The following is a 106,226-nucleotide window of genomic DNA, read 5'->3' as shown; positions in this document are numbered from 1 at the left end:
CCACATGGTTGTTTAAGAAATGAGAAGCTGCTCATTGCATGGGTTGGGGTTAAATGACTTGTTACAGCTGAACATCCTCATCGACACTGTCAACATTTTCTGATCTGCTTTAGTAAGAACACTTTGTCTGAATCACTGATGAAACAGTAAAGTGCCTCACTCATAATGTCCATGAGAGGGCCACAGAATCCACATATTTGTGTTTTCTCAGCAGTCTTACCACACTCTCTGTGGGTTCATTACCTTAAAGAGTTGATTAATAGCTTATCTTAATAAATACAGAAGAGGGTATCTGAAAGCCTGAATTTTAAAGGATTTTCAAGTTTCCTATGTTTGTTTGGTAAGACTTCGGTGTGTAAGAGGTACTTTTTTGGGTGATTGATTAATCATTTTTATTTTTATCACAAGAATCTGTTAACTATGCCCACATTTAATTTTAAAGTTTATTCTCCAATAAGGAAAATTCTAATGGCATAGAAAACATTCACAAATCATGTGAGAATCATCTGCTGTCCACAAACGTGTGGCTGTTAATGTGCCCCATGTTGTGGGAGAAGCATCCAGTCCAGCATATCCAGATGTTTGGAGCAGCCAAACAGCATGCGGTGTGGGTTTAAACACAAGTAGAAGGAGATGTGATGGAGATTGGATGAGTGGGGTGCAATGATTTGGGGCACAAACCACATTTTTACATTGAATCTGTACAATGATGGAAATTGTCTCATCTTTCCTTAGGTGTTTGAAATCAAAGTAAACAGTGCCGGTGATACAGGTAACTATTAATTCATCTAATAAACTGAAAAAAGGAAATATGCCTTCAGCTTCAGAAGCTAGTAGCCTATCCACCTCTTTTAAAGAAATGACTTCCTAAACTGCCCACCAGACTTTAACATTAATTTAACTCAGCCTTTAATTAGTCTTTCATTGACATTTAGGGTTTCCTTGCTTGTATTTTTTGTTTGGAGTCCATTTGCAACATGTCATTGTGATTAAATTTGTGCTTTGACAAGGCTGCTTTTTAATGAATCTGCTGGACACATGTAGGACCACGTAACTGTTGCTAGGACCCATTCAGTTCAGCTTCACCTGTTCCCTCAAAACACAGAAGTTATAGTTGAATGGACTTTTCCTGGATCCAGACCTTTAAATCTACAATAAGCTGATCAGTTCCTTCAACATCATGACACGAGAAAAGGATTGGCTGACGTCAGAAGGATTAGCTTGTCAGGAGCTAACTTCAATCAACATTTCCAGTCACGGCAAATAACCACAAAACTCTTCTAATCGTAAAACCCCCTCAAAGCAGTATGTTGGCATGACGACATGGCTTGGGTGGACACGTTGGCTTCTTGAGGTTGGTTAGAGGAAACTGAAGAGTGAAGGTGATGTCAGACCATAGCAGGAGCTAATAATTCTGTTTCATGTCACATTCGTGACTGTAAGCAGCCCAGTTGCTTTGGCAGTAAAGCTAAAAAAAAAAGCACCTATGATCCTTGCATCCAGGTTTGTAATAAATTGGACTAATGTGGATGGATTTATTTAAATTGGATTACAGTTGGATAACAGAGAACTGGATGAAATTGAACGGTATATTTTATAGTGTCTGGGGTTGATTTTGTCATGAGTTGGTGCTGTACAAATAAAGTTGTATTGAACTGAATTGAATCTAATATTTTTGCATGGATAATTTTTCTGAGTGTTTGAGAATATTGACCAAAGTGGAAATGTTATTTTCAAATTAAGTGATCTTAGATTCATAGGGGATTTAACTTTTATACCAGAGCTATAAACTGTCAGTGTGAGTAAACAACACTTCAACTAGGAGCATAAAAACAGGGAAGTATGACAAACAAAGGACTAAAGTCCGGCATGCCCATAGCTTTTTCATTTATTAAAAAATCCAGTTGTTTACTCTTTTAGATCAGTATAGCAGAGTAAATAATATTTTTATCCTAATTCTTTACATTTTTTTTGTACATTTTAAGTATATGTTTTTTAAATAAATTTCTACCCTATTGGGGACATGGTGTAGTTCCCTTTAATAATAATAATAATAAGAATAATAAAAACTCTTGTTTTAGCATTATTTTGCCAAAATATGCTAAGATTTCTCTGGAAGTTATTTAATCTGGATAGAAATATATGTTGCTTTGAAGTAATTGTTTTAATATGCTTCAAATGCTTTTCTCTGTCAACTGCACTAAATTAAATACAAAAGGTGCAATAAAAATAAAATGATCCATGCATATGATGAGAGAAAACAGAATAATTGAGTTTTTGTATGGGGCAGTATATTTAATTCATATTTACTGCTTTTTGTGCTCTTACACCTGCTGAATAATTCAATATAATATGACTGCTGAATGAATGCTGAACCCCTATAACTGGATCGCCAGCTCCGGTCCTTGAGGACCGGTGTCCTGCAGGTATTGAATGTTTCCCTACTACCATTATTTCATACGCTGACATTTGGAGGTATTTGTCCTGAAAGTGGCCAGACATTTGTGGCAGAGAATCACTGGATCTCACAGTTAGTACAACAACTGGGACGATATAAAGAGCAGGAATGTGAGGAAGCTTCATATCGCTCATGTCTTTCTATTCCCCTTCATCTCAGCTGCATCCACAACCCCAACTCAGAGTAAATAAACAGAGTGCAGCTCTTTAACAGAGACATGCATACGTATGAGATGTAAAACAATTTCATCCCTTCGAGCATTCACTTGCTAACTCTCAAAGGCCCCACATCAACATGCTTTTGTGTGTTTTCCACAACAATAGTTTCCTTCCCTCTTGTCACAGGTGCCGTCCCATTAGTGCCAAATCACTGAGCTGACATTTAGCTTGTTCTCAGTCTCACAGCATCTCCCTTTTCAGTGGAAGGCTGTTATCACAGCAAGTGTTTGTTCAGGAGCGCATGAGAGATTTCACAAGAGGAAATAATTCCACACGGAGCTTAGTGTTTGTGATTGTGAAATAAAATTAAAAGACAAAACTAAAGCGTCTCATTATGGTCTGAAAAAATATGTTTTATGTCCTAAACCTGAGATCTGGCGTGTGCATGGTATACATAACATACATATCATACAAGGGAATAAATAAATGATCTATATTATTAATGTTGTCCCATTGCACATTTTTCCTTTCATGTTACGAAATGGATTGGCATCGTAGTTAGGAAAATGTGTGAAATGTAAAAATAAATAGATTGTAACGATTAGCAAATCTCATCAAGCCATATTTTATTCCTAGTAGAACATAAACAATATATCAGATGATGAAACTGAGACATTTTATCATTTCTTGAAAAATATAAACTGACAGTAAATCTGATGCAGCAACACATCTGTAAAAAGTAGTTCCAGGGTGATGTTCAGCACGGTGTAAAAAGTAGTTCCAGGGTGATGTTCAGCACGGTGTAAAAAGTAGTTCCAGGGTGATGTTCAGCACGGTGTAAAAAGTAGTTCCGGGGTGATGTTCAGCATGGTGTAAAAAGTAGTTCCAGGGTGATGTTAAGCATGGTGTAAAAAGTAGTTCCAGGGTGATGTTAAGCATGGTGTAAAAAGTAGTTCCGGGGTGATGTTCAGCATGGTGTAAAAAGTAGTTCCAGGGTGATGTTCAGCATGGTGTAAAAAGTAGTTCCAGTGTGATGTTCAGCACTGTGTAAAAAGTAGTTCCGGGGTGATGTTCAGCATGGTGTAAAAAGTAGTTCCAGGGTGATGTTCAGCACGATGTAAAAAGTAGTTCCAGGGTGATGTTAAGCACGGTGTAAAAAGTAGTTCCAGGGTGGTGTTCAGCATGGTGTAAAAAGTAGTTCCAGGGTGATGTTCAGCACGGTGTAAAAAGTAGTTCCAGGGTGATGTTCAGCATCGTGTAAAAAGTAGTTCCAGGGTGATGTTCAGCATGGTGTAAAAAGTAGTTCCAGGGTGATGTTCAGCATGGTGTAAAAAGTAGTTCCAGGGTGATGTTCAGCATGGTGTAAAAAGTAGTTCCAGGGTGATGTTCAGCATGGTGTAAAAAGTAGTTCCAGGGTGATGTTAAGCATGGTGTAAAAAGTAGTTCCAGGGTGATGTTCAGCATGGTGTAAAAAGTAGTTCCAGTGTGATGTTCAGCACTGTGTAAAAAGTAGTTCCGGGGTGATGTTCAGCATGGTGTAAAAAGTAGTTCCAGGGTGATGTTCAGCACGATGTAAAAAGTAGTTCCAGGGTGATGTTAAGCACGGTGTAAAAAGTAGTTCCAGGGTGGTGTTCAGCATGGTGTAAAAAGTAGTTCCAGGGTGATGTTCAGCACGGTGTAAAAAGTAGTTCCAGGGTGATGTTCAGCATCGTGTAAAAAGTAGTTCCAGGGTGATGTTCAGCATGGTGTAAAAAGTAGTTCCAGGGTGATGTTCAGCATGGTGTAAAAAGTAGTTCCAGGGTGATGTTCAGCACGGTGTAAAAAGTAGTTCCAGGGTGATGTTCAGCATGGTGTAAAAAGTAGTTCCGGGGTGATGTTCAGCATGGTGTAAAAAGTAGTTCCGGGGTGATGTTCAGCATGGTGTAAAAAGTAGTTCCAGTGTGATGTTCAGCATGGTGTAAAAAGTAGTTCCGGGGTGATGTTCAGCATGGTGTAAAAAGTAGTTCCAGTGTGATGTTCAGCATGGTGTAGCATCCCTTCTTCTTCTAACATGTCTGGAAACGTCTGGGAAGTGAGGAGACCAGTTGCTGGAGTTTTAGGAAAGGAATGTTGTCCCATTCTGGTCTGATGCAGGATTCTAGCTGCTCTACAGTCCTGGACCTTGGTTGCTGGATTTCTGCTTCCATGATGCTCCAGATGTTGTGTACTGGTGAAAGGTCTGGACTGCAGGCAGGCCAGTTCAGCAGCCGGACTCTTCTCCTGTGAAGCCATGCTGCTGTGATGGATGCAGGATGTGGTTCAGTATTGTCTTGCCCACGCCATAGACACTAATGCAGCCCCATCCCATCAGAGATGCAGCTTTTCACCTGTCCACTGATAACAAGCTGGATGCTCCCTCCCTCTTGAGTAACATTTTTTTTCTGAAACTGTTCCACAATGTTTGTCTCAGATTGGTGAACCTCTGTCCATCTTTCCATCTGAGAGACTCTGCCTCCCTGAAATGCTCCTTTTATACCCAGTTACTGATCTGTTACCAATCAACCTGATTAGTTGTCAAATGCTCCTCCAGTTGTTTTTAAACTTTCTTTTCCAGCCTTTTGTTGCTCCTGTTCCAACTTTTTACAGACATGTTGCTGCCATAAAATTCAACATAGCTCATATTTTCCATGAAATGATAAAATGTCTCAGTTTAAACATCTGATATGTTGTTTACCTTCTACTGGGAATAAAATATGGGTTGATGAGATGTGGAAATCATTGCATTCTGTTTTTATTCACACTTTACACAGAGTCCCAACTTTTAAGAAATTGTGGCTGTAGAAACACCAAACTGTGGTGATGTTTTAATGCCTTTCCGTCTGCCTTTGGACATTATGTTGGCATAAAATCTCCTAACTGCCTCAAAAAGAGAAACTTTGTTGGAGAATCTTAATTAAATTAAAAAAGCAAAAGTTGAAGATTAAGATAATCTATCCTGTGCTGTAAGGGGATGGGACCAGAGGACAGTCATAAGAAAAGAGGTGTTCCTCCCAACTGTGTTCTAGTACAGATTGTATAGTTTCATATTCTGTTAACAATTCCAGTTTGGATAGTTTTACAATTTTCTTTTGAGAATTATGTTTCTAAATTGGCAAAATGACTGTGGTTTGAATTTGACTTAATATTTCCCGTCTTATTTCCACCTTTATATATGTAATCCTTTGCTGTTGTCTGTATGTTTGTGGAACAGGAACCAGGATGACTGCGTTAGGAACAAAAGATCATGCCAAAGAAGATGATAAATATCTGGTTGAAGTGTCATATTTGCTTTTCAATAAGTCCTGGCGACCAGCATGTCTAAATGTTGGGGTAACAGTCAACAGCTGTGGCTCCAGCTTATTTTATTGCACTGACAGTAATCTGTGACCCAGCACTCACTTACACCAGGATCCTCAGAGAGCTAAATCCAGGCAGCATTAATTGTGTTATTCATACCTCTGAGCACCGCTTGTTGCCCAATTTGAAGCAAATCAAGTCTCACGGCTGCTAGCAGGACTGCCATCTCTGAGGGCTGGGTTGTATTTTGTTTATAAGACGATAAACAAAAACACACATCACTGACTCTCCAGTCAGGTGATTTATTCAACAATAAGGAGCCAAAGAAAGTCAGCAAGTTTTATTTCATACGGTCTAATTGCCTGAAGGCTCAAAGCTGGTTTGCAGATTTACACAGATAATTGAAAGCATAACATGATCAACCCAGCAGGTTTGAAATCTTATCATCCAGGTCTTTTACAATATTCACAAGAGAAATGACTGTAAAAAATAACTAATGTAATAATGAAATGATTTTGACTGGAACTGTTAACAGTGGAGGTTTCTGGAGGCAGACATTGTGTCACTGCTAGAACGGTTTGGATTACAGCAGGTTTTTCTTTATTTTATCCCTGTACCTAAACAAGTGACCCCACTCATTCCTTCTTCTTCAGCCTATGTCTTTTTGGATGATCCTTGTAATAAGCTGCCTTTTCTCCACCATTGTTTTTAAGCTACACTCATTGTCCACTTTATCAGCTCCACCTGGTTCAACTGCTTGTTAACTTAAATATCGGATCAGCCAATCCCATGGCAGCAACTCAACACATCTAGTCATGTAGACATGGTGAAGACGACTTGCTAAAGTCCAAACTGAGCATCAGGATGAGGAAGAAAGAAGATTTAAGTGACTTTGAACGTTCCAACTAAGGTCTGCAGAACAGCACCTCTGAACACAACACGTCCAGCCTTGAAGCAGATGGGCTACAGCAGCAGAAGACACACCGGGTGCCTCCTGCCGGCTAAGAACAGGAAACTGAGGCTACAATTCACACACACTCATCAACACTGGACAATAGAAGATGGAGAAACGTTGCTGGTCTGATGAGTCTCCATTTCAGCTCCACATTCAGATGCTCGGCTCAGAATCTGCTGGAAACATGAAAACATGGATCCATCCTGCCTTGGATCAAAGCTTCAGGCTGCTGCTGGTGTAATGGTGGGGGAGAATTTCTTGGCCCACTTTGGGTCCCTGAGTACCAACGTGGTCTGGTTTAACCACCACAGCCTACCTGAGTATTGTTGCTGACCATGTCCATCCCTTTATGACCACAGTGGAGCATCTTCTGATGCTACTTCCAGCAGGATAATGCACCATGTCACAAAGCTCAGATCATCTCCACCTGCTTTCTAGAACATGACGATGAGTTCACTGGACTCCAACGGCCTCCACAGCCACCAGATCTCAGTCCAGTAGAGCAGCTTTGGGATGTGGTGGAACGGGAGATTCTCATCATGGATGCAGCCGACAAACCTGCAGCAGCTGTGTGATGCTGTCATGTTGATATGGAGAAAACCTCTGAGGAAGGTTATCACCACCTTGAAACAGCTGAAACATGCCTTACATGTTGGCATAAGTACTTAAAATAAGTTGGTGGGTAGGAATAATTCATTAGAAGATTCCTTCGGCTCTCCTGGTGGGAGCTCGCGCTCCACCTCGGGGCGATCCACAGCAGCCCCTCTCGCGCATAGCTTGTCTCCTCCCTCTAAGCCCCGCCCCTCCTTGAAGCCCTCAGTCAGTAAAAAAGGCAGATAAACGTTAGTAAACGGTGTTAAGTGGGGGTGGAGGCCGCTCGTCTTCACTTTTGTGAGCACGTCAGCCTTGTGTTTAGTAGCTTTCACCCCGTTAAAGCGACGGTGTGCACGTGTCAGCGAGACAACAGGGACGTTAGATATTTACATCAAGCGGAGCGACTTCAACTTCACTCAAGTTTACTGGGACTTTTTCTGAAGACTGCATGGTACGTCCGCTCGGACCGTTTAACTTTACACTTTTTCTAAACACCTTGTTTATTCCGAACATTGTTAAATCACAAATCGTCTGTCAGTAATGTTAAAAACCCGTTTCCTAAGCTAAGCGCGAACCAAGCCGAACATCAGTGTCATGAGTCCGCTGGCATGCAGCTTCCTCCCCGCGCTACAGCCTGCCATCTCCCAGCACGTCTGGCTCATCACACTTGGTGCTAGTTTTGGTCCTTGGTTAGATGGAAAAGAGGGTAAATTTAAAAAAGGAAACAGGCAGACTGAGTGTGAATCTCGTTCAGAGAGCAGCAGTTACAGTAAGTGTGGGTCTACTTTCTCCTGTGAGGCGCTGCTGGCAGGATGTGAGGATGTGCACGCGCTGCTATGAAGTTAAACGTGACTGACAGAAACAACATGGTGCAATATGAAAGATAAAACCTTAAAACGGTCTTTATATGCCTGTATGGAGAGAGAAATGCCGGTGAGGGATTCAGGATGCGGCCCTTTGGTACAAACTCATCATATTTTGGGCTGTTAGTTAAACTCACAACTTTTAGCTCTGAATGTTTAGAAGTTTGATGTTTGCTTAAACGCGCAGCTGAGGAACTCGTTTGGACTGAATTTATAATTTTGTCTACTAGAAAACAATTTCTTGCCTTGTGGTTGATCCAGGGATATCTATTGTCTTCTGTTTTAATTCCAGGTCGAAACTCAAGTTGATTTTTATTTTATTTTATTTATTTTTTGGACAGGATCATTAGTTTAATCAGTAATCCAGAGGTGCAGCTGGAGCTGGCCTGCACACACACAGGAGCAGAAAATCCCATTTAATTTCACACATCAGGCGTTTTTTTTAAAATTTTTTTTAAGAACTGAACCAGTTTATTTGTTCCTGAATATTACCAGCTGATGTTGGTCTGTCCCAGAACATTCCTGTTGTTGTAAATATACCCTCAGCAGGACCGACGTCCAGGTCTCTGCAGCACTTGTTGCAGCAGGGATCATCTGAGCTGATGGTGGGGAAATATTTATTCATATCTTAAATTAGATCCAGAAATTGTATTTTTCTGCGGCACCTAGACAACTTTATATTACTTTTATAAATTTTCTACAAACCACTTCTGGCCTTTTTAAGAGTTTATTTTTCTCTTTTTAATTAATTAATTAATTAATTAATTAATTAATTTGTATTTATGCATTCTCATTGTACTTATTCTTATATTATTATTTTTTCCCCTGCATTTATTTAGATTTTATATAATTGTAAATCCTGTGACAGGCTGGTGACCTGTCCAGGTATACCTGTCTCTCACCTGTTTAAATGCTGGGATGGGCTCCAGCTTCCCCTCCACCCTGAATTGGATTAAGCAGTACAGAAAATGAATGAATGAAAGACTATAAATAAATTCAGGTGTTAAAATTAATGTTTTTAAATAATGATTTATAAAGTGTATTAATATCAAATGACTTAAAAACCAATATGCTGTATTAGATGGACACATCTTTATTCTCATGTGTTGTGGCTTTGTGATCAGGGGAACACGGTAAATACAGTCTGGTCTTAGTGAGACATAACTACAGTGAATACACAGATCTAAGCCAGGGCTTTAACACTGAAGCCACCACAAGTATGTAGTTTGGTTTCAGTGGTGTGCAGTGCGTTCAGTCAGCGCTCTGCATGTCGTGATGGACTTTCCAGATCTTCTTTGGAAGAAAAAGCTCCTCAGCTTAAGATGGTCACGGTTGAGAAGAAATCACATGGGGTGATTTTCAGTTGTTGCCTCAACAAAAGCAGCACCGCATCCGTGAGCTTCAGAGTAAAACTCTCAAACCAAAACAGGCTTAAAAAGTCTCCTGATATGAGCGGCAGCAGAAGAGAAAACTTTTGTTTGTCGTGCTTTTCCTCTAAATGGGTCTTTTCCTCTCAGTAGTTATTGCAACACAGCTTACTTTTGTTTAGTCAGTGAGGAGATGAAGCTCAAGGAGGAGCAGCATAAATCAAACAGTCAAGCTAATGTGTAATATTTGTCAAGATCTTCCAAAATGACTTCCTAGCAATGCAGTGAAAGGCCTTTTGTCCTCTGCAGGCTGTTAGCTCTGCAGAGTGATGCACCTAGAAGCACTTCGTGCATCACTTCCCCTGCACGCTCTATGGTTCACCACGAGTCACATAGATGCACATCTGCTTCTTCCACGCAGCTCTCGTTCTCGTCTGAGCCGCTGCCTCTGAACAGGGTGATTCCTGTTACAGCACTTTCACCACAAGCTTGAGACGTTTGATGTAAGTAACAGTTACAGTTTTGCTGCCATGAAGGATTCAGAGAAGTGGTTTGCACGACTTTTTCTGTGGACCACATCTTTTTAGGAAAATGGTTTTGCTGTGGCTGCAGGACTTTCCTAAGAACAATCCGGAATAAGACTAAATTATTAGTAAAGAACAAGACTATTACTTCACTATTTGGATAATTTTCTTTAAAACTTGTGGTACAAAAGACAACAGTTTACCTGCTATTAGTATTATTCCCCTTTTGTTCCCTATCGGCATGCGGTGCGTTGATTCAGCCCTGCTCCTCATCACACACACAAACACACACTTTCTCCTTTGGCCCGTCAGCTACATGCACATACACTAAATCAATGCATGATCATGCATGGGCGGAGAGCCTATCGGATAAGATTTGTTGCAAATTTAGCTTTTTATTGCTATATTTAAGGAATCTTTCAGGGCTTTTAGCTGATATTTTTCTTCTAAAAAGCCTTGTGGAATACTCTGTACTGTGCCTCTTGTTTGTATTTATTTTTTCCAGACATAAAACTGGCTCTTTGGGTCCCTCTGCTCACTTTAATGAAGCAAACCTGCTTCAAATTTAGCATCATGCTTATTGCATTATTTATGAAGTCTAAAACAGTTAATGAAGTGTATCAGTTATTTGCATCCTCTCCATCCACCTCAGCTATCTGACCATCTGCTTCATGTGAAGTGCCATGAAATAATTTAGGGTGATCTATTTATTGACCAGAGGGACGAGATGTTGGTGCACAGCTGGTGCAGTCTGACCTAAAGGGACAGAGTTTTAGCACATCTGCTTTAAGTTCTGCAGAGCCTGGCCATCATTTAATCAATGATAATGAATCACTGACTTTCATACATTTACTTTCTCGCTTAGATAACTCAGTCCAAAAATAAACGTAAATCTGAATTGGTTTTCTTTTTAAAACCTCTAAATCTTCCCCAGTAACCAGTTAAATGTGAAAGACCTGTTGATCATTTTACACACAAAGTGCAGTTTTTGTCTTAAATGCTGTTTCTTGTTGCTTCTGGTTTTCTATCATCGGTTGAGAGAAACGGTCGTTTGGAAAGCTTTATTTGTAATCGCTGTGATGTTTAGGGTTAGCTTGCTGAAGTTAATATGGTTTATGCTGATTAATTTTATGTTTCTGAGCTGTTTACTCAAGACCCCGCCGGGGAGCTGCTGTGTTTCCTCACTTTCTAAACGAAACCGTGTTAATTATCTGTGTCATATTCCAGTGGTTTTTACACCCACCAGCCCCTCTGCACTCTTAACACTCTAACAGCTACCGGCTTGTAAAGGTGTGTGCGGCGTGGTCCTTTTTAAAGCAGCACGACCCCCCAGTTAACCTCCCCAAATAAACCCCCTCGTCTGCAAACCCCTGTTCCTCTTGTCTCTCCCCATCACTCCCACAGCTTAAATTAAGCAGAGCCCAGTTCCTCACTGCTGTTCCAAGCTCAGATTTAACCTCCTTCTTCTGGTTGACGTCTTATATTTGTGTTCACTTTGCAGCTGGAGCTTGAAGGTAACTTCCTGTAGACCCATTTACAGAGAGGGGAAAACAGCCAGTTCACCCACCTTCATCATACTGGAAGCTGCAGGATAATAACATGGCTGCAAGATCTCCCATTCCTCTGATGCTTCTTGCAACGTGTTGTCTGACGTCTGCAGGTAAGATTAGCTCACATTAATTGTTATACGAGTAAGATGTTTGTTTTCTTCCATGCAAATAACAGAACTGATCAGAGCCAGAAGAAGCACATGTCAGCAAAGAACCAGGCTGTGTCGTGCTGCGCTGCGTTGTCAGGCAATCATATTTTTACCCATGTGATGGGATTTTCCACTCTTTCTCCCAGTATGCCTTTCAAGACAGTGCATGTCAGAGTCGTGAGTAAGGGAGATTTACATTCAGGAAAGTGCTGACAAGTTCAATCTGAGAATAAAAACATCCAGGAGGCCTGCATGTTTCTGTCAGAGTGGCTGGAACGAGATGCTTCTAACTGTGAAACAACCTCAGACCCTGCATGATGTCACACACCGTATCAGCCTTATCTGCCTGATGAAAAATGATGGATGTGCATGACCATTTTCATGCTCATATTCTTAAATATAACAGCTCTTATAGTTGATGATTTGTAGACGTCTGTTACCTCTTGTCAGTCTTAATAGAGAAGACAGGCTTGCCTTCAATGGACAGCTATTATTGACCCTTGTCTAGTGTAGAAGTAGTGTGAGACACTTCTTCTGGGGACCCTCGTGGTCAAAAATGTACATGCATAAACCTAAATATTCTTTTCTGCTTTTTTTTAATAAACTGCTTTACTCTTAAACAACTTCAGACCTGCGCAAAACCACCAAGCATTCAACAATATTGAGACTTTTCACCCTTTAAATGCCAGTTTATGTACTTTAATTATTGATTATTAATTAAAAAATACAACACATGAATTATTTTTTAAATGATAAAGATTAGGGGGCGTGTCTCTGGTTGTGATCAGAGTCTTGAATACGTCAAAGATTAGCAGCAAAATTTATCTGATTGCATTAGTATGTTTTTGTAGTGTCAGATACTTCCTCTGGGAACCCTCATGAACGGCCCACTGACTTCCATTAAAACTACATATTTTGATCTCTGTCATTCCAGTTTAAAAGCATTCATTCTTAAATGTCAGAACTTTATTTGGAAGAAAAGTAGTCATTTTTGACATTTTTACTGGTCTCCACCAAATTTAACTGGTTTCCCATTTTAGACAAAACTGGAAATTCTGCTGTTTCCACCAGTTGGAGCCGTGCGGCTACATGGGGGGCGCTAAGAGTGTGTGTGTGAAAACTATTTTTTTACTATTAAAGTGCTGATCAGATATTGATAAGGAAATTTATTCAGAGACACACAAAAAATTTTTGGTAGTTTTTATTTTTATAAAACTAAAATGTATTTTTTAAAAATATTGTATGTTTAATATTTATTATTCTTATTTATCCATTTTTTATTTTTTTCAAGTAATTATCATTTGCCGACTTTCTAAGAAAGTTGTTTAACGTAGCCAGATGTGGTCGTACCATAATTAGCATATTCCTGACGTAGCATCTGCTCCGTTCCATCCCTTCACATCTGTTTTTTCCTCTGTGCTCACATGTGCTGTATTTTAATTCAGAGAAAGTCAATTAAAAAGTCTCTTTTTTAACTTATTTTTCTTTTTGTTTCCAGAGGGGGAAAAAGTCTGAGTTCAAAATGTCCAATTAAAACTTAAGAACTGAAAGAACTGAGAAGGCTCTGCTCTGCGCTGATTAAAGCCTGATTGTGTAATAACTGCTTCATCCGATAAAACCACATTCACTTCAGTTAAAGACGTTGTTTGTACTTTATTTCAGCGAGATTTTACTTGTATGATGATCGCTCAGTTAGAAACTGCAAAATGTTTAAACTGTTTTCTCTAAATAATAGACGTCTGTCAGCTGTTGTTCTGACGATGGAAAAGCCGACCTGCTACTTCTGAGTTATAGACCGGACTGACCCGTGTAAAACTACTGGATCTTGTCCATGTTGGGGAATATTGGGAGATGCTCTTCTCTATAACGAAACCAAGGTTTGTCCTTAAAGAGAAAAAAGGTGCCCGGGGGTCTGAAAAGTGGATAAAAGAGGTGCCGATGATGGTATAAAAACACTCGTCATTAGATTCTATCTTCTTGCGAGTGTGAACTTCAGTACCAAGTTTTATGTCACTTAGATGTTTAACGTTCATCCAGTTGGTTCCTGAATAATCTTCCAGGTTCTCTGAAAATATTCCCAGTAATTGTTGAGCCGTTGCTGTGGGACCAACTAGAAGTCCAGCTCCAGCATATCAGCATCTCCAGCAGGCTGTTGGGAAACCTTTCCCATAGTTGTTGAGTCATTTCACTCAAACTCATGTGATCCTCATTGCTCATCCCAAATTCAAAGCCATTTTAGAGAAGTCAGGTCCAGAAGAGAGGATTAGGTTGTCAGGGTTCATGTTCTTGGGAGCTGGAGAAGTTTACCAAACTTGCTCTGAAAATGCTTCCTTTAACCAAAATGCCAGGATATTTAGGATTTTCATCCCGTCTTGAGCAACGCTGTCTGTATTGTTGATGTTTTGTTTCTGGTGAGTGGTGGCTGCTGTGATCATATCTTTAGCAGCTAGTGGGTGGAGTTGTAAATGTTTGTGGAGTCAGCTACCAGATGCAGTTTGAGTGCTTGTCTCTGCTGTAGTGGCCACATTAGCTACAAATCCTGCTGTGGTTTTCTATGCTTGGTAACCTGAGCATAATGTTACGCTTACAGACCCATGTCTAATGCTCAGCCCTACACTTTGGTTACAGTTTTGTATACACCATGTGGAGAACCTAAAGCAGGCTTCTCTTTTCTGATTTCCATATTGGATGATGTCCTTTTTACTAAGATTACTTTCACATGGTTTTGGAATCTTTTAGCTTCAGGCTGCATGTTGTTTTCCTTCGGGAGTACAGGAGTAATTACCAGGAAGACGGCATGTTACATAACAAGTCTTCCAAAAACTGGTGGTTAGTATTTTTCATACTTTCAGTCTCCCTGCCGCCATTGGTTATTATTTTAAAAGCTCTTCTCTATTCTCTGGAGATTTGAATGGCACTCCAGAGAGCTGACTTTTACTCAGACAAAAGCAGTGTGCAGAGTTTGGGCTCTGGGTAGAGCAAACATAATTTCTCCCACAATGCCAGGATCTTGAACACAATGAAGTCCTGCATGAAGTTTTCCTCTGAATTCTTCCTCAGATGGCGGGATGTATTGTTATACTGTGTCACAAGGGACAGATATTTACAGTGAGCCAACCAAGTGCCCTTTCCTCCAGAGCGCCACAGCAGCGAGACCGCCAGCAATAATAATGATTTACTCACTTAAGTTTCTGATGTTCTATATGTTTACCAATTAGTTCAGTCTGGAACAGCTGCAGACCAGATTTTAATCGAAATGGGACAACGTGTGATGTTGAAAGTGAGACGTTTTATTATTTAATGAAAAATATGAGCTCATTTTGGATTTGATGGTGGTGGTGGTTGTGTTGCGTCCCAGCATTGACGAAGCCTTTCCAGATCTGCAAGTTGCATGTTTGCAGATAAGTTGGAGCAGCAGATTGCTCGTGTTGCCGCCTCCAGTGACAACTTTAGCTGAATCATTGTTTGGTCCATGTGCAACCTTTTAAAACCAAAACATCTCCAAAGAACAGATAAGGCTCCATTTTCTGTATCATTAAGTTTAAGCGAATAAGTAAAATTGATTTATTAAGTGCTTTTCACAGACAGTCGCAAAGCGCTGTGTCTAAAAACAGTAAAAGATAAAACTGTCACAGCCAATAAAAGATAAAATGGGGGACAAAAATTAAAGGGGTAGTTAAAAAGGAAATCAGTAAAATTCTCAAAACAGTTTTTAACTGCTTTTGAAAAGGTTAATTTGCTACAGCTTCACTTTCTGAACTCCAGAAACGCAGCTCGGCTTCAAATACTTTTAAGTGATTCCACACGTCTTTCAACGCCATTACAATTTGACATTTCTAATCAAATGATTGAATCCCACTAATTATGCTTACATCAAATCAAACATCAACAAACAGTAAAATTTGCTAGTTTCGTTTCATCTTCCTGAAGCTTTTGTGATTTTCAGTGTGACAAACATGGGGGACGCATGCGGAACTCATATGTTAAGGTTGTTTCCTTCATTTCGCTGTCGCACCAACAGCAAAATTTGTAGTGAGTTGCAGACTCACTGTTTGACGGCTGAATGGTCCACTCACCCTCCACACCACGTGGTTTGGGACGGCTCTTAATATGGCGGAGCCTCTGTGGGAACTCTCAAACGGAGAGTTAGGCTGTGTCCGAATGTCCAGCCTACTCCTTAACCCCTTCTTCACTACATAGCACACTAAATAGTAGGGATGCACGATATATCGGCATTAATATCGGTATCGGCCGATGTTAGTCATTTTTTAACATATCGGTATCGGTCTGATAAGCAAAACTGGGCCGTATAATTGCTGATTGTGTAAGTGTGTCGGAAGGTTTGGCCATGCAGCCATGTTTGGACATGTGACAGCGATGCAGCACAGCATTGTGGGATGTAACTGAAGCAAGAAGCAATTTCAGCTGTGTGGTAATTTTTACAGTGTAGAAAGAAGGTACTCGAAAAGCAGTATGCAATATCTGCAAAGTCGAAGTAATGCGAGGAGGATGCCGTGTGAACTCGTTCAGCACCACAAATTTGATATGTCATCCGAAAAACTGCCATCCAGAACTTCACAAACAATGGTGGGAAGCTAACACCCCTAATGTTTGCCTTATTTTCACTTTGTACAGAATTTGATAATCTTAAACCTTTTATAACAAAATATATATCGACATCGGTAAATATCGGTTATCAGCCATAACAACAATATTAATATCGGATATCGGTATCGGCCAAAATTTTCATATCGGTGCATCCCTACTAAATAGTGACTCATTCTGTTGGCGAGTCGGACACGAAGCTGCCTATTTTTTCCTCGCCGCAAACCACGTGACTACCGTGTCACCACGGCAACCACAACCCGCGTCAAGATGTCATTCCAAATCCAATCCAAAGTTGTTTGTAAATATTTTTATTTTTATTCCTTACGTTTTATTCTTTGTTTGCTTATAGGTAATTTCGCACAGCTAAATTTTTTCGCCTCCTTGCGCCATGTTGAGCTTCTGCCCGCAATTCATTGTGGTCTATATTGACCATCTAGTGACCATCGATGCTCCCTACTTTTTATTTATGCATTGTGGGTAATTTTAAGTGCCCTACTTTTTTCTCTCTGGACATTCGGACACTCCGACAAAATGGCGTGACCCCTACACAGGGCACTATGCAGGGAGTAGGGGGGACATTCGGACACAGCCTTAGTGTTAAGGGGGCAGTTCGGGATTAAGCCCTCCTCTGCTGGTTTAGTGGTGCAGCAGTGAAAAAGGTCCTCCCTCCAACTCCCTCCGTTGTTTAGGTTATTTCAATAACAAAGAAACAGATTTCCGTATGACCCAGTGTACTGCCCACCACTACAGGAGGACACAGTGTCCATGATTTCCAAATAAAGTAATCATTTCCATTTATCTGAATACAGAGCAACTTTTTCAATGACCATTTTGCCCCAGAGGTTCTGGATCCTGTTCACATCTGGCTGCTTCTTTGCATGATGGAGCTTTAACCTGTATTTGTGGATTCAGGGTGAACTGTGTTCACAGACAGTGGTTTCTGGAAGTTTTCCTGAGTCCATGCAGTGATTTCCAGTAGAGAATCATGTCTGCTTTAAATGCAGTGCTGCCTGAGATCACCAGCATCCAGTCTTATTTTTAACCGTGTCCCAAGTACACAGAGATTCCTTCAGTTTGTCAGTCTTTTGACAGTGTTATGGCCTGTAGATGATTAAATATGATTAAAGTTAAGCTCATCTTTACTGCTGAGAGACTCTGCCTCTTTAAGGTGTTCTTTTTATACCCAGTCTTGGTATTGACCTGTTGATTATTTACTTCACTGGTAGCAACTTGTTCTTCCAACAGTTTCTTTTACTTTTCCAGCCGTTTGTGGCCCCTCCCAACATTTTTGAGACATGTAGCTGCCATCAGAAGCAAAGTGAGCCCACGTCTCTTTTTCTGTTAATGAAATCTTTTTTATGAGGTTTGCAAATCATTTAAATTGTGGTTGTAAATTATAAGCTATATTAAGTTATTTTTGTTCATAACATGGTTGAAAAAACTTTTTATCAATTTCTGGCAAAGTTAACCTTTTGTTAATGTATCATATCACCATCACATCAGACTCAGCTTCTCTCTTTCCTTTAATGATAGATTTATTAACTTGCAGCATCTGTGTAAACACTCACATCTGCTTTTAAACAAGTCAGGAGAGCTCTTATGTAATGTTTAGATTAGTCTGCAATGAGTCCTCTCTCAGCGTAATGCAACCCAGGATCTGAGCCTCTCGTAACTCTAAAAAGTCAGACGTTGTGCACCTTGACATCTATATTTCAATTCTTTGCATTTTTGCTGTCTTTAGCTTTTTTTTCACAGAGTTACCATTTTGTGGTTGCCTCTCTTTAGCTCGCTATGACTATAATTTTGGGTGGGGATATATTGGACATTTGAGCTAAGTTTTTGGGGAGCCAAGCCAGATATTAATTTAAGGCACTTGCCAAAGACAGCTCCAGGAGGATGATGGTGGCTTACTGTAAAAAAAAAAAAAAAAAAGTTTACACACAGGGAGATGTGATAAACGACTACATTGTTAATGCTGATTTGTTCAGTGCAGGCTATCACATAAATTATATGAAGAATTCAGACTCAACTTTCAGCTTTCCAGTAAAGTAAACCAGTCCTTTCTGTCTGCATTTTTGTGTACTACTGGCAGACAAGTGTCACCTCCATGCCAGAAGAGATTGTAAAATTTTTTTTCCTTCCCCATTTTGAGCCGAAGGTTGTCTCTCTATCCACAATGCTTTCTATGGGTCAGCAAGAGTCAGGACTGCCAGAATGCATTGTGCAACCGCTGTAATATGAGAGGCGTTGGGATGTCAGGGGGAGGAGAGAGAGGATGGAGGCAGGCGTGGGTCGTCTGGTCCAAATCGACACACTCTGCACATGCACAACGTGCCAAACCGACAAAGTCCTTTCCAGCACGCTAAACCAGATGTTGCCCCGTGATTCATGCTGAGGAGCTGGAGCAGTGCAGCACAGAGGCAGTGCGCTGCTAGGCATAGCGGTCGGGATGTTTACATAGCAACGGGAGTCCTGACTGAGTCTAATTACAGGTCTGCTCTCCCCCATGGTGAAAGGCTTTATCTTAACAATGCTGTCAAGGAGGAGGCACTCGCTCTGGCCCAGTCTGCTCAGAGCTGTTGCTAACTGAAACCCGACATTACTACTTTAATTAATGGCAGTGTGTAAATTGAATTGTGGACTATTTACTTTGATTAACTCACTCCTACTTGCTTAGTCACTCTGTTGAATGCACCAACACACACACACTAGTACCACTGCGTAGAAAAGATACTTCATGTCTGTCATATCTTTCATCCTCCTGTTAAGAGGATGCTTGCGTAAATCCAAAGGAGTGAACCAAATCACGCCCTCTTCCCCCTTTCTCTCTCCCTCCATAGTTCCAGTAAGCAGAAGTGTAAATAATTTTGGTCAGAGGCAGTAATAGGAGACAGCTGCGGTGATAGTATGCTTTCCATTGTGTTTCACAGCTCTGTGGAAAAAACAGGAGGAAAAAACAGCAGTAAGACTAGAGAGAGTAGAAGTAGGAGGGTTGTGTGCAGTGACTTCATTGAAGAAACCAAGAAAAATAGAAAAAAAAAAAACTAAAAAACTGGGCTCTCCTTGTTTAGATGTCCCTCAGAATCAGGATTCCGTCTTTATCATGGTTTGGTTGCATGACTAAAAAAGTCCTGATAGTGGATGCTACCTAAAGCCATCCAGGTGGTGTCTTTCATCGGACGAGCCCCTCCTGAGGCCTCAGCTTCCTCACTCCACTTCCACCAGATGAGTCCTGCTCCAAGGCCATGTCCTGGTTTTGGAATAGTCTTTCGGAAAACACGAGTGCTTGTCCAAAAAATGGCAATAATTCCCTCTTACTCGCTGCAGATAACAAAGACACATGGTTGGAAATGCACGCATCTTTTTCCATTTGTTTTTCCAGAATTAGATTTCATCTATTAGGAAATAAAAAGAAGGAAGAAATAAAAAAGAGGAAATAAAAAGAGCAAATGGCAGCAGTGGTATACACTTTTAAACATGTCAACCCTTAAACCTCCACTAGGTCGCTGGCGTTCCCAAGCGCCATTGCTTTCATCATCATCAGTGTCTCAGGAGCGGTAGTGTGTGGCTTGTGGGGTAAACTGTGATGGATAGCTACCCTTTAGGTGATCTACGGAGGTTTTCCAGGCATTTATAAATGTAGTTTTATTTAGAGACTCTATCTGGTAAATCCACAATGATCCATGATAACAGCATTATTTATCACATTTCACCATAAAAACATCACTATCACTACTATGTTGCTAAGAGACCTCTATTTAGACCTGGACATGATGATGAAGCCACTTCCTGTCAGACTTTCCACCAATCAGAGAGCTTAGATTGACGGTAACGTCCAATCAGGAGCAGCCAAAGATCAACCAGTGAGCAGAAAGTTCTATGTGTGTGTGAAAAGAAGAAAAATAATGCTCCTCTATGGCTGGAATAAAGCCAAGAAGACGTTTCTGATGCACGGTGGCGCCACAAAGCAGCTGAGGTGGAGTTGGTTTAGTGAGGATAGCAGGTAAATAGTAGCAGGAATAACTGGAAATGAGGAAAAAGTGGAAACATGGAAATAGTTTTTGTTGTGTGTTTGTTTCAATAACAATATTTTTTGTCCTGAAAGCCAAGACTTGAGAGAACGATGAGATGAGAAAAGACTTGGTCACTGTTGATTTGTGTGTTATTTCTACAAAGTAATAAATTCTGTTCATTCATTTTACATCATTTTAGCCTCATAATCTGACAGCTGAGGCTTTCCTGAAAACACAATGTCTGGATGTTCACTGGGATTAAGAGTTGAGCTACTACATGCAGTTTTACAGGGGAAAACAGAAAAACAACAAAACAAACAAAAAAAAAACGGGCAGACTTAAGTAGTTTAAAATAGCTTGGGGTTTTAGGGGTTAAGTTGGCTGAAAGAAGGTCCATCTGTATCCTTTAACCTGACTTTACCTTTTTTTTTTTTTTTAACTTTGTGCACATATTCTATATTTATAATACATATATTATTAAAGTCTTCCTGGTTTATTTGTCTGGTGTCTGTTCTGACCAGCCTGTTATTCATCATGCTTTCTGTTTGTCAGCTGTCCAGTTAAAGAGGTCCTCCCAGCTCCTTTGTACATGTTGATACATGAGGCAGCGTGACATTTGACAAGTCATTCTTTTTCTTTCCCCTCCCATCATAAAGCTGAGGAAGCCCAGAGGAATGTGGCCTCTTCCAGTGTGTGTGAAAACGTCGTACTCCTTGGCCTTCCTCACCTCTCTGGCTCCTTCACACTGGGCTCGCTGACGAGCTCAAAGGCCCGGCATTGTTTCATACTTTACTTTCTGTTGATGGCACCCTGCTGATTCTGGTTAGCAAATCTTAGTAGTGATGTTTTTGTTTCGTAAGTTTCGTAAGAACAAGAGGTTTAATGGGCAAAAAGATTAATACCTTGACATATTTAAAGCTTGTGCTCATTACTAAGCAGCTTGGAAGTGATGAGATATTGCAAAAAAAAAAAAAAAAACTGTCTCCAAAGCCTGTCTTCCAGATTGACTCTTCATTACATCCACTAGTCGGATATTATTGAGTTTTTGCTGGCCAGATAATCCAGGAAAAATTAAACTGGGCTGATATCGTACAGGATAGGATAAATTACCCCCAGGTACAAGTCCCTGCTGCCCCTACTGGGCCTAAATCTTAAAGTTAAGACTCCTGTTGAACCCCCACCGAGCTGCTGCCAAATAACATGGCTTCTTTTTCTTCAGGTATCTATGACTGCTCAGAGAGATTTTTCCCAGAGAAGCAACTCCAGTCTTTTTTCCCCCCATTGATCAGAATATTATGCTTTTTTGTCTCAGTCTGTACTGGGTTGCACTTCTTCTGCTATCTCACTATTCACACGTATGACGTTGTTGTAACTCATTAGCATTTAGCATCAGAGGTGGGTAGAGTAGGCAAAAATTGTACTCAAGTAAGATTTGGGTTATTTCAAAATAACATTACTCAAGTAAAAGTAAAAAGTAGTCACTCAAAAGATACACTTAAGTCACATTAAAAACGTATTTGGTGAAAAGACTACTCAAATACCGAGTAACTGATTGATTTTTCTGGTTAATTTTCTATAAATGATGCTTTAGCAGACAGACAAAACTACAAAATTATGTGCAAATGTCAGCTGTCAGCCCAGATCACACCTGACAACAGGGCTCGGTGCTTGGCCCTCTTCACTTTTCACCATACACCTCCTAACGTGGTGCAGTCATTAGCTGTCATGGTTTCTCCTACCACTGCTATGCAGATGACACCCAGCTTTTCCTTTCCTTCCCACCTGACGACACAACCGTCTCAATGTGAATATCAGCATGCCTTGCTGATACCTCTGCATGGATGAAGGATCGCCACCTTCAACTAAATCTGCCCAAAACTGAGCTTATTGTCTGTCCAGCCAATCCTTCCTTACCTTCAAAATCAAAATTTTTTTTCACACCATAAATCATTTCAAAGTTGTCGGTACCTGCGGGGAGCCAGGGAAGGAATTTGAGGTACTTTTTCTTCAAAGGTGGTAATTAAGAAATTATAGTACATATTATCAACTATTTAGCTCCATTTTCTAAAGTTAACCTAATTAAACAATGATTTGTGTTGATTAATTGTTTAAATCTGAGGCCACAGTGACAAAACCATTGCAGTTGCCACATTCTTGTTCTTGGCGGAACAAATTTCAGAAACTTATGTTTATTATATATATGCTAACAATGCTACTTTAGATAAAGCAGCTAAAAATGGATTTGTTGGTTTTTCTAATCAGCCTCTGACATGCCTGAGTCAGTTGTTAGCTAAAGTAGCTAAAGCTAATTTATTCATCCATAGAAAATGTATAGCGGTCTGATTAGCTTATGTTAGTTAACACAGACTCATTTGTCCATAGAAAATGTATTATGGTTTGACAAGCTTATGGTAGCTAACACTAATTCATTCCTCAATAGAAAATGTATTATGGTCTGATATCATGGTCTGATTAGCTCGTGCACCATTTAATGAAATGTTTCCAACTCTAAAAGAGTTGACATGCTGTGAGGCTTCTTTTTAAGACTGGGATTCTGCAACCTATCAAGGCTAGCACACACCTAACCACAGTAAAAAAGGAATTCAGGTAAAGCTTACTGCAACATGCTTCCTCAAGTTAAACGTTGGGTTTTTGTAGATGAAACGTTGGTGTGTTGAGACAGACCTAGAAGAGACCATATTAATTTTCAATTTATTTAGGAGCAATGACCAGGCATATTAATAGACATTTTCACGTGAATAGATTGTAGCCAGTGGCTAATTAATATCTTTGGTCCTTAGGCAGGTAGATGGAACAGCAACATATATTAATACATGGATAATAACATATAAATTATACATCACATGGTTGCTTAATTATTCTAATCAAAATGTATCTAATTAAAACTGTTTTATATGTTTCTAAAGTTAACAGATCCAAGGGTAGTGACATATGATAGTTAACACAAAAAGGAAAACAACAATTATTGGTGTTACATGTGGTGGAGACATTGTTGGTAACTTAAAACTATTTTTGAGTTTTGAATAATTATTGCTTTCCCTGATGATTCCTGGTAATTTTTTCCAGGATTAGGCGCCTCTGATGATTTCACTGAATTTAGGTTTTTGTTTGGGAATATCACAGTACCCACTTGTTGTCCCGGAGATCCAGCTATGTTTTTTATGATGATAGATGCTTTATGGTGGGGGTGGAAGTTCGTTCAGTACTTTAGAAATGAGATGTGTCTAATAAAATTTGATAACTGTCAAGATGGGCAGTGTTTTTTTATTTTTTATGTCAGTTTGTTTTGTTTTTTTTATGAGAGACCTAATGGTGAACTGTAAATGTACCTCATTACTATCGATCTCTCTTACGTAATTTGGATGCTCCAAACCAGAAACGATGAATATTTATCTTTCTTAAGTGTGTTTGTAGTGTTATGTTTCTACTGAGGTCTCCACATCCACCGTGTTGTACTGGTGTGGTTAACTGATCCTGTGTCAGCTTGTAGTTCTCGGCTGGTTTTATCCATTCGCCTCTGCTTTAAGCCACTTCTTGTTTCGTGACTGTGCTGACAGCGTCTTTGGTCTTGATATTATGGGTCCAGACAGCACATGTCAGCACCCATCAGTAAAGACATTCAAAGGTAACACAGCCAGTAAAGTCTTTAGTCATATGCACACATGCTTGTTCTCTCCCAGCTGTCTCGCTTTACACAGTGGCTCCTATGTTCCTTTGGGAATTGGCCTTGTCATCCCTTTCTTCAAAGCCCCCTGATTTATGTCTGTATTTGGAAGAAGGGAGGAATGCAACAATTTTTGTGTTCTTTCATCTTTGGCTGCATTTGTTGCTTATAATTGGTTCAAATTTTTGATGTTTTCCCAACAGGTGCCTGCTAAATTTGTTAGGGCTAATAAATAATAACCCGAGTCACCGTTGCTTCTCTTTCTTCATTTGTTTAAATAAAGTTATTTAATGCTGTTTAAGTTAAGTCCTGGACTAACAAACTTACTTCCATTATCAATACCAGCACCAAGCTATTTGACAACATTTATACATTGTGATATTACTAAACTGTGAAGCTTGCACGTTTAGATATTTAGATTTTTTTGCATGATGTCAAATAATCGGGGATGGTCCACTCAGCCTCATATTCATACTGCAGAGTGTGTTGTTACCTGTGGTGTAAAAGAATAAAAAGCCCTGAAACATGCTAAGCCTGATGTCGATGTCATAGATTCAATGTAAAGTCACATTAATGGACTGAATACTCTTAGGCTGGGCTTACACCAGAAGACTTTTAAAAGATTTGCACAAGACTCTGAAAGACTATCAGCTCACATCTAGTTTCATCACCGCTTCTTGTTCGTCTTTTTTTTTTTTTTTTCCCCGTCCTTTTTTGCCGGTGGTCTGAATGTCGGGATTCCTGTTTCTGCCTTTGTCAGAGCTCATCTGTTGGTTGTTGATCGTGTTTCGTCACTGTGGCTTGCGATAATATCTAACATGTTAGAAATTGTCGCAGATCCAAGACTGGAGAAAGATTGACGTTAAACAGCCAGATTACCAGCTCACACCTGACGACCGAGATGACGGGAGCGCTGTGACTCCAGTAAACTCCTAAGATTTCCTAAAGACTTCCGTTTTAGTCTGCGACCATGAAAATCGTTTGGTGTGAGCCCAGCATTAGACAGCTTATATTCTAATACATAAATAATTATTGTTAAATTTTAACGAATATCTACTTATGAATATGCATAAGCTGTTGGAATAGGACAGTATTTCCAGTGGAGGAAGCTTTTTGGTAACTATTTATGGTCCAACAATGTTTTAATACAAGCTGCATTGAGGTGTGTGCAATATAAATGTCGCCATCTGAAGGTGTGCATGGCGGCTTGTAATGCTGGGTGGTAAGAACTAAAATTATATATAAAAATATTTTCGTAAATTGTACCACTTTTAATATTTTTTTTTCCCATGCATGACTGGGTGTTAACACATTTTCATTAATAAGAGAAAATCACTGCAGTAGATTGACCAAGAATAGCATTTTAGTGTCCACAGCGTGTAGATCTTGACTCCGAATCCATCCTTCTCCACAGAACTTTTCAGAACCAGGTCTTTGGTTGTACGACGTAGTTATCTCCATCCACGTCTTGCTGTTGTTGGCGTAGTCAGTACCCCTACAGGTGACATCTGACTGTCTCCCAGCTACTTGTTTTACCTGAGAATGTGGGAGCATTCACACTGGTGCTTTGGTTCTCTTCGGGTCCGTATGGTGCTCATTCACAATCAGGTGTGGACTAAAGACGTAAACTTGGTCCGTCTGGCCAACCAATGAGCTGGATTTTATTCCTATTTCGTCTTGGTGAATGTCTGTGTGTGAAAAGAAGAAAAATAATGCTCCTCTATGGCTGGAATAAAGCCAAGAAGACGTTTCTGATGCACGGTGGCGCCACAAAGCAGCTGAGGTGGAGTTGGTTTAGTGAGGATAGCAGGTAAATAGTAGCAGGAATAACTGGAAATGAGGAAAAAGTGGAAACATGGAAATAGTTTCTGTTGTGTGTTTGTTTCAATAACAATATTTTTTCTCCTGAAAGCCAAGACTTGAGAGAACGATGAGATGAGAAAAGGTTTGGTCACTGTTGGTCTGTGTGTTATTTCTACAAAGTAAAAAAAACATTTTACATCATTTTATCCTCATAATCTGACAACTGAGGCTCTCCTAAAAACCTCACATCTGCATGCTGACTGAGATTAAGAGATCAGCTTTTTTATGCCTTTTTACATTAATAAACAGGTGGACCAAAAAAGCAAAAAATGTCTTGAAGTTTCAAGGGTTAATGGGCAAAAAGTATCAGTATTGATGAAAACTGTGATGAAATAATGGCATTATATGAAAAGGAAAAGGGAAAATGATGTCGCCCACTCATTTGAAGTATAAACGATGGGTTTCCAGATTGAGGACAAAGTTTGTATTGATGGACGTCAGAGAAGCTGTTTTATATCAAAGTGCTGGAGCAGCAAATATATTGTTATAAAGCTTTAGTAATTAAAAGATGCACTTTGTTTTGAGTTAAATGTCCTTACTGTTAAAGCCATTCTCAGGGTTGTAATTTACTGTGTGAACACCTGCTAACAGCCTTACGAACTGAATTAATCTTGGTCTGGATTCCATTCTACTTCCTCAGACAGTCGATATAATCCACACAAAATACTGTTCATAAGCTGTTTTTTCAATTATGTGCCAACTCAACAAATAAAGAGTGTTATTGAGTTACATACAGATTTGTTGGATATCTGACTTCACATTTCACACTTTGATGGGGGAAGTTTATGACTTCTTTCACCCCCTGCCCTCCTCTCTTCATCCCCTTCCAGCTTCCTTCTCTTATGCCTCCAGTTTTACAGTCCAGAGATAAATCCTTTTTCATAGGCAGGCCGGTAAAGTGAACTTACACTACCCTTATGAAAGGCTTTACTCACTTCCTGTAGTAGTGGCTCTAAGTTCGGGGGTGAGTGGGCTGTGCTAACGTCAACACTGCCGTGCTAGTGGTTTTTAAGTCCAAAGCCCCTTAAGAAAACACAAGTGGGTAGAATATTACGTCCTTTAAACTGGTTTCGTGGTTCATGATCCATGGGAATTGTGTCCTGCAGCAACAAAGGAAAGAGAGCAGAGGATTCATTTAATCCCATTCTTCATATGGGAACCGCCACAATTGGCTTTAGGTAGAAAAGATGGAAGCCCCCTCTGTGCTGCTTGTGTATTTGCTGCATTATCTTTGCATCGCTGGATAAACGTTTATTCAAAAATATCTCAGCTGCTTTATTGTCTTCCTCTGCCTCATTGTTTTTATATTCAGAAAATGTTGTGAAGTTTAGCTTCAGACCTTCTTTTACATCTATGGATACACAATCACAAGAGCTTCAGGAATACTGGGAACGAGGCATGTGTGTGTATTCACACAGGGTGAAGGCTCTGTTTGTTTGTCTACGGAAATGGCTTTGTGGGAATATCAGATTTGTCCCTAACTGGCACATAGTCTGACATCACTTCCTGCACCCTTGTCTTGGCTCAGCGCCACACTGTAGACAACAACAAAGAGCATTTACTGGAAACGAGCATGTATTTCTTGTATGGTAGAGGACTGTTGTGATAAAAAGTTTGACTTTTACTAATCCTTTAACACTTACAACTCCATACCATTTTTGCTATTAATTAGTCCACTTGTTTTGTTATGAAAACATTCATATAGAAGCTGAACCCTTTTAATCCCAGTCAGCATCAGTCATGATGTTTCCAGCCTCAGCTTCAGCTGTCAGATTATGAGGCTAAAATGATGTAAAATGAATGTATGAATAGATGTAGCAGCATAAAGGTCGACCAGAAGAAGAAAGCAGAATTTATTACTAACAGAACTTTGTAGAAATAACACACAAATCAACAGTGACCAAGTCTTTTCTCATCTCATCGTTCTCTCAAGTCTTGGCTTTCAGGACAAAAAAATATTGGCTTTGAAACAAACACACAACAGAAACTATTTCCATGTTTCCACTTTTTCCTCATTTCCAGTTCTTCCTGCTACTATTTACCTGCTATCCTCACTAAACCAACTCCAGCTCAGCTGGAGTTGGAACTTTCCGCTTGTTGATCTTTGGCTGCTCCTGATTGGACATTACCGTCAATCTAAGCTCTCTGATTGGTAGAAAGTCTGACAGGAAGTGGCTTCATCATCATGTCCAGGTCTAAATAGAGGTTTCTTAGCAACATAGTAGTGATGGTGATGTTTTTATGATGGAAATGTGACAAATGAAGCTGTTATCATGGATCATTGTGGATTTATCATATGGAATCTCTAAACTTTAGATTTAGTGTCTGGATTGTAAACCTCCTGGATGGAATTTAAATGTCTGGAAAACGTCTGTAGATCACTTAAAGGGTAAACAATCCATTACAGTTTACCCCACAGAGTTGAGCCTGGTACACATAACGATATTTGGACTGTTTTTGTCCAGATTTTGCCTCTTCCCGACCTCGGACGGCAAACGCCCGATCATCGTGAGATTTTCCTGTCCAATCCTCATTTGGTCTGTGATGTGTTACGAGCCGATTTGTCCCGATAAGCCGCTCCTAAACGGGTTGTAGCCGACGATTGGGAACATTGAAGATGTTTAATATTTCAGTGCTAATTTCTGAAGAACGCCGACGATTGTGATTGCGTGGGTGGTGACGTGGCATGGATCGTAACCAATCAGAGAGCGAGCTGGCTGGAGAACAAGGAAGTAAATAAAGTCCTTGTTCACGCCGTCTCCTGTCTTGTTATTTTTTTTTTTTTTTTTTCAGTTCTGGCTTTTTCTGTTAACAATAGTTCCAAGACCACCATCATTCCCTCGTCCTGTATAAACTCTTCCATGCTGTGTGTTGTGTTTTCCGGTTGTTACTATGTTTCTTCTTCTTCGTCTTTTGCCGGTTGTTGCTATGGTTCTTCTACGTTTCAACGTTTGTCCGGCTCAGAGGACTAGACTCTAGATGAGTTGCTGGACAGCATCGTTATGTGTGTGCTGTTCCGTGATTACATTTTCGGAGCACACCACACACAGTACGATCAAAACTGATTTTATTTATCTTCACATGTGAGGTCTCCACCAGATAAAAAATCTCATAAGATTAAAAAAATTGGTATGTGTACCAGGCTTTACACACCGTTCCTGAGACACTGATGACAATAGAAGCAACTAAATAAACTCTTTAATAGTATGATGTCTGCTCATACAAAGCATACAAGTTTTGTCTGGTTATTAAATGATGTATTTGGTGAAAGTTTCATCTTTAGGTTGTTTGGCTAAAGAAACGTATCTGAAGATATCCCACTGGGGTTTATTGAAGGAACGCTGACATTTTTTTTAGACTTATCTGACATTTGATTTTTCCAATACTTCTGATATTTTTCCTTTATTTGTTGCCCTCTTCTCATGAGAGGATTAAGCTTAGAAACAGTCTGGCTGATGTGTGATGACATTACGTGGGTTTGCAGGCAGGTGTTTGTACTCGCATGAATGCATTAAGTGAAAGTACAAACGCATATTTCAGAGCATTACCGGATTATTACAGCATCGTCTCTGGCTGCAGTCTCTGAACATTAGCAGGACTTTTCATAGAATGATAATCTGGAAGGTTTATCTTCTGGATTTGAAGAAAACATCTGAAAGAGATTGTTTAAATCACGGTGGAGGTTATAGTACAGAAGCATGCTGCCAAAGAGGACTGTGAGAAGTGTCGGCTGACATCACTGCCTGGACCTGATGCTGTTTAAATCAAGCCTAAGTATTTGCACAGTCTCTCCCTGTCGCTTCCTTCTTAGCTCTGAAACCATCCCAGTCGAGCCCATATTCATTTAGTCCATGTAGAAAAATAAAATGTTATAATTGATATCTTTGAAAAGAAAATAAATAGTTCTTGCATGCGGCCTTACGACTCACGTCCACTGTTTCTCTTAGAATCACAGACTGCATATTTGATACTAATCCTCCAAATGGCCATAACTGAGCAAATAAACGCTTAACTGGGGTAATTGGGAGAAAAAGAAGTAAGTTAAGGTGCATGTCAATCACTGGTGCTAGGCTCTCAAGTTTATGGGATTTAAACTTGGTGCACAGTCGCTCACTCTGCAGGGAATCCTGCTCCTGGGCTGCTATACAAATGCAGCAGCACCACAAAATAACATATGAGACTGATCAGCTGGAAAATGGAGGACCAGAGAGAATTACGATCATTTCTGTGGTTTCGGATTGTACATTTGACATTTCAACCTTTGAGTATTTACGACTATTACTGTCCAGCCGCCTCTGTGAGATGTAGAATAGAGACCAACATATCCATCAGTGGTACGACGACTCTTCACTGAAACTCTGTGGGTGTTTGGTCTGGCCAGATAAACATTGCTAGCAGCAGCTTGTCCCACTTCATTGATGACTGTAGAGGAAGAAAATGGCTGGAGAGAAGAGAAGACAGAGGCAGACAGATAAGGTGACAGCAGACACAGGCACAGATGCAGCTTTTATATCCTCTGTGCTTTGGATTTAGACTGATGGTAATAGTATAAACAGAAATTTTTTCTCCCACCTCTATACTCCTCTGATCTATAATATTTTAAAAGAATTAGAAAATCAGATTGGTGCTCATCAGATGTTGTAATCTTCTGGAAGTCTCCCAGAAAAAAGGTCTGTTTTTCTTTGTTTGCCTGGTGGTTGTTTGTTATTCACCATGTGTGAGGGGAAAAAGTGAGCTGAAGAGCCCTCAGACGTGTTGGTGGGAGGGAGAAGTGATGACATGGTCGGGGAGGGAATATGCTGGAGGGGTGGGGGTTAACATACTGATGCACCACAGGTTTTTGCCATTAGGCCTTGTGTTTTTATCTTACAGCTAGATTTTGCCATGCTCTAAATAAGCCTCAGTCTGTGTTTGGAGAGACGTTGCAGAGATCAGATTGGGAATGTCAACGGCTCGGGATTTGTCTCAGGAAACAAATATGGAAACAATAAAGCATCTGTGTTTTTCTCACAACAAGCGGAGGAGAGCTGTGCCATACATGATCTCTGGCTTTATGCTGATTTAATATGGTCTTATTGGACTGCACGGAAAGACAAAACAATAGTTGTATTCTGAGAAAAAAAAAACAAACAGAATTAAATAGCGATGAAGACCCCATCAGCCTCTAACCTCCCTACCCCAGCATGCTCAATCTCGCTCACAGCCGTATGCTCACTCGTTCCCAGCTTTTCTGCCATGGGTGGTCATTGTCTCCCTATGAGGATCACCTGGTACAGCAATGGGCCCAATAATTACATCATAGGTGTTCATGACCATGTTTTGACCAACTGTGTCATCATCATCATCATCAAACTTTATTACAGACTCGTAGTCCAAAACAACACACAACACAAAACAAAAATACAATAAAATACAAGAAAAAAAAAAAAAAAAAAACTTACTTAGGGCAGGCCTTGATAAATGTACACCACACACCCTACAGAAGACATCTATACCAGTGTCTCCATAACTGAGACTGGTAGCGTGTAACACTGAGTCTAATATTAGTCAGGCACATTATGATAGAATTACAACAGTCATTGACACGACAAATAAATGTATACATCAATTTCCTTAAAACTGCCTGAAAGGTTTTAAGCCCTGATGACACAAACAACTGACTTGCACTCTCCCATCTCGGTTTCTTCAATAAAAGTCTGAGACAATCATTATACGCCACATTCAATTTGCGCATGCTTGCTCTTTTATAATTTGACCACAGATGTGAAGTGTATAAAGGTGTACAGTAAGCTTTAAACAATGTCTTTTTCACCTCATCTGTACATGGACCAAACCTCCGGATGAGCATGTTAGCCTGTGCATACATCAGGCGACACTGTCTATAGATGTCCGCATCATCAGTCAGATCATCAGTAATAACATGACCTAGATATTTACATTTGTTACAAACAGACAGAGTATTCCCACATAATGTAAACTGGGGAAATGTCAACCCTTTATCATCTTTTGTTCTACTGATCATAATAACACTCTTACTGGCATTATAAATGATATCATGTTCCATGCCATACTCAGAGCAGATGTTGAGAAGGTCTTGGAGACCAGCACTACCAGGACTGAATACAACAAGATCATCTGCATACATTAAATGATTTACAAGAGTCAGGCCAATACTACAGCCAGTTTTACATGCATTTAGTCTCTGTGACAGTTCATCCATAAACAGGTTGAAGAGACCAGGAGATAAAATCCCTCCCTGCTTCACTCCATTACTAACCCCGAATGGAGCTGACCGGTTACTCCCCCAACTCACCTGCATAACCTGGTGAGTGTACCAATAAGCCAGTATTCTCAGTATGTACTGAGGGACACCTCGCTGACTCATTTTAATAAACAGCTTCTTATGATTGACACGATCAAACGCTTTGGACGCATCAATAAAACACATAAGCACAGTAGAGTTCTGACTCCTATATTTTCTCACAATTTCTTTCAAAGCAAAGATACATAAGTCAGTACCATGTTTAGTTTTAAATCCAAATTGGTTATCTGAGGTATTAATTAGCTCTTGGATCCTACTTAACAGAATCTTTTCCAACACTTTGGACAAAATACTAGCCAGGGCAATAGGCCTGTAGTTGTCTGAACTACCCACTCGCCCAGCTTTGTCCTTAATAACAGGGACCAGAGTGATAGACAGCAGTGAGTCAGGCAACACACCATGTACCATGCAGCTGTGTGAAATAAATCCAAACAAAAGCATGGTTTTAAGATCCGCCGATATCAACATGGCCACTAGGTGGCGTTATAGTGTTTTCTTTCATGTACTAACATGTTCAGGTTGGGACTTTGAGGAAAACTGCCAAATATCCCGTCCTTTGGTCAACCGAGTCCAGAGTTATAGGCACTTCCTGTTTGATGGTGAAGGACTGAAATCTCACAGGCAGCCATTTTAATCATGATGGTGTAAGACGTTTGTTATATTGTGAATCATGAGTTCATCAAGGATGACATTGATGAGTTTGAGTAGGTTTTTATGGTTTTCAGTGGTAAAAAATGTGGTACTTCCTGTTTCCAGTGGGCGGGGCTATGGCGTTGACAACATCTGGACATGTAGATGTGGTCAGCATGGAAATGGCATCATATGTGGCCATTTTGGTTCCGATATGTTGTTTTATATGTAAGTTAAATCAATTTTGTCTCTCATGGCGAGATATCAAAGTTTGAGGCCACGCCCCTGCCATGCTGTTTTTCCTTTGAGAAAGTTTTTGATAACTTTTGATCACACATGCTTCTGGAAGCTTCAGAATGATTTTGAGGTGAATAGGATAAAATCTGTAGGAGGAGTTCGTTCAAATGCAATGCCAAGAATATGGCAAAAATTACCCTAAAAATGACACTTTTTTTCAAAATGGCCGACTTCCTGTTGAAATTAGCCTATAGGTCCTATAGGACATTTTGTACATCCTGGCATGGTAAATCAATGTGGGGAATTTCATGCATATCGGTTCATGTAGTGGGCGGGGCTGGTCAGTTATAATATTGTAGGGGGCGCTATAGAGCCACTATGCAACTATTCCAGCACAAGTCAATTTGGCTCAATTCCACATCTGACTAGGATCCTTCCTGGCAAGTTTGGTGGAGATTGATGGTACAACAGGTGAGTTACAAGTACTTCCTGTTTGATGCCGTTGGACCAATATTCGCCATGGTTACGATTGGCGAAGGAACTTGAGATTTTTATTGTGGTATCATGAAAGGATTTGACCTGTTATGAAGCACTTTAAAGTGTCTGGGGTTCATGCCTGAGGAGAAGGACCCCGGCATCTGAAAAAAAGCACTTCCTGTTGAAAGTCGGCGGGACTTAGGGCTAGACCGGAAGTGGTCATATGGGTCTGTTCGGGACCAGACCATGATTAATCCCTGTGAGTTGGATGGTGATTGGATCAAAATTGAGGGACTTATATTGATTTATGATATCATGGCGTCTCATCAAAGTTCGCCATGGCGCCATGGTCTCGCCTTGCAGCGTAGAGCAACAGTTTTCACGTGATATCATCACCAACTTGTTTTCAGCTGTCTGAACCAGTTTGACCCCGGTTGTGTCCAAAACGTCAGAGACGTGGGTCTTTCAGTAAAAAACATGACTTCCTGTCGCCAGGGGGCGTGGCCTATTCATAATCCAATGACTTCTGAACATCCTGAGCCACTTTGGTGTCAGTACAATAATCTCTAGGAGGATTTCGTTCAAATGCGAGGTCAGTAAAACACCAAAATGGCCGACTTCCTGTTGTATTTAGACAAATGACATAATTTTATTTTTTTGTTCGCCCTACTATGTAGAACATGTGTACAAAGTTTCATGAAGATTGATAGTGGAGGGGCATCACAAATAGGTGGCGCTCTCGTTCAGTTTTGCCTGAACAGTCCCGAGCACCCCAAATTATTAAATTTTTCACATTCCAATGGGGGGGGGGGGGGGGGTTGGAAAAGTTTGGTGAGTTTTCGAGCATGTTCAGGCCCCCAAAAATGCAATTCATTGTGCGAAATAAAAATAATAAATGCTTGCATTTCAGTAGGCCTTCGCTCCACCTTGGTGCGCAGGCCTAAAAATCTCCCCCTCGCAGCTGTACCCCACTGCCAAGGAGTCAGTTTACCATCACTATCTATCCGTCTTTCACTCAGACTTTAATCATTTCCACATGCTCCATCACAGTGCTGTTCGCAGCCTTTTTCTGTTTAATGTGATGCTTTGGAAATGTGAGCCACTGGCACCAGGCTGTAGGTTCAAATGCAAGGTCAAAGAAGGGAAAAAAAAACAAAACGAAGAACTAACCACATGCATCTGGATGGTATACCTGACTTTTTAATCCTTAGAACTCCTCTAGATCTCTAGATCGACGGTGTTTCAGGAAGGGTAGCGTGTAACTGTGGGGTAAACAGTGATGGATAGTTACCCTTTAAGTGATCTATGGACGTTTTCCAGGTATTTATATCCCGCCCAGGAGGTTTAAAACCCAGCTGCAAAATGTAATGTTTATTCAGAGACTATCTGGAAAATCCACAATGATCCATGATATGATTATTCCTCACATTTTCATCATAAAAAGATCACTATCACTACTGTGTTGCTAAGATCCCACTAATTAGACCTGGAAATGAGGATGTCAAACTTAAGTTGACGGTGATGTCCAATCAGGAGCAGCCAAAGATCAACCAGTGAGCAGAAAGTTCTATGTGTGTGTGAAAAGAAGAAAAATAATGCTCCTCTATGGCTGGAATAAAGCCAAGAAGACGTTTCTGATGCACGGTGGCGCCACAAAGCAGCTGAGCTGGAGTTGGTTTAGTGAGGATAGCAGGTAAATAGTAGCAGGAATAACTGGAAATGAGGAAAAAGTGGAAACATGGAAATAGTTTCTGTTGTGTGTTTGTTTCAATAACAATATTTTTTGTCCTGAAAGCCAAGACTTGAGAGAATGATGAGATGAGAAAAGGCTTGGTCACTGTTAATCTGTGTGTTATTTCTACAAAGTTCTGTTAGTAATACATTCTGCAAAAAAGGAAACCTGACCACATGCTTCGTGATAGCATACCTGACTTCTTAATAGCAAAGGGCTGCATGTTGCCTCACTCCAACCTCTGTGGAAAAAAATAGACCCTGAATGTATTTAAGTGGGTCATACAGATGGTAAAAGTAAATTTACAAAGTAGGACTCTCTCAATTTGTGGTGACATTTGTTAACCACCTGAAAGCAGATGACTGACGCACAGGAAGCTGCGTCATCTCACGGCAAGTATTTCCTACAGATGACTTGAATGTCCATCACAGCTAAATAATGTACAGTTGACAAAACATTAATAAACAGCAAACAAGCCAGGCTGCAGTGTTTTCACACCCTGCTGAGTACTGCTCTGCTTCACTGACCTAACTCCATAGTTGTTTAGAATTAAAAACAACCCACTGAGCAGAATTTAGCTCAGATCACATCTCTGGATGTTTCATGGACGTCCAGATGACCCAGAATGAAAGTTTTTAGGATGTCAGTGAAAAGCCGTAATAAAAACAGATTGATGTTGTCATGAGAGCTTTCCTGGAGTCCATTTTCTCTCTAACAAACATGCAACGCGAAGGGGGAAAAAAGCATCCTGGTCCTTCTTTGCATAAAACCTGTTTTTCTTTCTTCTTTGGACACATTTTCTAGTCTTTACAGAATTCTGCTGCAGCTTTCTCTTCAGGCCGTGTGTGATGAATGAAGCCTGCATGTCTTGCTGAAATGACTCACATTAAACATTTTTGTTTTTTAAACCCTGCAGGGCCTTTGTCTCGCAGCCCATGTGAGCTGCTGCCAGTGGGGACAGGACACCCAGTGCAAGCCTTCCTGCAGAGCTTCACCATCATGTCGGGATGTGCAAGCAGAGGCACTGCCAGCCTGCCTCAGGAGGTGCACATCATCAACCTGAAAGGACATGCTTCAGATGGACCAGACAACACTCCTGTAAAAGTGAGTCACTCGTACCTACAGACTCACAGCTCTCTAGTAAAAACCAGTGAAGGTTAAAGTAAAATATGGAAATATTAAACCAAAACTGCACGATTCACTCTACAAATCCCAGAACTAATATATCATAGCCCTTAAGATATCAAATCAACGTAATACATCATTTTTAGAGTGTGAAACAGACGACAGTCATAAGTCATTTGATTGTCTGGTGTTCTTCAACCAGGATTGATGTGTTTAGTTCAGACTGCCAGCGCATCTCCTGATCCAGTCCTTATGAGGCTAACCTCAGAAGTGAAACCACACCTTGTCTTCAGGTGTTTTGCAACAGATCTCATGGTGACTGCTAACTATTAGCCATAGTTTGAACATGAATCATGGGCCCGCGGCTTTCTAAGAGCGCTGCATCCAGATTTTTAACTGTCACCACAGCGTGTGAAGCAGCGTGTATGAACTTGTGCTTTACTGCTGCTGTCAGCTCAAGCTTTGCTCAGGCCGAATGTACAGAAACTCCGAGAGTAAATGTTCTGCAGCAGGAAGGTGAACTAGTCCTCGGGTTTCACAAGGCTTCTTATTACATATTTTAGACTTTTTACAGATAAATTTCTTCATTATGAGGGATTTGACAGTAAGATTCAGTCAATAAATAATAAAATGATAAAAATGCAATGCAATATAGCAAGTAAACCCAAAACGTGTAAATATTTAAAACATGTCCCACAAGTATTCAGTGCATTTTCACTGTGGTCTCCAGATCTGTGTGCATACTCCAGCTGCAAACATGAAACAAACAAAACTACTACCACTTTTTCATTTGCCCTTTGAGTTACTGTATTTAAAAGCAAAGATAGTATTTTGTATCACTAAAGGCAGAAAACACATCTGAAGTGTTAAGTTGAGTTACATCTGCCGTGTTCAAGCGAATTACTGTGTTGACGAAGCGTTTCTATAAAGCCTGTAATTACTACGTACTGACAGAATACTGTACATTTATCTGCTGACAAACTCCGCTGTGTGCTGCGTTATACAGTTTATCATAAAGGAAAAATAAACTTCATTTAATTCAGCTTTTTTTCTACAACACCAACAGTCATCTCCGGACACTTTCAGTCCAGTTAAAGCAAATCCATCAAGTGGCTGATGCATTAGTCCAGTTTATGCTAAATGTGTCCATATAAACCAGTTCATAAAACAATGACTTGGATAAAGAAATCAGCGGATTAGATCCAATTTTCTCTTTGATTCTATTCTCCATCCTGAGCTGCACGAGACAGTCGAGAGGAAAACCTCCATCAGAACCAGAACCAGTAAGGAAAAACCTCCATCAGAACCAGAACCAATAAGGACAAACCTCCATCAGAAACAGAACCAATAAGGAAAAACCTCCATCAGAACCACTAAGGAAAAACCTCCATCAGAACAAAGAGCAGGAAGGAAATACCTTCATCAGAACCAGAACCAGTACGCAAAAACCTCCATCAGAACCAGAACCAATAAGGACAAACCTCCATCAGAAACAGAACCAATAAGGAAAAACCTCCATCAGAAACAGAACCAATAAGGAAAAACCTCCATCAGAACCACTAAGGAAAAACCTCCATCAGAACAAGGAGCAGGAAGGAAATACCTTCATCAGAACCAGAACCAGTACGCAAAAACCTCCATTAGAACCAGAACCAATAAGGAAAACCTCCATCAGAACCAGAACCAGTAAGGAAAAACCTCCATCAGAAACAGAACCAATAAGGAAAAACCTCCATCAGAACCACTAAGGAAAAACCTCCATCAGAACAAGGAGCAGGAAGGAAATACCTTCATCAGAACCAGAACCAGTATGCAAAAACCTCCATTAGAACCAGAACCAGTACGAAAAAACCTCCATCAGAACCAGAACCAGTACGGAAAAACCTCCATTAGAACCAGAACCAATAAGGAAAACCTCCATCAGAACCAGAACCAGTACGAAAAAACCTCCATCAGAACCAGAACCAGTACGGAAAAACCTCCATTAGAACCAGAACCAATAAGGAAAAACCTCCATCAGAACCAGAACCAGTACGGAAAAACCTCCATCAGAACCAGAACCAGTACGGAAAAACCTCCATCAGAACCAGAACCAATAAGGAAAAACCTCCATCAGAACCAGAACCAGTAAGGAAAAACCTTCATCAGAACAAGGACCAGTAAGGAAAAACCTCCATCAGAACCAGAACCAGGAAGGAAAAACCTCCATCAGAACCAGAACCAGGAAGGAAAAACCTCCATCAGAACCAGAATCAATAAGGAAAAACCTCCATCAGAACCAGAACCAGGAAGGAAAAACCTCCAATCAGAACAAGGACCAGTAAGGAAAAACCTCCATCAGAACCAGAACCAGGAAGAAAAAACCTCCATCAGAACCAGGACCAGGAAGGAAAAACCTCCATTAGAATCAGAACCAGTAAGGAAAAAGCTCCATCAGAACCAGAACCAGTAAGGAAAAACCTCCATCAGAACAAGGACCAGTAAGGAAAAACCTCCATTAGAATCAGAACCAGGAAGAAAAAACTCTATCAGAACCAGGACCAGGAAGGAAAAACCTCCATCAGAACCAGGACCAGGAAGGAAAAACCTCCATCAGAACCAGGACCAGGAAGGACGGCCATCTTCGTGAAGCAGTTGGGAGTGCAGAGGACAGGAAAGAGGGGTCAACCAGCAACTTAACTCTTAATCAGGGATACCTGCTGAGAAAGAAGAGAAACTCAAAGGGATGATGATGATATAAAAACAAAACTTTAAGACTGTTGCAGTTAAATTATGATTAAAATGTAGAAAACTGAAGACGAAGTCTGATCAGGTATAGGCCTTTAAGAAAAATGAAATCATTCCTGAGAAGTCCTACATCAGCCATCAGGTTCCTACATTTTCTGCATATAAACACAAATGAAAGACTCCCATCATCTGTAAACAGGTTCTGTCAAAGGTGCATCCAGTATGCAGAAAGATCTTAAAAAAAAAAAGAAAAAAAGCTCTGTGGGGATCACACATGCAGATATTTTCTGGATACCTCGCCTGGGTGTCCAGGTTCGGGATTATAACTGGAGGTTCTCCATTCTACTTTTAGAACCTTTAGGGACCACCAGTAAACCTGCAGTCTGAGAAAGAAGTGCTCTGTTGGGAAATTTCTCTTTGGTGTCACATAATCCCCCTCCTGTGTGTGTGTTTGGCTTCATGTCCTGAGCTGATGGGGATGGAGGCGTGGAGGACAGGACCACAACGTGACACTGCAGATGTTTGTGTCCCAGAGCTGGCCTGGGTTTAAACTCTTACTTCCTGTAACTATGCAGGTCTGTCTGCACAGCTTTCCTCCAGCTAGCTGAGAGGCCTTTCCAGACAAAGACTGAAAATTTCATTTTGAATCTTGGACTTTAATTAACAGGTTTTTTTCCATCGACTTAATGGCAGCATTAAGACGTTTGCTTTGGTGCCCATCAAGCTTCAAGGTGTAGTCTGAATTAATTTAATGATATTTAGTTAAATATTTAGTTTTCGAGTGTGTGATATTCAACCGATCCCATCATTGGATGTAGATTTTGGTAACACATCAGAAATCCTGCAGTCTGCTCCCCTGCCTTCACCCTTGACTACAGAACATCTCTCTGGCTAAGATGATGTGGCCCTGCAGAGGCTTATTGTCTTGCTGAAGGTCTGCTCATGATTAGATGAGATCGTCTGAAGGACACTCGGTACCTCTACCTACTTTAATCCTTAATATTTTCACCTGAGATGTGGGCACAGATCCGCCTGTTTAGACACAGACGAAGGACACACTGTTTCTGCCCCTGACCTTACAAGGCTGGAGATTTTAAGACTTATGCAACAGAAGAAAATTAATTTTAAATAAATGTTTAACATTCTTGTTCCATCACCCAGCATGAAACCTTTTCTCCTCCTTGTTAATTTTGTGCTATAATCTCCTTAAATCTTAAAACCTCAGAATGTCTGAAGCATTTGAACAGTTTTGAATGTCAAACATTAACCACTTTCGGTCTCTTTGAAAATGCTAAACGCCTTGCAGCTGCAGAACACCTTTCAACCTGAGCTGTGGTCCACAAACCGCTTTAAAATGTTCATTAACCCAATCAAACACACACTCTCACAGCGGAGTTGCCATCAGGAGAAACGTAGGATTTGATGACTTGACCAAGGGTATTGCAACATGCGTGTAGGAGGAAGGGAAATAAAACCGCTAGCCCTGCAATCAGTCAGCAACCAGCACCACCACCTACACCACACCATCCAAATGACCACAGCTATTTTCTAGCTGCCTGTAGCTCGCTCCTGTGAATCGAGAAGTGGCTGTTTTTAGCTGAGATTCAGTTACCAAACAGTTAAGACTGGATATCAACAGCAACAAGGACCCCTTACTGGAAGAGAGCTTGGATTTTAACTGGATCTTCTTGGCTAAAAACAGCTAATTAAATATTAACCCAATATTTATTTGGGTTAATAGCTTTGAGATAACTGTAGAAAAAATAAAATAAAACGTCTCAGCTGCCTCAGAGTAGCTAATTTATGTGTAATGTGTGTCTAAAATTCATGTTTTTGTAAGAAAAATATGACTAATTGCACAGCTTTGATGTCTCTGCTTCATGTGAGAGATGCTAACTTTTGGCAAAAAGATGAACTAGACCCATTTTGATTGAAGATTTTATGTGTAGACGACACTCTTTAAGACTGTAAACAACAACTTTACTCTTTGGCTTGAAGTTGCATGGGGAATGTGTACTGGGCCCAGTCTTCGTATTAGCATTTTAATGCATATTTATCATTGGAAAGGGAAAGTGTGCTAAATGATTTCTCTCTGGGTAATTGGCCTCTTCCTGTATTTTCTTTGGCACGCATCTGGTCTGCTTGTTTTGTAAGCCAGCAGAGAGGTGCCTGGTCAGTGTGTGTGACTCTGTAGATTTTCTCCTCCTCACCTCAGCTGATGGGAGAGGAAGTGGTGTCTGGGCCACAGAACAGACTGTATTGGGATGTTTTGAATGACGGTCTGCAGCACAAGAGGTGCCTGTGGCGGAGCTTTAGCCGTCTGCACTGAGGCGCTCCTGGAGAACAACGTGACTCATGCTAAGTGTCTGAAGAGCTAAGCCTTGACCAGGTATAGGAATAGATCTGCTATGTCACATACTATGCTTGGGCTAAAATGGACTAGAGTTATCACATGGTCCATTTCAGACACTTAAAAACACTCATGCATGGCTTGCACATGAGGTCTGCTTCATGTCTCTTTCACATCCATGTGTGAAAGTCATAGCTTGTCTATATTTTCAGGAAAGACGTGCGAGCAATGAATCGTGTCCTGCTTGCAGCAGTTAACCCGTTCTTTAAGGGTATGAAACACAAATGATTAACTGTTATCTGCAGAAGAAAATGCACAGGTGGAGCTGACTCCTTGCCAACCCCCACACCCAAAGCTGAGTTAGAAAGTGCAACACAATACCATTGTGGTGACTCTATGCATCATCGGGTGTAAGATGATATTTACACAGAGGTTAAAAATGTGCTAGTCAGTGTGTACATACGCAGTATGATTGTTTTCCTTCATGATAGGAAGGTGATGTCATCATTTTAACATTAAGTCTGTGGTCATGATAAATCATAAATGATTTTGTGATAAATGTAGAGTACCAGCTGACGGGGATGGGAAGTCCAGACTTTTTCTTCGCTGGTAATAAATCCTGCGTTTTGATACACCCTGGAAGAGGGATGTCACCTTCAGATCCAGATAAACGTTGCTTCTTGGAACGTTGCTGTAGTAACTGATGAAAAGATCTGGTGCTTTTTTTAGTTTTCCCTCCTCACAGATCAGAGATGTCAGTAGAGAGATAGCAGCATTGTTTCAGAAAGTTGGTCATATCACAGCGAGTGACAGTTTCAATCTGAAACATCACCATGTGGGAAGCTGCTGCATCTTTTATCTGAAAATCTAAATTCTACTGAAGGATTATGTTAATATACGTGTGTGTGTGATGTTAATATGAAGTGATTTTCTGTGTTTCATTTAGTCTTTTGTAATCTTCATATCAATGGGCCGTCATTGGCTGGTGTTAACACTTAATCTGTTTACACTACAACGCTGTAACAATAAATCACAAAAGTTTTGTCGCGTTCAGACCTGTTGTTTCCACGGTAACAGAGTTTTGTGTGCATAAAACCACAAAGATTTGACAACGGCCGCCACAGTGAAATCTCGTACACAAGGTCCTGTCAGTGTAAACTGGAAGTGGAATCTTTTGGCAATGATGACATATTTTACATCATCTCAAACCCTGCTGCACCCCCCCATAAAGCACAGCAACAAATCAAACACCGGGGAAATTGAAGTGGTTTAGACTAAGTAAAAATGACTCATTTCTTTAATCACCTGAAAAGGAATCAGCCCAGAGAGGATGCAAAAAGCATGAAAATGTTTCCTGCAGAGCTAATGTCATCACAAAAGCTATTTCCTTTTTTGCACCCAGCAGTTTTTTAGATTAGATTAGATTAGATTCAACTTTATTGTCATTACACATGTACAAGTACAATGCAACGAAACACAGTTTGGCATCTAACCAGAAGTGCAATAAGCAACAAGTGCAAGATATATGTTATATACAGTATGTGCAAATGACTGTACAGTATGTACAAATGTGCAATGTACAAAAGCAAAAAAAGTGATTATCACAGTATGATGATTTAAGTACTATGAGCATAATATACAGATGGATATGTGCATTAATGTACATCAGTGTCGAGCAGAATCTATGAACATAGTTTACAGATGATATTTACAAGTCTTTATGTAACTTAGTCACTAGTGCAGTGGACATTGAAATAGTGCAAAGTAATGAACAGGAGTCTAACTAAATAAACAGTGAAGTGGAAAGGCTAGTGGAATGTTCAGTACATAGTACTCGGTCAGGTCGGGGGGTGTGTGATGGGACGTAGTGTGGTATGGGGTCAGTCAGTGGGGGGCAGAGTTCAGCAGCGAGACAGCTCTGGGGAAGAAGCTGTTCCTCAGCCTGCTGGTCTTTGTCCTGAGGCTTCTGAAGCGCCTGCCAGACGGCAGGAGTGCAAACAGTCCATGTGCAGGGTGGGATGAGTCTTTGAGGATGCTGCGAGCTCGACGCAGACAGCGTTTCCTCTGGACTTCCTCGAGGGCTGGAAGTGGAGACCCTGTGATGCGTTGGGCAGTTTTCACCACCCGCTGCAGCGCCTTGCGATCTGCGACAGAGCAGTTCCCATACCAGACCGTGACACAGCTGGTCAGGATGCTCTCAATCGCACAGCGGTAAAAGTTCACCAGGATGGCTGAAGACAGGTGGTGTTTCTTCAGCGTCCTCAGGAAGAAGAGGCGCTGGTGAGCCTTCTTCACAAGGCTGGAGGTGTTGGTGGTCCAATTCAGGTTCTCCGAGATGTGGATCCCCAGGAACTTGAAGCTGGAGACACGTTCAACTGCCATCCCGTCGATGTGGATGGGGTCATGTGTGCCTCCTCTCTCCCTCCTGAAGTCCACGATGAGCTCCTTGGTTTTCTTTGTGTTAAGGAGCAGGTGGTTGTCTGCGCACCACGTGGCCAGGTGCTGAACCTCCTCCCTGTAGGCCGACTCATCGTTGTTGCTGATGAGGCCGATCACCGTGGTGTCGTCAGCAAACTTGATGATGGAGTTGGATCCATGTACAGGCCTGCAGTCGTGGGTGAAGAGGGAATACAGGAATGGGCTCAGCACACAGCCCTGCGGTACGCCTGTGTTGAGTGTGATGGTGGAGGAGCAGGTGTTGCCTGACCTAACATGCTGAGGTCTGTTGGTCAGGTTACTGTACCTACTTCAAGTCTTTTTTTCATCTTGAGTCACAATCAGCTGGTCGTTGCCTTGGCAACCTTTCCTACAGTACGGACATCAGTGGGCCACAGCCTTGTGTTGTTTTGCACGAGATGTTGACGCTGGCATTTTGCATAAAGTGCTGCTAGCGTAGCTGCTAGTATCATAAGGTGGTTAGAAACTGACTGAAATGGTTAGCTCCAGATTATTCCCTGATATATATATATATATATATATATATATATATATATATATATTGTCTTTTAATAAATATGCAGACAAATCAGCAGTCAATTTCTCCAGTTTGGCTCAAGATCCTGATTTTTTGATCTTTTAGTAAATTGGACCTCTTACCAGTCATTTCTTGTATTTCCTGAAATGGTAGCCCCGACATCGCCCACTGAGCCCCACCAGGCCACTGAGGGAAATTTATGGGCTCTGCTAAGCACGTTTGTTTTCTGGCTTTTGATTCAGCATTTTTTTTTAACAGTGTGCATTTTATTTCATAGACTCGAGTCTAAAAAGCGATCAGCTTTGACTCTGGCTCACCTTTTACTTTTCCAGTGTTATTCACATTTCTCTGATTTAGAGTGACGATTTCCTCAGCTTTCAGCCATCCTAATCAAAGTAACAGAAACCCCTTCCCTCTCTTTTACCGCTATGGGTCCCTGAAGAGAGAAGGACGGGTCGGATTTGGACGGCAGTACCCTCCAACAGGTCAAGTAAGGCAACTTTGTGGTGCTTCAGAAGAAAGTGTCTAATTTTCCCATTTTAGCAAAACAACGAGTTGTTTTTTGTTTTTTTGTTTTTTAACAATCTGATCTTAAGGGTCAAGAGAAAAGATGAAAGGGAGTCAGCGACCTGTGCAGAACAGACTTGCTGCTCATATTTCCTCCAAGCCTTAAGCCCCTTGGGATATTTGAAGCTAAATATCTGATTGTGTGTTGGCTGTTAACCTGAAGGTGTTGGTGTTTTGCCACTTTGGCTCTGCTAAAATAATGACCTCACTCCGAAGAGTTCTTTTCTCTTCTTTTTGCTTTGAATCGAAGATGTAAAGATCAGGTTTGAATGTTTTTCCACATGCTCTCTCTGTAATAGGCAAAAATGGCCTTTTTAAAACCCCACTGACAAGCCACCACAACATGAGCTTTGCATCCAGGCAGAACGTTTGCTCTCAAGTCACAGCAGAGGGGAACGAAGTGAGCAATCCCAAATGAAGGTCTGTGGGGGTGATAAACAAAGCGGGACAGTGATATCTCAAAACTCCCCACTTTGTCTAATCAGTTTACCAAAGGCAAACATCAAACGCAGCCCCTGGCTCTGAATCAGGGTGAGGCAGAGCAGATGATTGTTTTATCAGCTGGAATTTGCAGATATCGGATCCTGTATGAGGAGATCAGCAGACACAAACAACTGATGAGAACACAGTGTCACATACGGCTTCACAAACCATACAAAACACACACATATACAAAGCTAGCAATGTTTACTGTGTTTGAGTTCAGGATGTCAAGCCACATCTATGCAAAGCCAAACAGAAATTTACTCATTTTAAACTATAGTAAGAATGTGGAACTTTTTCCTAGTTTAGAAAGATCAGCAGTCAACAAATCTGGGTTAGCATTGCTAGTGGAAGCATGGTCAACTGCTGCGGTTTGCTGATGATTAAAGTGCCACCGTACATTGATACAATATCACATGATTTGATTATATTCAGATCCTTAACGTCAGAATTTGAATTGATTCTTAAATCAGTACATAATGAACCCAGGTATGTATTCATGTCCATTGTGTGAAAAGAAAGCTTGTGAAAACTAAGAAAAGTTCCTTAATACACCAAACAGCCTGGTTCACATCCCAGTCTGCCTCAAAAACATTTAGGCTATGTTCACATGACACCAAAGCCGGTTCAGGTGTGAAAACGGTGGCAAAAACTAGGAGAAAGGCTTCAACATCCCCACGACACAGCTGTAGTACATACTACAGGCTGTGGGGGGCGCTAAAGAGTAACACTCCAAAGCTAGAGCAAAACAATGCATGCACAGATAAAGGCTCACTGCGTGTTGCAGGAAGTTCACGTCAGAAGCAGAGAAGAGAAGATGGCTGCGGATTCACTGCGAGGCAAAAGAGAAACATTAATTTGGACTAATGAAGAAGTTGAGCAGCTCTTCGAGTAACGCTGGCCTACAAAGCATAAAAAACGTAAGGAAGGGTGGATTGGGAATGGCGTGTGTTCGTCATACTGACGTAATATATCCTTGAGTTGTGTGGCTTCGCTGTCCACACAGTACGGTCAGTTTCATGAAGGCCAGTCCCTGCCTTCGTGGGGATGAATGGGTGGTTTGCTAAAATACTTTTGCGGTTTTGCTGCAATCTGGCGTCGTGGGAACGGCCCCTCAGATTTTATCAGTGTGGAAGGAGGAAGAGACGTGCAGCAAGCCAGTTTTTCAAATGTGTGAATTGATTGTAAATCTTTAAAATGAACTCAGATTCTTATGTGAATTGTTTTATTGATTAAACATGCAGCTAGAAAGTTAGCCAGCTATCTCTGGATAATATTTGCAAACTGCATACAGTATCTGTGAGTTTGTCCCAGATTGTCATTGGCATTTGCATTTTTATCTCTTTCATGCAACCAGTTATGCTAAACTAAATATTGTTAAAGGAGCACTAAATAACTTTCCGACTTTTAAACTCAAACTCATTTTGATGGCACACTAATGTTCACTATGTACTGTATATTCCTGAAGCCGTTGTTGCCCTGCGGCTTTCTGAGAAAATACACTTTACTGCCTTTTCTCCTGTCCTGGAGCATCACTTTACCGCTGCATTTTGCTTTATGGCATCGCATCACAAGCTAGCAACTGGATATCAACACACTAGTCTTTTAAACATGCTCCATGACTGATTCATCAAAGAAACCCAAGATGACATTACCAGAGAGAAATGGACATAGCAAGGGATAAGTCATTAGAATTAGAATGACTTTTACTGGCTGGAGAGAGCTCAGAGAAGAGACAGGATGAAGATGATGCTAAATCAGCCGTCGTTAGAGGGGAAACACTGAGGAAATCTGCTAAAGTTCTGCAAAAGACCAGCTGAAATCAAGAGATAAGAACTGTAAAACATGAGCTTGTTAGCTGCTGGTGGGATCATTTTAACTACCCACCCATACATGTTGTACAAGGAGATTTAAACACACAACGTTTTAGTTTTTATCTTTTTTTTTAGTCATTTTTGGAAATGTATTTTTTATAAATGTATTTATTACATTTTTATTATTTATTTACTTGTTTTTGTATGTCCATTTAATTTGACCAATTCTAAATATTTGCAGTTTTTTTTTCCAAAATTAAATCCCCTTAAAAAAAATCTAATTGAATTAAAGTCACACACCAAAAACAACAGAAAAAACAGCAACAACTACTTTTAGTAGTTGCTTGTGTAATTTGGGACTTAGTGGTCAAATGTGATAAATACACATTTTACCAAAGTCTATTTTAACCTTAAAATAAAAGATAAAATTATGAAGTGGTGTAAGCTGTTGGTCCGCCCTCCTGACCCCACGCCCTCATTTCCTTCTACGTCCTGTGTTTTATCCTCCTTAAAGATTGCTATCCAGATGTACCGTCTCAGTTTGACGTCTTTTTGGGTTTTCTTCTCCTCCTCCTCCTTCTTGCCGCTTGGCGTGGAGCTGAGTGCAGACTGATTACCATCACAGATCAGTGGGTAGGCTCCAGGTAGCGTCCATATCACACACACATATGTGGGTTGTGCTGATAAGAGCGGCCAGCAGGTTTCGGTTCGCCTTCTTTCCATCACTTTGCTCCTTTTGCCCCAATTCTCTTTGCTTCCTTCCTTCTGTATGTCCTCGGTGATCCAGAAAGAACCAAGATCCAGACAGACAAGCCACAAACACAAGACACCCATCAGATAACGGAGAACGATTGGGCCCAGGTTGTTTTCAGCTGCTTCTTGCACACCTCCCTATGTTTTTAACTAAAGTAGTGCTCCAGGGATTAGCGCTCATCAGTTAGTTTACTGAAGTTGTTTTTATAATAATTCATTCATCAGTATATTTGAACCTGACTGATTCCTTTTTGAACACAAAAGCATGTCATTATCTTTTTTTCTGTAGGTCTGAAGCAGGTCATTATTTCCTGGGAGGGAGAGTGTGTTCTCAGATTAGACTTTCTTTTTGCCTAATTAAAGGATGTTTGTTTTTTTTCTGAATCACTCAGGCTCATCGGGCACTTCATTAGCTCTCCCAGTGAAGGAAACTCCCTCTTCCTGCGAGGACAGCTGACGTTTAAGCTGCTGGCTGCAACATTAAACTATGAAAGCATCACGTGATGATGCTTATTTGGTGTTTTTATGGAAGCATATAACATATTTTCCTTCAAAATATCCCAAAATTACAACCACATTTCTGAGGACAGGACAAACAAATCGGTTGGTGGCTTTGTTCTGCAGCTCAGACTTGTGTGTGATTTATCTTCTTCTGTTTGAAGTTGACACCGCTTGTTGTTGAAGCTGATTTAGAGCTTAATGTTGATGCTGTAGAGTATTTTTCCCCCTGGTACTTCCATTGTTTACACATGCTACCACCACTAATGGTATGCTCTGTGACGGATCTTGCTTGCACTGCTACAGCTGTCGTCCCCTGTGTGGAGTTTAATTTCAGTAACGTGATAGGCCCAGACAAGCCTTGATCAGGGGCTGCTTGCTAACGTGCCCCTTAACTGTAACGGAGCCCAGACCCTCCAAATCCCTTTGCCAGCCTCCTGATAATCAATCAGTCGTGGCCTCCTGTCCCCAGCAAACCTTGCAGGGTTGCACCTGAACCTGACAAACGCCACTGGAGGTACTTTAATGGCTTCTGTTTGTGCACCTCTTCTTTCCACACCCACTGTGGCATGACGAGGTCTGCTGCCAAACCCACTGGCTTACTAGTAGTCATGACCACAACTCTGTGGACGGAGAGACACACCAGCTGCTGTTGAGTTCTCATCATCACTTACATTATGAAATCCAGAGCTGGTTTAGATGGTATAATTATCATGTTATATCTGCTAATTCTCTTTATTTAAATAACGAGAAAAAGAAAAGGAAAAGAAATGGGAATCATTACCTCAGTTTTTACCATTTTTGACCCTCAGTCTTTTGGCACCTTGTAGTTTTAGAGCTGTATTTATGCATGTGTTTGCAAGTGACTCACGTCTTCTGGAAATGTTTCTGTCTAGGTTTGAAATTCCTTGTCATTTACAACTCTTTCTCTCTCATTCTTCCCTCTACCTTTCTCTTCCAACTCTGAAAGCCAGGACCTCAGAGCCAAGCCAGGTATGATTATATCTTGGTTGTTATTCTCAGAGGAGCGATACAGCTTGATTTTTCCAGTGTCTGGATTAAAGAGCGTCAGGGGGAGGGGGTGGGGGGCTGGTACCAATGCAAAAAAACAACAAAACAAACAATGGAAAGCGGTAAGACGATGTGTTTACTTGGATCCCCATCCACATTGCTTCATAGACAAGTATTTGGTAATTTCTTCCATTTACTTGACTCAGAGGGATGTTTTAATGAATTTTGCAGCAGAACAGGATTAAACATTTGTTTGTGTTGGTTCTCCAGAGAAAACATCTGTTGAGGGCTTTGATGCTTCGTGTTTACTGTGTTTATCCTGTTTGTCTCCTGCTAAATGACTTAATGCAGCATGACAGTGACAGGATTTTTAATGCAGAAAAAAAGAAGAAATAAAATGAAATAAGATCTCGGCTGAGTTAGATTTCTGAACGGTTTCAGCAAAATCTCCATTTTAAATGTTGTAATAGTGATAATGGTGAGCTAGTTCAGGGCTCGAAGGTTTACAACCCAAATTTGTGAAACATTAAAAAATGGTTAGATTTCCAGACAATTTCTAAAAATTCTCAAACATTCAGCTTTGTGTCATTTGAAGGGAGTAAAAACATTCAAGGTGTTTGCCTCCTGCAGCCATCACCCACTTCCTCCTCACAGCTTCCACCAACCGGAGGAGGAGGAGGAGGAGGTGTTCTCTCTCCTCTCAATCTGAGGATTCCTGCTTGTGTCTCTGATGAGTCAGAAGAATCAGCTCATACCGCAGAGATGGCTTGAGGGGAAATGTTTAGGGTTTCGAAACTGATGTTTTAAAGCTGTGGTGCACCCTGAAACCAGAAACATGGCTTTCAGAAAATGCCACTATTTCAAAATGCAACCTGACATAAAATGAAAATGTCAGTAATTCACAGAAAACAGCCTCAGACTTCATACCTCCCTCAGAAAACTCTGGGTCCAGTTAGTCATCAGAAGCTAACCAAGCCTGAGGACGAGTTTTCATGCTAATCTGTTTGCAGCTTTTTGAGTAATCCTGCAAACCGACAGGCAAACAAACATCTAAAAACCATAGAACCACCTCCTCTGTAGAAAACAATGAAAGCCTGAGGGCAGATTTTACTCATACTCTTTTCAAACCAATCTGTTCATTAAAATTATTTTGGCTGCAACAGAAACAATCAATGTCCCAGAAAAATGTTTATTTTCTGTTCAGATGTAGCTCTTCATCTCAAAAATGCTCCACCACATCAAATAAACATCATGTTTTTTCTGGTAATAATTTACAAAAAAAGTACAAAGAATGATTTTCTCTTTAGAAGCAGAGACCAATTCTTATCCTTTTTTAAACCATGAGGTCCTCCAATTTTGGGGATGTTGAGAACAGATGGTATAAACCTCCAGACTTTTTAACGATCATGTGACACTTACACTCAGCTGTCATGTTACATTTCCAAACCTCCAGTCGTGGACCAGTTTTCCATAAAACAACAAAAGCTGCGAATTTAAAAAAAAAAAAACAAAAAAACAAAAAGGTAAACTTTTTAAATGTCCTGATGTAACGTCTAATGTCTGTTTCAGTGGAGTCGCTCTAAATAATCGGGAAGTTCAGATATCAGATAACGTGTTGAGATTAATCAAACCTAATATTGGATCCATTTTGAGCTTAAGTTACAATACAATTACAATACAAAATTTCTACAATTCAGCTTGTTCGGGCATGAAGTTCAGAGATCAGCTATGACGTGTATGACGTGTAAATCAGAACAAAGTTTAGCCTGTTCTCTGTTCTAGAGGGAAATGGAACCTGAATTGACCTCTGCTGTGACTCGGCACTGTATAGAAAACCATCAATCAATATCTGATCAATATAAATGAACTTCGCCTTCATCCTGTGGGCCAGATTGGACCCTCTGGTGGGCCAGTTTTGGCCCTGGAGCCGTTTGTTTGACATCTCTGTGATGGAGATTTTAGCCTCAGCAAAGAGTTGGGTAAACCCTGATCTCTCTTTCATTTCCACAGTCAGCCATACCTCTAACTGGTAGGCAGTGTATCAGCTGGATAGCGATACCTGCGTTAGCTACGTAATACCATGTTTTCTTAGCGGTGCAACACCTTCCTTAAATTATAAGGAAGAAGAAGACGACACAGGAGAATGGTGGCCATCCAGCACGTTATCTTCTTTCTTCTTGTCATTTGGTGTGCGGTATATTTAAACATGGAGTGTTCCTGCTTAGTTCTTATTGCTAAGTCACACAGGAAGCCGTCATTCTTTCTTTTTCTCTTATTAATGACACGCTGCAATCACTGGTTTACAGCGTGTCAAGCTCCACCATTTAGGGTCAGATCAGTTAGACAGAAGGCAGGATGGAACGGATATTCTGGCAACTTTAAAAAATGTGCAGTGACTTGTCCCGGGCTTGGAACCAGGCGAAAAATGGGGCTGCACCATTCCATAATGAAAATGTTGTTTTCTTTTTTTTTAGGCAAGCCTGAAACATCTTTCATTTGTGCTTTATACCATCTTCATTTATTCTTCACCAGTAACACATATACTGATACTTACATACAAATGGAGATGGGGATTCAATTTTCAAGCAGATGCCTAAACAGGCAAAGGTCTGAGAGTAAAGATGGGTGTGAGTTACTTCAGGGGTCCTTAGATCATATAAAATGAATGTTTGTGGGTTGAATGTACTATTTATGGCCTTGCATTGCCCACATACAGGGTGATGGAAATCTGGTTGGTAAATGTAAAGAAAAGTGTGAGTGTAGTGGCAGCGAACCACCTGACTGGCCTCCGTCTGAGTAATCCAGATGAGCCAAACACAAGGGAACACGTTAAAGTCCCAAAACATGCAAGCTTGTTTTCCCCATCTCGCTAACAGACTGTGAAAATGTCTGTTAATGGCAGCTGAGAACCATAGGCGTAGTTTCATGCTGTGGCGGTGGTAACAGAGACCCACCAATTTTTTCCCCCTCCGTTAACAATGAAGCCACTGTGTGAAAGTTCAGATCCCGCTGAGGCAACTTATCAGAGCTGAGCAAGTGCCTTTTAGGGAGAACACGGCATGCCGTCTTTTTAAGTTTATCAGCAAAGGGAGTACATAAACAACCACAAAGCCTGATAAGGAAGAACAAACTACAACTACAGAGCTGCATTTACACCAGGATAGTTGCTTTTTCCAGATGTTTCTGGTTCAACAAGAGCAAACGGTAGAAAATCAAAGCGCAGACATTTACACGGTGCAGCTGTGGGATCATGTCGTGTGTTATGAGTTCATTTTATGAAACGTTATGAATTGCCAGTGTTTCTCCTCATGCTGTTCTCCGAGTGTTATTCTCATGTGAATCCATTTGCCTCTTTATTTCCTTGCTTTACCAGGTTGAGCTACATTTGAAGCCCATCCAGTCCATGCTGCACCACCAGAAGCCCCTGGTCTTTGTGCTTAACTCCCCCCAACCACTCATCTGGAATGTCAAGGCGGAGAACCTGGCGCTGCACATCAAACATACCTTTCATGTGAGTCCAGCATCATGAAAAGCCTTAAAGTCCCTTTTCCTTACACGGTGTCTTCATTTCCTCACGATACTCCCGTTTGCAGTAGTCCGAGTCACTGAGTCAAATATTGAAATGTAAATTTGCAGAAGAGGCCTTTCTGCATGCTAAAATGGCTCATCTGGACAGCATGCATGGGCAGCTACCCCCTGATGCCTGGTGTGGAAAATTTACTACAAACCACTTCTGGCCTTTTTATAAAAATGTTATTTCTTTTGATCTAACTTATTCATTTTACTTATTATTATTTATGTATTTTTCTATTTATTTGTATTTTACTTGATTTTATTGCAGCCTTTTTCTTTTTTGTTCCATTTTTTTCACTGTATTTTTGTGTTTTATGTAACTAATAAAATTAGGCATTAAAGGTTTAATTCTTATTATTTATTTTTTATTGAATCTATTTTGATATGTGTCTTCATATTTTATTTTTGTTTTTAATTTATTTAATCGTTTAAGGATTTAATTCCTTTTTATTTTATTTTAGCCTTTTCTTTTTCTTTTATTTTTTACTTCATTTTGTTTTTATATAATTGATAAATTTAGGTGAAGGCGTCAGTTTTCTATTTTATTTTTTATTAATTTGTTTATTTAATAAGTGTTTAATTTACTTTGACTTATTTTATTTTTTATTTAAATTTTTAAAAGTAAGTAAGTTTTATCTTTTTTTTTGTTCCTTATTTTTTGTTTTTCTGTTTACTGTGATGTGAAATGTGACTGTAAAGGAAGATAAAACTATTTATCTACTTATCTGCTTTGATTTGTTTGCAGTCAGGTTGGAAGTAGGTTGTAAATTGGTTTGCAGAAGAAAGATAAAGGTAGATTAGTCTGCGGAAGAGAATCTTTTCCTCTTGCTTTTGAGTTCTTGGTTATATTAAAAGAGCTAGACAGAGTTTTTTTTTTCTTTTTCTTTGGGTACACATTGGAAAGAATAAGAAGAAGATTTAGTGAGGGATATCTATGTGTAGCTAGAGCAAGCCTCCCCCTGGGGAGCCAGCCATATTTAGTGAAGGTACCAGGGGGCCTCTCTGGGAAACTTAAAATGTAAAAATTGACTGTTTCAGTGCTCTTTGTTCAAAGCCAGCAGCCTCAGCCATGCCTTCATTATGACATATGAAAAGTTATTTTTGTACCTCTATATAGTCCGAAGACTTTTACTGTATTCCCGACTTCCCAGAAGGAATAATTTTTTTACTTGTATCTTAACATCACCGCATTGTGCAGGAATGCAGCATCAGGTACACAAATGACTTCCATGTGTGCTCCAGTGTTTTCTAGATTATGTCTCAATCAATAAAGATTCTGCCATGAAAGCCAACATGACACACAGGAATACGTATGAAGAGAAAAACCTTGCACAAGCTCATCCACACACACTAATTCGTCTTTATGAAGGGCTGTGTTTCTACATAAATATCTCATAATGCAACATTTAATGTTGTTAATAGTTGTTAATAGTGTTAATAAGCTCCCAACAGGCTTTGACTTGCTTCCCCTTGCCTGCTCGTGGCTTTTTATCGCTCACTAATATCAGTAATCATCAGCTCTGCATCAAAGTGCTTCCTGTGTAATAAGCTCTTTGTATTACTGGTGATGTGGGCTTTTTAAATCTACACTAAATAAAGTATTCTTTTAGAGAGTAGTTTAAGAAGATGATACTAATCAATCCCTGAGCTGAACAGGAAGCAGTTTTTGTGCTCCGTTAGAATCATTGGTTTCAGAAAACACTGCTTAATAACGTAAAGCCAAACTGAAGATGGTTGTATCTGATCTGCTTGTTTTAGTTGTGATCGTATGTAGTTAGGAGGAGGGGTGTTTCTGCAGAGACCAGCTGATCAGCATCACAGTAAATACCTCCACTTGTGGGAAAAATCACATGGACACTCCTTATGTCTTTAAGTTGAATTTGTTTCTATTGTAATGTCTGGAAGGACATGCATGATGGTTGCAGTTATTCTGCAAGCAGTTGCTTTATTTAACTAAAATGATTACATAAAACAACAAAAACAACAACCTCACACTGCCTGATCTTTCTCATCCAGCCACATACCTGTTTGAACCCCACACACATTGGATGCATCTCCGACAGTCAATACTCAAAGAACATTAGAAAAGGTAGACATTAACAGGAACATCCTTTCATGCCAACATTACAAAATCATTTAAAAACAAAGTATAGAAGCCAAGAAGTCTCATTCCCACTAAATTCTCTCTGCTGTGTAAAGAATAAATAAAACCTACATATTACGATACCTTGATTTTTCTCAGAGCAAACACGACCTCTACCTGGTCTTGGGAGGCTTCTCTCTGGAAACTACATTATAAAAATAATTTTGAACATTTCTTTTTAACCTGAGTTAAGGTTGCATATAATATTAAATTTCTAAATTATCACTATGATCCCTGAACTGCCACCTTACCGGGTGGAGGACTGACGATCCTAGGAGTTATGTTGTCAGGGGCTGTATGCTTCTGGTAGGGTCACCCATGGCAAACAGGTCTCTAGGCGAGGGACCAGCGCAACGCAAAGCACCCCTATGATGGCAAAAAACTATGGACCCAGGTTTCCCTTTTCTGTACGTGGGTCACCAGGGCCTCCCTCTGGAGCCAGGCCTGGAGGTGGGTCATGGTGGCGAGCGCTTGGTGGCCGGGCCTCAGCTCAAAAGGGTGACAGGGCCCCCCCCTCCCGTGGGCTCACCACTTGCAGGAGGGGCTGTAGAAGTCAGGTGCAGTGTGAGTTGGGTGGCAGCTGAAGGCGGAGACCCTGCCAGTCTGATCCTTGGCTGCAGAAGCTAGCTGTAGGGACATCACCTCTCTGGTGAGGAAGGAGCCTTAGCTGGTGTGTGAGGTTGAGTGGTTCCAGCTAGGTTTAGTTGGATTCACCTCGACCCTTGCTTTGGGCTCTGGAGCCACTGTCCTCGAGATAACTCCATTCTGGAGTTGCTCTCGGTGAGACGTGCTGAGCAGGTGTGTGCATACTCACTGCCACTCGATTTGGTGCCTGTACGTTGGAGTTTACCCCGGTGAAAAAAAAAGGTAGGCTCCCACTGCCTTCAGGTGGGGGGATGGGTCCTGACTGTTGTTTGTGCTTATGCACTGAACAGCAGTTCATAGTACCCACCCTTTTTGGAGTCCTTGGAAGGGGTGTTGGAGAGCACTCCTTCTGGGGATTCCCTCGTTCTGCTGTGGGACTTGAATGCTCACGTGGGCAATGACAGTGAGACCTGGAGGAGCGTGATTGGGATTAATGTCCCCCCGATCTGAATCTGAGTGGAGTTTTGTTGTTGAACTTCTGTGCTTGTCATGGATTGTCCATAAGGAACACCATGTTTTGGCAGAAGAGTGTCCACATGTGAACTTTCTACCAGGACACATTAGGCCGCAGTTCACCTTTGTAGACGTATCGTCGGACTTGCGGCCGCATGTCTTGGACACTCTGGTGAAGAGAGGGGTGGAGCTGTCAACTGATCACCACCTGGTGGTAAGTTGGCTCAGATGGTAGGGGTCAGGCCTGGCAGACCCAAACGTGTGGTGAGTCTTTGCTGGGAACGTCTGGCTGAGTCCCCTGTCAGAAAGAGTTTCAACTCCCATCTCCGGCAGAGTTTCAACCATGAGTCTGAGTGGGCTGTGTTCCGTGCCTCTAATGTTGAGGCGGCCAACTGAAGTTTTGACTGTAAGGTCATCGGTGCCTGTTGTTGCGGTAATCCCCGAACTCGTTGGTGGACACCAGCAGTGAGGGATGTATTCAAGCTGAAAAAGGAGTCCTATTGGGCCTTTTTGGGCTGTGGGACTCCGGAGACAGCTGATGGGTATCGGCAGGTTAAGTGGGATGCGGCTTTGGCAGTTGCTAAGACAAAAACTCGGGCGTGGAAGGAGTTTGAAGAGGCCATAGACAATGACTTCCGGACAGCTTTGAGACGATTCTGGTCCACCATCTGGCGGCTCAGGAGGGGAAAGCAGTGCTCCATCAACACTGTGTACAGTGGGGATGGGGGGCTGCTGACCATGACCCGGGACGTTGTGAGGCGGTGGAGGGAATGCTTCAAAGAACTCCTCAATCTCACCAACACGTATTCCGATGAGGAAGCAGAGTCTGGGGACCCAGGCGTTGGCTCTATCTCTGGGGCTGAGGTCACTGAGGTGGTTTAAAAGCTCCTCAGTAGCAGAGCCCCAGGGGTTGATGAGAGTTTCTTAAGGCGCTGGATGCTCTAGGGCTGTCTTGGCTGAAATGCCTCTGCAGTTTGCATGGACAGGGGGGACAGTTTCCCTAGACTGGCAGACTGGAATGGTGGTCCCCCTCTTAAAAAAGGAGGACCGAGGGTGTGCTCCAACGGCAGGGGAATCACACTCCTCAGCCTCCCCAGTAAGGTCTAGTCAGGGGTCCTGGAAAGGGAGGGTTCTTTGGATAATCGAACCTCAGATTGAGGAAGAGTAGTGTGGTTTTCATCCCGGTCGTGGAACAGTGGACCAGCTCTACACCCTCTTCAGAATCCTGGGAGTTTGCTCAACCAGTCTACATGTTCTTTGTGGACTTTGAGAAGGCGTTCAACTGTGTCCCCCGGGGACTCTTGATGAGGGTGCTCTGGGACTATGGAATGCCAGACCCCCTTGTACAAGCTGTCCGGTCCCTGCACGAATGGTTCCAGAGCTTGGTCCGCATTGCCGGCAGTAAATCAGATTTGTTTCCAGTGAGGGTTGGACTCCACCAAGGTTGCCCTTTGTCACAGATTCTGTTCATAACTTTTATGGACAGAATTTCTAGATGCAGCCGAGGTGTTGAGGGAATCAGGTTTGGTGGCCTCAGTATTGGATGTCTGCGCTTTGCGGATGATGTAGTTCTGTTGGCTTCATCGGGCCGCGGTCTTCAGCTTTTGCTGGACCGATTTACAGCAGAGAGTGAAGCAGTTGGCATGAGAATCAGCACCTCCAAATCTGAGACCATGGTCCTCAGCTGGAAAAGGGTGGAGTGCTTGGGAATGAGGTCCTGACCCAAGTGGAGGAGTTCACGTATCTTGGGGTCTTATTCACAAGTGAGGGAAGGATGGAGTGGAGGATCAACAGGCAGATTGGTGCGGCATCTGCAGTGATGCAAACTCTGCATCGGTCTGTCGTGGTGAAGAAGGAGCTGAGCCAATAGGCAGAGCTCTCGACTTACTGATTGATCTACCTTCCTACCCTCACCTATAGTCATGAGCTGTGGGTAGTGACCGAAAGAACAAGATTGCAAATACAAGCGGCCTAAATGAGTTTTATCTGCAGGATCCCTTAGGGATAGGGTGAGAAGCTCGGTGATCCGGGAGGGGCTCAGAGTTGCTGCTCCTACGCATTGAAAGGAGCCAGATGAGGAGGCTCGGGCATCTGGTTAGGATGCCTCCTGGACGCCTGCCTGGTGAGGTGTTCCAGGCACGTCCGACCGGAAAGAGACCCTGGGGAAGACCCAGGACATGCTGGACAGACTACATCTCGCGGCTGGCCTGGGAATGCCTCAGGATCCCCTCGGACGAGCTGGGGAGATGGAAGTCTGGGTTTCCCTACTTAGGCCGTTGCCCCCGCGACCCGACTCTGGATAAGCAGCAGAAAATGGACGGATGGATGTATGATCACAAAAATAGTGAAATTGACATAAGAACAATTAATAAAATAACATCACCATATTACACTCTCTTTTGTCACAAGTTCAGAATGACGTGCATTTCTGCTGCATCCAAAGGTGAATCTGGACAAAAGCACATTGCATCTTTACTGTTTTTAGGGAGTATTCAGACCCCTCGGGCAGGTCTTCTAAGAAAAATGTAACCAGCAACAAATCCAGCAAATTTTCCAGCTTTTATTGGAGACTTTTGGAGACTAAAGGACGCAGAAGACTGATACAAATACGGACAGACACTTTCATCTGTCTCTTGCGTCGTTAATGCACGTAATTGATTGTTGACCAGTGAAAGGAACAACCTACAGAAGAAGAGGAACTGGTGGAAGACGAGGACAAGGGCAACAACTGTAGAGAATGCGAGAGCTTTTGAAGAAAGGCTTTGTTGCAAACTTTAGTGGTGCTTTACCTGCAGTTTCCGCGTTCTGAGGAAACTGATGTCAGAACGCAGGAATGAACTCTGAGCTCAGCACTGATCAATTTGAATTGACTTCATGCCCACGGCAAAGTAAAAGACGTCGAAGTAAGGACGGCGATGTATGACAGCGCTTGAAACAGACGTACCTATAATGTACGTAAGGGAGCATGAATGGGCCTTAACATGGAAGCTAGTATCATTCTAACTTCTCTCAGTGGGCAGCAGTGCTGCCGTAGGCCCCTCCCCTGTCCTAAAACACATACAGGAGGCCTCAGTGTAGTGCTAAAATCAGCACCCCTGCTTTGAAAAGCACCATGCAACACCGGGCTTCGTGCTGCAGTCCCTCCCAGCCACCTCTATTATGCGTCCGCTGGGATTTAATTCAGTATTTGAAAATTTAGAAACACATACTACTTACTACAAGACTATCTGAAAATAAATGCGGTTCCTCTACAGACCATTGAGCATAGACTAATAAAATTTGTTATGTTTACACACAAACAGTGAAACTATACATCAAAAAAAGATCTCCATCCGTATGATATAATGTTACGTGAATGTTGCTTAGCTCATCATGTTGTGCTGTTCGAACAACCCGAGTCGTACACAATCGCAAAACTGCAAATGACACGATGACTTTTAATGTCAATATTACATTAATTAAACATTAGCATCATTTTACCCAGTTCCTGAACATTTCCTTTTACTTTGTGCTACAGAGCTGCTGGTCATCCTGCGGGTGGTGAACATGTTGGATGTTTTTCCTTTTACAGCAACTTTTTTATGGCTTCTTTACAGACTGGCTTTTCGTTTTTTCTAGAAGCAAAGACATCCTACAGAGATGACTTAATCCATTTATTTGGAGTGATTAACTCTTCCTGGACATAATCTTTTCTGGACATTGACAATATTAAGGGGTCCTAATGATGTTGTATATCATTGTTAATTGTGAAATTAAGTAACTGTGACATCCCTAGTCTGAAGACAGCTGAGAACCACCATTAAAACCTGAAGTCCAGGCAGATCTTTTCCTGTGTGCAGCTTTCACTCCTGCTTCTCTCAGAGGAAAATTAAAAGTTTCTGAATTTACTTGTTGAACGATGACAGAGAACTGGCTCATCTGTTCCTCTGACTGATATATCTGTGTGATATTTAGAGGTACAACGGCAGGTCTTCTCGCTAAGGAGGAGCCCCCTAGCATGGCTTTTACTGACTGCAGGGGCCCCTGATGAATTAGATGTTAAGTGTTCTGTGTTTGAGTGGCAGCACTAAGCCCCCTGGCCAAGCGAGCTGTTGGTGTCTAAGGCTATGTCCACATGGCACCGAAGCCGGTTCAAGTGCGAAAACGGTGGCGAAAACTAGTAGAAAGGCTTCAACACCCCCCCAACACCGCTTTAGTACATACTACAGGCTGTGGGGGGCGCTAAAGAGTAACACAGTAAAGGTAGGGCAAAACAACTCATGCACAGATAAAGGCTCACTGCGTGTTGCAGGAAGTCCACATCGGAAGCAGAAAAGATGGCTGCGGATTCACTGCGAGGCAAAAGAGAAACATTTCTTTGGACTAATGAAGTTGAGCTTCTTCTTCAAAAAATGCTGGACTACAACACATAAAAAACTGGTGGAATGGTGGATTGGGAATTGGCATGTGTTCGTCACATTGACGTCATATCCTCGAGTTGGGCGGCTTCGCTGTTCACACAGTACCGCAGACGGTAGAGGGCTCAAACCGATCCACTTTGGAACCTGCCTTCAAACATGGTCTGTTTCATGGAGGCTAACCCCTGGCTTTGTGGGGATGAAAGGATGGTTTGCTAAAATACTTTTGCGGTTTTGCTGCAATCCAGCGTCGTGGGGACGGCCCCGTATTCAGCAGTCTGACCTGGTTGCCTTGACAGCCCACAAAGTGTCCCTTGTCAAGGTTCCAGTGCCTCCAGAGAACACATTTACCTCCCAGAATTCATGAAGATTTTTCTTTTTATCTTAACCCAAAACAGAAAATGCTCATTTCTTGCTTCTGATTTTAATCCACTGAAATAAAAACACATTTCTGAGGTTTAAACAGCTGTTATCATGTGGATTAAGTTCATAAAGTTGTTTAGAAATGCTGTTTTTGCTCGACTTTTAAGTGTTACTTCTGAAGGTTTTTTAAATGACAACCTGCTTAAAGGCTTTAAGGTGCAGTTTGTAACAAAATCAAAGATTAATGATGAATAAAAACAAAATCGGAGCACTAAAAACTATCTACTGGCATCTTTACTAAAATACCTGTAATGTTTTTATTCTTATAGAATGAGCCATTTATATCTACTTGCTGTGGGTCTACACACATAGCAGCTGCCATATCTGTGCCACCATTGTACAAGTAACTATGTGAACTAGTTCCTGCAGTCATTTTTACCACCAGATGTCAGTAATTCTTACACAGTGTACCTTTAAACAATATTGTGATGTATCCTATGACTCCAGAGGACTGATGCTGCAGTGATGCTTTACTCAAAGAATGCTAGTGTAAATTTTTTTTAGATAATTTACCCTTTAGGTGATCTATGGAAGTTTTCCAGGGATTTAGATCCCATCCACGAGGTTTACAATGCAGCTGCTAAACGTGGTGTTTATTCCGAGACACTATCTGGTAAATCTGCAATGATCCATGATAACAGCATTATTTATCACACTTTCATTATAAAAAGACCCCTATCACTACTATGTTGCTAAGAGACCTCTATTTAGACCTGGACATGATGATGAAGCCAGTTGCTCTCAGACTTTCCACCAATCAGTGAGCTTAGATTGACGGTAACGTCCAATCAGGAGCAGCCAAAGATCAACCAGTGAGCAGAAAGTTCTACGTGTGTGTGAAAAGACCATAATAGAAATAACACACAGATCAACAGTGACCAAGCCTTTTCTCATCTCATCGTTCTCTCAAGTCTTGGCTTTCAGAAGAAGAAATATTGTTATTGAAACAACACTGCTGTGGTGAGAAAACACAGTAACAGAGTCAAGACGAGCTGATTTCAGTTTCTCACCTCAACCTGGAACTAGACCTCTCTCCCTCCGCCTTTCCACCGTGTCCTGGGCAGCGTTGGGGTAGTTACTCTAAAAAAGTAATTAGTTACTAGTTACTCGTTACTGCATTTGAAAAGTAACGTAACTACTTATTACTTTACCATTTCTTAATTCACCGTGTAGACATGGACAAACATCATAGTCAAATCATCACTGCCTGTCTGCACAGTGTTTACTGTATATGGTAAACAAAATTAAAACCACAAGAACAACGTCCCTGTCTGTGGGAAGAAATGGCCACACTTGTCTCATAATCATTTTATCTAGTATTTTCCCTTCCACTGACCGGCAAGCAGGATCTTTCTCCACAAGTTTGGACTGAAACCTGACTGAACTGAAAATAATGTGAATATCGTCACTGACCAAAAATCTCCGACTCCCCAGCTTAATTTTTCTTTCTCTTTAGTTGGAGCACAATCAGCTACGTCACGCAAATCGATCTCTATGGCAACGTGCCCAGGCAAGCACACACACACCAGCAGCAGCATGCACACACCACTTAAAACAGATCAGAACTTTACACATAGGCAAACACGGCTCGAGTAACGCAGAAAAACACGCTACTGTAGTCCAGTAAAGTCATTTCGTTACCGATATTTAAGTGTAATGCACTACTTTACTTTGTTACCCCAAAAAGTCATATTGTTAAAGAGGACTGATGGGATACCTGGAAAAGCTTCTTAGACGTCGAGCATGCTGTTGCTGTTGGCCACAGGACCTCGTGGGTTTTAAAATACCAGAATCCAGACGTTTGTTGTAAAACATGCTGGCCACAGTACTTGCTGTCAATCAGCAGCAAGAATCATCATGGGTGTAAAAGGACTTGAAATATGAAGACTGAATGACGGCCAACTTTCTTTTCACCAAGGGACTCCAGGATTTGAAGTGAGGCACATGTGCAGTGTGCGCTGTGTTGACTTTGTGGCCAAATGTATATATTTCTTTGGGGGAAGGGGGGTTGGAGAGGAGGGCTGTGTTGCATCTTTGCCTCAAAAGCTTGATCTGGAGCAAATGTTTTATGGCTCTAAATGAAAGACGAAGTTTTGCTTTTAGCCTGTGTGTTGCCCATTGTTTGTTTGCCAAGCTTTGCCTTTTCACTTTTTTGTGTCTTTCATTAGTGGAAGGGTTGTAGTTTAGATTCTCACACGAACTGTAACAGCTAATGGAAAGAATGGGCAGTCACCACTGGTGTTTTCTCAGAGACAGGGACAGGAATGCTGCAGAGTGGGGCTGGGACATATGGTATTGTTTTCTATCCAGTTCACAGAAACGCATCTACAGAGAGCAGTGTCATTAGCTCCCCACGTCTCACTGACAGAAGATCAGATTAGCCCCACAAGCTTTTATCACAATATCACCAGAGAGTGATTGCATGCTCATTTTATCTCGCAGCAATTTCTGCACATTCTTTGCTCTGCTTGCAACACCTCTGATTTTCAAACATCTTTTTACCTTTTCCCAGACTTCGGGCGAAGAATTCCCACTCTGTGATAATTAATGTCAAACATTTGTCACGCTCTTCTCCTTTTTCCCTGCACACATGGTCAAAGTGTGTTGATTCTCATGAGCAGGAAGTTTACTGTGAAATGTTGAAGACCATGCAGATGTGCATTTAGAACCGGGTTGGACTTTTTTTTCCCTCCAGAACTGCCTTAATTCTTGGTGTCACAGATTTAACAAGGTGTTTATCACATCCATGATGAGAATCTCCCAAAGCTGCTCTACTGGACTGAGATCTGGTGGCTGTGGAGGCCGTTGGAGTCCAGTGAACTCATCGTCATGTTCTAGAAAGCAGGTGGAGATGATCTGAGCTTTGTGACATGGTGCATTATCCTGCTGGAAGTAGCATCAGAAGATGCTCCACTGTGGTCATAAAGGGATGGACATGGTCAGCAACAATACTCAGGTAGGCTGTGCTGGTTAAACCAGGACACGTTGGTACTAAGGGGCGTAAAGTGGGCCAAGAAAGTATCCCCCCACCATTACACCAGCAGCAGCCTGAGAGTCATGCTCACATGCTGCCATGTGATTGGCTGATTAGATATTTGTGTTAACAAGAAAATGAAGAGATAAAACTCAAACTGTATATTTTTCTTCAATAATAATAATAATAACAAAAATCATGTTATTTATACATGAATGAATTGTTGTTTTACTATCAAAAGACAGTTGTTGTTAAAGTTGTTTTCCTTGCTCCAAATAACCATAAAAAACATCTGAGGAAGTCTGAAGAGGAGGTTTTCTCTAGTCCACTTTTCATGAATTCAAGTTTTAAAACTACATGTTGTTCACTGCTTAGAAAATCCACCCTAGACTTTGTTTGGCAGTAACAGCAGTAGGTTTCTAATCAAGAGATGAGCTCAGTTTTCTTGTTTTAGTTGGCAGTGGGTTGGTGTTTCAGGAGAGCTCTGTATCCACAGGAGATCTCTGCTGCGAACATTGTTTGGTCATGAGGGAACCATGAGTCCATATGCTCTGAAAATGTAATAGTTTAATTTTTAAAAGGCAATTTTGCTTTACGTGAGTGCAACAAAAGGAAAACTATACCACTGACTCACAGCTTCTGTCAATAAACACACTCTGCCATATTTATACCTCCTGTTCAAGCCAATGACAGAAATGACTTTTGGCTTCGTTATCTGGGCAGAGACTGCAGGCGAGTAGAGAGTCTGTTCAAGCTCGGTCCCTCGCTGCAGATTCCTGAGGTTTTCAGCTCTGTGGAAGGCCTGGAGCTAATTTGGCTTTCAGGCTTTCCCCCTCTAATTCTTTATTCTAATTATGGTCGTATTACTGCAATTAAACTGATAAACTCTGCTGAGCTTGGCAAGTAGAGAGAAGACAGCCCAGCCCTGCCTTCTGGACCTCACTCAGGGCACCACCCCTCTCCTCTTCGCCATCTTTCTTTTCGTAACTCCTCACTGTAGTAAACACACTAAAAATAAAGTCAACCTGAATTCTTTGACGGAGTCTGTCTGCAGTATTTACAGCCTCTGGTGACAATGCCAGGAACACAGAGAGGAGTGTCCAGAGGTCACACAGATGTGCATGAGGATTTGAAAAGTTATGTCTGCAAAAACTAAACACCCTAAAGGGTTATTAGTCTGTTATAGAAGCAGCATTTCTTCATGACGTAGTCTTATTCATTTGCTCTTGGAGTCTAATGGTTTTAATGTTTAAAATGTGGCTGCCAGCCCTGTCTCGGCTCATGCTTACAGATAAGATACCTTGGAAGAAAGAAAAACAAGCTCAGAAATGAAATGAGGGTAGGCTGAGCTTGGGTTTCAGCTCATATGTATGTTTATCTCTGTAATAATGCACAAGAATCAGCCTCTGTTAAAGCCACTCTTCTTTTTCCTCCTAATTTTGATCAAAATGTATGGAAATGTTTGAATGTTAAAAGTTAAGCTGTGTGGTAGTTTATTGGGCTGACTGTTGAGTCTTTTTGTGGCAATTTAAAGTACACTTGTCCATCAGGTGGGATGCTCTAGTATGTGATCCGCTGCATAAACACCGGAAACCAACACCTCATTGTGTAGGAACATGTGTAAAAATATGCAGAGCATATTTGTGGATGTTTTGCCGCAACATTCAGGATGTAGTGGAGGATGAGTTTCAGTGGTGTTTAACCTGTAAAACTCCAAACCATTTATTCTTTTCTTTTATTTTTAAATGTAAAACTGCATGTAGAAACTCAACCCTTTTAATCCCAGTCAGCATCAGACATGATGTTTCCAGCCTCAGCTGTCAGATTGTGAGGTTGAAATGATGCAAAATGAATGTATGAATAGATGTAGCAGCATAAAGGCCGATCAGAAGAAGAAAGCAGCAAAGTAATTTATTACTTACAGAACTTTGTAGAAATAACACACAGGTCAATAGCCATAGAGGAGCATTATTTTTCTTCTTTTCACACACACATAGAACTTTCTGCTCACTGGTTGATCTTTGGCTGCTCCTGATTGGACGTTACCGTCAATCTAAGCTCTCTGATTGGTGGAAAGTCTGACAGGAAGTGGCTTCATCATCATGTCCAGGTCTAAATAGAGGTCTCTTAGCAACATAGTAGTGATAGGGGTCTTTTTATAATGAAAGTGTGATAAATAATGCTGTTATCATGGATCATTGTGGATTTACCAGAGAGTCTCTGGATAAAACTACATTAGGCGGTTGGATTGTAAACCTCTTGGATGGGATATAAATATCTGGAAAACTTCTCTAGATCACCTAAAGGGTAGCTATCCATCACAGTTTACCCCACAGAGCTACACATCGCCGCTCCTGAGACATTGATGATGATAGACATGATGGCGCTAAGGGGCACTGGAGATCTAGTAGAGTTTTGAGGGTTAAAGAACTGGATTATCATCAACACACAGGCTTTCCCTCAAAGAATACTACAATTCATCATTTAATCTAAAAAAAACTGAAGTAAATGTTGAACACCAGAACAAACTGAGGACAAAACAGCAATAAACCCAGTAACAGCCTCTTCAAGCAGTTTTTTGTCTCCTAACATTATTTTGTTCTCCTGTTCTTCTTCCAGGTATCACAGGGCTCAGAGGTCCACCTCAAGCCGGGAAACTTCTCCCTCTCCGTCCAGATCCTGGAGGAGACCCTACCCCACGGCAACGAGCACCTCCTCAACTGGGCCCTGAAGAAGTACAGGGCAGTCACCTCTTTCTCTGAGCTCAGGATGACTCAAGCCATCTACATCAAAGTTGGAGAAGGTGTGCAGTGGATTTACAAAATTCCCAAACATAGCTGTGGGCCTGAAGGCATCTCACCCCACCTTATTCCACCTTAAACTTTCATAACTTTACTTGGCTGCCTAGAGGTTTACATGCACTACTCTTGGAACAGAGCTGCTGTCTCTCAGCAGAAACGCAGCCCTTTACACTCCCGTGTTTTCCTGCTTGTGGTATTTCTGAGTTTTGGCAGCTTGCAGTCAGAGTTACAAGACCCCTGAAGAACAATGGTAGTGTTTGGCAAAGTTACAACCACGTTAAAATGCTGAATTCACATGATTACACTTCTGTAGGAGTATTTTTTAGCTTTTAACTGAAGTAGTGAAGAAATATGAATTTATATAAAAAAGACTAAACTTGTACTTGTTGGGTATCTGAAACTTTGTCTAATAGAAACAGCACCATGAAGACAAAAAATAGAACACAAATCAAGTATTTTAACGTATTTTTATTAAGCACTCAATACATAAATAAATAATGAGATTAACATATAGTTATTGTCTTTGCCACAGACCCCCTCCACCCCTAATGACCCAAACCACGATGAAGGTAAGCTAGGGCAAAGAAAATATCTAGACAGATGATGCAGCATTTACTAATGCCCTCATGAATTTTTAGTTAGTTAATTAGGAAATGGTGTTTCAGTCTGTCTTGATGTAAGTTTTTCTATTTTTAGACAAATAGAAACAGAAAAACTAAAATATAAAGCTAAAATCTCATTTTTTTAAGCAATGGATTAAAATCCTTCAAAACATTCCTCCTTTGTTACTTCTGAAAACAGACCATAAAGCATCGTTTTCCCGCTGTAAACAATGAAATGAAGCAATAGAAAGTGATGTAATGTGTTCTTGATGGGGGATGCAGACTATAGAGGGAGAAAAAGGAGTAAAAGGAAAAAAAATCCTGTGTAGGATTCTTGGGAAAGGCTGTGCCTGAAGCAGAGAACAGACAGCGACTTCCCAGCAGGAAATCTTGTTTTCATTGAGAATCTTTTACTACGTGCAAATAAAGAAACGTCTGTCTGCAGAGGACCGTGGCTCCATCACTGCTGGTGATGAGGAAGTCTTTTCCCCATGTTGTGAGTCTGTGGGGAGCAGAGCGTTCGGCCTTCCAGCTCAGCTCGTGCCATTAGGGGCTGTGGTTTGGATAGAACTCAGACTGCCGTGATGTTTACTTCCAAAAAAGAGCTGTAGATTTCCACTCCTATGTATGGAGAGAACATAGACTCGGGATCATTGTGCATGTGTAGTACATGGTCTTTAGACTCTTTTAACTTCTTGCAAATGTGTATTCAAATGCACACACAAATATCTAGAAATTACAAACACAAATTACAAAAAACAGTGCACAAACACATTTTTTACCTTCAGACTCAGAAGTGTAATGGTTTTGTGATCAAAAAGGCTGCCATGAATATAAATGCTTAAATACATGTGCATGAATCAGCTGATACGCACAGACAAAGCTGCACTGATGCACAGATCAGTTTGCAAAGGTTTTACAGACTCAACACTTCCAAGAGCCTCACCGTTAAATGCATCTATGATGCGTTTAAGTACTAATATCAAGCTGGCTCGTCTGGATTTTCTGTCTGTCTGCATTTTTGTAATGTGTGTGTGTGTGTGTAAATTCATTTTTTTGCCCGTAGTTTCTAGATATTTGTGTATGTGGAAGTACCCGATACGAAGTAAAAACAGTTTATGATTCATGTATTAAACATGCACAATGATGTTAAGTCTGTTTTCTCTCCGTACAGCAGGATTCGAACTCTCGTCTTTTCAAGGTCCCTCTGAAAATGGCAGTGTGTAGAGGTCTGCCACCCTTTGGTTTACACTTTCTGCGAATTTCTGTTTGCCAAATGAGGAAGCATCTGTCTTGTGTTTTGTCCTTGTGTTGAAAAGAAACTTCATTTTTCACGTAAATTTTACATGAGTTTGAGGAGGATTAAAAATGTCTCTGTCTATTATTGAATCCTTGCTTAATTTTCTAAGTTTGAATGAAAGGAAAAAACATCCCTGTGGATAGGAACATGGGTTATGCCAACCAGAACAAACTGAACCACATCCCAAGACCAGACTCCTGGCTTTGGTTTGGGACATTTAGAGTTCCAGTTACTGGGTTGCACATCCATGCAAACCCTGCTGAAGTCTCAGTGAGAAGGACATTTAGTTCCTTTTCGAAGCAAAAGACCTCTTTTCTGACCTCTCAGCGGTGGAAAAGTAACAGTGAGCTGTATTCTTCCTTTTTTGGACCAGAATTACCTCACAGATCCACCAGCCAGTAACTCCAACATCCCTCCTCTTTCAGATCCTGTCTTTTCTGAAACCTGCAAGATTGACACCAAGTTCCTGTCTTTGAACTACCTGGGCAGCTACGACGAGCTGCAGACATCTAAAGGTTGTGTCCTGTCTGTGCCCGGGAGAGGCCGAGAAGTCCACATCATTGAGCTGCAGGCCCCAAACTCCAGCAGGTAAGCAGCCGAAAGCAAGAATACGTGTTACAAGAGTTGATTTGTGAGGACAGGATGCTTTGACCGCTCTGCGGGAGTGTGAGGGGTTCACAGTTCTTTAGAGGAAGATATTTCGACAACCATCGTCGTTCTGCAAACCTGGAAGTGCTTTAGTAGCTGTGTTGTATGTGGCGTTGGTGCTATCTCGTCTGTTGTGCATATGGACGCTTATTTTTCTGGGCAAGTGTTCCAGTTTTAATGAGTTGGCCAGACACAGAAGGTCTGATAACACCACATTGCTTTTTCTCCCTTCTCTGCAGTGCTTTCCAGGTGGACGTCATCGTGGATCTTCGACCTCTGAAGGACGACGATCTGGTGCAGCGTGACGTCGTCTTGCTGCTTAAATGTGTGAAGTCGGTTAACTGGGTCATTAAAGCCCACAATGTGATGGGGAAGCTGGATGTTGTGGTAAGACTTCGCAGGAGATTTTACACCTCGTCCACATTTGATGGCGGAGTGGGGATAATTCAACTCCAGGGGTTGCGTCATGGTCACAGAGCCAGGGTGCCAGTGTAGTGGGGGGATCAGAACCAACACTGCTGCAGAAGTTCAGCTGCACTTCAGTGTGAAGTCAGAGCTGCTACAATGTGAATTATGAACAGTGCTGGAGTCAAGCTCTTCCTTCAGTTGCAAGCTGCAGGGACCACCTCACCACACACCAAGACAAACACTGGCTAATTACAACAATATATCAGCGTACACTTCGCTTAGAGATCCGGTTTTTACATGTCAGCGCGACCAGAAGTATGTCGTTTGGAAATTAGATCTTCATTAGTGCTACTCAAGCCTTTCAGGACCTTTTAAGAATATGAAGAATATGACACCTAAACTCTGAAGAGAAGTTGAACTGGAAATCATGTCCTGGTGAAACTGGCAGTCGTCCAGCCACCATGTTTGCTCCAGGGTTGTAAAACATTGAGTGCAGTTACACTGATGGAGGCTCGTCCATACAGAGAGTTTTAGTATTTACGGTGTGATGGATTGTTTGCTGCTGACTTCCATGGACCTCTAGGCTTTCCTAGTTCTGTGTGAAGTTCTGATCCCGTCTTCTGCAGCCGTGATGCTGCACTTCTCAGACGTGTTTATACAGCTGTCTGACTGCTGCTGTACATGAAGTCGGTCAGGTTCTCAGAGTGATTCCAGGTCAAACCCCATGAAACAGAAGGTTTCAGTGGGTAACACTTAAAGGAATGTGTTAGGAGAACTGAAATAAAGTTGAACGCCTTTTCCTTTAGAATTGACTTCATTCTTGGTGTCATAGTTTGAACAAGAAGTTGGAAATATTCCTCAGAGGTTTTCTGCATATTAACATGACAGCATCACACAGTTGCTGCAGGTTTGTCGGCTGCATCCATGATGAGAATCTCCCGTTCCACCACATCCCAAAGCTGCTCTACTGGACTGAGATCTGGTGGCTGTGGAGGCCGTTGGAGTCCAGTGAACTCATCGTCATGTTCTAGAAAGCAGGTGGAGATGATCTGAGCTTTGTGACATGGTGCATTATCCTGCTGGAAGTAGCATCAGAAGATGCTCCACATTAGCCTGTAGCGTTGATCCAAGGCAGGATGGGTCCATGTTTTCTTGATGTTTCCACCAAATTCTGAGCCGAGCATCTGAATGTGGAGCTGAAATGGAGACTCATCAGACCAGCAACGTTTCTCCATCTTCTATTGTCAAGTGTTGGTGAGTGTGTGTGAATTGTAGCCTCAGTTTCCTGTTCTTAGCTGGCAGGAGGCACCCGGTGTGTCTTCTGCTGCTTCAAGGTTGGCCGTGTTGTGTGTTCAGAGATGTCACAAAAACTTTCACTGTTCCTTTAAATATTAACATAATCATACCATCATCCACCCCCAAAAATGATTTAAATCTCAGTAAAACAGGAGTTAGTGGATTTGAATTTAGATTAATTATCTGGATTATTAGAACGCAGACATTGCAGGACCTGGAGGCAGGTCTGCAGTGACCCTGATGATCACATATTTGTCAGTTAAAATGTTTTTTTTTTTTTTAATAATTTATTAGGGAAAGCACAAGGATGGAAATGTTGGTGAGTCTTTCGTTTGACTCTGAGACCAAAATGTTTGCCCAACTGATAAATGAACGGCTGTAAAATTAACGCAGGAGTTCGTGGTGCTCCATCTGTGGCCAAAGTAGAAATGTTTACAGCTGCAGTGGTCAGCGGCGACATCTTCCTTCCACTAACAACCAGATACACGACCAGTCACCTCCCTCCTGCACGTGGCTCTGCATGACAACCTCCACCCAGAAGAACTTAGGCTTCCTTTTTTATTGAACTGTTGTTTCTTTTTCTTTCAGCATGACAATGACAAAAACCCACCTAAACTTGTGAAACTTGGTGCAGGAAGTTAATTTTAGTATGAGTTCAGATCTTTTTCTTTTATTCTTTCAACCTAAAATCCTACTTATGGATTTGAAAGGTTTTGTCTTCACGTTAGATTTACTGTGAAAAAAAAATTAACTATAACATTGAGATATCTTCTACTAACCTTCATCCAACACCCTCCCTCCCGCCAATTAGTCTTAGTCAAGTCCAAATATAAAAGGAGACATGCTTCAGGGTCGAACTGCAGCACAGAAGCTGACAAACACCCACAGCCTGTTACATGCAAATGTTGAAATCCTGACACACCAGTGGTGAATGTGGTGTGAAGCCGGAACGTTCACAGTTGTCTCTGCGTGTGTGTTAACTTGTCAACATGTAACTTGTGTGTAGCTCTGTCTCACGAAGCTGAAAGCTTCGTCATAAACTCCAGACATCGATAAGAAACAACCAGAGCAGCTGAATTTAGCTGCAAGCATGCAGAAAATACACCATCAGTGTGTCTGGAAATGGTCACCAATGAGTCACACTGGCTTTTATTAATGGATGCAACTTCTTCTTTTGGATGTGTGTTGATTGTTGGGCAAACAGCTGGATGGTGCCATTCTTTGTTAAACCCCAGAGGGCTTTCATTTTTACTGACTTTCACTTGGCCGCAGGAGTACACAGGATGCTGTGGTTGTGCAATCAGCGTTTGGGAGATAGGCAGCAATGCAAGTGATGCTGTGTGATGTCTTTATAAGAACTTATTTCAGTATTGCTCAAGAGATGGGCCTGTGTGGGAAATAGCTGTGAGAAAGAGTCCTCGCTCTCAGAGGGAGCAGCAGGGCAGGACACGAATGTTATGTTGGTTTCTCAGCATTGATCGAGCTGCGACACGCCCATTACCTCACACTCATTCGCATGATTCACCGTTGACACAGAATAAGAACAGGACTGTGCTTGAAGATTGCAGTTGAGCAGAAGTCATGTCTTTTGTGTTTATTTGTCTCAAAAGAACTAACTTAACTTTTAACACAATAAAATCTCCTGTGCCCCCGAGCACTAATTTCGCTCTGTAGCTCTGTGGGGTAAACTGTGATGGATAGCTACCATTTAGGGTGATCTACAGAAATTTTCCAGGCATTTATATCCCGTCCTGGAGGTTTACAATCCAGCCACTAAATGTAGTTTTATTCAGAGACTCTATCTGGTAAATCCACAATGATCCATGATAACAGCATTATTTATCACGTTTCACCATAAAAACATCACCATCACTACTATGTTGCTAAGAGACCTCTATTTAGACCTGGACATGATGATGAAGCCACTTCCTGTCAGACTTTCCACCAATCAGAGAGCTTAGATTGACAGTAATGTCCAATCAGGAGCAGCCAAAGATCAACAAGCGGAAAGTTCCAACTCCAGCTGAGCTGGAGTTGGTTTAGTGAGGATAGCAGGTAAATAGTAGCAGGAATAACTGGAAATGAGGAAAAAGTGGAAACACTGAAATAGTTTCTGTTGTGTGTTTGTTTCAATAACAATATTTTTCTCCTGAAAGCCAAGACTTGAGAGAACGATGAGATGAGAAAAGGCTTGGTCACTGTTGATCTGTGTGTTATTTCTACAAAGTTCTGTTAGTAATAAATTCTGTTCATTCATTCATTTTACATCATTTTAGCCTCGCAATCTGAAAACTGAAGCTGTCCCGAAAACATAATGTCTGCATGGTGACTGGGATTAAAAGAGTTGGGCTTCTACATGTAGTTTTGCAGACCACAAAGCAACAAATGGTCTGAGGTTTAAATGGTCAATGTTTTTTTCACAGGCCTCTGATACCGTGAGTGTTAACTCACAGATGTCGGTGTCAAAATCCCCCAAACAGCACCTACCATCAGGACCACAGGCGCTGATCAGCTGGGCGCAGGAGCGCGGCTACGGTCCAGTCACGTCTTACACAAACACTGCTATGGCTAACTTCTTCAGCATCCGACTGAGAGAGCCAGGTAACCTAACGAGAAAACATTTCATCATCCGAGCAGCTTCCTTCCTGTAAAACCTGCCTCATGACGCTCTGTGCTTCACTTCCAGATGTGGTAGATTCCCTAGAGAGCAAACTTCCTCCAGAGCTGTCCATCTTGCGTAATTCCAATCCTCAGCCCAGAGCCGGACCTGCGTTGCGACAGTCTGGTCCTACTTTTCCATTCCCTCCATCCTTCCCTGACGGTCTTCCCTCTGGCCCCGACGACCAGCTCTGGGAGGACGAGGAGTTTGAGGAGCAGAGGGGTGTACTGAGCGCTGGGCTCAGCGTGCAGTGCGAGGACAAGAGGATGGTGGTCAGCATCGACAAAGAGAGCCTGCAGGTGAGCTACAAACAGTGGTTTTTGAAATATTTACCTTTCTGTCATAAAACCAGATAACAAATAGTTTTCATGTGCAATATTGTAAATTAAATGTTGTCTTAAAACAGTTTACACAAAAACCTCCAAAGTACTTTTTAATTATTCATTTCTTCTCTCTCATTTAATGCTCGGTAATGTTTTTCCCTGAGTCCAAACAAGGAAAAACAAAACAAAGACAGTCATTATATTGCCCAAGCCAGCAGGAGCGCTCCAAACATTTGGTGTCTGAACATGGGGACCGCTCGGTCGGCCCACATCACTAAGTGGAAACTGGCATGGTCTGTAATTAGGAGCTGGAGCTGGACCACCTTGTGGGATTTGTTTATTCCTGAGAACTCAGAGTTTCACACAACGTTTTTTCCTCTCTTTCCTTTTTTACAGTTCTGAAAATGAGTTCATAAAGGAAAGGTTTTTGATCTTCATCCAGTGCTGCTATGTTTTGATGTTTTCTCAGGCCAGTGGCTTTGCTCATGCCAACCTGACGCTGCAGGACCCACAATGCAAAGCAACAGTCAATGCCACCCACTACACGCTGGAAACTTCTCTGACTGGTTGTCTAACCAACGTTTTTCACATGCAAGATAGATCAATGGCTCTTTATATCAATGCTGTGAGTATTTATTTGACACTGGGTTTTATTTTGAAGAGTTTACGTCAGCGTTCATGTCATCTTTTCTATGTTTTGTGGCCTGTTTGCAGTGTTTAAACAATGTATGGTGACTTAAACATGATTCACAACTAGCAATTTATTTTTATCCATCAACCATCATCACATCATAGTTCATGGATTTACTGGTATTGTGAAATTGTCAAGGTGTTGCATTCCAGCTAGAACGTGTCATTATATCCATTGCAACTGTTTTAGGAGTCTCCTCTGGAAACAGGTCCTGATCATCAAAGGGTGAGACTGTGCGGCTGATCAGAGATGCTAGCTAGCATCAGCAACCAGCCTAAATAAGCAGGCACTGGCTGTTAGCTGTCAGGACAGGGCCAAGCTAGCAAGCAGGTAACAGCAGCCACTGCCATTTAGGCCAATTCCCCACTTTCACACACTTAGCCCTCCAAACGGCTGGCAGGCCCTCCTGAGGCTGAGCAAGCAGGTGCGAACAGTTAGCTGGCATCCATCTGGTCAGAGGGGAGCGAACCTGAAAGCCACCACCCGCTAGCTCGGATGGGGAATGGCCGCCATCCACCATCAGCAACAGTCTGTCCCCGCAGCCTCTGTCCGTCTTTCACCTCACGCTAAACAGCGATTCGAGTCGCAAGTAAGAGAGCAATAAAAAGAATATTTTAGAAGAAGACTTTATATAACACTTGTCTTTTTGGGATTCACATCCGACATTCCCACTTATCTTCATTATCGTGGAATGCATTTGTTTAGCGTATTTGTTCTGACAAGCGAGGATGAATCACTTCCTCTCTGGCCTTTTGAAATCTTTTGTGAGGAAAACTTTGGGACAACAATTTTTTTGGGGACTAATGCAGATTAAAAATTTGGATCCAAGTCCAAGGTCGTCTTTTGTGTTAGTGGCTGAATGCTCTGACTTCTGCTCAAAGAGGCTCATGTCTGTAGCCCGCCCCACCACCACATATCACACATAATCAGTTTTGGCTGTTGTCCCTGCTGTGCTGTAATGTGTTGATTTAATTTTGCTCTGTCTCTGGTCACAGGTCAGCTAACATTTGGTGCAGACTTCAGAACAACCCTGTTAGTGCCATTGAGATGAACTCTCATCATTAAATCAGATTTTCTTGAAGAAGCAGGCTTATCTCAGGGCCCAACATGCTTCTGCTCTTCTGAGAAATTAGATGCATTTTTTATGTTAAACACACAGAATATTCCCTCATGTTAAGCAAGACCCCTCTTAGAAATTCAGGTCTCTGCCAGAATTAAACAACATTAAAAAACAAGTTTTCTTCTCATCTATTAACTTACAAGCTTCAGGTTTTGTGAGTAGAAATCTTGTCTGTGGGCTGCAGGTCTTGATAAGCCATGCTGAGGGTAAGGATGGGAGCGGTGGGCCGCTGGACTTTGAGGATATGGAATCAGATGACTTGCTGTCCCTGAAGGATCCACCCGAGTCGGGAATGTTTTCAGAGCAAAGACGGCGCCTGTCAACCATCAACGTAAGTCGGTCTCATCGCTCTGGTTCTTTCTACCAGACTTCATTTCCCAGAACAACTTGCTGCTGGTAGAGACTGATTCAGTCCGTTAAATCATCTTAACCGTGACGTTTCTCCGGTTACTCTGTCCCCACTTACTGACTGTTGCCACACTAGCTCGTTTGCTTGTCCATCTTATCGAGCTCAGAGTGATGGGAGCTGGTTTAGCAGTGAAATCTAGTGTCTTACTGTTTTTTCTTCTTCTTGTTTTAGTTTAACTGCACATACTGGAAGGACCATGGGATCCCAGAAACTTCTGTCACGACTCCTCCTGGACCAGGCGGCCAGTCTGTCAACAACATGACTTTTAACATGGAGGTGTACAACACGATGCCAACCGGAGATCCATCACTTCAGGCCTTCGTCATCGTCTCACAAAACGATCACATAATTGTGGAGGTATAAACACAATGATCCTCATTTTTTATGGGTGAAAGGACCAGGAAGTTTTCAGAGGCAGCCATGATGAGAGCTGGTTGAAACGACGCCTTCCCTTTTCTAACTTTATGCTTGTTATTTTTATATGATTACATTATTTATTTATTTTAATTTAATCCCAAATTTCCCTGAGGACTCTCCAAAAGGATTAATAAAGTATTTCTATTCTATTCATTTCTATTATTTATGTAATTGTTTTTATAATTTTACTGTCATTTTAATGTTTGTGATGGACTGGCTACTGTCCCGGGTGTACCTTGCCTCTCACCTGTTGGTTGTTTACACGCTGGAAGAAAACCGGCTGGATCACACATATATCAAACTCATCAAAATATCCTGTTTATAAAAAATAGTTTTGATAGCGCAATCAGTTTACATTTGTTAATAATAGAACTTGTGTGTGCCGGAGAGAGGTCCATCGGTTTAACTGCTTAGTGATTAAAAGTCACGAAGAGATGAATGAGTACGGTGTTTAGGCTGCAGACTGTTCAGACGTGGCAGATGTCCACAAGTCAAAAAGCAAAGGACATCTGTAAGTCAAATACATTCAGTTTTTAATCTGTGTTATTGTTATTGTGTCCTGTCTTGATTAATACTCTGGCTCCGTTCTAGTAACACAGGGTTCTCCTTGTTATCATGTTCCGCAGCTATTCCATCTTTAGCATCACCAGCTGGATGCTGGGAAGTGGAAGGGAGCTGGTTTTATCACTTCACTGCAGTCAACATCAGCAGGGTGCACAGATCAGAATGACGTTTGTGACTGCATGCAGTCAGCTGAGCAGTGTTATAACCAGAAGTTAAGAGTGCTATCTTACATTCAGTCAAATCTTAAATGAGGGGTTAGGGTCTAATGTAAATGACACTTTACTTTTAACCTTAGATAATTTTGTAAACAGATAATAATTGAAGATTCGAGTTGAATAAATAAAGGGTTAGTCTATTATAGAGAAGACAGTCTAATCATGCTGAATCCCATTGGCTCTGATCATTTGTGCCATGTTCGACTTATTAGTGGAAAGAAACTCCGCCCCAAAGGGGATGATTGACAGCTTGGATGCAAGGACATAAACAGATAAAAGAAATAGGAAATATAATAGGAAATGAATAGAGAAAAGGAATTAATAAAAAAAAACATAAAAATATTCATATTAGCTTTTTTTCCTCATTCATATGTTTTTGTTTGTTTTTAATGCATTTGTCTATATATTTTTTCATGTATTTCCTTACTTTTTTCTAGATTTATTCCTCTTTGTGGGGCTCCTGTTGTCACAATGTGGGAGTCAAAGTTGCTGAATTTCAGTTGTTGAGGCAAAACTGCTAAACTGACTCTTTACATTCAGCACGTTCTTCGGGTCGGTCTGGCTCCAAATATTTGTTTTGCAGCAGGAATGATGGTGGTCATGTTGGAGAAGGTTCATGTTCAAGCTTCCTTTGAAGCGATGATTGATGATGATATCAGCAGGAGATGCTTCGCTGACAGTGCGGACAAAGAGTTTTCTGTCTCAGAGTCGGGGTTTAATCTTCTCCTCAGAAGTCACACTGAGCTGAGACCTGACCTGAGGCCAGCGCGCTTTAATACTCAAACTGGGAATTTCTTCAAAGCTCAGACTATTTTCTTCCAAATACGTAATGTGTACATGTTGGACTGCTAACGTGTTAGCAAAGAAGGAAGTAAAGATGTGTTGCTTACTTTTCTTATAGCTTTGGTGTGGTATCCACAACAACATGTGGCTCCTGAGCTTCCAGATGCTTCTGTCCTTGTTTTTTAGTTCACTAGTGAGTAAACAGTTGATTGTTTGTTTCTCTGGAAAACGGTAGCAGATGAGAGTGAACTCAACCGTTAAAACAAAACATAGAGCTAAAAGACAACAAATAGTCCTCAGAGCTTTGGGGAAATGTCCCCTCTCACGTTGTGAAATATTGATTGTTTATGTTTAAAAAATCCAAATTTCATAAATTCTGATAACTGCTGTTTGTGCTGAATAAAACTGCTCAAAGCCACCTCTGAGACTCAGTTTCCAGCAGATTTCACCTCTTATATTCATACATCAAATCTTCACATTTGTTTGTGGAAACATTCTTTATGGCAGAACTGCTGCTTGCTTTATTAGATTATGGAGAAGAAGTGAGATTTCTTGGTGTTCTGGTAAGAAAGGTCTTACAACAACCTGTCAGGTTCAAGGTTCAAGTTTATTTGTCACATACATGTTAACCCATAAGAGCCCGACGTGACATATTTGTTACATACGGTTTCTGAGACATTTTGCTTCATTTTATGGTATAAACAATCTGATACTTGTCTTCTGTCCCCTAATAGATACCCAGAAGCCGAAAACCACATTATAATATTTTTAATATATCACATGGTAATAAATGGTAGAAATCCAGAAATTTTTTTTGTTACATTTTGTTAAAGGGCCAAATTAAGACCTCATATTTAAAAAATTGGACTTTTCTTACCATTTTTTCATGGGTCGGGCTTTAACGGGTTAAGAGTCAGTGGAGGTGGACAAGAAAGTCTCAGCATACTGCTTTATATTACTTTAAATCACAAGTTTAACCACCATGTCATATTGATCCATGGAGGCGGTATTTGCTGGCAGTTCCTGCCACAATACAATGTGGATTTGATTCAGGATTCAGAGATGGATATGAGACGATATCCAGACTGATTTAACACAGTCACATCCATTTAAGTATATTTACATATCCACACCTGATTTTCTCTTTGAACTCAGATACTTACATAAAAAACATAAAAGACTTAAAAATGCTCACATCATCTAAAAAGAAACTGAAAGAAGAAAAATGGTGTGAATACATTCAGCTGAATCCTCCATGCTGAAGGATTTCAGCTGAAGTTGCTGAAGTTAGATTTCCCGGCATTTTCAGCCTCTCTCCCTCTCTCATCACCTCACTAAATGACTTCCAGATAGATACTCAGCCAAAGCTTTGGACTCACAGAAAAGCTGCAGCTGACATGACCTTACGACATGATTTTACGTTACTCGTTAGTGGTGGATGTTCCTCTGTGCTGAATCTTTATTTTGTAAACAGATGAATTTAACACAAGAAGTTCTTTTTGATCATTTTAAAATGAGCATATTCAGTAAGTCAGTGAAGCCTTGCTGCTCCCTGACTTTTCCTAAAACTCCATGGATTTTCATTACAACTATTTTCATATCCTGTATGTAAAGAACAGAGAAACTCTGATAATCTCTACCTATTTCGGCCACAGGTGGTCATTTTGACCGCACAGGACTTGGTGCTGTTCTACGTTCAGATTCCTGTCGTTCTGGATCATGTAGGAGTTTTCTGTAAAGGCAGAGATGGATCCATGCTGTATTTTACATCATACTGGACCTTGTAGGAATAAATGTCCACTTTAGCAAGAAGTGCACTGAAACCAGTGTCTAGCAGAGTTTATGGAGGGAGACATGAGGGGAATTTCAGTACATTTTCAGCCTGAGACATTAGTTTTTTTGGACTTTAAAAAGAGGGTACTTTCTGCTGTTTGCCAAGACATCGTGCTACGAGTTAACATTGCATCCTGTGGGGCCGTTGGTGGGTTTTACTTGGTTTCAGAGGCTTCTGGGAGAGAAAATTTAGATCAGACAGCTGTGAAAGTCACATTGTGAGAAAGAGGTGCCATTATTCTGTATTGATGTTTTGTACTCTAAACGTTGTGGCGACTGCTAAGACGGCTAAAATATTTTCTTCTCCTTTGAGCCCTCCAGTCTGTCTCTGAGAGTTCATCTCCATAGCAACCCACTATAAACGCTGGACTTGTCTGAAGTCTGAAGTCCACTTTTGCATGTAGATTTTTCAGAAACTGTTGAAGATATAAAATATATGAATATTAAATCTATAGTCCAGTGTCTTATGAACATTTTAAAGTTTGAATTGTGTCTGTAGATGGATTTTTGTAGAATGGAAGAGGACTAAACGTTTTGAAGTTCCTGTCCATTACATGTTTAAAAAAAATGCTTTTTTTTAATATGAATGATACCAAAAAGTTAAACATGAGCACAGGTCCCCTGAATGATCTGCATGTTTTGGTGTTGGAATTGTTTTAATACGTTGAAGTAAACTGAAGTTATTGTATCCCAAATATTAAAACCTTATTGTTTCCTTTCATTCTCTCCAGGTCACATCAACCACATCAAACCCAGACGTGGGCTTCACCATCGTATCATGCTTCATTTCTCCTGACTCTGACCCCCGCAAAGAGCTCTCAGACTCACAGTCCCTCAGACTCATTGAGACAGTTTGTCCCAAAGATGACTCCGTCAAATTCGTCTCTCACAGGGACGAGAATAAAAAGAGTTTCAGCTTCACTTTCAGCTCGAAGCTCAACAGTCCGATTCTGTTCCTGCACTGTGAGATGTCTCCGTGCTCTAAGAGATCTCAGAGGAACCAAGACCTGCCACCGGTATGTCATACAGTCTGCTCTAAGTGGTATAAATTTATATTTATTTTACTCTTGTCCTGTCCAGCATCATGAACAGAAGACAAAAGGGAGACAAAGATACAAACGATAGAAAACAACAGCTGTACAATCAAAACCAAAATAGCAAAACCAGATATATCTGTAAAGAAACTTACCAGAAAACATCTTACAGCCTCTGTAAAACAACAAAGCAGAGAATCATTGGGAGCACCTACAGGAAGACAAATTCAGAAAATACGAATGACACCAGCAGCAAGTATATGATAACAGTAGTTACTGGTACTTAAACCTGCATGACAACACAGTAACCACACAATAAGCATGTGTGTTAGTGAATGAATGTGTGTGAGTGCAGAATATATGGATGGAGTTACTTCACCTCTTTACCACGAGGACTTTTTCTCTGCCTCCTGTCTGGCAGAGTCATAGGACACATTAGCAGAGCTTTTTAGAGCTGGAATAAAACTATTTACCACAAAACAGCCAAAGTAATCAGAAATCAGAATCAGAAATACTTTATTAATCCCTTGCAGGGAAATTCATGTTTTCAGTACAACCCATCCAAGACTAGACAAAACAACATATGACACAACAAGAACAGGCAGACTGACGGAGCAGCCGTTTCTACAGCGCTCCTTATCTTAGATATAGGTGAAAGGTAACATTAAGGGAGTAAGATGTAGCTGGAGAGGATAAAAAAGGCATTTCCACACTGGGCCTAAGGGCCCATTATTGAGATACAAAAACACTCCTCAGTACATAAAGAACAAAACTCATACAATCACAACATCAGAAACACGTGGGGGGGGGGGGGGGACACGTGATTCTGGCTGCTAGCTCCCAGAGTTGTTGACTCCTGCTTGAAGTGGAGAAATTAGCAGAAGCTCGAAATGGACAGTGGACATGTTTTATGTGCTTGGGGTTTGAACTGTGTTTGGTTTGGATGCCAGTGTTTGGTAGAATCTTTCAGCTGAGTTTCTCTCCATCATATTGCTATGCTACATGTTAGCATTGCTGCTTGCTGGTGTCTGCTAACATCTTCTGAACGCATCTCGAGTTCCTCGTCAAAAGGGGGATAATGATGGATGCAAATGCAACTTCACCCCATCTGAAAATCAAAAGTGAAAACGCAAAGACTGATATTAAACGTGTTGCCCGTGTTTGATGATTTTAATGTAACAAGCCATCACTTTTCTTTGAGTCTCTGAGTCTTGCAGTATCACCTGAAGCATCCAACTCCAGCAGACCTGGTTTCTAATCATCTCATATGTTTGCATGTTTGCCTGCACAGTGCCTGAGAGCCAGTGACCCCTGCGATTCTGTTCCTGTGACCAGCATCATGACGATGATGATGAACACCAAGGTGCGCACGAAGAATCTGCTTGTGGTTGGCCTGAACGGTCCAGATGAAAACCCTTCAGGTTAGTGAAAGGAGAGCAAAACATCATTTTCACCTTGTCAGACGTATGCAGAGTGAAGGGAAAGCCTCGGTAACGAGGGGGCTGGTCTGAAGGCAGAGGAGCCAGAGGAGGCTCAGAACAGGACTTGGAGTTAGACCAAAACCACACAACACTACACATCACTTTCCCACATCTGGTCGTCATTAACTGTGGCGTGTGCGCGTCTGCACGCGCGCGTCGGTTTACGCTGACATCTGTACACGAGTGTGTTTTTGGGTGTGCGTTCATGTGAGCATATGGTTGACTGCAGTAAAGGGGCGTGTGCTAACACGGAGGCCCAGTTCTGCTGTTCTGGACCGGTCCACGCAGAGGGAGATGTGGAAAAAGAGGAGTCATACAGCACTGAGCTCCAGTTGTTTTCAGTTAAGCCCTTTGCTGTGGCCTCCCTTTTCCACAAGATGGAGGGGGGACGGGGGGAGCGGTGGTCCTCTTGTTGGGTTTGGGAACGCAGCCAAAACCTAAAGGCCCTCTCGGTCGGCGCTCATCAAGTTCCTCATTCATCCACTGGCTGTATCAGATCGTCTCAGGGGCTAAGTGTGATCCGAGGGGCGGTAGGAGCCTGCGGGAGGTGGGGTCATGAGTTAACCGCCTTCATATTGGACTAATTATGACCTAAACCTAGATGGGCTGATATCATGAGCTGTGGTCAGGATGAGTCAACTCTCTTTGCTTTTTATTTGTTGTCAGTTACATCATTTTAATCAGCAAGATGAGACGCCATCATGGCTGATTTCAGGTTCTGTCCCATCACAGGATGAATGGTTGACTCTTCTCCATGAAATGATCGTATCAGGATAACTTTGTAGGGCTCAGCAGATGTGTTGGTGAGAACTTTTCAGATTTCTTTGTTGGTATCGACCTCAGGAATTTTAACTCGGAGTGAGTCAGAGTTGTCCAGGATCATTCTAACACAAACTGGTTGGATTTATTACGTTCTAATTTGGCCTCGTGTTTCATTGTTGGCCAAACAATCTGTATAGATGGAGCCACATCTCAGAAAACACATCAGTGTTGCAGATATTGAAGAATGGTGTGAGGTATAAGTAATGATCCTAAGCAACTCCTCTTTGCTCTGCCCACACTGATGCGCTGGTGCAGTAGATTTATTTTCCACGGAGCTGAAAAAGTAAACACAAATAACCCCTCCCCCCCCCAAAAAAGTTGGCAAACAAAACAAACAACCTTTGAGGAGCCACAGTTCTGCTCTGGACATCATCCCAAAGAGCTGAACTCGATCTACAAATCAAAGACGGCCAGTTGTGGCCGTCTGAGTGTGGAGAAACATAACAGCCGCAAGGCTCTGCTGTCAAAAGCAGCTTTCTGCTTCACAACATCAATAAATTATATAAATTAGATCCCTTTAATGGATCTTTTAACTTTCAGAAAAACTACAGTTATTCTGAGATAAATCTACCGCAGTACAGTTAATGTCCATTCAGTGCGAAGGAAGGAGAAACGTTCAGGGTTTGGGTTGTTACTGGAACATATTTTTGCTTCAGCGTATGAAATATAAATGTTTGGACCCTTCAGACTGTTTATCTCGCTAACTGTGATAAATATCTGATCACTTCTCACTTTCAACCTGCTGAATGAGGTGTTCTGGCTTTCCAAAAAGGCTTCTGTGTTCACTCAGCAGAGAAATGTCAGCTGTCTTTACAGTTAAAACTCGAACCTTTAAAAGCTAGAGGAAGTTTATGCAACGCTAACAGCCTCATGGACCAAAGCTGGTTCAACTTGACCCTTTGTGCTGACATCAGTGGTTTCTGTTCTATGTGAGGAAACTTCAGAGTTGAACCAAAACAAGTCATGACGCAGGGCTCACTCTTCGGAGAGCAGGCTTACACAAACACATGACGTTTTCTGAGATACCAGCGCTGTTTTTAATGTTGGTGGCAGCTTGGAGCTGCAAACATAAGCTGTAAGTTTAATTATGAGACTGATGTCTGGTTGTGTTAAACAGCTGGGACCAGTCAGACTTGCAGCGGAGGGAAGTCCCCCAAACATGTCTGTTGTAAAATGGTCTGAAAAAAACCTGTTCTCAGCTTGATGCAACCACTCACCGTCCGCTTGACCAGGTGCACCTTGCTAGAACCAGGTTGACCGCCATTTTCCCTTCAGAACGGCCATATTTCCTTCATATTAACATGACAGCATCACACAGTTGCTGCAGGTTTGTCGGCTGCATCCATGATGAGAATCTCCTGTTCCACCACATCCCAAAGCTGCTTTACTGGACTGAGATCTGGTGACTGTGGAGGCCGTTGGAGTCCAGTGAACTCATCGTCATGTTCTAGAAAGCAGGTGGAGATGATCTGAGCTTTGTGACATGGTGCATTATCCTGCTGGAAGTAGCATCAGAAGATGCTCCACTGTGGTCATAAAGGGATGGACATGGTCAGCAACAATACTCAGGTAGGCTTTGCTGGTTAAACCAGGCCATGCTGGTACTAAGTGAGTCAAGAAAATTTCCCACCACCATTACACCAGCAGCAGCCTGAAGCGTTGATCCAAGGCAGGATGGATCCATGTTTTCATGATGTTTCCCGCAGATTCTGAGCCGAGCATCTGAATGTGGAGCTGAAATGGAGACTCATCAACGGCAAAGGCAAATTTATTTGTACAGCACATTTCATGTACAAGTACAAGTGCTTTACATAAATCATTACAGCAGGGTGCAGACAAGTGCATTAAATGAAAATAAATACAAATAAAAAATAAAGAAGAAATGCAATTAATGAAATTAATTAATTAATGAAAAGCAGAAGGAATATGCTAAAGTAAAATAGATAAAATGCAAGAAATAAAGTTAAAGACAATATTAAAACATGATTCCAGCTTAAAAGAACCAGATGTAGATTTTGACTTCCAAATAAAAACTTTTGAAATGCAGCAGAGAACAGGTGGGTCTTCAACCTGGATGTAAATAAACAGAGTGTTTCAGGTAATCTCAGGCTTTCTGGGAGTTTGTTCCAGACACGTGGAGCATAGAAGCTGAATGCAGCTTCTCCATGTCTGGTTCTGACTCTGGAACTGATAAGAAACTGGAACCAGATGACCTGAGGGTTCTGGTAGGTTCATACTGGGTCAGGAGGTCACTGATGTAAGTTGGTCCTAAACCATTCAGAGCTTTGTAGACCAGGATCAGACCAGCAACGTTTCTCCATCTTCTATTGTCCAGTGTTGGTGAGTGTGTGTGAATTGTAGCCTCAGTTTCCTGTTCTTAGCTGACAGGACACACCCGGTGTGTCTTCTCCTGCTGTAGCCCATCTGCTTCAAGGCTGGACGTGTTGTGTGTTCAGAGATGCTGTTCTGCAGACCTTGGTTGGAACCAGTGCTTACTGGACTTCCTGTTGTCTTTCTGTTGTCTCCAACCAGTCTGTCCATTCTCCTCTGACCTCTGATATCAACAAGACATTCTGGTCCAGACAACTGCTGCTCACTGGATATTTTCTCTTCTTCAGACCATTCTCTGTAAACCCTAGAGATGGTTGTGTGTGAAAATCCCTGTAAATACTCAGACCAACAACCATGCCACGTTTAGAGTCACTTAAAACCTCTTACTTCTTCATTGTGATGCTCAGTTTGAACTTAAGCAAATCGTCATCATGTCTGCTTGACTAGATGTTGTCAGTGGACGGTGAGTGTAAGTTTTGAAGAGAACATTATACTCTGCTGTAATGTTTTACAACCCCTGCTTGAGAGGCTGAAAGTCTAACTGGCCTCTCTGTACATTCTTAACATAACAAATCTCCTGCGATAGACAACACCGGTGTTGTGGGTGGCAGTGAGGTCGTCCTCTGGCCATCATCCCCTCTGAAATGAAAGTCTTCTCTGATGACCTGTCAGCATCCATTATGGGAGATGAAAACTCAGAGGTGTATTTCCGAGAATAGCATCCATTGTGCTGGAGAGCTGGATCCGTACCAGGTTGGCCTCTTTGGTGCGGCCCTACACAAGCGCCTTTGTATTGTTTGTTAAGACATCATTACAGCTAATTTCACTTTTGAAAGGCTTCCAGATGGCTTGAAATAAACGGGGTGAGCAGAACTCGTTAGAGTCAACAGGTTTATCCATCAGGGACCCTCGGAGCTTAAAGAATAGCTGCTCTTTTAGCGTTTTCCTGCTTCAACTTTATCACATTCCACAGAGAGTTGCTTATCAGCACAGTGCAATATCAGTAATCTGCTGTTTCTGGAGTATGTGTCTGAAAGGGTGACTCAGAGTGTATCCTCTTACATTTAATATACTGTAAGTCAGAATATATACTGTATGCATAATAGTTTTTTCCTTTTTTGTGTTTTTTTTCTTTGCAGATCTTCCAAACCCTACGAAGCCTGAAAGTAAGAAAAATATTTGACTGTATTTTTTTATCCTTTCATGTGTTTCAGTTTAAGTTGCATGAACTATTTACTGCTTTGTTTCTTAGCAGCGATGTATGTGCTGGACACTCGAACATTGCTGGGCATCACCTTTGCAGCCTTTGTGATCGGAGCCCTGTTGACTGGAGCGCTGTGGTGCATCTACTCACACACAGGTAGGTATTTTACCTGGCTCGACTCACCGCTCCGCTTTAATGAAAAGATAAGACGTGGAGGAATGTCTCAGCGTCTCAGTGCCAGCAAAGTGCCGCTGCCACTGCCAAACATCCTGTAGCTGACAGGGGCTGCTTCACAATAACATATTGACTCCTCTACTGTAAATATATCCTGTTGGTCAGCAGCAAGAGCTCTTCTCTTTCCTGCCTTTCAATGTTTTGAGGGCTGCGGGTGGTCAGCAAATATTCACAGCACAATGGCTGGAGACGAGCTGGAAATTCCCTGTGTTGGGTTTAGTGGGCGCTCACAGGAAAAGACACAATCTGTCCATTAGATGCCAAGACCTTCCCAACATCCCCGTTCTGCTGACCCTGACCGACCCCTGGGAGGAAGTGCGCTCCCAGCAGCCTGCTGAGTTCACGGCATAGATCGGCTCTGCTCTGCTTGGCCTCGGTGTTTGACCAGCGATCCGCTGGTCCACTGACCCGCTGCCGGGTGATTGATGTCCATGGATGTCATCCCTAAACACGGGTTCAGATGGTTGGAACAAGTCACTTTTAGAAGTGTTCACTACACAGGATTTTATGTAGCAGTAAATATCAGCTGTAGTGATTCTTATCTTTATCACAATATTTTCCTGGGCTGTTCTTTATTTCAGCTCTGTCGATTTTCAAATGAGGAAAGAAACGTGATACGAGCTTTTCCAAAGATGAATGAATATGTGAACGTTAACCCTTAAAACTTCTTATCATTATTGTGCTATTTTTGTTGTTTTAATATCAAACTGCTTAGAAGCTGAACCCTCTTAAACCCAGTATAAACCAGTCTGTAGCAGCTGGAGCTTTTAATCCCAGTCAGCATGCAGACATGATGTTTCCAGCCTCAGCTTTTAGATTATGAGGCTAAAATGATGTAAAATGAATGTATGAATAGATATAGCAGCATAAAGGTCGACCAGAAGAAGAAAGCAGAATTTATTACTAACAGAACTTTGTAGAAATAACACACAGATCAACAGTGACCAAACCTTTTCTCATCTCATCGTTCTCTCAAGTCTTGGCTTTCAGGGAAAAAAAATATTATTGAAACAAACACACAACAGAAACTATTTCCATGTTTCCACTTTTTCCTCATTTCCAGTTATTCCTGCTACTATTTACCTGCTATCCTCACTAAACCAACTCCAGCTCAGCTGCTTTGTGGCGCCACCGTGCATCAGAAACGTCTTCTTGGCTTTATTCCAGCCATAGAGGAGCATTATTTTTCTTCTTTTCACACACACATAGAACTTTCTGCTCACTGGTTGATCTTTGGCTGCTCCTGATTGGACGTTACCGTCAATCTAAGCTCTCTGATTGGTGGAAAGTCTGACAGGAAGTGGCTTCATCATCATGTCCAGGTCTAAATAGAGGTCTCTTAGCAACATAGTAATAGTGATCTCTTTATGGTGAAAGTGTGATAAGTAATGCTGTTATCATGGATCATTGTGGATTTACCAGATAGAGTCTGAATAAACACGACATTTAGCGGCTGGATTGTAAACCTCCAGGACAGGAAATAAATATCTGGAAACTTTGAGAGAAGTTTGAGATAAAGGCACGTGTCCATTTTAGGTGTGTGTGTGTTTCACTGCACTGGCTGTAATGACCTAATATGGCAGCCTTTACAGGAAACCCAAAGAATGCGGATCCCCCCCCAAAAAGAGAAACTCAAATGTATATTTTAAAGCAGTGTACAGAGTAATGAGTCATCAGATCTAATATAGTCTTATTATCCAGGGGCCTAAAGTTTTTTTTTTTTTTTTTTTTTTACTGTCTGTTTATATTTATTAGATTATCGTTGGAGTTATTCTTTTTTATTTTGATTTAATACCTGATTCTGTATAGAGTAAAGAGTGTAGCTGCTTTACACAGCAACTTCACGCTATATTTATTTGACGGTTTGTGTATTGGCACATGCAGTCGGTGTGTGGTGTACTAGACCTGCAGTAAGAAACCTGCTCTTTGCTTATCTGGTGCAGGAACACACAAGTCATCATATTCAGACCTGTTTTATCTCTTCCATGCAGAGAAAGTTTCACCTGCTCTGGATTTGTGTTTCAATGTGCTAACATAACGTACTTAATCTGAACCACCTCAGAACCACCACAGTCTCTGGAAACTGGACCTAAACCTACAGCTGTAACACGAGATGCTTCCAGAAAAAACTTATGTTCCCAGAGTTTATATCATAAACATTTCAGTACATTCATGTTTGGATTGTCGACTCAGAGGGCTGAGACTGTGCACACGAATCTGAAACCTAGAGGATGGAGGCTTGTTGTCCCTGAGATCTGTTACATCTGCGTTCAGGGTTTTCGTATGCAGAGTGTCTCTGTGGCATAAAAATCTGCATTTATCTCTCCAACCTACAAAGATGGTATTGGAATTGGGAGTAAAGTTTTCTCTGAGAGATGAGGTGAGTCTTTTGTTTTGCAGAGCTTTTGGTCCTGTGAAGGAAAATCTGCTGGCAACTCTGTTCTGCTAAACATTAGCAGGACTATGGGGCCTCGAAGAGGGAAAAAGATGGCCTGTGGAAACATACGCCTGTCATATATGCAAGCACTCACTCAAATAGGCAACTTCTAGCACAAAGTAAACTGTTGATAACCAATCTTTGTATAAGACAGACTGTGTCCTTTCTCTTCATTTATCTACTGGGAACAGAGTTAGAAAGCAAAGTGCAGAATGCAGGATACTGAGGCCAAAATCTCAAATTAAAAACACACTCTGCTTTATTTCCATGCTCTTCACTGTCTGTCAAGAACTCTTTTGGAAAAGCATAAAGCACTTCTATATAACGTTCATTTGAGCTTCAGTTCAAGAGAGTTTACAATATAAAATGCTTATTTAGACGTGAAACAATAAACCACTGGTTTGAGCTTCAGTCACTGGGCTCTGTTGTTTGTTCTGCTTCATCTACTCAAGCAACGATAATTGATTCCAGAAAACAAAGGGAAAAAAACTGAGGTCCCATGAACAGGGACACGTCTTCTCTTCATCTTTAGGAAGGAGTTGAGAAAGATGGTCAGATATGATGTGACCTTCTTTTCTGCTGTCTTGGTGGTGAAAACGGTCCATGACAGATTATTCTTAAACATGCTAAAAAAAAAAACTCCATACAAAGGCTTTCTTATATAACGCTATACACACTCTGTCCTGAAACCATGCTTGGTTCTATGGTAAGATTCTCACCATAAATAATGTATTCTGGCTGAGTCCTGTCATTTAATAGAACCAACGTTAACAACATATAGCCTTTTATTTCTTAAAAAAGGGACAATATGTGGACATGAATGACAATGGCTCTGAATGTTCAAAGTCTCAGGGACCCCCTGTGCACTTTGGGGGAGCCCCTTGGGGGATCCCGGAATCCTGGTTTGGGAAGTACTGCTTTAGGTGATCTACAGAAGTTTTCCAGGCATTTATGTCCCGACCAGGAGGTTTATATTAATCCAGCCACAAAAAGTAGTGTTTATTCAGAGACTATATGGTAAATCCACAGTGATCCATGATAAACACCATTATTTATCACATTTGTGTAATAATCAAAATGGTTTTTATACCCTGAACTGGAAATCATTATTTATGCTTTCATTTCATCATGATTGGATTATTTCAATGGACTATACACCGGTCTTAGCAAAACCTCTCTGGAACGGTTATAAATTGCTGCTGCCAGGCTTCTGACAAAATCCTCCACGTTTTCTCGTGTGGCTCCAATCTTGATGCAACTGCACTGGCTTCCGGTTTATTTCAGAGTGCAAGATTCTTTCTGACCTGGAGATCTCTTCAGGGACAGGCACCAGCCTATAACAGAGGGCTTTTCAAGCCATATTTCCCTAGAAGGTCCCTGAGGTCCTGTGACCAGGGCCTGTTGATGGTGCCCCATGCAAATTTAAAAACTAAAGGTGACAGATCTTTCTGTTCAGCGGTCCCCAGACTCTGGACCTCACTTCTTTTGGACTTGAGATCAGTGGACTCTGTGGGTGCTTTGAAAAGTCAGTTAAAAACACATTTTTTAAAAAATCTGCTTTTTATAAATTTTTTGTTTGTTTTTACATTGTTGGCCCTCGTGAAGCACTTTGTGATTTTATATCTTGAGAGGTGCTATATAAATAGTTTTACTTACTAAAATGAACATAAAATGGAAAGATAAACATATATAGACATAATTAAAAGCATGCACAAAAATAATAATGAAATTATATAAAATAAATAAATTCAACTGAATTCAACTCAAAGTTGTGGATCATCTGCATAACTGGGATAATTGGTGTTACAGTTCTGTAATATTTGACTCAAAGGGAGCATACACAAGTTGAACAGAAGAGGTCGGACGCCTGAGGGACTCCACAAGGCATGGCCTTACCTTACAAGCATATTAATAAAGCCAAGAAGACGTTTCTGATCCCAAAAAGCAGCTGAGCTGGAGTTGGTTTAGTGAGGATAGCAGGTAAATAGTAGCAGGAATAACTGGAAATGAGGAAAAAGTGGAAACATGGAAATAGTTTCTGTTGTGTGTTTGTTTCAATGCCAATATTTTTTCTCCTGAAAGCCAAGACTTGAGAGAACGATGAGATGAGAAAAGGCTTGGTCACTGTTGATCTGTTAATAAATTCTGCTTTCTTCTTCTGGTCGGCCTTTATGCTGCTATATCTATTCATACATCATTTTAGATCATTTTAGCCTCATAATCTGACAGCTGAGGCTGGAAACATTATGCCTGCATGCTGACTGGGATTAAAAGCTCCAGCTTCCACATGCTGGTTTATTTTTAAAAAAACAGGCAGACCTAAAATAGTTTAAAAAAAAAACATGACTTGGAGCTTTAAGGGTAAAACAATGAACTTTCTGGTTACACATGATAAATGGAAAATATGGTGTCTATAATTTGTAGTTTTAACCAGTTCGTTTATCATCTTCCTGCCTGGTTTTAAAGTCTTTCCATTTTCTCTTCTTCCTTTGGTCCAATCCTTGTTGCCCCCTCCCTCTTCTGCTCTGTGTTTAGGTGGGACAGCTGGCAAGCAGCCAGTCCAGAAGCCCCCGCTTGCCTCGGAGAACAGCAGCCAAGCTCCCAGCATCGGCAGCACGCAGAGCACGCCATGCTCCAGCAGCAGCACGGCGTAGCCGAGGACGCCGCCCTGCTGCACCACCTGAGAGGCAGAGAGAGAGACTGGGTAGTCAACCAGAGAAAAAGAAGACACTTCTAGTTTTTGTCTGCAACTGGTGACACTTCCCGTGTGTGCAGACAGATGTTCTGTCTGAATGTTGGTGGGGAGGACCAGATGCAGCCTCACCTCGGCCGTAGGAGACTTTCCTTTAAATCCAAATGCTGCTTTTCTCTGACAACATCCCAGCCTGTTTCCACCTTTAGTAGTTTGATTTATGGAGCACACCAAGCAGGTGTTCTCCATGAGTGAGCAAAGGCATCACGACTGCAGCGATGAGAAAGTAATAATGTTGATGGCTGGATCGTGACACGTTACTTTGAGACACGCAACCCAGAAAGTAATTAAGGATCCGAACAACCACTATTAGAATGAGGACAAATGTGCAGTATGAACGAGTCATCGTCTTGATGCGGAGATGGGCCTTTTAGAGAATGGTGGAGGAAATGAATGTATAGCGGCAGAGCAAACGCCAAAAAATGTGAAAGAAAAATGTGAAAGATGCAGACAGATTTCCATTTTTATAATCATTTAAATCTTTTATAATCAAGTCATGCAAACAAGTAGGAAAATATACTTTAGATACAGCAGTAAACTGGAGTTCTTGGATGGATTTCTTTCTACTAACAGAATGTACACCACCAGCAGACAAATCAGGATTTCAATAAACTCCCTACATTATCATAGATTTTCCTCATTTCTAAACTCTCGTTGACTCCATAATGGATTCATAGCACTCTGTTCGCTAGTTCAGAGATCTGAAGAATGGTGGAAAATGAAATCTGAATATTTGTTGAGTTTCTGCTCCTGGATTTGCGAACATGAGTGGCTCAATGGAAACTAGGATGCCACATTAACAGAGAAAACACCTTGTTCCTTTATTGTCACTGTAAAAAGTTAAGTCAAACTTTAAGATCCATAAACAGCATGGTCCATCATAGTTCCAGCCAGTGTCCCAGACTAAGCTAGCAGTCGCATTTCTAACCAAGTAGATGCCTGAGATAAACCATGAGATTGTTTTTACAAAGGAAAATCTGCATTCAGGAGACTTCTTAGATGCATAGATGTAGGTTCTCTGTGTAGTTTACATCTGATGACATTACATCAGTTTGCATTACGAGACATGAAGTGAGCACTGCAGCTGCCTTTGGGACTAGCTGGACCTCAATCTGCCTCATTCCAGGCAGAATCCACAATATTCTTCTGGTCTTAGTGAAGGGCTGCAATCCCATTTTGAATGTTAAATAATTTCCATGAATCTTTTATGGCGATCAGTAAGGCTACTTTCTCTGTTTAGGAGTTTGGCTCTCGGTTGTGCACTTACTGTGTGATGATGTAGCTCAGAAATCCATCTAGTCCTACTGTGTTCAGATTGGCCATTTACTTACTCACTATTCATCTGTCTTATAATCTTCACCATGTAGAGGCCTCAACAAGTGAGGCACGGCTGATGCATTTTAGACGATACAAGAATATAATGAATATATATTCAGTTTCATAAACAAAAAACAGCACAAGATAGCCACAGCTCTAATATGACCGTTTCTAATCACATATATGAGTAATGTTGCCCACAAAAAGCCATTGGGTATGCCTTAAAGTAAAACCAAAAGGACAAATATGTGTAAAGGAAATCCGTAGAGCCACTGTTGTAGCTAACAGACAGCTATTTCAGTAACTAGCTACACTACAACATATTTAACATCCTTACTGTTTGGACTGAACATGTGAAGTTTCAGTATAGAAAAATAAACTGGTCAGTTTGTGGTTGAGACATGGTTATGCTCAATGAACTTTTTAATTTGTACTGAAAATGCAAATATTAGCATATAATATTTAGCAAACGATGTTAGCATAATCTATGATCTGCATAGCTGCTGGCCCCAGGCCGCAGTGCATGATGTGGCCCAATCTTGTGCACAGTTCATGTGATGAGTTTGTAGTACATTATGAAGCGTATAAAGTTTTTTTTTTTTTTCTGTCCAAATTTCAAACAGCAGCAGAACAATGTCTGACTCACTGTTTTTACTGTAAATGAGTGGACAGTTTGAACACAGTCTTCATGTCCTCCATGTTATTTTCACATTTTAAAATGAGGAGACGTGCTTGAATTCTTCCTAAACACGTGTTACAATAATCGATCATTCTGTCATGTCTGTGTGTAACTTACAATGCTGGATCCACTGTGTGACTAGCCTAGCTTAGCCTAATACGTTACATAGCCAGTTCAGAGGAACGGTTGAACGTTGTTTTAAAGATGGTTTCAGCAGAAAATTCAAAAACACCAAACAGCCAGCCAGAATTTTGTTCAGATAATTAGTGAGTTTGAAATAAAGATGGTTATTTTTTTAAATGACAATAAACCCAAGCATGAGATGGTTAGCTTAGCTTAGCATAAAGACGCGATAGCTGCTCATCCGTCCTGCTTCTTTATTTAAAAAAAAAAAAAAAAAAAGCTCAGTATTTACAGATCACACCTGTCAACATCTCAAAACATTTTCTTTTTAAAATTTTTTTACTTCTCTCTGAGCTGGCTATTATCAGTCTGGACGCTAAGCTAAGCTAATTAGCTTCCATCAGACATGAGCTTTTAACCTCAGCTAACTCTGAGAGAAAGTTAATATGTTTTCTGTAAAAAAATTACTTTTTTGTGAATATTGTAAATATTCAAGACCGTTATGAGGCAGTGAGTGTGAAACTTTCTCTTTATTTGACAGAATTAGCAGTGTGAGGTTAATATTGTTTTTGAAAGTAATAAAATATGATTCAGTGTTGATTGAAAGAATTAACTGAGGCGATATTTGCTGAACATGCTGATAAATCATGGCTTTGCTGACATAAATTGAATTAGTCACATTGGAGATGCTAACTATGAATTATGGCAGCGTCTCTGGATGAAATGATTAACTATGTGAGAATATTCAGCTGTTTTATCAGACAGAATACAAGATTTTTTTTTTATATTTCCTCTATTTTGGGGTCTTTTTAAGAAGGCGAGCAAGCATACGGTGTTTGAATTTCCTTATCCCACTTGTTTTTGTTTAAATCTTGGCACTGACCGTGTTGAATAAGCTGTAGCCAAAACTCATTGTTTCGAACGTATATTTTCTACGAGGCAATGATCGCCCCACCGTCTCAGAAGAATATGAATGTTCATTGAATGTGTGAGTGAGGGTCAATCTGGGGCCTGTTAACTGTGTTTCTGATTAAAAGTAAAAGTTAAAAAAAAAAAAGAATGTTTATTATCTCAAAGTTTTGGATCTTTCTTTACTTTTGTAAACTTGTATAAACCTTTTTACAGAGTATGGATATATTTGTGTAAAAAATATATATTTTAAAAATTATTTACCAGAAAAATTTATTATGTGTTTGTAAGTACTGTGAATTATGGAAAATATGTTTTGGGGACATTTTTTCTCAAATGTCCGTTTTAGTCTTGTGCCATGTTTTTTAAGAGATGATTAAAATGAGGTATTAATAATCATATATATATATATATGATTATTAATACCTCATTTTGTTTTTTTATTGAATGATGTGTCTTTTAAAGCATGCTAAAAGTGTATTATGGATTTCAAACCACACATACTTATTATACATGTGGTATTTGGGTGTCATGCCAGTTTCTGTACTTTGCAATACTGATTCATTATTGAAGATGCTGAATATTGAGTCTTCATTTTTTTTATATATACATAGCAAAACACTGCAGTAAAGAATGTAAATTGGATTTAAGTTTCAAGTTGTGGAGGACAAGCTACTGCAATAAATATAATTCTATGTAATATTACATTAGTAAAGCTGGCTACTCTCGGATCCCTGACTCATTTTAATAATGACTCATATTATCCCCTTTTAACAATGTAAATGTGAAACTAACTTGTTTCCAGCCTCCAGAGTGCTGCAGCCTTTAATAAGCCGTCATATTAAAGCTTTCTGGCCTTCCTGTCGTTTGGGGCTTTCACTTATTGACTGTGGCAAATCTGAATCCCACATGTAATTATCCCTCCCTCCTCTTGTGCTGTGGAGTGGCTGAGTCTCGTGTAATGAGCTGGATCTGATGTTCACATTTAAGACACGTTTGGGGGATATTCCTAAAACTTCAGTGCAGTTCTTCTGTTCAAATGTAGATTTTCTTGCCCAGTGGATGCTGGGAAAACTCCTGCCGTGTCTCCCCTCGTAATGTTATCAGTATGATCAGAAAAGCTGAAATTGGAGCACAAATCCACATCTCTGTTGATTATTATCCTTTTTTTTGCCTGTAAACTACCTCAGATGATTTTGTGAATGTGTTATTTGTGTGTCTGTGCTATAAATTATACTGCATTTATGATTTGAGGGCCCCATCTTTGTTTTCCTGCAGTTAAGATTTAAATTCCGCTGAGATGAAATTAAACACCAGTTCACACCAACCGTGGGTTGTTTTGGGATGTTTGTAAATGTTTTAAACTCAAGTTAGCCGTTATCGCTTCCTTTGTTTATGAAACCTTTTATATGCTGTAAATATGCATGACATTTGTATTCCCGTAATGGCAAATAAAGTTTTTCATGACAATCCTGAAGGCTGCCGCTCTTGTTTGAGGATTTGTGTGTGAATGCAGCATCTTCCCGGCTGTTTGCCTGGGAGTGGGTGTGTGTGGAAACCTACTGTATATGGGTTTAGTTTAGAGGTGTTGGGCTCGGCTCATGGTGATGAAGTCATGACTCGTCTCTGGTGAGCTCATAACATGATACAGACCATGTGGCGGGTAGGGGGTGATCTCTGAGAGGACTTTACCCCCCACCGTCAGCGTCTTTGTTTTTGAATAAGGCTCCTCGGAGACGGCCTTAGGCAGCGCGCCTTAGAGTAAACTCAACTAAAGACGCCATGGGCATAAACCCCAAATCCCTCTGACCCCCTTTTTGTGATATCACAAATGAGCATCTCCTTTTTGTGTCAGTCTACTAGGTCCTTGTGTCCAAATGATGACTAATTTTGGAGTTTTTCAACAAACACTTCATCGGTCCCTCGGTTGTGATGTCATTATTTTCATTTCCAGCTTTCCCTCTTTGGTTCCTGGAACACAGTTTTGTTGGTCTGCAGCTAATCCATTTAGTCACGGATTCGTGTGCCCCAGACAATAGTGCTTTTTTTTCCTGTTTCACTGACAGCACTCCAAAAACGGATGATGTGGACTTATGTAGACCAGACCTCGGGTCTAAATTTGATTACTTGAGTTAAGATGTTTTGGCTTTTTGCTGTTGTGCAACATCATGGGGTGCAGAGACCAGATAACAGCTGATCTCCTCACAGAACCTCAGTAGGATTATTGAGTGGTTGCTTTCAATTTGTTCTCAGCAAACATAAAAATGTGATTTCTGTAAGCCATGCAATGACCCATAAGAAGAAGATTCTCTATTTTAAAGGTGGGGGGGCATTGAAGGGGGGAACTCCTGAGGACCTTCTCTGACTCTGGTGTATCAGCCATCCTGTGGTCTGCTGGAGCAGCATCACAGAGAGGGAGAGGAAAAGTTGGACAAAGTCATCAAGAAGTCCAGCTCTGTCCTGGGCTGGTTTCTGGACTCAGTGCTGGAGGCAGGACTAGACCATGAGTCCCACTCCCTGCAGGACGCCCTGTCTGCTCTGGAGAGACAGACTGATCCATCCTGGCTGTGTAAAGGAGAGATACCGCAGGTCTCTCCTCCCGCTGCTGTCACACTTTACAAAGAACACGTAAACTGTCTTTACATGTTTATGTACATATTTATATACTGTACATACTCACCCTGGCAGACCAGATACTGGACATATTATTGTGTGTGTGTGTGTTTGTGTGTGTGTGTGTTCTTGTTTGACATCACCTGTGTGCTTCTGCTTCTTGCACCTGTACTGTTTGCAATTTCAGCTGCTCATTTTTATTATTGATTCATTTCAGTGAGCAGCACTTTAGTTATTCAGTGTTGTTAAAGCAAAACATGGTGATGGATGAAGCTTTACTGATGTCTTTAAGGCTAACTGGGAGGTTTGGCTGGATGGTGGAATCTTCACCTGGTTCTTGTCTTTGCTTACTTAGATGTGCAGAAGGTAATAAGTTAAAGAAAGAAAGAAAGAAAGAAAGAGAAAACTGGCATTTGTGTTTGTATTGCTTCAGAGTATTTGTTCAGTTTGAATCAGTTTATCTGAAATTAAAGCAGAAAATAATCATCTGACTGATCCGACACTGAATACATAAATCGGTCTGACTCACTCAGCTTCACTGATAATCTGTTGTAACAGTCATAGTGTAACCAATTCAATTCAGCTTTATTTGTACAGCAGCAATTCACAAAGACAATTAATTAAAAGATACAGTCCAATGCAGTCCAATTAACTGTAGTCCAGTTATAATCCAATTAAAACAAATAGATTATAAGATCCACTTAGTCCAGTTTATACCAACTATGTCCAAATAAACCAGTTCAGACCGAGCTGAGGAACCCAACGGATTGGATCAGAACTTCTCTTTGATTCAGTCCGCCATCATGAGCGGCACGAGGAGACAGTGGAGAGGAAAATCTCAATCAGGACCAGAACCAGGGAGGAAAATCTCAATCAGGACCAGAACCAGGGAGGATGGTCATCTTCCTGGACCGGTTAGGAGTGGAGAGGACAGGAAAGAGGGGTCAACCAGCAGCAAAACTCTAACCAGGGATTCCAGCTGAGAAAGAAGAAGAGAAACACAAATGGATGGGAGGAGAGCAGAGAGGAGCCCAGTGCATCATGGGACGTCCCCCAGCAGCCTCGGCCAAGCCAGAACTAATATAAGATTTATCAGAAAGGAAAGTTTGAAGATGGTCTTATTGTCATCTTCATGACAATACATATTTTTTTTATTAAAGTTTCTTTATCTTGTAATATAATGGAGACAGAAAAAAATACAGAAATTCACACAAAATGAGAAGGAAGTAACCAGAAAGACTCAAAGTCTGCATACGACTCCAAAGAGAGCCTTTTAGTTTGGGTCTCACTCTCATGAGGTCAGCACCTTTAAGACATCTCTGAGGGACCCATAATCCCTACATGAGGCTACCATTACTCACCGTTCCTCAAGACTCCATACAGCACTGAACAAATGCTCCACAGCACACACACACACACACACACACACACACACACACACACACACACACAGTTGAGTCCAGATTTCTGATTGTATTTTTATTAACACCCAGCATGTGAACATTTACCCAGATCTTCATGGGTTTGGGCTCATTTCAGTCAGTCAAATTAACCCAACTTTATCTCCAGATTTTAACGAGTTTCGGGTATGTGGTCCATTTTCCTCCTGGTGGGGAGGGGGCGTTCTTTTTTCAGCTGTGCTGAAACTGTAGCCCCTGTATGAGGTGTGCTAACTTTAGCCTCACATCACAGCTGGTTATTATCCTGCACAAAAACACGAGTAGTTTCACATTTCTGCCAGAGTCTATGTAGCAGCTCTCATTATGCTGAGTTGCAAATTCTGTTGTGATTGTGACACATTGGTAGTGCATGTGCTTATTATTCACTTTGTTTATTTTTTTTTTCAGAGATTTGAGTCTGGTGTACTGTTCTGGAAAATTCTAAAGTGATTCCAGTTAGAAAAAAGTTGTTCTTCTCATAAAGAAAAAACTAAATCATAACAAGCTTCATGCAGCAGACACACTCCAATCAGGTCATGTTAACATCTACATGCTCATTTTCCCTCATTCCTATAAGCTGGCACACACACACACACACACACACACACACACACACACACACACACACACACACACACACACACACACACTCACATCAGAAACTCTTCTCTCTTACTTTTGACTGATTCGCTGCCACAATCCAAGCTAAAAAACAAAACCTCTCATGACTCTTCATCTGCACTGTTTAGACAAGCTGCTCACAGTTTACGTTCATTTTTCAGACCAAGGATAAAATAAATACAAAAAAGACAAACAGCTTTAAATAATCCCTGTTAAAAGGCTAAATTAGACTCATCACATAAAGATGAATTAATCCAGATTATCTTGAGTTTACACCTTCCATCTCCCAGAAGTCTGACCCAACAGCTTCCTGTGAAAGTGGGTCTGAGTGGGGAGTTTATATTCCTGCTGCTGTGGTTAAAAGTCGCAATGTTTCAGGCGCACGAGGCTCGTGCACATTTACACTTGACCAACTTGTGGCCTAAACCTCAAAGTGACTCTAACCGCTCTGACAGGATGTTTTTAATCCATAAAACACACAAACAGATTAGAATCCTAAACCATGATGTGTCCTGCTTGTGTTCAGTCCTGATCAATCCAGGGCGAGGTGATGGCCGCACAAACAAACCGATTCATTCTGTTTCCTTATGTCTCTATAAAAATATCAATGCAGAGAGAAAAAATAGATTCCAGAGAGAGTTTTAAACTCAGAATGTGTAGTCACAGAAAGCTGGATGGAGGCTGTTTTCACCATGAGGACCTTTTACTTTGCTCATTTGGGTTTTTGCCAACACAAGCATATCATCTGTGGTGCAGAAGACACTTATTCTGCATCTGCTGCACAATTAGCTGCTACGCTCTTCTCCTTTTAATCCAAAATTTATAAAGAATAAGCAACATTTATGCAGCTACATTTCTAATAAAGTACTTGGCCCTGAATGGTGATGCGTCTCGTTGATCCAATAGGAAAAGATCTAAAGTCAATAAAATCAAAATTTCCCCTGAGTCAGAGTCTCCTCAGGCCACTGAAGCAGGCAATAAATGAATAAAAGAATAAATCTGTAGTAAAAACACTGAGCAAACCGTTTCTAAACTGGTTTCTAGGGAACGGAAAATCAAAGGTGGAGTGTTTAATTTCAATGTGCATTCATGAATTTATATCTTTTAGTGAAAGATCTACTAGTTATCTTCAAGAGAAAGGAGGAAAGCACTGGTCAGAAATGGGATGCAGGATCTAAAATCTGGTTCCCTCCTCTGGGACGTATTCCCGGAACATGAGCTCTGCTAAGTTTTCCTTTAACTTTCCTGAAAAACACAGTTTCCCTCACTGCCAGGGCACACGAGAGTGATGAGAGAAGGCCAGACTCTATTAAGATCTGTTTTTCCATCCAGGATCCTGAACGGAGACCCACCTCCATGGGCCTCCAGAGTTCAAACCTACTACTACAACCAAACTAAATAAGCCAGCTCCAAGTACCCACTTCTAACTACAACCAGATGTCTGCCTTCTGCTAATAACCAGAGAAAACACACACCTTTCATACGATTGGTGCAGCGGTCGCCCCAGCTGATCAGTGGAAGCTGTCATCCAGAAACCAGATGTGCAGACTGCGTGTAGAAATTATGCTCAGAGCCTGAGGCAGTGGTGGAGCGCTGCTGGTGACACCAACACAAAGACCAGGCCAAACCCTTCAAGATGCACTCAAACAACCATTACAGAAAATGTTCATATATAGATACATATACATATGTACAAGAAAAGCCAGGATTCCTACATAAACTGGTTATAAAGTACAGTTTGATCTCAATTAAAATCACAATAATTAACAAAAACAGTTTTTTTTAATTAATATCACATAAACAATGTAAAGTGTGTGAGAGATGTGGAATGACCACATGAGTTTCCCCTGATATCACACAGACAATGATATGTTTTTACTGAACCCAACATGTAGCATTAACAGTTTAGGGTGGAAAAAGTGTGCTAATGACTTCTCCAAGAGCTAATAAGTCAGGAGGCAGCCAACCTAGAGTCTAATCAGTGTAATCAGGTTGGAGGTGTTGGTTAAAGCTTCCCTGCCCTCTAAAGAACACACACCGTTTTCTCAAGAAGCATTGCCTGATGTAAACCACGCCTCACACAGGAGCTCCCAGAAGACCTACGATGGAAAATAGCTGACTTGCATGAAGCTGTTTCAGGGTTACAAAAATACCCCTAAAAACCTTGATGCTCTTCAGTCCAGGCTGTGAAGTGTGGTGTAGAGGGCTCCATGGTGTGCCGCTCCATGGTCTGGGTGGATTGCTATTATCAACATAAAAATGAATTCATAAATTTATTGAGATATTTAGCAGGAGATTTTAAAGCCATCTGTCCACCAGCTAAAGCTCAGCAGAGAACAGGTGATGCAGGACAACAAAAAATCAACAACAGAAACAGCCTTCTGTAGCAGCCCAGTCAGAGTCCTGATCCTCATCCTGACGGAGATGCTGTGCTATGGCCTCCAGACAGCGATTCACACCAACATCCCAACACTAACGCTGAACTGAAACAGTTTTATTAAGCGTAAAGGTAAAAAATTCCTCCTGATTGTTCTGCAGGTCTGTTCCAGAACGCAGGTTCAATTAACGGAGTCTAAAAGGAAACTCTGTCGTAACTTGCTCTGAGCTGCGTTTTAGGTTCCAGAGGCCTCATTCATGAAGCTGGTGTAGGTAGAAAAACCGGCGTACGCCAAATATAGTTGACTTTTGGGATTTATGAAAAACAAACTTGACAGGAGAATGTTCCTACCTCCACACAAACTCTGACCCAGGCGTATGCACAAAATCTGGGAAAACGGATAACTGCAACACCAACAGTACAGAAATGACGAGGTGGAGAGTCTGCTGCCAACATTTACCAGTCGGTAAAAGAAAATGCGAAAAGAAAGCTTTGGTCATTTATTCTGAGATCCAGCAGAGTGGAACAGACTGGAGGTCTAGAAATGATGCAATGCTTATGAAACAGACAAGAGGTGGATTTCCTTTATTTATTTATTCTAACACAATGGTTTTTATAATTATTGTCCCAATTTCCGTCAAGATGGTCGCTATTTCCTGCATTTCCTTGGCCACCTGGTTAACAGCAGTGATGGTGTCCCTCTGCACCAGGACTTCCTCTGAGGACAGGGCTGCCGTTGGTGCTGGGTGGAGCCTCTGGCCTCACCCTCTCCAATCACAGCTGCAGCACAGCCGACCCAGTTGGAACACCCAGGAACTAGAAAGAAATATTATTTAACACAAAATAAAATGCTACCAATCTCAGATGTATCTGTACATATTTATTTTATACATTAAAACTACCTTACTGTCATTTAGCAGACGCTTTTCTCCAAAACGACTTACAGTGGGCTGTAGTGTCTTGCCTAAGGCCCCAGCTGGAAGGTGTTACTGTTCACCCCTGTGGGATTCGAACTTCGAACTCCTGCATGACAGACAGATGATCTACTGGCTGAGATAACCAGCCGTACAATCTGATGCCTCTAGCGTGTCTTGTTCTGACACTGGATCACAGCATCAGCCATATGCTGCCACTATTCTGCCTTTCTGACACAGTAATGCCCACGTCGTCACCAATTAAACATTTTTATGTTTCTTGATGTGGTCCATCAGGATCTCTGTCTCATACCCTGAAAAATTGCACTTCTTTTCTCTTTTTCCCTCCCGAGCCGTCATGGAAATGATGTGATGAATATGTATTACAGGCGTTCACCTGACCTTTTATAGCCACCATGTGGGTGGGGCAAGGCGTTCCCTCACCGCCACCCGGTTAAGAGTTGATTCTGATTTATAAACGGAAACAGGCGTAGGATGTGCATGCGCACGCTTTAATAAATCTGAAAGTTTTTGTGCGCATTTCCTTTTTGTACCGCAGGCGCAACCTGTAGTGTGATTTGCTATGCACAGTTTGATAAATGAGGCCCCAGATCAGCTCCTATGAGTTGGATCAATAAACTCTGAACCCAGAGTTGGAAACCACACTAAAAGAAAACATCAAAAACATGGAGCCCTGATATCTTGATTCACCATGGCAACCGCTGACAAAGTGTGCCAGGTATTTCACCCCATTGGATGGAGAGGTTAAGAGGTTTTTACACAAGTGTATGAGGAAGACAGAGAGGTTTTCCAAAATGCATTTAATTTTATTTAAAATGGAGCATGTAGGTTAAAAAAAAATGGTGCATCTGCGTTTTACTCAGGCTCAAGCCCACTGGGGGAAAACACACATGGAGAGAAATAAAGATGAAGAATAAAACATGTTTCAGAAAGAAAATCAATACATAATGCTCAGTTTATTCACAGGGTGAACGTAAAGATGCTAAAATATTAATTAACTTTGAAACTTGTGTTTCCTTTAACAATACAATACATCCAGGTGGAACTCGTAAGGATCTGTGGAGTGAACAACACAGCTAAACATGTGGATAGTGCCCCCCAAAAATGTGGTTAGGCTGGGGTCTAAAAGTTGAAGGTTTAGATGAAGCTGTTACTCTGGTTAACTGTACAGGACAGAGACGTCTCTACAGCTGCTGTAGATGAGACAACATCAACAGTAGGAAGGATTTTCTCTCTTATAGAAAGACATGAAACTAAAAAACATTTGCACAGCATTGCAGATTACAGGCAGCTAACCAGAGATAAACAAAAACACGAAGAACATCTGGGCTACAGACCCTTCCAGGGTTCGAACTATTCATTGTTTTGTCCAAGTGTATTTGGACATGCTGGAGGAAGGGCCTGGGTTAGGGACCAATCATCCACCTGCATAAGATTGTCCCCAAATTGCTCCATTAATCAACAAAACTGGTAAAATGTTTTGAAATGGCAGGAAAAACTGAGGACTTGTTTTAGAGTCCAGGCTTTGGTTTTGGACCCGGCATCTTGGGGATGTTGCCTCAGATTTTGATCTTGACTCAGAATCTGGAGCTTGGACTTCTAAGTGTTGACTTATTGAGTCTTGTTGGCCAGGACTCAAGATCTATTTGTCTCTGCTTGAGACATGTTGGTCTTAAATGTGAGATTATTTGTCCTGACCTGAGAGGGAATTTCTTGGTCCTGATGGCGGTTTGTTGAGCAGTTGGTCTTGACTTTGGGAGTTGTTCGCATGGACCTGATTGGTCTTCTTTGTTTTTGACTTTAGGTTTAGTTCTCTTTATTTAGATTTTTATCACAAATTATTGTGCCTGGATAGGAACTTGTTGCTTTTGACTACTTGGAACCTCATTTGTGATTTATTGGGCTGAACTTGATTCTGATCAATAACCCACAAATCTTCACAGCAAATGTGCTCATCTTTATTTAGGACCTGTGATTTAGCAACCTCATAGCCAGGCATATTCTCTGCCTTAGAGAATGATTCATCACTGGGGGAAATTTATGTGGAAATCTGTGTGTTATGCAGGAAAAAGAAATAAAGAATCTCTTGTTTCTTATTGGTATTAAAGCCAGTTGGTGATAGCCATTAGCAAAACAAACCTTAAAGTTGGAGTCACAATCAGCCTCAGAAAGCAGAGCTGACATCTGTTTTCAGGGTAGCTCAAGGACAAATATGGAGCATTTTTTCTAATCTCGGTCACGCGACTGACAGAGAAAAATAACAGAGTACAATAGTGAAGGTATCCTTTAAAGGGGCCTTTATGTTGGCTTGGCTGAACTAAGTTCCACAGACACATCACTGTAAAGACTCCCTGGGGACTTCTCATCTCTTCTCGTAATCTTAGTAACAGGCACTTCCACGCAGCCCAGTCATGGTTAGGTCAGACCTGAATATGGTTT

The 106,226-nt window shown here is 41.3% G+C and overlaps 1 protein-coding gene across 2 annotated transcripts; it reads left to right on the top strand.

Annotated features, from left to right (window-relative positions):
• The first annotated feature begins 7,704 nt into the window (after nt 1-7,704).
• Nucleotides 7,705-97,274, top strand: tgfbr3 (transforming growth factor, beta receptor III). 2 transcript variants are annotated; one of them, XM_042005599.1, is made up of 17 exons: nt 7,705-7,931; nt 11,736-11,894; nt 36,417-36,604; nt 53,176-53,313; nt 67,030-67,213; nt 69,539-69,701; nt 70,001-70,148; nt 73,889-74,066; nt 74,152-74,423; nt 74,917-75,072; nt 76,443-76,589; nt 76,839-77,024; nt 81,211-81,495; nt 82,805-82,934; nt 87,287-87,313; nt 87,403-87,507; nt 92,558-97,274. In XM_042005599.1, exons 2-17 carry the CDS (start codon nt 11,834-11,836, stop codon nt 92,674-92,676), a joined length of 2,487 nt encoding a protein of 828 aa, XP_041861533.1. In that variant the 5' UTR covers nt 7,705-7,931; nt 11,736-11,833; the 3' UTR covers nt 92,677-97,274. The 2 variants fall into 2 exon arrangements, with proteins under 2 accessions (XP_041861533.1, XP_041861532.1); XM_042005598.1 differs by having other exon boundaries at nt 87,400-87,507.
• Nucleotides 97,275-106,226: the final 8,952 nt, after the last annotated feature.

The sequence above is a fragment of the Melanotaenia boesemani genome, chromosome 14 (genome assembly GCF_017639745.1).
Source record: "Melanotaenia boesemani isolate fMelBoe1 chromosome 14, fMelBoe1.pri, whole genome shotgun sequence".
Lineage (NCBI taxonomy): Eukaryota > Metazoa > Chordata > Actinopteri > Atheriniformes > Melanotaeniidae > Melanotaenia > Melanotaenia boesemani.
Note: the sequence above shows the minus strand (reverse complement) of the source record. Positions and strands in the feature narration are given on the sequence as shown.

What these genes read in the sequence shown, in the direction of transcription:
- tgfbr3 (XM_042005598.1), top strand. Translation starts at nt 11,834, where the DNA reads ATGGCTGCAAGATCTCCCATTCCTCTGATGCTTCTTGCAACGTGTTGT. An exon ending in TCGACAAAGAGAGCCTGCAG is followed by an intron (nt 74,424 to 74,916) that starts GTGAGCTACAAA and finishes ATGTTTTCTCAG; the next exon opens with GCCAGTGGCTTTGCTCATGC. An exon ending in AAACCCTACGAAGCCTGAAA is followed by an intron (nt 87,314 to 87,399) that starts GTAAGAAAAATA and finishes TTTGTTTCTTAG; the next exon opens with CAGCGATGTATGTGCTGGAC.